General features: G+C 42.8%; 4 protein-coding genes across 7 annotated transcripts in view; 2 read left to right on the top strand and 2 right to left on the bottom strand.

The window, feature by feature from the left end:
* Positions 1-28,034: 28,034 nt before the first annotated feature.
* Positions 28,035-55,493, bottom strand: LOC116233068 (calpain-8). The gene is made up of 22 exons (XM_090134483.1): positions 55,257-55,493; positions 53,678-53,747; positions 53,315-53,455; positions 46,292-46,410; positions 45,352-45,485; positions 44,589-44,757; positions 43,686-43,769; positions 42,978-43,063; positions 41,588-41,662; positions 40,447-40,607; positions 39,558-39,733; positions 37,626-37,637; positions 35,720-35,931; positions 34,935-34,971; positions 34,392-34,457; positions 33,429-33,486; positions 32,762-32,826; positions 31,769-31,837; positions 30,671-30,749; positions 29,650-29,766; positions 29,002-29,060; positions 28,035-28,119 (listed from the first exon to the last, which is right to left on the bottom strand). Exons 1-22 carry the CDS (start codon positions 55,491-55,493, stop codon positions 28,096-28,098), a joined length of 2,250 nt encoding a protein of 749 aa, XP_089990609.1. The 3' UTR covers positions 28,035-28,095.
* Positions 55,494-60,517: 5,024 nt separating this feature from the next.
* On the top strand, positions 60,518-82,325 carry LOC116230900 (calpain-2 catalytic subunit). Its single transcript, XM_031596332.2, has 21 exons — positions 60,518-60,975; positions 61,089-61,158; positions 66,084-66,202; positions 66,454-66,587; positions 67,417-67,585; positions 69,046-69,129; positions 70,074-70,159; positions 70,820-70,894; positions 71,065-71,225; positions 71,649-71,818; positions 72,455-72,466; positions 74,092-74,303; positions 74,917-74,953; positions 75,769-75,834; positions 76,078-76,135; positions 77,694-77,758; positions 78,863-78,931; positions 79,556-79,634; positions 80,108-80,224; positions 80,565-80,623; positions 81,187-82,325. Exons 1-21 carry the CDS (start codon positions 60,739-60,741, stop codon positions 81,208-81,210), a joined length of 2,103 nt encoding a protein of 700 aa, XP_031452192.1. The 5' UTR covers positions 60,518-60,738; the 3' UTR covers positions 81,211-82,325.
* A 377-nt stretch (positions 82,326-82,702) lies between these two features.
* TP53BP2 (tumor protein p53 binding protein 2) lies at positions 82,703-123,354 on the bottom strand. Of its 3 annotated transcripts, none has more exons than XM_031596319.2 (18): positions 123,187-123,354; positions 105,932-106,079; positions 102,518-102,631; positions 101,847-101,926; positions 100,792-100,893; positions 98,268-98,442; positions 96,764-96,945; positions 96,207-96,371; positions 95,572-95,809; positions 93,591-93,716; positions 93,072-93,208; positions 91,898-92,375; positions 90,747-91,528; positions 88,811-88,948; positions 88,056-88,189; positions 87,162-87,328; positions 85,843-86,042; positions 82,703-83,486 (listed from the first exon to the last, which is right to left on the bottom strand). In XM_031596319.2, the coding sequence occupies exons 1-18, from the start codon at positions 123,211-123,213 to the stop codon at positions 83,445-83,447; spliced, it is 3,435 nt and encodes a 1,144-aa protein (XP_031452179.2). In that variant the 5' UTR covers positions 123,214-123,354; the 3' UTR covers positions 82,703-83,444. The 3 variants fall into 3 exon arrangements, with proteins under 3 accessions (XP_031452179.2, XP_089991124.1, XP_089991125.1); XM_090134998.1 differs by lacking the exon at positions 123,187-123,354 and adding an exon at positions 110,718-110,737; XM_090134999.1 differs by lacking the exon at positions 93,591-93,716.
* Positions 123,355-133,255: 9,901 nt separating this feature from the next.
* Positions 133,256-134,487, top strand: part of FBXO28 (F-box protein 28) — a 12,223-nt gene continuing 10,991 nt past the window's right edge. Inside the window, exon 1 of one of the 2 annotated variants that reach the window (XM_031596358.2) lies at positions 133,256-133,516. In XM_031596358.2, coding sequence (XP_031452218.1) covers positions 133,304-133,516 — 213 coding nt within the window. In that variant the 5' untranslated portion in view covers positions 133,256-133,303. The remainder of the gene's footprint in view (positions 133,517-134,487) is intronic. The other variant, XM_031596368.2, reaches the window with a different exon arrangement.

Raw genomic sequence — 134,487 nt, 5'->3', positions numbered from 1 at the left:
CCTCCAAGCTTAAACTTAAAGCAGTTAGAGAGGAATTTGAGCTCAAGTCAGTGCATCACACATCAGTTAAAGAATAGTGTAAGAAATGTAGTTCTTTATACTCTCCCCTGGAGAGAATGGGCATCTTGTACGGAAATACAGGTCTTCCATTAAGGAAGCGAAAGTATGTTGCTAATTTTCAGCCTAGTGATTGTTTTATCACTTTGCTGCTCCTTTTCAACAGGAGAACATGGAAGCTGTAGAGCCTTTTCACCCGAACACGACCAGGTGATTTTCACCTCCTCTGCCAGCCCAACGAGGTTACTGATAGGTCACATAAGCTGAGCAAATAGGACACAGGTGCAATTATGTGATGTTGATGCTTCTGAGGCAATAAGCTGCTGGCTACTACAGGTGGCAGGACTGAGCAATGAAACCAGCATTTCTGTTCTATGTAATAGGAGACCCTGCTCTTTATGTCCCTGGTTTAATAGCTCTGATTTTTTAAGTCAAAATAACAAAAGGCAACGTCCCTAACAAGGTGGCACCACTCCTGTCTCACGCGAATTAAAATGCAAAGATTTCAGCGTGGATGGGGGCACCCAAATACAGACTGGAAGAGGAGGAAGAAATGGGTGAAATAATGCCTGTGCTGATAGATTCTACTTAACCCCTGATTCTGCAGTCGGCTCCTTCACCTGGGTGTGCAGTTCAGGATCAAAACATGCAGCCAAACAGATCCAACCCCAAAAGCAACCCCTCTCTCCAGGCCAAGTAACAGAACTGCACAGAACCAACCCCACTCTTACAGCATTTCAGCTAGAGTCTGCTCACAGGCCATTATATCATGACAGATAGGTGACTTGGCCTTTTGGTATAAGATAATATTTGGCAGGCCTGAGCCTGCGCAGGACCAGGGCTGTGTGTGACTGGCACCAGCAGAGCACTCTGTGTGCCAGCCAGCTCAAGCTTTCCACAGTGCAAACTGTGCAAACTAGGTCAGGCTTTGCTCAGAATAATGTGGTCCTGCCCGTATTTGTTGGATAACTTCACAGAGCTCTCATCCAGAAACTGGGAAATTCCGTGGTCTGAGGGATTCCAAACTTTTCCCTCCTAAGTTTTGTCAGAGCATAGATGCTATAAGCACTGCAGCTGCAACTGTGAGACGTATATGAGAACTTCAGACAGTTCTAGAATACTGTCTCATTTTTCTGTATTATTATCACAGCATTAGTTCCAGCTGCCTAACATTTCCAAATCTGGACTGGGAGATACCATAGCCCAGTCACCATTTCCTGATGATAGACTGCAGTTTACTCAGTTTTTGAAAGTAAAGAATGTTAATGATGCAGACATCAGCCCTCCTGTGCCAATCGGACCCATTGCCTAGGAGTGTTGTAAACACCTCTGATTTCCAAGCAGAGACGTAGCCCAGAAAGTTGTGTACTAGAAGGTGAAGCTGGGTTTTACCTGCTCATAAACAAAGTCAGAAGGAACTGTCCCAGTGATGTCGCTGTTGGGTAGGTTCTTTGGCTGGATTCTGGTAAGGATGAAGAGGATGCAGTGGTGACTGGAGCTAAGGAGACTGGGACAAGTTATTTGTGGTAGTGTGAGATAATAAAGAAGACAGCAAGGCAGGTTATTTGCAGTTGAATGAGTATAGGGGTGCTCAGTCCATGAGGAAAAATGCAGCTTACTTCAGAAGCCTGCAACAAATTATTCTAAAATCTAAAATGGCAGTGGCTGGCACTGAGCTTTGGCTGGCAGGACATCACCCCAGGCTGTGAGTCCATATTGTTGCCATACGTCCTCCTGGCCACAACCCAACTTCCTTTTTTGTGGGCCACAGGAAAGAACAATTGCTTCCCAGCCCCTTGGCCCACTTAAATCACATTGCTAAACAAAATTCTGCAGGTGAAAAATAAGGAGAAATGCGCAGTGGTGTGCTAAAAAGGATTCTGAATGCCTTGCAAGGCACAAAGCTATGTAGAGCTAAGATTTAATAGTGATTTTGTCATGCAGTTATGGCAGGTAATAACCTGGGATATGTGATATTTCTTGTATTCTTACCAGGCTCAAGTTTTCAAACATTTTCAAACAGATTTGTGAATCTTTGCTGACTTTACCAGTTCAGTTTAAGCCTCCTCTGTGAATCAGATAAAACCTTCATGCAATTTCTTCATACATGGAGTATGCTATACTTCTGTTTTAACTTAGAAGAATCAATGAGCCTCGATTTCACTGAAATAAGGTGTGTGTGGATGAGATATGCATCATTAACCCATGTGAATATACCGGATTATCATCAAGGAAAGAATTCCTCTTCTTTGGAGCTAATGTTAATGTTTTTACGTTAGTATTCATGAACAAATGAGTCCCTGAGTATTTTCCACTCTATCTCCAAGTGTGCTTTGTTCCGTACCAGAGCACACTTGAGACTCTCCTTTTCAGAGTGTTGCTCGTTTGTCTCAACAAGAAGCTCCCCCCTACACCAATCTGGGCAGATTTGCACAGGATATCTTGATTTCATCACTTCATTTCCCCCCTGTCTAGAAAGGCCATCTTTCTCACCTATGTCTTTCTGAAAAAAATGATTGCTGTCCCTACAGTAATTGCTGGGATTGCAGGAAAGCAATTATTCTAAACAGAATGCTTTAAGGTGATTGCTTTGAAGAGAAGCTTGCCTCATAAGCGTGCTTTCAAGAACAGATATGCGATGAGGAGAATAATTATTTTGATAAATCTGAACCACTAACGATGACGATAGCTTGAGAAAAGCAGCCTTAAAAAAGCTGAGACCTGATCCTGCTGATGCTCAGGATTGGCATCTAGGCCTTCCCTTTCTAAAACACAGTCACTGTTGTTCAGGTGTGATAGCACCCAGATGTAAAAGCTAATACGATAGGAGAAATCTTTCTCCTTCACTGAGCCACTATCACTTGTAACCATAAAACCACATCTGAGACCAATTCACCAGCACTGATAATGAGAAAACCAATGTAGTTTTACCAATTAGTACTGATTTTATTTCATTAGAAAAATAGGTAGCATAGGGAAGATGAAACATTTTTGTTTCATACTGACCTTTTTCACATAACTAATGAAAAATCCTAATCTAAAGAGCACTTTAATGACAGCTACAATTTAATTAGTATAGAATAATAATTATTTATATTGCCATCAACGTAGTTCAGAGGAGATTACAGAAAAAAAATAAATGGTACCAGGCTAGCTGGAGAACCTAACTGCACAGAATTTACTGGAAGGTTTGCTCATGAACACATGAAGACCTTGGTCCCTTTCTGCCCAATTGTGCTTACCACCACTGCTGTGAGCGTGCTTGGCCCTTGCTTTCCAGTAGGCAGCAATTGCTATCAGAACAATGTGAAGAGAAGCAGTTCCAGGATCTGAAACAATTTAAATCTATTATGAGTACTTCTCATCCCATGGGACAGGAGGAGAACAAACACAAAACACAGCACCTGATTTGCAATACCATTCTAGACACAAATGGTACTCATCACCCTTAATTAAAAACTTGTGCCTTCCCTTGCACAAGGTGATGAGGCGAGCTTTCCACCCAGGTGCAAAAGGAATGGGCTGCATGGCCCAATGGGATACAGGTGTGTGCATCTCCTGTCTGCAGAGCCTGTGTGCACTGTGTTTGCCTTCAAGCATTTGATTAACCACTAAGAAAGTAGAAAATTGTGTGCTATCTTTTTCCTCCCATAAAGAGCAGCTTTATGTATTCCTTCAGGACGCAGGAAAAGAGGAAAGAGGGATTGGAGTCCCCAGGAGAGGAGAGGAAGAAAGAGACAAAGCAGATGCATTCACACCTGCTCCTTGAGAAGCTCTGTCAAGAGCAGGGCTACTGTTTAAGATCCCTTCCAGCTATTCCAGCAAATAGCTTTGCTATCCTGAAAGAAGGATAACAGAAAAGTGTAAAATGTCAAAGTTATCTAGCACATTATCATTTTTTCCTAAATCGTTGAGATTTTTGAATTCTATCCTAACCAAATGCCATGTGAAACCTTAACTACACAACACGTGGGCAAATATGAATCTGGTAAGAACTGGTTTATTTACCTCTCATACAATGCATGCTTGTTCGTTTCTATGTTTCTTGATAGTGATACAGGGGGTTGTATTAGCTTGATCTCATAGGAAAGTCACAGAAGACCTACAAAATGATACATTATTGTTACGCTAGAATTATGGTTACTTTCTTCAGTATCACTTCTGATGATCTTTGCAGTCCTTTCAACTCAGGTCATTCTATGATTTGATGAATGCAATAAAAGCCAAGGCACTAAGTAAACTTATAGAAAAAAATCCACAATGGAAATTAAGTACAGTGTGCATTGTTGCAGCCAGAAGAAAGAGACCAAAAAGAATAACATAGTTCTTGACATTAGGAGACTTCGAAGAAGCAAGATTTTGGATATGAGATGTTGTCATCTCTAATTTCCTTCTTTATTTTTCTATTTTTTTCTCATGCAGCCACAAAAAATAGCTTAATGCAGCTAATAGCCATATTGCCACTCAGCTGTGCAGACTGTGTCAGTCTTTCTTTTGGCGCTCAGTACAGAAAACAGTTCAGGTCTATCCAGGTTTTCCCTGCATGTGATCCATTCTCCTTTTTTGGTTGTGTGTTTTGTATTTCACTATCTGGCAGCTATGATCAGGTGAGTTGATAACTAAAGCTAACTAGAAAAGACATGATCACAATTCTTGCATGCTGTGGGAAATTCATATTGAACTGACTGTATGATGGCTTTCAGGTATTTGAATCCCCATAGAATTCATCCAATTCTTTATACTTGCTAATGGAAAGTGAATCCATCCAGGTCTAGTCTTCATCAACAGGTTAATTGAGATAATATTAATTATTCCTTTTTATTAAGTTTAGTGCCATCTTAAGGCATTGCTCCTCTTTGTAATTAGGCGTTAATGTTAATTTATGTGAGGTGATTGCTTTCCTCAAAGTGCAGAGCATAAACTGAAATAGAAACTTATTTCTCCAGGGTAGCAATGTTAACGTATTCTTGGTGCATAAAACATCAGATATAGCATGCATGGCTGGGACCGTGGATAGTGGTGATGATAGCAATGGCTTGAGATGATAGGCTCTCAGAATGTAATGTTAAATCTATCTTCATTTAATCAGACCTTCTAAATGTCACTGACCATTATGTTTCTCTCATTTAGCCCAGTACGTTCTGTATGCTGAAGAATATTGGTGTTTGGTTAAACCTATGTTTCAATTAGTGCATCCCGTTATCTTGTGGCAGCTTGTTCAAACACGTTAATTGCTTTCCACATAGAAATAAGATCCTCAGCTATCCAATTCGAATTCCAGCTTTCATATACTGATTCCTTCCAACCTTTTTTCTTCTGGATGTAAGAATCCTTTCTTAACTGTGATCCAGACCTGCTTAAGCTACCAGAGACCAGTGGCAATAAGGGAAAAGCAGGGACAAATGGACAGACTCCTCTTGGAAGGTGAATCCTCTTCTTTGGAGCAACAAATCTCAAGCTTGCTTTCACTGTTGAGAAGCCTGACCCTTTCCAAAGGGATTATTCCATGTTGGGTGATAGCAGCCATCACCTCCAGTGCTGTCTTTTTAAGGAGTTACTGCTGTCCTGTACACACCCTGTTCCTAAAAAAATCCCTAGCTGCCTTATCCTCAGCCATCAAGAATTCATTATTGTCTTTTTCCCTCCTCTCCATTTTCCACACTTCACAAATTCTCGTATATAATTGGCGGTTCTGTTGTCCTTTTCAATTGATGACCTATCAATCCTTATTCCTAATTGCTGCTGTCATATTTTCACAGATTCTAGAAGGCCTTTCAGGTAACTCTGCCATCTTTCTTGGTATTGGAATCATGGAATCACAGATTTTGGCTATTTATTGAGCTCATCTTGAAAGAGCTCACAGTTCTCAATCATATTTGCTCTTTATGATGTTTTTTATTCACACTATCAGACTCGCAGCATTTTCTTCACCTTTGAGAAATCAGTACTTCTGAACTACTGAGATGTATTAAAGCTTGTTTTCTTTTTGCCCATTTTGAATATCAACAAGCAGCAAACACCATCCCTTGGCTGACCACTGCCCTCTGGTCCAATTAACTGTATTTGTCATGGAAGGGTTCAGCATCAATTTGGTATAGGATGGATATTTTAAGTTAGAAAGTTCACATTATCACTTTTAGAAAAAGTACCTTTGAAGTAAGAGCCACAGAGGTTGTTACAGTTTTTCACGTACACAAGGCTTATGCAGAAGAGAGGAGCCGTATATGAGAAATTTTGTTGCAAATGACTTGAATCAAGGAGTTCTTGTTTGATCTGTCACAATCGAGTCAGAGATAATTTGAGACCATTTGGGTGGCAGGATGGATTTCAGCTGATGATTTATTTATGAATCTGAGAACAAAGGTTATTTATGACTGCAAATGTGGGATAAACTGCAAAATTTCATCTATACCTGAAAATGAATCACAAACATTGAGCCAATATTGCAATCACAAACTTCCCTTCCGATATGCTGTTTAGCAAACATATTATTATCTCATTACCTGTGGTCTTTGCCCCTAAAAACTGGAAGTCTCATTCAGGCAGCAAAGATTTTTTAGCAGAGGAAAACATAATGAAATGATTGGTTTTGAAATAAACAGACATCAGTTCAGATTAGAGAGGATGCACTTTAATTAAGGCATCATCCAGAAAACTTCATTTGCAAGGGACACATTCTGTACTAGGGAAAGCAAAAGCTGCTATGTTAAGGACTTCACTGGAACCAGAAACTAGTCCTCTTAGCTTCATATAGAAATAATTTTTCTATGCCAAGGTCATAGGTCCATAAAAAAAGACAAAAGATCACGACTTCAAAAGCTGTGTGCTACTTTTAATCCTCCTTACAATGTGCTGAATGTACTTCCCTGCAGTTTGGTTTTGCTCAGAGCTGAAGCCATTAGCGTGCACACTCCTTCAGCAGAGTTACATCGCTGAGAGTAATTCTACCACAGCTCAGTGCAATTTAGTACTTCTCACAATGCCTGAAAACAGGGAGCCCATGAATGCAAATGAGAAGAATAATTTCATTAAATTATTTTTACAACTGCATAATTTCAGTAATTAAAACTTTTACTTATACCGATCCAGAAGCTAGCAGAATATTTTACTAATGCACTGGCACTTATTAGATTTGTAAGGTTCACTAGTAGATTCGTGGGCGATGCAAGCTGCTGTTAAAAAGCTTCAAGGAGAAAAATCATTGAAGAGCATTTTGATTAGTATAAATATATTTATGTGAATTACCTCCTCAAATTCAGCTTGGTGGGAACAGATGGGCTTTTTGCACATACCTGATTCTGTGGCTATTTTGCTGTGCTTCTGTTGACTCTGAGACACAGGTGTTTCTAGGCAACACTTACTGAATTCCCTAAGGAAAAATATCAGCATAGGAAAAGCAAAACTGAAAGCTGCCTGAGCCAGGAGGAGCAGAGCTGAGGTAAGCCAACAGACCAGACTCTCAGTTATTCAAAGCCCAAGAAATATTCTTATTTATTTATTTGGGATCAACTTTCTTTCTTTGGGTCAAACTTCTAGGATATGATCTGCAACACCAGTGAGAAACCCAACTAAGTGGAGCCCAAGAGAAAAGTAAGGAGCACTGAAAAGATGTTACCCAGCAAATAATGATGATCACAGTCATTACAACCATGTCCAGAACATGGAAAACAAACGCAACAAAGCACATACAACACACAAAAATCCTGATCATATCTTTTTTTATCTTACTCAAGAAAAAAATCCTGCATATCCAACAAAAGCACATCAGGAAGCAGGGCTCTGTACAGATGTAATCACAGTCAGGGCCTAGGTTAGACTGAAGAAAGAAGAAATAAGTCATCTCAAAGTTCATAATTCATTAGAAATGCAGTTAGAAACTACAGTAGACTCAGAAAAGTACATGACGTTTTTTTCTTCTCTTCTCCTCTGTTTTTCTGCCAGAAAGGTCTTATATCTCAGCTTCTTACAAGATTGTTAAATTACTAGTCAAAAGAACAAACCTTTTAAAAGATTTAGAGGTTTTACCTTCTGGATTATATACAATGGTGATTTAATGCTAACTGGCTGCCATGCTGACTAGAGCAATTTTAGTCGTAACAATTTATGGGCTGCTCAGAGTATGTCCCAAAAAATGGTGATGAATTTATGAGTTGCTCTGCAAGCAGTGGGACTGATGTTGTGTCCTTGTCCCTCAAGCCCCCCTGCCATCCCAGCACCTCTTTTGGCAGTCCTGGATGTGGTAGGGCAGAGTTGGAAACATCCCAGCCATTGCCATCAGTGCTCCACAAAACCAGTGATGTAGTTCTCCTCACCTGCTGCTCTATAGGAGCATTGATGCATGGCCTTTGCTCCCTGTCCAGACTCAGATTTCCATGTAAACATAGAAAATTGCTATCTTTGTCAATTTCATTTCTTTTTCACATTGTGTTTTAAATTAGTCAATATACTCAAAAGTTAGTAGGAAGGGGAAATTAAATAATGGAAGAGGAAAACAATGTTTTAGCTATTCTAAGTGTAAAAACAGCATGCATGGAAGAAAAAATAATGGATTAAATGTTCTGGTAGATAGAGGCTTTCCTGTTCTTCAGAAGTTTGTTTATTCTGGAGTAATCTGTCTAGCCTGGGGGCCCCTAGTGCAAGAAAGACATGAGTCACTTAGAGCAAGTCCAGAGGAGGGCCACAAGACAGGCTGAGAGAGTTGGGTTTGTTCAGCCTAGAGGAAAGGCTCTGAGGAGACCTCTGAGGCACTCCAGTACTTAAAGGGAGCCTACAGGAATGATAGGGAGAGACTCTTCATCAGGGAGTGCAGTCACAGGACATGAGGTTACTGCTTTCAACTGAAAGAAGGTTGCACAGAGAAGCCATGGATGCCCCATCCCTGGAGGTGTTCAAGACCAGATTGGGTGGGGCTTTGGGCAGTCTGGTCTAGTGGGAGGAGTACCTGCTCAAGGCAGAGGGGTTGGACTAGATGGTCTTTATGGTCCCTTCCAACACAAATCATTCTAGGATTCCACATTTCCATGATTCTCACAGATATCCAAGTAAGGGAAGGTTTGCCATGACAGCTTTACTTGTCTGCTGGAGACTTAAATCACAGGTTCTTTGAAATTCATGAGGATTTACCTTTCCTCTCAGTAGTAAAAGGATTGTTACTGAAACCTTTGGGCTTTCCCATTCATACCCACACAAGTCCTGTTGATGATTATACCTGTTATACCTGATCACAGATACTGGTATTTCAACAGCAAAGTCTTAGCTGAGGCTATACAGCATATTCACCTTATCTGTACTGTGCTCTAACTACCAGGTAAAACTGTATAGAAGATGACAACAGAAAAGGAGTCAGTACATGTCTGGTCTGTTTTCTTCCACTGGAATCACTCTCTAGAGTTACATGGCTGAAGTAAGTGGATTTACACTCAAGAAGATTAGAGAAGATTTAGTTCTTTGACTGTCACCCATATCTACCTCTTATCTCATCATTGTCATGCTTGTACTATACTGTTTAAAACTGTTGAGGAATGTAACATCTAACAGTAATTCTGGGAAAGTTGATCTGTGAGATAATAGAAGTCAATTTTCCATAGCGGAATCCTCATTTTATTTTCATTCATGCTGAAATACTTTATTTGAACAGACTAAAACTGATGTTGTGAATTGTAGAGAAAAATCTTACTGTGAAAGAAAATAATTATAAAGAACATTGATGGTTTAGTGCTAGTTTTCCATTGAAGTACCTTTATCTCTGGCAGAGTAGCTCCTAATTTTCTCCTTAGAGGAAGGATCAGAAGCAAGCAACTTTGTAGTCCATAGAATGGCTTAGTTTGGAAGGGACCTTGAAGACCAACCAGACGCAACTCCCTGCCATGGGCAGGGGTGCCAACCACTAAATCAAGCACTAGATCAGGCTGCCCAGGGCCTGCTCCAACCTGGGATAGGGCACCCACAACCTCTCCAGGCAGCCTTAAAAGCTCAAAAAAAAAAAAAAAAAGAAAAAAAGAAAAAAAAGAAAATCTATATTTAACTTAAATGAGAAGTTATTTAAAACATTATAAACTGTCATATCCAGCAGGACTAAACTGCCTAAAACAGAATACTCATAAAATAGAAATCATAACTCACACCCAGTTACAAAAATATGCCATTCTGCACATACAGTTCACTAACACTTCTACAAATAACTTCTGAAAGCACTTCCCCTCATTCTCTCATTCTAACATGAATCCCAACACAAACAGTAACAAGATTATTTCATATACATCTGAGTGGTCTCATTCTAGTTGAGCTTGAAAATAGTAAGATATTTTCCAGACATCACAGGTAGAATAACCAAAATTTAAAGATATACAGGATCACTCACAATGTTGGAAAATGTTATATTTCCCACAGTTCACATTTACTATTTTGTCTGCAGTAATTAATGAAGATTGTATTCTGCCTGGTAATGAGATCTAGGACTCTGCCCTGTTACTGTTCTGCAATTTTCCTAGACTTAGAGGTAAGTCTCTGGGTTCCTGTGAAGTATCACAGTTCCTACTGTTATGAGGATACTCAACACGTATGTGTACATTTTTCTGTGTTGCAGCAGAGGATTTTAATAGCTCAGTAGTCAGACCATTTATTTCCTTCCAAAAACTGTATGACTGAATTTTATGGAACAGAACAAGAGTTTTATGTTTGAATAGAGTAAACAGGCAATTCCACACTGGAATAGTTAAATGAATTTGTTTTTATGACAGGAGTGATTTTTTTTGTTGCAACCATTTAAGTACAAAGACAATTGGATGAGCTAGGAATTATTAATTCCTTTTTGTTGTAGAAAAGGCTGCTGTATCAATTCATAATGCATTTTACTTTGCATTTATATAATGAGTTTTCTTTAGTTGAATCCCTAAACAGCAGGAGAACTCAGTTCAGCTGAACTGGCCTTGCTGAGTCATAACAATTCAGAGGTTGTGGGGGCGGAAATCTAATTATCCCCTGGCCTTCACCATAGATCAGTTTCTCTGGGCAAAGGTTGGTGAGTAAGACTAAATGACTGTGGAAACCTTCTCCATTCAGATCCTTCTAGCAGGTTACCAGTCTAGAGCTCAAGTAATAATCCTGACTTTACCTCCAGCTGTTTTATCAAATAGGCTAGATGTACAGGTATCCATTATGTCAAGGCACTGTGCAAAGGACACCTACTTTATCTGAGAAATTTGCATCCATGATGAAGTGTTTACTACAAGCTACCAAATTTTGAGGATGAATCTTCAAGGACCAACGTAATTAACATGCAAGGATATTACATTGATGGAGCAGTTCATCATGAGCCAAATTCTTCAAATTGTTCACTGGTTCTTTGTGGGTGTTCAACAGTAGGATCAGGCTCAACTGCAGAAGTTCTCTCTCTTCAACACCGATCACCAGCCTAAACACTCAAACTAGTGCTTACAGCAAGACTGATGTGGTGCCTATGGCTTCCTTGTGGTTTGCCCATTTCTATAAGCAAAACTCTAAGAAAAAGAATCATTAGCCTTGGAAAACCTGTGGTCAACATGTCCAGAAGATGTGTGGTAAGAGGCAGCTTTGAATCAGCTCCAAGAAAATACTGAAGTAAAGCAACCTGTGAACTATTTATTATGTTGGCCTGATCAAGAGGACTTGCAGCTGTTTCTAAAGGTGGGAGTCTTAGGCCACATCGTTCATCCAGGTAGCACTGCTATGTATGTAGACATACTCTGGCCATATCAAACATGAGGAAAATGCTAATTCCCTCTGAACAAGGACCCTGAGGCAAAAAAAATTATCTGTCACTGAAATCCCAGGGGGTTCACTGTGAGTCTGATTCAAGAAGTAGCCAAGAAAAACGCTTTACTTGGATATGCAGGAAACTTGTAGTGACAAGAGAGAATGACAAAATGATATAAACATCTTCAAGAGAAAAGCTGAAGATGTTGCTTACTAACAGTAGTTCAAACTACTCTTTTGCTCATAGCCAAGATTCAGACATATGGAAACAGTGGTGTTAGAAAATTCATCATTAAAACCTAACAATGAAGTGAAGAATAACAACTTTCATGACTGAACCTTTAGATTACACAAGATAGAAAGATGCGAACAAGAAAAAAATATACAATTAAAAATTTCCTCCCAATTAATTATCAATCACCTCACATTTCTATCTGTTTAACCTTAATTAGTTGATTAGCTTCTCATGCATGTCCTGGGACAAGTAAATCTCAAGGACAGATTTGGAGATTGATCAATCCAGGCTTGAAAGCCATCCAAGCATTATAGCATCATCTGCAAGAAAGTGCTAGGCTATCTAAGAGAAAAGTAAATAAACAGCATTTCAAATCTGAGGTAGACAGCTGTGTTCTCTTTAGAAAACTTGTCCTATCTGTGAGGAAAAAAAAAGTATTTTCCAACACTCCAGCCAGCATCAGCTGTTTCGTAGGACATTTGTGTTATCTGGCACAGTACATAGACTGGCACTCTTAGCTCTTAAAGGTCAGTGACTATTAATTAAAATTTCACTGTACACCCATCTCTTGAAGTATGTCTCCTCAGCTTGCCATCTGGAAGGTTAATAGTGGACAGATTTGCAGGCCATGCTGCAACACTCAGACCCAGAGACAAATTTCAGACTCCTGATTGCAGCAGCTGTTCAGATCTAAGTTTTGGGATGATTTGCAGAGAAGGGACCCCCTCTAAAAGTTTGGGTTTGGTGTCAGGGATTGAACGGAAACTGATTCCAGTGCTGGTGACTCTAATGTTGAGGGCTTTTATGCTGGATTCATAAATAACCAAGTGCAACACAAAAAGGTAACAAGGGATTCTTCACAACCAGCTGGGTGGAGAGAGAAACGGAATCTCTTAAATGGATAGTGTCATTCCTTGACAAAGAAAAGACTTCGGACAATATTTCTTTGTACCTTCATTTACACAGTGCTGAACATCAGTCCTCAAATTGAGGTAATAACACAGGAACATTACAGCCTTTGTTTTAGGATCAGGGAGAACAAGGCTAGACTAGCTTTTCAGACAGTCAACTTCTTTAGCTTCTCTGTCACTCTTGAGTGTTTTCGGGAATCAAACACATTCACAACTGACGCTAGAAATACATAACTCCTGGGATGGTATTCATAAGCACGTTTAACTGGTTGGCTTTGGCTCTCTCTTTTCTGAAGAACAACCCACTTCATTATATCTTTTAGCACTAAATAGCTGGTGTCAGCTGGTGCCTGACATTTACAAAAGTATTGGAAACAACAGTTCCTGTGCTTTAACGTTGTTCTCTGACTTTGATTCCTTCTTACAACCTCAATTACTTCAACCATTCCTTGCATTAGAACCATTGCTTGAGAGGTGCAGAAAAGCACAATAATGTATAACCCAATGGTTCTGTTCATACTTGAAAAATTATGTTGCATTCTGCACCCTATGTAGTGCTGTAGTCTTATACCACGCACAGATCACCAGCCGCTGAAGGCCAAAGACATTTGATCAAGCTGAGCTATCCCACATGCATGGAGTCTTGTTCCCTAGTAACATTTTGCAGCCTATATAATAGAAAAACATCATCCAGAGTAGTAGGCAGCGTTCCCCAGAGAGCTAAATTTGCAGCTACAAAAAAGGCTGTTATTTGGTGCAGTACTACAGCACTGCTCAGCACTTTGCTCTAGTTCTGTTTTGGAAGACATCTCGTGAAGGAGGATGTCTCACATTATCAGCGATGGACAGCAGCTGCTGCACAGAGATGAGAGGTCTTTAGGTGATCATCTGCACTGGGAATAATTTGAAAAGATGAGAGTTAATTAGCTCAAAGTAAACCAAGAAAGGATCTGATTAGCTGGAGTACTAAAAGCCAATTACTTCTAGAACACAGCTAAATGGCTTTACAAAGCTAAGAAAAGACAGCATCTGATAGCATTTCCAACACATGAGCTCCAAGCACCAAAACAAGGACATGTCATTCTGGTTGAGGGCAAGTTTAGGAGAGTTTTACATATTTTCAGGAAATAATTTCTGCAAAGGCTTGTAAGATAGCTAGCTACTCATGAGCAGCTATCACATGGAGAAAAACTCACCACCGTGAGAACCACTGTTAGAAGCAAAAGGAGGATATAAATTGCCCCTTCTTCAGGTGGCTTGCTCTCAGCCACCTAGGGATCAGCATCAGTTCAACCTTCCACCAGCTGCCCCCCTGTTCTCTGATGAGAATAAACTGTCCTGAAGATTTTCCTTCCTGTGGTTTGCATATTAGAGTATCTAAGAATCCCAATTGCAGTGTTAACCCACATCTGAAATATTGGTAACTCTATTCCTGGACACTTAAGCATACGCCATAGCTTACATAAAAATTACATAAAAACAAAAGGATAATTTAAGCAGGCAAAGCCAAGAATGTGAGCAAAAAATGGACCGTCTGTGGGCTGGTGTGTGGCTGCCTCTGTAGCTGCTACCACTCAATTCCAGCTGGAGCTGTCTGCTTCTTTCTTATAAGCGTGCTGTCAATGCAAATTGACAGGAATCCTCAAAATGTATTCCCTTACACAACGCTAATTGTTCACAACAGGACAGATATCGCAGGAGAGGATGTTTGACTAATTGCATATCAAATTACACCCAAGCCAAAGAACACTCACAGAAGAGGCAGCATGTAATTCCAGGTGGGGTGAAATGGGATCATATGAACGCTCAGCTCTGCTGCTTAGATTCTCCTTAAACTCTCACTGTAAATATTCAGTAGAATTTGCAAGGCCAGAAGCCAACGCTCTGCATGGATGTGAACTGCATCCATAGTGTGTATGGGATTGGGTTTTGTGTAATTCATGAGGATAGCCACACAGGGTCACAGCAAAGGCTTGTTTAGCTCAGCATCCTGTCTCTGAGTCTGAGCGATAAAAGATTCGTAGGAAAAGAGCATAAGGAACAGGATAAGCATAGCATGCTCCTCCCCTGCTCTCTCTTCACTCTACAGAGTCACTAGTTTAAGAATTTCTGGAGGCTTAATAGCCCATGAGAGACCTTTCTCCCCTGATTCTAATTGCTTCTTCAGCCCATTTTTACTTGTGATAGCCAAAACATCCTATGGCAAGGAGGTGCAAAATTCGATTACGTATTGTGTGCAGATGTTCCTCCCTTCAATTATCTTCATTAACAATTTCATGTCTTTTCTGCTAATTCCTGCATTATAAGAAAAAACAAATCATCTTTCCTTACTCAACTCTGAAATTTTCACTTCCTCTTGTAGATTGCTGTATATTATTTGGAGAAGATTAAACCTTGAATTGACTCATCTTACATATTAAGGGATAAGAGATCACATCTCTCTGTTAAATTCCAACCATAACTTTTAGAGGACCTGTTCTGAATTCCAGGTGCAAGAAATGGTCTCTGTGTAGCATTCAGGCTTTGAATACAAATTACAGCATGAATATGCCTCCAGCATTATTATCCATTGGGCCACTGGGATTTAGAAACTCTTTGTATTTTATCTGGTTGCCATGGCCGTTCTCATAGCCTGTTATTCCTATGCTTTGTACCAGATCTGTAAATATAAAGCTGTGCTTTGGGTTTCCTTCAAAGGTATATTATTTCAATGAAATTCTCCCCATGTTCAGACAGAGAGGCTTCAGCAGACCCCCAGCTGTGAAGACAAAAAACCTAGATCAAACAGAAAGAGAAAAACAATCCCACCCCCCTTTTCTCCTTGTCTTCACACTTAACATTTTGCAAAACACTGCTGTGAAGGTCTTTTCCTTCTGCAACTGTTCCACCCATCACCAAATATTCCATATTATTCAATTAACATCTCTCATACATTTCATTTAATTCCACATACCCATCTTCTAATAATCTACTAGATGAATGGCTTTGATTGCTTGCCATAAGCAACAGTCATTTCTTCTTTCTCAAAACCATATTCACACAGCAGTTCTTCACCTCCAGACCAGAAACTTCTTCATTTCTTGTTTTCAAAGTCTACCTTCGCACAAGTGGCCTCTATCAGAGCCCAATTCACCACTGCTGTGGAAAACAGCTTCATACATCCTGCCTCCTAGTCCCTTAAATGAGGTCTGGGAAGGGGTGGATCCTGGCTCCAGCTCTTCTGGTCATTCAGTGCATTGCATGCAGCTGAGCTCCCCTGGGTTGGCCCTGCCTTACTACTAGGTTCAATCACTGGTTGTGACTTAGTATTTCTGCTACAGCCTTTATGGATCTCCTCCAATTTAAATGATCCTATGATTATAAGTGAGGAGTCAGCCAGAGCTGATCTTATTAAGATGTGATATAATTAACTTAAAATTTGTTATTTAGTGACACTGTAATAATCAGTGTTATGTTATCTCTCCAGATGATAGGCTTATTAGCTTCAGGCTGCCTGAGGGTAGGTGATAGGAAGAACAGTGGTTAAATAGTGAGCGTGTACATTCTGAGAGTAACACAATAATACCCTCTCTCTGTTTTCTCCCTGTGGCGCCCCGTGGTTGTACCTCCATGGTCTTATTTGACTCCTGATATGTATTGAAAAATTATCAACAATCAAAGGTCAGTAAAGTTACTTATTACTGGCAGTGAACTATATTAATTAGAATTTAACTTCAGCTGCCATGACACCAGATGAAATATAAGCACTGTCTTCAAATACTTCCTGATCTCGTCTCCCAGCCTCCCACAGTTCATTAAATTTACCCAACCGGAATGTACCTTGTGCTGCTCAGGTCAGCCACACACACTAGATGTTTATCAAATAAGCAAAATAAATAAACAAATAAATAAAACTGGACTAAGAAATGAATATATTAACAATATGAAATGTTGGCCTTGGGGCAGTGCAAAGGCACAGGACTCAAACTAGCAATAAAAAAGACTCTGTTTATGCTTCAAAATGTAATCATTTTTCATTGTGACAGTCGGCTGCTTATAAAACACAATGCTATAATCTTAAAACAGCATAATAATGCTCCATGCATCTGAATTTCTAGCAGCTTATCTGCCTTCGTGTCCCATGCTTACCCTGCCCACAAGATCATGGGTTCTTCTAGGGAGAAGTCTGGCTGATGGCTATCCGGCTCAGGCTCATTGTCAGGGGGTGCAAAGCTGGAAGACTCAGCTGGGGACGCCTGTGTCACCCACACTGCAGGCAAGGAAGTGCCACGCACAGTCCCTGCTTGTTATCAGTGCTATGCTGGCAGCTCCTGAAGAGTCTCTGCAAGAAAGCTCCGGTGAGCAGCCATGGGTAGAAATCACTGGCAGCATGACTGTATTGAACCCAAAGTCAAGGGCACCTCTTTCTTAGGTGAAAATAAAAGATGCAACCATCTGGAAAGCCAGTGGAAATTCCTTATTCTAAATAACTTTTTAGGTAACCTTAATCTCCCTATTATTTTGCATGTTTTTTTCCTAAAGAGAAAAATATATGTATCCCTACTACATTTGAATTTGGCTATGATAAGCTTTATGTTATTAGATGAAAAGGTCCGTACCTACTTGGATGTTTCAATAGAGTTCTTTTTTAAAACAAATTCACAGAATTATTTACAAGTACTCAGAAATTATCTCTAATTTAGAGTTCAGCATCGGCAAAATCAATATCTCCTAGCTTTTGCAACCTGTCCGTGTCTGTTTAGGGAGAAAAAGCATTGCATTCAGGATAGGAATGGACATAATATGTTCTTTATGTATGAAAGAAATAAGGATAATTAGAATGTGATCAATCAAAACGAGAACATTTCAGCAAGGATAAATCAGACTGAGTCAGTCACTCTGGGTTAAGGGAGTTTACCCACATGGTGAGTTGTAATCCTTGTAGTTCAACTGATGTCCAAAGCTGAAATGCATCATTCTTATTTTTAGAGGTAGCCACAGGCACTGGCATATGTGAGTAAATTCAGCAAGGATATTTTAAAGATTAAAGCATCCTAATCTGAACTGAAAAGAATGAACCGTTTTATTAGCTGGTCTGACCTTTGGAGTCAGACTTATGACTTCAGTGATAACTCACATTTTATCACCTTTTATTCCTCAGTCCTATAAACTCTGAAAAGTGTGATCCAGATTTTATTCCCCTCCTACATCACCAGGGGAATCGTTTATTGAGTTCACAAACAATTTATACTTTGCAAATTCACTTAAGGCAAAGATGGCACCCAGGGTCCATGCTGAAAAAAATTTCAGTGCCTATTTTATTTGGTGTAACCTGAATTCCAGCCCTGTCAAAGAAGACCTGGGGACATTGCTGAATGGCAAGCTGGACATGAGCCAGTAATGCTACCCTCACAGTCCTCTTTGAACTTAAATGATTCTATGATTCTACGATCAATTCATCATGGTGATGTGGGTCATATGTCACGCCATCAGATAGAAGCAGATCAACATGTTAACTTAGAGCAGAGATGTAGGCTGAGCAGTAGTTCGGATCTCAATCAAGTAGATGGGAGATACAAGCTGTAGATGAAAGGACAGTAGCTGGAAACAGATGATCTTTAAGTTCTCTTCCAACCTAAGCCATTCTATAATTCTACAGTTCTGGAAAATGGAGACTCCAGGAGAGATGAAATGATCTTTTCTCAAAATCATGCAAGTCTATTGCAACACAGAGAGCTGAACCTCCCAAGCCCTAGCCTAACATCAGCTATCCTTTGCTTTCGCAGCCTGCTTTACTCCATTTACACTCCTAGAAATTACAATGGTTGGAAAGCCACTGGCAGTGCAGTCTGAAGTGCACTGCAGAGAGCAAGTGCCCTGAGGCTTAGGCAGACCTTGCTGCTGCTCTATACTAATGCTAATCAAGCAACGCTGAAAGGCAATTTTTGGATTTCATTGTTTGGCGGTGCTCATGGATGCGGCACCTGGTACACGTCATATCCAATTTGAAAGCAGATCCGTCTTGCAGATCTTGGTCTCTCAAATGGGCAACAGAACAAAACTCAGGCTGAAGCTATGTGCTGCTGTGTTAAAACAGCCAGATGAAAAAGAAGCTTTAGAGCCTGTATAATTATCCTCGCTAAGGAACAGGCTTACAGATAAAAGTATTTGTCCCTTTGGCCACCTAGATTTTTCCCTTTTGAGACTGATCTCTATCAGGACATCTATTTAAAATTCTAAAGGGTTTTTATTTCATCCCCAAAGTAATTTTCTAGAGCTGCTAGAAAAGAGGATTTACAAAGGAGATATTTTTTTCAGGTGATCTGGGAACTACAGTTATCATTATCTTCAGATCTGAAGGTTAGAGCTGTGGGTTGTCCCAGTGCAGTGCTTTTTGAGGGAGGGATAGGGACAGAGCCTGAGATCCAGAGAGATTTTTCACAATTGCTAAAGATGGAGATTATGCAGAATATTTTTACTGCATATCTTGGTGTCTTCAAGCTGGCACTTTGTAATTTATTTTTATTTTGTAGGAAAGGGCAATTTATCTTTTATAAGTTATCCTCTTCTTTAGGGTAATTTTTACTGGTCAAGCATTTTCAGCCAATTCAATAACTTGCGAAAACTGGGCACTGAGAGTGTGATTCACTGCATCTGATCGCTTTTCATGCCTTGCCCAGCAACAAGATCCAGCAACAATAAACTCTACCATTTAGTTAACATTCTGTAGAATATATTAACTTTGATCAGGTTTAAATTTATTTCTTCAGTGTTTCTTTCAGCATTACATTGAACATTGCTTCTCCTTGGGTGAAAAAGAGGTTTTCAGGAGAGCTCCTAGTAAACCTGTTGGGTAAGTAGTCAGGTGTTACAAAATGTGAAAATAAAGGAGGGAAAAATAATAAAATCTACCAAACACTATTAAGAAATGTTGGGGTGTTTTCAGTAAATGTGAGAACAGGGCAAAAAAGAACCAGACTTCAGTTTCTTCTCAGAGGTAGAAACCCAAAGTTATAACATTAAAACACATTGGTGCTGTTGAAAAACCTGGAATTCACTATAGATGTTTAACCATGTCATGCATATCTGGATGAAACAAAGCACAGTACTGCCCAGTGCCCAGCACTGAGACATAGATTCCTACAGAAACAAAAGCAGATTCCTCACTCCAGGATTTTGGATTTATGTCTTTTTACTGCTTGATTATAATTACTTTTCTGTGCCTGTCCATACTTCTGTGTAGGCCTGCCACAAAGGCTGGAGAGTTGCAGAGGTGTCTGGAGGCGGAGGGCTGCTCATTTCTGTCAGCATCACATGGAAATGACTACTTTGGGTGCTGACTGTGCACGATGTTTCAGGAGTATGCCATCTGTTCATTGGGACTTAGTTATGTCTCCAAATTAGATAGTACTCAAGAACGCATAGTCTACCTCCTGGGTGTTGTAGGACCAATAAAACTGTGAATGTGCACTGTGAACTGCTTCCTCTGGCTGTTCTTTGTATGAGCTCTTCACAAAACCCTTACATCAAGCAGTAAGTGTCTCTGCAGTCACTCCATTGATTTCAATGGCATTGCTCAAGTAGTAACTCAGTGTGAATAAGGGTATCCATCTGGTCCTTGGAGATGTAGCTGCATCAGCTGAAGGATCTGTCGAGCATTCCCCAAGCAGTCTGTGTTCACAGACATAAAGGCTGGCACAAAATTAGGCTGGGGAGAACACTGATAAAGCAACAGCCAGAACAATCCAAGCAATAGATAAAAACCCTGTTACAATCCAAGAGTGGTTCCCCAGGTGTAATTAGGGAGTGCACTGTTATGCAATTAAGAAAATTAATTAGAAGTAAATGCTCAGGGAGTGCAGGTTGAAGACGTCACAGCACAGTCTTGTCTCAGTTTGTGGTACTTTAAAGGTCTGCTGGTGTTTTAATTGGTTTTACTTGTTTTAATTGTCTCCAAATGAACTGTATTCCTAGAGATTTCTATTGACCACTCCAATGGCATGTAGCATAATTTACTACACATATTAGAATATTCCAACCTACCAAAACCAATATCAAAATACACAGTTCACTTTTTGCTCAATGCAGCAAACCTCTGTGGTCTGACCAGGTTCATTCTAGTTCTAGCTGAACGCCCTCAGAAAGGCTTCTATTCTGATTTAGTTGTCTTCGTCCATCCATGTCATAATCCTGAGTTTAGATGGAAATATTTCCTCTCCAAATATCCCTAAGCCAATTATCATTATATTGCCACCTACTTTTAAATGAAATAAAGACATCTGGGCTATTTTACACACCCTTTTTAAAATTACAGAAATGCCAAAACTGAAGTGTTCATTTGGAGTAAGACAAAAATGAAATGCAAAAATAGTACTCCTGACATCTGTAAAAATTTCAACAGTTCTTTGTATAGGAATTTGGAGAAGCAATGTCCTAATTTGACAACTACTTGACTTTTCAAGACATGTCCTGTGTGTGGCACTTGCAAAATGTATCTCATCTTCATATATGTACCCCCTCCTCCCCTTGACAACAGGACATTACCATTATGCAGTGCCATTGCATTCCCAAATGGTATAGCCTTTATTTTGGGGTTCAGACCTCAGGCTACACAGCTCTATGGAGAGGCTTTAACCCCAGTGGAGCTCCCTCTCACTTTGACTTTCTATTTTCCTGGTATTTGAGATTTGCATTTGTTTAGTGCAGTAGTGTAGCTTTCAGAGAAGGAGTTGAGAGGAGCCTCCCCTCCAAGAATACTACGGGGCAAAGTGGTAGAGCCTATCCTGGGGACAGGAGATGTTGATTTGAATCACCTGCAGAAAAGAAAGGTTTGAAACAGAGCTTCTTGCATCCGTCCTACTCAAGGGCTTAAACAACTACATCATCAAGGATGAGGAGAGAGTGTGTGTGGCAGGGAAACAAGTTCCCCATAGACACATTTCAGATGGAAGCAGTGCTATCACTGTATTTCAGAAGGAACTGGATCCTCCTGATGTGCCGCGGACATACTGTGATATGCCTCTGGGACTGAGCATCTTAGAGGACTTCTTTCTAGAAAAACACCTTGTACTTGGAACCTGGTTGTCTGAGCTAGATGCCAAAAACTGTCAAAACTAAAATATTTCTGCACATGTAAGGGAATGCAGCACCTCAAAGCTGAGGCATCCCCACAGGCAGGTGGCAACAGGACACAGGCAAGTCTGAGCTCTGAGGCTCTCAGTCAGGTTCTAAATTCAGGTGGTGGCAGTTGAGTGAGTACAGCAAGGATGCCCTGCCCTGGAAGTCACTAGTGAAAAGGAGAACATCAGACTCCTCAGTCTGAAGGCTGAATCTTTCTGCTAATTGGCAGAACACAAGGAAATCCTTGGTGTGACCCACAGCAGTATTAAAATCCCAATTTCCCCATTTACTGATGTTACCAGATGAGGCAGGATGTGACCTTCAAAATTTATTTTCTCTCTTCACAAAGCTTCTTTATTGTTTGTGCACTTGTCAGCCTGGGCACTAAAATTCAGTTAGATAATTCCTCCTTCAAGCTCTCATGCACCAGACCAGCATGTCTGAAATTCAAACATTATCAGTCCCTGTAAAAACATGCACCAAAAAATTCCAACCCAAAAGCAAGACGAGTTCCAATTAAAATAACTTGTAGAATGCTGGCACTCTCTGCTGGAATCAACTACATGCTCGTTGTTATTAAGTTCACAACTGCTGCTTCAGAGAGTGTGTTCTCTCAGGACTTCCACTGAGGATGTTTTACAAATTAGAGACCAGATTGCTCCTTTGTCATTTCCTCATGTTCCTTTAACCTCCTTTCTTCTGTTTCATTAATTCCTTCCTGATTCTTTCTGAAACTGAGCATATTTTCCTGCTTTCTTGCATATAGTTCCCATTTCCCAGCCTAGTCTTCCCCAGAAGCAACCACACAACACAGTGTCCTTCTACATGAGACAGGAGGTTCCCACCAGGGGACCAGTGAAGGAGACCCCACCATATCTGAGCTGGTTCACTTAGCCTCGCTCCAGCACTGAATGAGAACAGCCTTCTGTTGGATGAACACTGCATTTCTACATCCTGACTCACCAAATACTAATGGACAAGGATGGGGACCTTCTAAAATACAATTTACTATAAACTTGGTCAGACACAAAGCCTCCTAAAATACTGAGGGTTTCTACTTGCTTTGGCATGTGCACTGGGTAAATTACACAGCAGTCCAAAGTTATGATTACAACCCATGAAAACATACACAACTTAGCAAATACATGCAAGCTAGTTAGCTTAGTGACTGTGCCAGGTGTCTCAAATAAAAGGTTTTCTTCCCTGGTCAAGCCTACACTGATGGCATTTAAAATGGATCATCATGAAATCAGTAAGGCTGAAAAGACCTCTAAGATCACTGTGTTCAACCACCATCATGCCCACTAGCCCATGCCTCTCAGAACCACCATGGTTCTCAAACACTTCCAGGGATGGTGACTATCACCTCTCTGGGCAGCCTGTGCCAGTTTTACCTAATATCCAAACTGAACCTACCCTGGCTCAATTTAAGGCCATTTCCTCTTGTCCTGTCTCTGTTATCAAAGATAAGAGGCCAACCGCTACCTCACCACAACCTCTTTTCAGGCAGTTGTAGAGTACAATAACATCACGCCTGAGCCTCCTCTTCTCCAGACTGAACAATCCCAGTTCCCTCAGCTAATCTCCTTAATACTTGTGCTACTGACCCTTCACAGCTTCATTGCCCTACTCTGGACATGTTAAAGTCATGCAAAGACAGTAAGACACAGAAGTGAAAATCTCTGGAAATCCTAAATCCTGTGATATCTGTAGCTAGGCTGTACCAAAAGGATTTCCTTTATTAATAAAGAAGGCAATGATGATTTTATAGCTAAAGCAACATCACAATGCCACATTCTATATTATTTTTCTTCCAGCTGGTCAAGAAGTAGCCTGACATCTCTGAGAGGGGTTACAGGCAACAGGAGAATGGGTTCCTGGTGATAAATAAGCTGTTTTGCTTTTGTGTCTGTGTGGAGGCTCTCAGTGGGGCTGAAGCTGCTTATTTTCTCTGCATAGTCTGTTGTGCCACTGCCAAGGCAGGGCCATCCCTGAGGGAAGTTCAGTGCTGTCCCCATGGAGCTACAGGGATGAGTAAAGAAACAGAGAAAACAGGTATGAATTTAGGTGAATTACATATGAATTAGGCAGCACTGATAAATTTTGGCAAAACTCTAGAAAAGATTACCATGTCCCACTCCACAACCCAACTAGATAGCCCAGGTTGTCTGGAGCTCCTCCCTCCTCATCATTTTAAAGAAAAGAGATGAATGCTAGAACATTTTATCACATCAGCCAAACTGAGGCATACAATGGAGATACAAATGTGACTGTCTGTGTAGTTAGGAGAATAAGAGAGAGGATATAAAAGGTGGTGTGGGAAAGTAAAGACAACTGAAATGCTGTAAGATGAAATAAGAAGTTCCTCACTGTTGCCTTTACAGGAAGATCCAGACCATTTAAACTAGTCTAGGCAACCTAGGTTGCTTGAGGGATCATGCTGAGAAGTAGAACAGCTAGTTTGGACTTCAAGAAAGCATCATTACTTTTTTTTTTTTTTTTTCCTTTGTATGAATAGGAGCTGAGTTAGAAGAAATACATGAATCATCCCTTGAGCTCGCAATGGAGTCTTCACACAGTTAGAGCTGAGTGAATAGATTAAAACAAGTAATGTCTGCAGAGTTTTCCAAATAAGAGAAGAGCACTTGATTTCTGAGTCAGCCTAGTGTATGAAGAAGAAAATGCACGTGTCTTCTTCCCTGAAAACAAGAGCCAAGGAAGAAACACTTTCCTCCAGTTCCTGGCATCACTCTGCTCCTATACTGCTGAAAGCTGACTCATTCTGCTTCTCCCTGGATGTTTTCCCACCACTTGCTCAGGTGCTTCTTTCGTCCACCTCCCAGGACTGTTCCTACAGATTACTTTCTATGCCACAATCTTACTGTGGTATGCCCGTCCCTCCCAGGAACCACACCAGCCAGCCCTCCTGCCCACCCCCACAGGTAGTTGTGCTGACGGGAGCCTGTATTTCAAGTGAGAGCTACAACAAGACTTTCAAAGACAGAGGAAGGAGTTAATGAATGGCCAACACTAACAACTGGAATAATTTGCTCTATTAAAGGAAGAGAGGATTTTATGCTGTACGTGCCAGTTATACAGAGAGAGACAGACACCATGGCAACAAGCTTGTCAGGCAGCAGCAGGGCACTACTTTAAGATTAACTATCACTGGGGACATCATTAGTGGTGGAGAAACTTCAAAAGCTTTGGTATGCGGGTTCCTTTTGCACCCGCAATCTCACTTGCTTTTATGAACTTCATTTGAATTTTCAGCCCATAAGCTTAAGCTGGGATAACAACAACAGCAGGCTGGGATTTTGGATGCATCCTCAATAAGATGGAAAGGAAAAACATGCTCACAGTATCTCAGCACTTCCAGGCCTGCCAGGCTGTCTGAGCTGTATGGAAATGAAGAACCAACACAGAGCGTTGAGTCAGGTTCAATGGGATTGTCTGAAGTGAAGGAATGAAAAGGAGCTTGAAGAGGAGCACACCTTCTGTGCCTACTCACGAGCCATGAATCTGATCATTAGCCTGCAGTGATGCGAAAGTAGAGATCCTTGTGCAAATCTCCCATTCTGAGAGGATGAGCAGGTGGCAGAAAGCTGCATAGATGAGGTTGACTCTTTTTATACTTCTAGCTCAAAGGCAGAATCCCAAATCACAGTGATTGCCTTGCACCTCGTGCAGATACTTATGCTGGTGCAAAGTTGGTGTCAGAATCTAATGTAATAGGAGTTATGCTCACGGGAAGTTCTTCTGTAAACAAGCACAAGACAATTAAAATCAGTCGAATGTGAATCACATTTTAAAGGAACAATACAGAGAACTCAAGTTTTCAACTCACTACGCTGCAATGCAGCTGAAAACATTTCTACAGCAAAGTGGAGACATACAGGAAAGCTTTGAGGAGCCATTGCAGTGTGTCCGTGGGAGTCTCCTTTCCCCTACTTCATTTGTAAAGTGCTGATCATGCCATTTAGTAAGGTTTTCATAGTGACAGGGAATTCATTACAAATTCATGAGCCTTTGTAACTTGCCTGCATTATAATTCCCCATGACAGATCCACTCAAATCTAGCAGGAGCCAGTGATGCTTCATAGCTCTGATAAGGAAGCATGGCCAAGAAGCAAGGTACAAGAGTGCAGGGAGTCTGAATGCCCCAGCCCTGACTCAGCCCACCAAACCCCACTGCAGTCACCAGAGCTGCTGTGGGCATTTCAGCCAACAGCATTACAGCTCCATCAAGACAAACTAGCAGAGCTGATGAGCACAGACATTTGTTCATCTTGCAGCATGAGGGAAATAATGGGACTTTAATCATCTTTCTGCAAATGCACTGAGTGAAAAACAGACGTGTGTTCAATCCAAAAAAAGGGGTTATTTTTGAGCAGTTGGTGTCCAGGATTCAAGTCCTGTCCTCAAAGAACAAATGAAAGAGGAGGTGGCTCCTCTGGAGCTGCCTGCTTCCCGAAGATAAAGGAAGATGGAATGCAGCGCTCTGTCCATGCAGCACAAGGTGAGAGTCACTGAGATAACCGTGAGAATTATTGTGGTGGGGGCACCTTGTTTGATGTAAGGGGAGAAGAACCAGGAGCACGCAGTGGATTTCTGTGTATGTATGAGTTTTCCCAGCTCCGTTGAGAAAGGCCTCTCTGCGATCGTAATTGGAATGAACTCATGAATAGTGCATGTGACCAGAAAGCAAATCCAAAGCTGCAAGCTGTTAGCTCACTCTGCCGCATGGCGAGTAAGGAGACGCGTTGCATACTCAAGATATAGGGCAGAGAAAGACATGTTCATCTTACCAAACAGGCAGAGCACTCACTAGAAAATTCCCAAGTTTTTTGAGACCCAGCTTGCCCAGGTAGCTGAGCCTTTCAGGAAGCTGGAGGTACCCAGATACTCATTGTAGCTCGGAAGCAAACGTCTACCACAAGAAAGTGGTGGTGACCCAAGGCAGTTATGTATGTGTTATTATCAGTGATATACGGCCAATGACAGCAGGGGAAAACTTACAGTTCTCTACTGGCTGATTTTACTCTGTGTTCTGAACTGGAAGGTACTTATTTCTCTTTAGTGAATACCATTTATTAGGAAAGTAGGGTGAAATACTGCAAAAGGACACGTGGTTGTAGCCAGTACCAACAAGAGATGTTAAAAGATGTCAAAGTGAGGCTTGGGGGCTGTGGCGAGACATGTATTCCTGCTTGAAGAAAGAGAAACAAGTCAGTGTGAAGAGAGACCTCTCTCAAACACAGCTCTGGGGAGAATTGGAGACAGAGCCTCAGTCCCATGTCTGCCCTGGGGACACAGCCTTCCATGCCTGCAGCTCCCTAGAAGTGTCAAACAGATGTCTGTTCTGTTAGATCATTATTGGAACTTACAGAAGTATTTTCTGTTTGCTATATGTCTGCAAGGTTAACTTGCCTGCATTGTTGTGCTATTACTTGCTCTTTGTAATACCTCAAAATTAAATGCAGAGGCATTTTTTTAAAGGACAAATGTTTAAGAAGATTTTATGAACTTATCCAGTAACTGTAGGCTTCTTCTGTGAATCATGTGCCACATCAGCGTATCCCTCATACACCCAAGCTCCACAACCCCTTACATACATGTTATATTCCTCCCCTAGTGCTTACCTTTATGAGCTTCTGTGCTCCCATCACTCATCTCCTATAACTCCAGACCCCACCTTTAGGCATCAAAGTATGCCTATGGACAAGAATTGACAGGAGACAAATTCACCTGAAGTAACAAGTCAGACCTTCCCCAACTCATCAGTGCTAAGTCAGAATTTGTGACAGTTCAGCATGACACATAGAAATACTCTTTGGGAAGGAGAAGTAACAGAAAGTAGGTTTAGCCTTACTTGTTTTATTTCTTTGGGGTCTTGTTCAAGAGTATATTTACCTTCTAACTGACAGGAAATCATTTATCGTGGACTAAAATAACTTGCCAGTAATAAAAACAAGTTTCTCTCTCTGCTTTCTGTAACAGGGAGACGCTGAAGGAGTGATTCTGCGTTCGGAGCTCTCTGCTGAATTCATCGATCTCAGCTCAAACCAGTGTGCAGCACAGCCACTGTGGGAGAGGCAGAACAAGGAGTCAGACCATCTGTGAGGCTCACGGTGTGCCACCAGGCACTGCACAACAGCTCCAGAAGAGCAGGCTTGGAAAGGCCACAACTGTGTTGTAATCTGCTCCATGTGAAGCATCCATCTGCTGTCGAACTTTGGGGAAATTCTTTGCCTGGATTGGCTTCAGACATTGCAAGCAGGGCCTCTTTTGAGGCATGACCTATTCTCCAGGGTAAGCTGCATGGTCTTTGAAAAACAGTAGATTTAGCAATGTATACTTTCAGATTTAACTGTCTGTGACTGAAGGTCACAGGGCTTCCTAGCTATCTTCCTCCCTTTGAGCCAGTCTTCAGCAGTAAGGACTAATTGGATGGACCTCTTGGGGCCCCTTCCAGCTCTGTTTCCTGAGATATATTTGTATCCTGCAAGGGGGAAGGCTCAAGCTGATTGCTTCTATTAGTTTCAACGGGAGAAATTTGCATTAAAAACAATAGGGAAAAAAGAGACCTGGCATCTAGAAAGGTCTCTTCTAATTCTGGCATGTTGTTCAGTTCATTCTCTGCCAGAAAAGAACATTTTCCTGCTGTGTGTTTTCTTATCAAATGACCACTGCCCTCCAAATGTAGGCACTGAAACTCACTGTGTAAGCATCTTCTCAAGAAACCTTAAGTATTTTGAATATATCTTTACTTTTTATTCATATTGGATAAATATTCATTTTACTAATTTGGGCATGCCTTCTGAGGTGACAATCTTTGCTACAAAAACAAAGTTTTCCTTTGAATCACTGTTCCGTTTACTATTTGTAGTAGCGATTCTAAAGAAATAATTATGCAGACCTTTACTGTAGATTAACCACATAGTACATTAATCTGACCAGCCTCACCTCTGCTAAAGAAAGCCGAACAACTCCACTCTTCTCTTTATCTAGGAGATGAAACACTTCTGAAAAGTAGAAAAGGGTAAAAAAAAAAAAAAAATCAGATGTAAACCAGGGAGTCTGGCAAGTCAGACAAAATGTAGAGGACTGGCCTTTTGCCATGATCTACTGGAAATCTAGACTGGTTCTGTGAGAGCATACTGCAGCTGTTCTTCTTTCCTCTTACAAGTGATTTGTAGGTTGCTTCACGGGGCAGAATAGTTACATCTATAGCAGCAAACTGAGAGTTGGCAGCAGGACAGCTACAGCATCCAATGCAATAGTATGATCTGATATAGCAACAAAGCTGTAAATCGGGCCTGAGTAAGCACACTAAGGGATAAATGGCACCATTTAGATGGCACAAGTTGGTGGCCAGAGCACTGAACATAGAGTGTAGATAGCTGTAAAGCAGAGGAGTACCCCCGCGCTCTATGGTCATTCAGACAGAAGGCATTTGCTTTTCCTCTCCTGATTTCTCAAACAGACACATTTTTTGTGACACTCTCCCATTTCCAAGCAATCTGCTACATTCACAGTTAAAAGACACCGAATATTTAATGGCACCCCAACATTTTCAGGAATTCCCCTTGACTCATAAACAGAGGCACTTACTGAACAGAGTCTCTAAGCGGATCATGCAGGCCACAAAACCATCAAAATCAATGGTCATCTTGCTGCAGGCGTAGCGGATGGCGATGCTCTGCTGCACCTGGTTGTTGAGCACAAAACCTGAAGGCATGGGAAGCACACAAATCATTGACATGGCTGTTACTAAGCCATCTTTCATGTGACTTATCCGTGGACTGCTGCATCTGTGGGCTGAGCCAGGTGAAGGATGGAAGATTCTTCCTCCCAAAAGGTCTACTGGATTCCATCACCCACCTTTGCTGTGGGTCTCTTCCAAAATACATTACTCTGGGTGAAGAGAGGCATGAAGTACTCCCATAGCATTTTGTCAGACTGCATATTTCTCATTGTTTCACTACATAAGCAATCCTATATTCCCCAGATAAATCCCTAATTAGCGAGTCTTGGCACTACAGCTGAATAACAGCAATTGCAGTAGAGCCAATTTCTCATGTAACATACTGGCCTGTATTCAGGCCCATATCAGTGCTATTTCTGCCTCTGGATTGTTCACATAGACTCCACCAAGAAGAAAAGAAATCAAAAAACAGCACTCCTGTAGAGAGGCCTGAGCTGGCAAGCACTGCTCCAAAAGTGAATAGCACACAGTAGACAGGATCTGGTTGGGGAATATCTGGATCAGTTTTGCACCTTCTCCACTGTAGAGATCACTGGTAGAAGGAAATGCAGGAAAATGAAGGTTTGAACATAACTCTGAGGGGGAATAATTAGATTAGGAAATAATGAGGACAGAAATACAGCAAGTAATAATCAGATGAATGAGCAATAACCACAGCATGGACAAAAACATCAGTGGTTCTGAATGCAGAACAGATGAGTTTTGATGTATATAACAGCATAAAGGACTACCAGGACAGGAGAACAGCACTTGCAATGCTCTGATTTAGGAGATGGGAGGGAAGCAAAGCCATGAAAAGTCCCTACTGCACTCCTGGTGCTTTTTAGTGGAGAACTGTGCCAGTCCAATGGCAACCCCAAGGCTCACCTGCCTCACTGAGAGCATTTCGCATCTCATGGGAGTCAATGGTACCCGAGTAGTCTCTGTCCACCTTCCTATAGATTGCCTGCAGCAGAGGAAAGGGGGAATGTGGGAACTCTTACATTATGTGCACACAACCTACAACCTCAGGTTTCTGATGGCTGAGATACACTGCCCCTGCCAGCCAAAGCTCTTTGAAACATTAATGAACAAGGGAAGTCTTTCAAGTAGCTACTGATAAGCAGGGCAGACTGGGAAACACATTCCCATGGGCTGGCAGCTTGCCTGCTTCCATGTTACGTGGTGGCAGACAGGCCATTGAGGAAAATATCCCATCACTTGGCAAACACTGCAACAGATAAAGTCCATTTTTCTTAATATTTCAGACAAGATGACAGATGCTTCCTACTGCCAGCAGGTTTATTATCCAGAATTTGAAATCACCCAGACCTACAGCACAGACTGGAATCAGCTCTTAGAGCTGCTCTGCCAACAGCAGCCCCAGCATGGAGGAGAGCTCTCCTCATGGACCTCTGGGACAGATGCTCTGAGCTGACCAGCATCAATCAGGGTAGCAGACTTCCATGAAAGGGATGTTATCAAACAAAGCAGGTACAGATTTGACCTTACTTTAGACTGCTTGTTTCTGGGTGAACTTCTTGGGATATTATATCTTCTGTCAGAAAAAAAATAATTCAGCATGTGTATAGAACTTAATAATACAAAGATAGGTTTATGATTGGTCCTAAAAATATGTTTCTTCTGCATGCTGTTGCTCAGCTGGCGAAGTAGCATACCTCAGTAGCGAAGAAACGAGCTCATATGAGCTTTAATACATCAGGCAGCAGAGAGAGCTGCCTTTGCCAACAACAAAAAGGAGTTAATCTGGTTTCCCAGGTTTTTCAAATTATGGAGAATGGGGGGGGCTAAGGTGAAAGAGGATCTGCTTGTGCCCTTGTAAATCAGAGATGTTTCTTTGGCCCTGGAACAAACTCCAACTATACAAGAAAAAATCTTCCATGTGTATCTTAACCCCTCCAACATTTCTGGATCTCTACTTTAGAGCCGTGAGAGAAGGAGAGACAGTCAGAAATGTTACATTACCAAATACATCTGAATCTTCATCCAAAGTGTCTTGAATTCTGTAAGCCCCAAGGAGCCGGTCCCATTAGTCTTGGAATGTTAAGTAATAATTCAAAAATCAGGATTCCTCTATCCTTACCAAAACTGGAGAGCAACCAGTGATTAAAAATAGCTCACCCAACACAGTACAATCTTAATGCAATATAAGTTTTCATTCATAATACATCTCCATCTCACACAGACATGCCCAAAGCTTTATTTTTGCTTAGCTAAATGTATGCCAAGAACTTCCAGGATATCTGCAGTCTTGAGGAATGGCATATGGGATTGCTAAATACACTATTTTGTGCAGTTGAGAGCAGGTCGAGTTCTTTTGGGAAAAAAATGACTGGCCTTGTGGTGGACAAGTATTAGAAACTAGAGGAAGGAACTGTGAGTGAACACGTGCTGTGACCATAGCATGACCATGTCATGAGACCAATACTAGTGCAACCCTGTCAACATGGCTCTTGGCCCTTCCCCATGCATCAAGGTAGTGCTAGCCAGAAGAGCTGACTACTTTCCCTTGGCTATGCAAAGCTCATCGGCTCCCACATGTCCTACAAGCTGTACAGAATTGGGAAGGCCCTCCAGTCCATCTCTGCTGCTTTGAGCTCTGTGTTCTATGAGCAATACCCAATTCAGAGATGGAAGCTGAGCTGTGCTTAAAATCTTCCTCCTGCCAAGCATGCTGTGCATGCATTTGAGACTGCACTGGTGGTGTGTCCAGGCAGAACGTTCCTGCTTCTCTTCCCTGCTATTTTTAGGGGAAGGTTTAAGCAAGGAGAGATATAGAGCAGGTGAGAGAGCAGCTGACAATGAAATGATTCAGATTTCTGCCACTCTAAGCTGATAGAGCAGCTTGGCTGAACTTTATGTGCCAGGACAACAGAAACGTAACCTTAGCCTTATCTCAGCAAGAAGTTTTGCAAAGGAGTTCCAGAAACTTTAAACGTGATGACATCCAAAGGATACATCTAAAAGGCTGATCATCTCCCTGCAAGTGTTAATGTTGAATCCATCACTTCTTATATCCTTTCCTGGACAAAAGAGAAGAAAAAGTCAAAGTCAGAAATACTTCTTAGACAAAATTCTTTTCTGCAGACCGTGCTGGAGTTGCTATTTGCCTTAAAATCTTGCCAGCAAAGCAAATGCTCTACCATTTCTTCCACCATTTCTTTCCAGCTGATTAACATGGCTTTTTTAAGGCAGGAGTGTTAAAAGGAAAAGCTCCGGATTTTGGGAGTGGTGAGCCTCTATCTGCCTACAGAAGGTATACAGCAAAGTAAAAAAAATTTCCTTCAGTGAAAGCAGATGGAGAGCTCCTGTGACCAGGCTGACCATCAGTGGTCCTTCTGAGAGGGCAGAAAGAACACGGTGCCTCTGCAGGACAGTGGCAAGCAGCTCTTGGAAATGGACTACTTTGTAGTAGAGGTTCAACAAGCCAGGAGAAATTCAGCTGGGACAAAACTTCATTTTTTCCATCATCCTTAGCTAACAAAGCTGTCAGCACAGATCCTACTTGTGTGCTGAGAGATTGATGTATAAGTGTCAATTGTGGACCAAAGGACAACTTTATGCCTCATCATTTCAGCCCTTACCTCTGAGCTGCATTCAGCGTGAATCAAATAATGGTACTTACTCTTTGCCAAAACTCTATTTAGAATAGTTTGAAGTTCAGTCGCAGTCACTTCACAGTCCTGGACAGAAAACATGTTTAAAATGTTAAGATAAAAAGCATTTGAAGCAGACTATATTCATTCACTGTCACCCTACTCTAGGGCAAAATCTTTGATTTTTTTCTAACACTACATTTACCTGCTGACATCACATGAAGGAGATCCTCAGAAACCATGAATATTTCCTAGCATTTCAAGTGGGAAACAAGTGGTTTGTTAGGTGCCATGGGGATGTGGCCCAGTAAAAGTTAACTTTTTATCAGATCTGACTGAGAGGGATCATTGCTCTTGTTCCCTTTTCAGCTGAAAAGATTCAGGAGAGCATTCGAGATTTTTTAGGCTTATTGGATGCTGCAGTCAAATGATACTAAAATTCCCATCTCAGAACTCACAAATGCTTTTCTAACTAACAAATTGTTTTCCCCCTCAACTGCCACTGGCCACCTGTTCGTTAAGAGCACATCTGAAGAGGCAGCCACAGGCTGGCACAGCAGGTTTTGTAGATACAAAAATACAATAACAGAGAGAAAGTTCAGCCATCAGCTTTCCGATTCCTGGGGCTTCTAAACAAAAAGGAAGCAATTGAACAAATAGCCAATTGTTGGAATTATATGCTAACTCCACAGGCAATTTATTTCACCATGGAATAATATTTTCATAGTCCTTACTCCCATCACCCATATTTTCAAAGTCATTCCATACCTAGTACTGCTGAGTGAACAAATCACATTTTGCACCAATAAGAGGAAAAATGTAGTAGAACTGTTCTATTGTAAAATAAATTGAATTGAAGCAGTGAGTTAATAAAAGGGGAGAACTGCCTGTTTTTTGAAGACCAGACAGAAAGAGGAATTGGCAGGCCAAATATTTGCATAATCGTAACAGCTAGAGGTCCCATTTTTTTCCTTTCACTTTAATCCACTTACCTCTCCAGAGAGCTTTTGAAACAGAGTCTTGAACTCATCATCTATATCTTTGTTATCAACATGAGGCTAGAGGAAAGAGATGACCAAGATTGTGGTTTACAATACGGTTCTTAAAAGGGAGACATGGATATCATAAAGGAGCTTAACGATGGATGGTTTGGAGAAAGGGAAAAAGAGAGATTGCTCTACATAAATATCAAGACAGAAGCATTCCTTAAATCCTTAGATCACTCAGTGCCCTCCCCATCTTCTACCTATACTGGATGGAAGGCCAGTTTTGTGTGTTTCAACCAAATCTGGGTGTGTTCAGTTTCTGTGCCACATGAGCCCAGGTACATGAAAATGCATGTGAAGCTAAGCCATAGAGGCAAGTGAAGAATCTCTGTAGCCAAACTCCATTTTTCCTGAACACAAAGTACATAGTAGGTGTTTACCTACCATGATCTCAACCCAATAGAGAAATAAAAATTGCACATCTGCTTTTCCCCACTATGCTTAAGAAAAGTCTATTACAAAAAAAGTCTGTCCAGTTAAGGTGTTTACCTCATATGGTTTTGCAGCCACCATATCACCAATCATCCTAAGAAAAACAAACAAATAAATGAAATTACCAGAAATTATGACTCTACTTCTTGCACTTCAAATCATCAGGAAAACAGGCTTTTCCAATGTAAAGTGTTATTAAATGCACAGAACAAGTCTCCATGTTCCCTGTTTCCGATGTTTCCCATCCCTCCTCTGTCTGTCCAACTTTGCCAATATTTTCTATGGGAAAACCAGCCTTGTTTTTGTTGTCTTGTATCCAGACTCCTGGTTTTTCATTCAGTGGATGCTGTTGATACAATCGTTTTTAGAACTATCATTTTACTTTCACTGAATCATAGAATGGCCTGGGGTTGAAAGGACCTCAAAGCTCATCTAGTTTTAACCCTCCTGCCACAGGCAGGGTCGCCAACCACCAGACCAGGCTGCTCAGAGCCACATCCAGCCTGGCCTTGAATGCATCCAGGGATGGGGTATCCACAACCCCCTTGGGCAGCCTGTTCCAGTGCATCAGAACCTTTCTTTGCATCCTTTAATTGTGGGAACTTCTGCTACATCTCATGGACCTGAGGGATTTAGTTACCACTTCAGTGCTTGCCAGAGGCCACTTGAAGAGCCAGGTCTTTGCAACATGGATGTGTGTGCCACATATGGTAGACTGTGGAAGAAAACAGGTCCTAGAAATCAGCCTATTTTGCTGATAAATTGCCAGTAGATAGAGCACAGACCTTTACCTTTATGGGTCTCATCAGCAGAAGAGGAAGCTTTAGATAGAAGATACTCACTGAGTTTTAGCCTTTTTCTCAGAAAAAATTCGAAGGCAGAACTCTCCATTTTTGTAAGGCTCAAACGTGGATGGCACAATGAGGTACTCTCCTTTGGGCAGTTTAAAGCGGCTGGAGACTTCACGCAGGTTGATGTAAGTCTCTGACCGGGCTACTGGTTGGTTCCTTGTGAAGAAAGCACGGTTCAGGTGAATGTCTTTGTTATTTTCCAGCTGTCGGAAACATATTTTTGTTAGAAACCTTATGACAATTCACTGGCAGGCCAGCCATCTTATTTAAATTTCAGTGCTTAAAATCCATCTCAAGTTTTTCTTAGCACAAAATAATAAATCTGTGTGTGATGGCGTAAGAGGTAACCACCAGGGTTATGTCATGTGAAACAGTCAGGCAGGTAATTAGAAGGAGAAAGCACCCTTCTCTATAAATTTTATCTTTTCACATGCCTTTTTACAACGTGCTTATACAATAACTAAAAAGAGCATAATGTGTACTCAAATCTGGTCAAACTATTACCTACTCAAGTTGTCCATGTAATGAATATTTTTTGCTCTCATAGGCTGCTCATGAACAAATTTAAATTTCAGAATGCCTTTCAGCAACTGATGGCATGAGATAGACCTCCTAATTGCACAGGAGTTACAGTTTCTGATTTCTTTAGACACACAGAAGAGAACAGCAAACAGAACAAAGTAGTATCAAAAGGGTAAGACTTACAGAGCCAAATTAGATGATTAAATCAATATCTCTTAGTAATACTAAAGGTGTTCCTTTGGAATATGGCGAAAAATTGTACTAAATTTTTCTCTAATACCAATATATTATCAAATGTGAAATGTTGTATAGCACATAAAACAAACTACTGATGTAACAGAAACAGCAGTGTATGAATAACATCTCTTCTTTAAACCTTCTCTTTGTGACTTTTGCTTCACATAGATATCTTTCAAAAATTATGATTCAGTGGTCCACAATAACTGCTAAATGGTTGACACAGGGTGTGGAACATTGGATGTAGATAAGATTTCTGTCTAAGATCAGAACATACAATGATGTTATCTAAAGACAAAATTATTCAGTATTTTTTGTCATAAACTGTAGAATAAAATGCTTTTTTCCCCCTGCTTTGTTGAAAAGATAAGATTGGATTTGTTATTTATTAAACCACCCTGTCCTTTCTCCCCATCTATCTTAAGCCAGGATTAAACTGCAAAGATTAAGAAGTCAGATCCCATATCTTTTTCAACATATAAAGCTCATTTTCCCTTTGCATCTGCAAGGCTGTTAAAAGAACACAGTTAATTGCTACACAGCCACACATTCATTAACTGAGGGAGAAGAAAAGGGCTGAAAAGCCTAGGAAAAATTGGCAGTGCAGAGTGCCGGACCTCAGTAATAAGTATAGGCTATTCCAACTACCAGATACCCCTGGGTTCTCTTTCTTTAAGAATGAAATTCTCTTTAACTTGTTATTGACATCTAGGAGGATTTGGGAAGGTTGAGCTGTTTGTTGTTTTTTTTTTTTCATTACCAGAAGCCCAGCTCAGAACTATAAAGGAAATGGATCCACAGAGTCTGGCATTTCTTCTAAAAAATATTAGCTACATTTTCTAAGTTTTAGAGTGCAGAGACTCTGCCTCCACCTCTACTAAACAAACAAATTTTGACTTCTGTTGTACAAAATAAGTGGGAGTCAACTTTCAACAGGTATAAATGAAATCAGGATTAGGATTAAAATGTCTGTAATAAAGCTTCCTGCCCCAGTCCCTTGGAAATGGTTATTTAGAATGTGAGATTGTCATCCAGTGATAAAGAAGAGCTGTTGTTAGCACGGAGCAAATCCTCCTGGAAGCTAGACTGGCACAAGTGCCCATCTGGAAGGAAGAAGTGTTCAGCAACGATTACATACCTCCTGTGGAATCTGAAAGCAAAAGAAAGAGCTGATGTCAAAGGGTTGCTATGTAGGCATTTCTATTATTAGATAAAAAGAGTCAGATAAACTCTCCTTCGGACATTTAGTTTTCATTCCCACTTGCTACCACGCCTTGTAGTATTGGTTACCATGAAGATCTGGCTTGTGCTAGAGCAGTAACAAAAGAAAAATGGGATCTTCATCCAGAGGAATCTACGTAATACAATTGCTTTTCTCCAAATTTGGTGTTGTGAATGACACTATCAGTTGGAAATATTTCAGTAAGCTTTAAAATGTTCAGCCAGGAAAGTCAGCAGGTTGGCCTTATTTTGCTAAATGAAAATGAGCAGACCTAAAATCTACTAACCTGCTGTTATTAGAATGCTGATGAAAATACAAGGTTGCTGTCACCATCAAGAAGCTTAAGGATGACTGGGCTGTTGTAAGGCACATAAAATAAGTAGCAAATTTCAATGTTTGGCCCTTTCAATATTAACTAATATGTGCACATTTGTACCTCTGAATATAAGGTAGTAGCTTTTTCAAGATCAAATAGTGTTCTCAGGAATACAGATTCCAGTGAAAACCAGAGACTGTGCTCACAAGACCCAGAAAAGCTGTTTAAAATATCACCCATACAATGCTTCCAGACTGCCTGAGATGGTCCTTTGGGTCTTGTTTATTTTATCCAACACAGTAGAAGCTTAGTGATGAGCTACACAACTTAAAAAAGCTTTGCAAGACAGCCAGGGCTGGGCACACGCTTTTTTACCTAGTATAATACAGAGAACTGCTATGTCCTTGGCCACAGCATCAACTGCAGTGATATAAATCTACAGCAGTTCGTGACCTGAGAACTTGGATCATAGCTGTGTGCCTTCATGAGATGATTTAGCAGCCATTTCTTAAAAAAGAAAAGCCTCATCTTGTTAAAAGTCACCAAGCCTACTCTACTCTGAAAAAGATCACAGAGGAGGCAGATGGGATGAAATAGACATAAAGCAAAAATGCACTATCTTCTACAGGGTTGTTTTCAGAGATACGAGCAGATAAACATCCTTCATGCACAAATCCTGGGATGCCAGTAGGCTGGGGTTCTTGACAATCAACAGCAACTCAGAAAAGCACAGAGTGAGAACCAAAAGCGTATGCGTACACTTCGGCCCTAGGGAAAATCCTTCTTAGTTTTGAACCATCCCTCACAAGATATATTAACAAAAGCCAGTGATTCCCATCTGCTCACACCTATGATGGCTAATCATTTTCATCCAGAGAAATCTAGAGGGCACTGAATTGCTTTTCTCCAAATATGATGGTGTGAAGTATAATACCGGTTGGAAATTCTTACATTTGCTTTTCTGCCCTTACACCACGAAAGTCAGAGACAGCACTACAGATTTTTTTCCCTGTGTTATATCTATGGAGACAAATGCAATACTGGGAAAATAAGAAAAATCATTTTTAAAAAAGACAAAAAAAAAACCCAAAGCTGAATCAGAATAATAATAACACTAACACTGTAGACAATGAATCAAAACAATTATCAAATAAAAGGGGAAAAAAATAAAGAAAATGACTACTGGGCCAGTGCCCAAGCAAGCTGTAATCAGAACCACTTATCTGGAATTGCCAGGCACCCTGATCCTGTCCCCATTCAGATTTTGAAAGAGAAGGCTTCCATTGAGCCTGTTGCTAAATTATTTGCCTCCAGTTTTACACCTTTTTCCTGTTAAAATAAGACGAATACTGAGCTGATTTTTTCTGAATCTTCCCATATTATGTTGGTCAGAAAGAGATGAGAGAAGCTTTTCAGCCATCTTGCAAAACCTAGTTCTTACTGAAGTGTAGCATTGAATGTCAAGATGAGCACATAACTGATTTTTGCCAGGGTAACAGTGAATAAAACCTGCAGTGAGGAACAAACTGTACCTGATAGAGTGAATAACCAATACTAAGCAGACCTTCTCCCATTCTCTTCTGTCTCCTGCGGTTCTTCTGCATCAAGCCCACCAATATAGTACAGCATGGCTCATTCAAACCCCCTTCATGATCATCATCTGGTTCATCCAGCCGGATTTTAAACTGGGGATTGATCCAGTATGTTGCTAAAAATCCCCAAGGCAAAACAAGAAGGAGGAGATTTTGTCATTGAAGCCAGAATGGTTGTCACTACAATTACAGAGAAAATCTCTTTGGATAGACATTTGCCTGGAGTTTATCCAAACCTTTCTAGTATGCTACATGGTTTTATATGTTTCACAGCTATGCTGTATATCAGTTGGAGCCATAGCAAATCAAAACACTGTAGTATTTCCTAGGGTGTAAGGACAAAGAGGGAGGAGCTGATACCATTAATTCCAGCCAGTCATTTATCTTCAGGAAATGTCCTTGGCTAAGGTTAGTTTTGATTCAAGAGGACCAAAAATCAGGCAGCCTCTCCAGAGGTTTAACCTGAAAATGAATGTGAGACAACTCTACTACTGATCTATGATACTTTCCTGGCTCACCCAGCCCTTTGGAGAATTACTCCAGTCAGTAGCAAAAGCCATGTAAGTAGGGAAAGCACACAAAGGAAAAAAAATTAAAAAAAGAATGTGGCCATGAATTAACTGCTCAGTGGGCTGATTATCACTGACAAGGAAATGAGTGTAAATCAGGTCTTGGCTTAGACTGCCAAACTTTGGCTTGCTCTCTAAACTGCACAGAGAGATCTGTACCTCCAAACCCTTCCCAATTATGGCCACCCACAATTCACAAGCAGTTATTTTTGTGGTTTTGTTGTTTATTTCACCAAATGGCCACTTGGCTGGGTCTCCACCTGGGTAGTTCTGGCAACCTCCAGCTGTTGAACCCCGTATCCACTGTCCACTGAACATGGTCAGGTCCCATTTGTTGACTTGGTTGCTTGTCTGTGTGTCAGGAGTCAGGTTGCAGATCTCCAGGCGGGTGAACTGCCTTTGAAAATCAGAAAATGCCATCCTAGAGCACAAAAGACCATGATTAATTCATCAGCCCATAACAGTCAGAGCAACTGCATGTGGGTGCCTCTCCCAACGAGGAAGAAAATGTTGGTACTACAGAGCTGCGCAAAGCTCCATTTAATTGAACTCTGAGTCTTAGGGCCAACTTCGGGGAAGCAAAATTTCCCACTCCCTGAAAGAGCTGTGTTTCACAAAGACAACTGTTCTTAAATGCTATTACATGTTACAGGCTCAGTGATACCATTTTCTGTCACCCTTAGTCATGATCTCATGGATTGTGCTTTCTAAGTAAACTCAATAAAATTGGTGTACCAAAACATACAGCTATTAAGTGGGAGCAGGAATTGATCCTTAGGAAAGAGTCACTCTGCAGAAAAATCATCTCAGTTTGGTATATTGATTTAAAACTTCTGTTGATGTTTATTTTTACCATCTCTAGTAGGCGTGCGTGAATAACAGACCTTGATCAATTCATGCTGCAAGCAGAGGTCTGTTCTCAGCCCTCACCACTTTATGCCCCGCACAGCTGATTGTTCTGAAAGATGGCAGGCATTTTTCTTTCTGCTCTAGGACAGAGTGACATGTGTTCAGCACTGATCCACACAATCACCCAGCTTACACAGTCTTTCCATCAGGTTTGGGTAAACAGATTCTTCCCCTGTTGACAATCTAAACTTTTTCATTAGAGTGTAGCATTCAGGCAAAAAACAAGCCTCAAAATATAAAGCATATGAGATTCATTCTTGCCACATCATTAATTTTATTACCATCTGGTCTCTATATTTTGAGTAAGCACTGAGTTATTCAAGCTCTAATAAAAGGTAATATTTAAACAGGAAGGGAAATAAACAAGAGGCTAACCACCTACATGAGCTAACTCAGTGCTAGCAGTTTCTATCCATCCAACTGAAAGGACTGCTTAAAAACCACATTTGCACGTACAATACCCAAAAGATTGCACTAATTAATGATGCTCACCAAAATTCTCCATCATCTACTTGCTTATCCAGAGCCTGTTTTTGTTTGGGATCAATATAATTCCATTCAGGAGCACTGCAGACAAAACACAAAAGTAACCAGCTCATTGTATTTCATTCTGCAATGAGGTCAGAGAGTGAGCTTCCGTCTTCAGTCACAGCTGACAAATGTCTATGTTTTTCTGCAACCACTAGACCCTCTGCCCCTTCCAGTGGAGCTACACACTGCAACATACCACACAGGGCTGGAATCAGACTGTAACCAGAACTGCAACAAATAAATCTTGAACCGAGGCGGCAGAAAATGCAAATATTGCAGGCTGGCTGGATTGAGTAGCATGCAGCCCAAAAACAGGGGAAGAACTTCACAATTATCAGAACTATGGAAGTCTGATATTCTCCCTAGGGAAAATGACATAAGCTCTGCTGCTGGGATAATCAAAAATAAGAAAGCAAAAAGGCAGAATTGGAACAAAATCCTGCAAAAAGCAGCATCACTTCATTCCCACTCCAGTGTCACTGTGCAGCAAGCCGGATTCTGACTTCATCTGCTCCCATGTGGCTGTGCAGTTCAGTACCTGTCTCATGGTAAAACAAGTGCAGCAAGACCAGGATATGGTGTGTGGGGGCAGAGACACATTATCTTAGGGCTGAGCAAAGCAGCTCTGATAAAGATAGGAATAATTACAACATTTAACCATATTTTCTATATCAGCACCAGTACTATGGTCAAGAAAGCAACCTGAGATCTCAAAAAAGTGCTCGCAAAAGATACACCAATGACCAAATGAAAGTAAAATACATACCATTCTGAAAATAAAAGTGATTTGTTGTCTCTGCCATTCCTGTGAGATTCCAAGCCCTGACAGCTTCTGATAGCTATTCAAGCTTCTGGTCCTTAGTTGAGTCATCATCTCCTTTTTTCCAGAATTCTCCAGTGTAAATCAAGTACTGGTCAGATTTAGAACTCCAAAACCTCAAAGCTGACTTAGGGGCACAGCAGGGTAGCCTTGCTGTGTTTTCCAGCAACGGAATTGGTTTGCCTGTGCTGCTAAGGTTTTGGTAACACCAATGGGATCTTCTGAGAAAAGTCATCTTGAGAAATGACATGAGTAAAGCTTGCATGGGTTGCAAAGCTTACAACTCACAGTTAAAATATGGCCTGTTCTCTGTTATTAGAAAGCTCCGCCTGAGGCAGGGAAGAATGTCCACTGGGCAGAACAGATCAATATCTAGCCTTGCTAACAAATTAATAGTGTTTTATTCCAATGGATTTACCATCTTTCTTAAATGTGCTTTGTGATTTGATTAAACTGCATAATCTCAATTTAATTTTCAAAGGATACCAAAATACATAGAAGAGGGAAAGGCAGGGGCATATAAACACTTACTTATCACTCCACGCTCCAGTCCATTCTACTTCACCCCAGGGATTTCTAAGCCTCACAAGTTTCTCTGGCTGTCCTCGGTAATAGACCTAACAGATAGACAACAAACAGAACTTCAGCACTCCCATTACTCCAGTCATCATGGAGCAATTGCTTTTCAGCAAGGAACAAACACGATTTGTACTTGAGTGATGCAGTCCATTACAATTTCCAATAGTTGAGAGACACCTAGATGTCTTCCACTCTTATTTTTACATTATCCTGTGCCACCAAGTGAGCCATTAGCTGCAACACTCACCATTTCATATAATGAAAGCAACCTGCAAGGAAAAACATCAGCTACAGAACAGAAGAATATCTTCCTCCTCAAAAGGCACTGCACAACGCAGCAAGGTTGGAAAGAGATTATTTAGCACAGACATCTCTGTAATGATTCCAGTTTCAGAGAAGTGTGAATATCTAGGGCAAGTTCGGCAGGTGAGTCTGGTGGAGCTGTTTACTAAAGAGGCTTTGAGTCCTTTCCCATTTGAGTTGATCGGCAAAGCACACACTGCCATAACATGTGGCACAAGAATGTGCAACATTTTTATTTGGTCAATCACAGAAATGCATCAGAAATCTGAAGGTCCTGCAGTGTTGCAAGTTCTTCTGTATAATGGCAGCTATAAACACTTCAGCTAAGCTGGATGAGCTGCAGAGAGGCTGGCTTACCTCTTCTGCCGCAGTGACAGAATAGGCATGTCCCTTCACCAGCTTCAGACTCGTGATTGCTTCTGTTTCAGCTGCACGAGTTACCTGAGGCAAGAGAAATATACAGACTTAGGGCTACATATTGTGTATGGACACATCTTTCATGAGCAGATTAATACGGGAGAAGACATCCTAGGTGATAATGCACGATGAATATCAATATTCCCAATGCAAAGTAAATTAAATAGAGGTGAGAATCGTGGCAAGAGTTCACCTCCAGAACTTCCTGCCTCAAATACACAGTCCTAGCACAGCAGAGCCTCAAGGATGTACCATGAAATTTAAGTCTAGAGCCAATTTCTAGCTCAGTTAACAGACCCAGTCACCTGCAAAGATGTGTTCATGTCAACTCAGCTCCGACCTGCCTTGGTTGAACTAGGATTTGAAATGAGATTATATGACAAGATGTGAAAGGTATGGAGTTTCCAAAACATATACAGACTCGTCAGTAACATACATCTTGTATGATAGGTGTCAATGATTTTTTTAATTGAAAACAAAGTCAAAATCAGAGTACAGTCTACAACAAAGTACTTCAAATGGTTTGTGTCTAACAGTTCAGTGTCTGGAGCTGACATTACACATCATGTGAATGAGGAAAGATACTGCGAGAATGAGAATGGGGTTCAGGAAAACCTGTCCCAAGCTCATGGCTCTAAGCACTTTAACAGGCTGTCTTGTAAAAAGAGAGCTGGTTATTTAGAGCCTTGTCCAACATTTTTACAACTGAAATCAATAAAAGTCTCACACTGACTGTAGTTTGCTTTTAATCCAGACCTTCACACCTATGCCTACATGAATCCAAGTATGATATTGACAAAAGCCTGGAGGAGCGAGGAAAGTAAAGCAATGGCAGCCTCTTACATCAATGGAACAGCCGAGCAGTGAGCCAGCCCTCAGGGCCTTCTGGACGATTTGGTACAGGTTTGCAGGAGCCCTCCGCAGGTCATAGGATTCAGAGATGCCTCCAGTAAAATCCTCAAACCCCTCTATAGTGGACCCTCCAGCTAGAGCTTCATAAGAACCATTCAGCCTGCAGGAGAGATCACAGAGCTATGTGAGGCCATCTCCACTTGCAAGGATAGAATCATAGAAGCTTTCAAGTAGGAAAGGACCCTTAAATGTCATCTTGTCCAATTCCCCTGCAACAAACAGGGACACCTACAGCAAATCAGGTTGCTCAGAGCCCCATTCAGCCTGACCTTGAATGTCTCCAGGAACAGGGCACCAATCACCTCTCAGGGCAACCCGTGCCAGTGCCTTACTACCCTCATTCTGAAAGACTTTTTCCTTATAGCCAAACTAAATTTACCCTCTTTAAGTTCAAAGCCATTTCCCCTTGTCTTATCACCACAAACTCTTGAATCTGTCCCCTTCTTTCCTGTTGCAGCCCTTTAAATACTGAAAGGAAAGCACGTGTGCTGCAGAAGTGAGGGTTTATAATGTAATATCTATTGGTACATCTGATCATCACTGCGACCTGGGGCCCCTTGAAACAGAAGTTTGGCAATGTCCTGTCTGGACCTGTAAAAAAAAAATGTTGGAACAGATGATGTCTTCAAGCGACGTATCTAATCCCAACCATTTCTGCACACCCAGGAGCACTGCCTCCCATCTAACCACATACTTGGCATAGGCTTTCTCCAGCAGTGCGCTCCAGAATTCATTGCCTTCCTCTGAATGCACGAAGAGCAGCTCCCCATTCTTGGTGGGCAGCCGGTCGTCTACCACCACATCCACCCACTCCCCGTACTGCCAGAACTAATGAGAAGAAGAGAGGAAGAGATGGTCAGGGCTGGTGTGCACACTGTGGCTCTACACTACTATCTTCCTCTGCCGTGTCACTGAGGCAAATTCTTCCCAGTCCTGTGAAATGCTGAGCAGGCTCCTTAACACTGTGTCAAAGAGTTGCTGATAGGTAACATTAGCAGCAGCTTCTTGCACATAACATGTGTTCTGTTCTCCATGCATGCCTTACATGATGGAGGGACCAGAAAGCTAGTAAATATACAGAAAACTTGAAAGTCCACTTCTCTTATCCACTATCCATTGAAAAAAAAATCATGCCACTGTAAACATGCTGCACGGAGAAATCACCCAAAAGAGGAAGAACTTGGTAATGCCAGTCTTTTCTGAAAAAACTGGGAAATGTATGAAACACTGCTAATAGTCATTTTTGTCTGGGCTTAAAGCGTTTACTCTAGAATTTGTTGCAGTCATGGAGGGAAAGGAAAGAGAATAATTTAGATGACATCCTCTCCGCTGAGCTGAGCAGGAACGTGCGGGGAAAAATACAGATCATGGCCTGAACAGGCAACTACTCTGCGAGAAAGAGCTTTTGTTAGCTTGGGAACACAAGTAAACCGCCTCTAGCTGCTGCATATAGAAGAAACTTTTTTGTGAGAAACTGCTGTAAACTGTTCTGCTTTTCTCCCTTCCATCAATGTCACTTACATGTTGTAATTAGCAATACTCAGCGTGCGTGTGTGTGTTTGGGGGGGAAGCTGTTCTCAGCTAAATACTATGGTTTTCCTCTTTTATTCTCAATACCCTGATCAGACAGTTACCTGAAAATGAAAGATCCCAGCATAGTCCTCCTGGAAACTCTGAGCCTCGGGAACAACGCGGTGCAGAACATCTGGATTCAAAGTCAGAGATGCAATGGCAGCCAGGAGCCAGCAGTCACCTGCAAACACACATGAGCCACAGTGGGAAAGTTTATTAATAAATAATATCTTGTTGAGATGATTCCTACACCAATATATCACACTCCCACGTAGATCAGAGCACCAGCATTAAGTGCTCTGCAAGGTCCTGCTGGATTCAACGTTGGTTCAGCAATTCGTTCTCATTGCGTTGTGTTGTTTCTCTTTTGCTCATTTTCCACTCACCCTGACCACATCGGTATTGCAGGGCCCCTGCAAAGCTGATCGCAGTGGTAATTCTAGTGGTCTAACTTGAGCTTTGCTGTTTTGATTTTTTAATGAAGCTCTGAAAGCAGGCTGTTTTAGCTGAGATTTTTAATACCTTCAGGAGACCGAGAGCAGAGCCAAGAAAAAGGAAATTTGGGTTTGTGGGTTGCAAAGCCTGGCTGAGCAGCACAGAGTTAATGACTTGTGCTACCTCAACTAGCCCCAAGCCAATGCACCTGGGAGAAGCAAAGGCTTATGTGTGTGTATATATATACACACACACACACACTATATATACATATATATACCTACTTACATACACACACAAAAAGGCACATATATAAATATATATGTGTGTGTGTGTGCGTGTATGTAGGTAGGTATATATATTTTAGCCCTTTCTTTGAAGGTCTGGACTTGAACCAGCTCTTAGGATTATTACTTCAGCTCTACTTATGAGTCAGATGGAAACAGAAGTGCAGTAGGATTTCTGGAAGCACGTGAGCCCTTTCTTTGGCTCACTGCTTATCTTGGAAAGGAGGGCATGGGCCCTTACTGGAGGCTGGGTATCTTACAGCTGTTTGCTGAATAGCTTGCATGTTGTGTCGGGTAGGTGAAAGCCTTTACTTGCTGCTGGGAAATTCAGAGACCCATGGATTTCTTAGTGCGTATTCTCATCACAAAGAGCAGGAAGCATTTTTGTGGGTTCAGTGTTAATTTCTGAGGTCTGCTCAAAGCTTGGAAAACAAAATTTCTCTAAGGGCGCTAAAACTGCCCTGGTTCCCCATGAGTCATCTGTGCCAAGATACAGGTTTGGTTTTTCTGCATAAATGCATATACTGCAGAATGAAGTGGCATCATAACTCTTAACTTATTGAAACTAATGGAGAAACCAAAGAAAGTTTAATCTGTATCATGAATTAATATCTTAAGCGATAGTTAATTCTTCACATTGACTTGGGCTCTTTGTTTCAGTACCACAGTTACTATAACTCTAAAGATGATATTCTAGAACTTGTTCAGTGCTGGGAAGTACCCAGGTGCCTCCTATGAGCTGAACCAGAAGCAGCTGCTCCCAATCAGACAGAGGCTTGAGAAACACCTGTGAAGTTCCCCCCACCTCCTGTAACGACCTGTAGCCAACTGAACTTGCTAATCTGATAGAGGTGCAAAATCCTGATCCAACCAACACGTGTGGTGCAGGCATTTCCAATAGGAAATGTAGCATTAGTAGGTAAAGGTTCCACAGCCTTGCCCTGCATCATCCTGGCTGCCACACTCAGGGAATAACATTTAAGCTGGAAGGGGGTAGTAGCTGTCTGATCTCTAAAATGACTCTCTAAAAAAGACTATGACCAAAAAATCTTTTGACATTCATTTGCAACCCAATTATCTCAAAAATTACTTTGCTTTCAGTAGGAGAGGACTCATTCACTGGCTTGGAAGACTCCTCCTAGCCTTAGGTACCCACACATAAATAAATAAAAATGGGAGAGTGCAGGGTTGGGGAGCGGTTGAAAGGATTGAAGAATCTCCTCTCCCAAGAAAACAGATGTAGGGGGAAAAAAATGAGACTAAGAATATTCCAACCTGCATTGTACCCACTTGTCTGAGGCTTTTATTGGTATACAGCTGTGTGCTTTATGCAGTTTTAATTTCTCCTTTTCCCTGTAGATGTAGAAATAGCATAGTAAGTCTGAGGAACGGGTCATCAAAGGAGGAAGATGAAAAGTCTTATGAGGTCTGCTGGCCTAACTCTATTTTTCCCCACTTCCCCAAGCTTCTTTTGCTGCACAGAAGGCTGCTTCCAGGTAGGTGGCAGAGCAGGACTCCTGGTGCCCCTTTGTGTCCCTCTGCCCCAGTGAGACCAGAGGAGTTCTGTAGCAGAAAGTCACTGCTTTCCCAAAATGTAACATCTGGAAGGGTTTCTTCTTTCTGGTTACAATCTTCACAGCTGGTGGAAGAGAAACTGCTGTGGGCTTTGCTGTGGAGGGTGTAAGTTTGATGCACAGTTAAGCAGAAGAGTCAGTGGAATGAGAGGGGTTTCTTTAAATGTGTTATTTGCTTCTCTGACTCAGAACTGAACAATTTCAGAATCTCATCCCTGTGAGATGGCAAATGCAGCATGAAATCCTTTACAGCTTTCTTACAGTATGAGTTAACTTCCTAGCATCTGAGAGGTTGAAAGGCATTGGCACTTCTGCCTGCCACAAACACACCATGCAATCTGACTTCCTGGGGAGCATTAGAGGCAAGCTGGCTTGGGAAGAATTCTATTAGAAGAGTTGTAGTGGGGAACATAGCTTTAAAACCTGCTTTACCTGCCCTGAGCAATGCAGAGTCCTATCTCTAAGCTTTACTCAGGGGCCTAATACTTTTTGCTAAGACTGTGGCAGAACAGCTATTAACTGTGTGCCCTGAAGGAAGTCAGCTGGGAATTAGCTGCTGTGCAGTAACTTGGTAAAACAGGGAGGTTTGCATGGGATGCTCAGATACAGATGGTTTGGAACTGTTTTATTCTCAATCAATGCATTGCATTCAGGTTCCTGTGACGCTGGCTTTAACACAAATTAAAGAGGATAGAAGAAGCTGTCCATACTAAAGAACAACCAGGATGAAATCTAAATGGCACAAACTGCTTCTTCTCATACACCTCAGTGGGATTCCTGCTTATTAGTAAGGTTTCTCAGCCCTTCTCAATGACAAATTCCTAGGTTTTTTGTTGTCTGGTGTTTTTGTTAAGTACAAGGTTCCATTAAGTGTTCTGTTTTTGTTTTTTTCCCTCCAAAGTTCAACTTAGTTTTGCTGACAACAGCTTTAATAGTTCTGTTTGTGGCTGTGCCTACAGTGTAGCATGGCAGTACAACATCCCCAGAAAGGCAGCTGATGTAGGACCACAAAAACCTGTCCCAGTACAGCTACGTGTTATAAGTCAATTTTCAAATTGGAAGGGAGGAAAGCATTTCATTCCTTCCCTAAAAAGTGAATTTTGGAAGGGAGAATAAACAAGGCCAACTGGCCAATGAATTAAATATGTAATTAGAATTTATTTCCAATGCAATTATAGTCCAAAAAAATGACAGTATCAAAAATTTTTGCTCACTGCTTACACTTGAAGTTGTACCCTTTTAGCTTCTAGAAATAAAAAAACACCTCAGCATTTAGCCCTACGAGACTAAATCACCTGTGGGCACATACACTGCTTTCTGCTCAGTCTCATGTTTTGTGAGCAAGTTTCAGGTAAGTGTGAATTACACTGTTTACTGCTGCTACTACTGAATGTGCTAAAAAGAAACCAGCCCTATCCCTGGATCCAAAGCCATCTGTAATGCTTGTAAAATCCAATCTTATTTAATCTGAAATGAGCAATTATGACCTTGAGTTTGTGGTGAAGAGGTTGAATTTGAAAACTAGCTGTGCATGTGTATATGTATACAATTACATACACACAAATGCATGCATATCCTGCTTAGAAACATCACTTTGAGTGCTAGGGTACTTGAACTAGAACCTCTTCGTGCTCACATGTGCACTGCATTGCCTCTGTTCTCAGCACCGCAAAGGTGCTTTGTGGTTTACAGACAACCAAGCCACTGCATTGATGCTGAATCCTTGCTGGCCTGGGAGCTGTGCAGCTCCTCTGTGCTGATGTTTACCCAAGTACACCGCAAGCATAGGAGCCATTAAAATTAATGAGGAATTTGATTAGTTTTGGTTGCTGCAGAGCAGCACTTGGTTTCTGTTTAGCTACTATCAAGGCATCCACTCTCAGAGCATTTGCACTCTTCATTGAGTTACTGATAGAGCAAGTTAAGCCAACAGTCCAGGTGCCAGTTTCCAAGATCTAACAGACAGCACAGGAACATTTCTGGGATGAATGCATTCTGGCTTGTTGCTGATTCATCAATGCCAGGTTTCAGATTGGTCTCCAGTCTATCTGTTACCTCCTCAATCTATTTTGTAAGATAAGACACAGACAAGGCACCCGTGGGGGATCCTCAGCTGGAGTGCCTTGGTGCAGCCATTTTGGCTACACAGGACTTGTGCTGGCAGACCAGACATGTTCTAAGACTTCAGAACAAGAGCTGCCCCATGAATATAACCCATCCAGATCTGGAAAACTATATTAAATGAAGAGGCTTTAAGTTAAATTTATGCCACTTCCTTCTCAAGGCCTTCTGCAAACAGATCTGTGGTTAACTTATTCACATAGCTGCAAGGAAACTTCATAAGTCACCTCTAATAATGAAGTCTGTGAGTGCATTTCAAGTTGCTACTAGGCAATCAAAAAGCTATGGTTCAAAGTACGTTTAAAATATTTCAGGTCTTTCAAGTTCCCATCAAACTTCCCAAGCTGATATTCATCTAGCCTATGCTGTTGTCAAAGAAATAAGTTTAATGGAGTGAGACTGACTCTGAGTTTTCTTGTTCCTTTTGTTCACATAAACCCAGACCTGCAGTTATTTTTAAAAGAAAAGGAACATGTCTCAGAAAATTATTAAAAGTAGGCTCTATTTCCCTAAAGGACTTGTTAACAGGTCACATACGAGGCTTATGTAAATATGTAATCAGGGTCTGTTTCAATAGAAGGGTTTCACATGACAGCTTTAATAACAACTACTTTGATATTCAAGGTATTGGATCAAATATCAAAAAAAAAAAAAAAAAACAAACCAAAACCATAGCATGCCTCTGAGATGTAAAGCAAACACCTGATCACTAAGTTCAGACTGAGGTAAGTAAGCCCCATGCCTCTGTTCTGAAGTTTATTTTTGTAAAGGGTCAGCAGGCAGAAGTGATTGTAAACAGCCTTTCAGAAACAAAGGGAGGTTATATTTTTCCCTTCGTTGCTTTTTCTGCCTTTGTGAGAATATGATATGGTTTTATTCCTTTTTAGAGTCAAAAAGAAGCTCGTAACAAAAGCAGAATCAGATTATGGGGCTTTTTGTCCAGGCTTGGGGGGTACATTTCAGGACACACACTTGGGCTACAGCAGCCAGCCCCCTCCCCAGGGGCACAAGAGCCACTTTGGCCCAGACCCACTGCCACCACTATTTGGTGGGTTTGGTACTACCTTGTGAAATGAAAATCCATTTAGCACGAAGGGCTGGAAATCCACAGAGTCATTCAGGAGGTGATGGAAAAAGAGTCTGAGGGTATTTGCATCTGGTTTATGGGCTTAAGACAAATAATCATAGAATCATTGAGGTTGGAAAAGACCTCCAAGATTATGTAGTCCAACTGCTGACTAATCAATCACAACCATGCCCATCAAACCATGTCCCTAAACACCATGTCTACACATTTACTGAACACCTCCAGAAATGGTGACTCCAACACCTCCCTGGGCAGCCTAAGAGCAGCCTCTTCAGTCCTCTAGCTTATAAGCTGTCAAGGTTTTACTTCAGGTGAACGGTTGTCGTGGAGATTTTTTATGCTATTATAGAAACTTTCTAAACTGGAAGTGACAAGAAATGTCACTTTTATTACTTATCTGAACAATTCTTCTAAAATACAGTAAGTGATTCCCTGTACTCTGCTCTGACATCCACCAAATATATATCCTGGTGCACATATATGATCGGGCATTTTATTTCCAGCAGTTGGAATATAGACCCATGCACCAGGGAATTTCTTAGTGATCACTTTAACAGTGCTATGTTTACAGGACCAGCACTGGTATTATTTATCACCAGCAAGTAGCAGAAATTGTTTGAAACTCATCTGCAAAGTGGATGGGATAGAAGAGCAGTGAGGTCAGGAGTGCTGCAGTAAGCAGCACGGAAGGGAGACAAGCTGATTTTTCCATGTCTCATCTATCAAATTCTCATTACAAGAGTTTCAGCCTTTTTGCCTCTACATGCAGTCAGGAGAGGCTGCTGCTGCTGCATTCTGCAGCTGGATCTTATCAGCTGGGTGGGCAGGGAAGAGGCCAGTGCATTAGCTACCAGAGAGGGGATAAAAGCTATTTGCATAGCAGCTTTGCTTAAATGACGGCAAGCACTAGAGAAAAATGGATAGAAAGGATGGCTTTAGTATGATGGGTCCAGGAGAGGATGACTGCTGTCTGAGACATCCCATCAGCATCAGGTCCCATTTCACAGAACTGAGCACCACTGCCTTTTTTTGGTGGTGTTTTTCCATACCATGTCCAGTCACTTGCAGCTCTACACTGAATGCCATACAAACAGAAAAAAATATTCAGCAAGAAGGGCTTGGAGAAAATTGACTGTGGTGGGTTTTTCCACTGAAAGCATTGTGAGGTACTGGAACAGGCTGCCCAGAGCAGTTGTGGATGCTCTATGCCAGGAGGTGTTCACACACACATGGGATGAGATCCTGGGCAGCCTGGTGTAGTGACTGATATAGGAGCTGGCAACCCTGCCTGCAGCAGGGGCTTAGAATTAGGTGATCTTTGAAGTCCCTTCCCACACAAGCCATTCTATGATGACATGACTGGAGCACATCAGCTTTGTAGTATTTTTTTAATGTATTCCTTGTTCCTATCTCATGGACCATCCCTCTTGGCATGAAATGGCAAGTCACAATCCCAGTCCCTGTGCTAACCAGTTCCTACCCCATACCTTGGTGTATGGCAAAAGACGATGATAGTTCCTTCAGACAGGATACAGGCACTACAGACCAATAGTAGGTAATAAAGAAGGAAAATTGACTCACCTCTTCCAAAAGCCAACAACAGCTCAAGAGAAGTGCAATCACTATCCAGAAAGATACTGCTTCCTTGGCTGCTAACCCTTAAATGAGGGTGAGGAGGGGTGGATCCAGGCTCTACCTCTTCATTGCTTGCACCTGAGCTCCCTGGGTTAGGCATGCCTTCTCACCTGGAGCTTAACCATTGGCTCAGGCTGTGATCTGGCAATTCCACTGCACTTGCAGACCAGATATTTTCATTATTTTTTTTCTTCATATTTTTATTTTTCTTTAGACTGGGACTGGAATTTTAATTTAAGCTTCTTGTTTTGGAACAAAAGTAAAAAAAAAAAAAAGAAGAAAAACAAAATGCAGAACTGTTGTACTTACCCAGCTCTCCTTGGCAAACATCCGTCCGAGTAGCTCCTCCGACTATGAACTGAGGATTGTCACATAACTCCTGAAAAGACATGTTTTCAAAGTGTTCATCACCCTTCCTGGTCAGAAAAGTTCTCTCAATTAACAAAAAAGTTAATTGTTCCAATGGGAAAGTTCAAAAAATATAAAAAAAATATTTTAAAAATATATTTTTTTAAATGTATATAGATGTACTAAGGAGAATCTTCCCCTTTCTCCCAAGCATTCCCTCAGGGGTAGCAATGGGCAGCCTCAAGGGAGACAAAATTCATGCCTGCTCTCCCAGTAGCTGCCTGTGAGCGTGCCTGTGCCACTGGGCCATGGAGGCAGGGACAGTTCAGGACTTCTTTATGTGTGCATGAAGAAGTCAGACTGTTGATCTCTTTTTGCAGTAGGTGTAATTTCAGCAAGATAACTCTTGCTTCTGTGATTATCCAGCTGTTGGCTCCCTCACAGCTGTCTTGATGGACAGGAGGCAGCAGCAGGTTACCTACCACATAGAAAAGTTTGTGTTGTGGGATCTTTTTGTTGTTGTTTTGGTGAGTTTTTTTCCCCCTCCAAACTGGTGATCTGTCACAGCACCTGCTGGCTGTCAGCTGTATATGACATATTACATGACATGCTACACATTTAGACACCTGCTTCTTCTGAGCCACTGCCAAGCACCACATACACGTTTCTCACAACTGCATTTCTAGCTTTTCCTCTTCTTGGGTAGTTAGGGAGAAAAAAAAAAGGCATTAAATTTTTCCCTCTTTTTGCCTTCCCCGCATCAGACAAAGGTAAGTTATTAGTGTTTTTCTCTCTTCTTTTCCTCCTTTTTTTCCTTTCTCTCCCGTTTTAGAATCAATAATGTTGGGAAGGACCTCTATCAAGTCCAACCATTGATCCATCTCCACCTTGATGTTCTAGGGAGAGGTAAAATAACGGAGGAGAAGCAAAACGCGTACAGAAATCAACGACTGAAAAATGAAAGGATAGGAAAGTCTTTGAAGCTGTGATTGATTTATATATTTTGGTTTTAAGACTTTCCGTGCCTTTTTTTGTTGTTGTTTTTTTTCTGATGAAAATGACTATTTTCAATGAAAGGCCATTTGCGGGATGTGTGTATTTGAGAGATGACAGTTCCTGTCAGATTCTTCTCAGCTGTTGCAGGTAGAGGGAAGCAAAGCAGAGGGTTTATGGAAGTGTTAGCTTAGTTCCCTGAGGTACCCAGTGGAAAGTCCACGGATGGACACCTTCACAGCCAATGGTTGGTGCCATTGGGTACCCTGTGCTGCTTGGATGCACATTGGGAGTGTGTGTGTCCTTCTTGGACTGTACCCTGAATGGGAATCTCTGAGGAGCTGGGATAGAAAAGGAGAAATCCAATTCCCAATAGTTACAGGATTCTCTGCTTTAAGAAGAGCTTAGGTAAGGCAGGATAGAATCAAAAGTGAACCAAACACAAAGGAATAGCAGACATTCAGCATCACTCTTTTGGCATGGCTGTGCTCAGGTGAATGCTAACCACCCAGACCCAGCCAAGCATGCCATGACACAGCGCTCTTACCGTGGGCCGCTTCCAGACTATTCCCTGGGTTTTGAAGGAGTAAGGTCCCAGGTCCTGGTATCCCAGTGCAGACGGGCAGGCAGGGAACTCCTCATCCTTGAATAGAGTCCCAGTCTGAAGGCACTTCTGCCTCAGTGCCTCGTAGTCCTGCCCCAAGTAGCTGAGAGCCTTATTGCAGGAACCCAGCCCCTCAGCAGCCGCTCGCTCTTGGCACAGCCTGGCTGCCAGCCCAGCCATACTGCCTCCGTCTGTGGGGCCGGAGGAGGTGTATGGAGCAGGTAACCAGGGTGGGGCCAGAGGGGAGGAGGCTCAACAAGTGCAAATATGTACCTTAGACAGCAGGCGGCCAGCCTATGAGTGTCTTGTGCCACTGCCATCTTATTTGCTCAAAAGCTTGTGAACTCCTTGCTCATTTCTAAAGCACATTTTTAATAAGGGGTGAGAGTAAGTGGTGGCTTTGCAGGCACACCTGTCTGCACATGGAAACCCATTCTGTGCTGGAAATCAGGCTCAGGGGCCAGCTCCAAGAGACCAGGTGAAGATGCTTCAGACCTTTCCTTCTTTCCAAAATCCAGCTTTACACTGCTGGAGAGCAGAGCATCCACAAAACCTAGGGCTGATATCACCTATATGGTAATGGAGTGCTAAAGCCAGGGAAGAATTGAGGAGAATCAGCACTAGGAACTGTCTTCTGGCTTGGGGGGGGGAGGAGGGGAGAAAAAAATTTTGTCTTTGGTACTCTGAAAACAGTGCATATGTATGAATTAATTCATCAGCAACAAAAGGTGTGATGTTGATAGAACTAGAGATAGTTGTTTGGGCAAACAGCCTGCAGAGGGCAAGGATCCCATCCAGTGCATGCCCTTGGCAAAAGTGGACAACTGTGCAGCACTATGCATCACCAAAGGGAGGCAAGCTGGTGCCTTTCCCAGCAATAAAAACTGGGGTCTTATCCACCATACTTCCAGACTTTTGGTGCTCCCTGGATATAAAATGTTTACAACAAAAAATAAAAAAGCCCCAGGTGTAGAAGGCTTTTTGGACATCAAACAGTGGTGGTTTCTGTTCTTATTGTTCATCTTGCACCTGGTGCAGTAGCTGTGGAAATTTGTAGCCTGGAAAACAGAAGCATGGGCAACTTTCTGCAGAGCAGAGCCCAGCTGCTCTCCAACTCAGTAATCAAGTTTCCCAAGGAATGGCCACTGCTTGCTTACCCAGAGCTGGGCAAACAGTTGCTTTGTTTGCAAGAGGACATGGTTGATGACTATCCCTTGGTACATTTAGACAGAAGGTGTGGGGAAAGGAAGAGAGAATTTCTAAGGAAAGAAACCAATTGAGATAAAGAATCCAAACAGAGGCTAGCCGGGTTACTTGTCTGCAAATATTTGAAGAGCAAGAATGTAAAAGAGGAAATGAAATTACCCGGTCAGTCCCAGGTGGGCACTGGTAGGGAAAGCTGGGCTGTGGGAATTATTGTACTGTCTATACAGAAATGAAATTAGATACTGTTGTAATTGAGTAAAGAAGAGTGGTCAGAATTTCATCTCTGTTATATTTCAGTACTTCTGCGTGTGTTTGTGTACTGAATCAGAATGAAGATTCGAATAATAAGGGGCTGAAGGGAGGGTTTTTTGCTTTCCAGAATGTTTTTTGTTCCTGAAAAATAGACCCATTCAGACATACCTTCTTTCTCTGATGGTAGGGCAGAATATTTGTTTCATTCTCTCTGCAACATACTTACACAACATTCTTATCCCCTGTTCCTTTGGCCCAGAACTTCTCTTTTGCCATAACTGCCATAAGCTTTGGCAATGTTGTTCCTGAAAAGCAAGGTGCTTTGGCATTTGGGAGCTCCCAATTTAATCCAGAATTCTTTGTTTCCCACGTATGGTTTTGAATGTACCTTTGATATTCTGTTGTTCTGTAACTCCAGTTGCCACTGGACATGAGAGGGCACAGAAGGGGTGAAACCTTGCACATCCCCAGCATGCTGAATATGAAGTGGAAGAAATATGATGACATTTTATCTCTGTAAATTGCTGTAAAATGTGCTGTAGGATTTTTTTTTTTCCTGTCCTTTGCCTCACATTTGGAAAGAGACTGAGGACATCTTCTCTGATGGAGGTCTGGACCAGGTAATCACCCAGTGTGTCCACCACAAACCACTGCTCCCACTGATCTGTAGGAGAGCACTTTAAATCCATTTCCAAGCTTGATTAGCCCCAGCATGACCTGTTTTCTGTAGAAAGTGATGCTCAAGCACCATCTAGAGGATATAAAGAGGAAAAGATCGTGGCTGTACAGTTGACTACACTGACAGTTATGCTATGGGGGGAAAAGGGGTTAGGTTTTTCACAGACTTCAAATTTGCTACTAGAGTGGTGTTCTCCCTGAAGGGAAATACAAATAAGAAAAAGAATGATGGTGAGAGGGTGAGATAAATGGAGAAGAATAGAATCAACCAGGAAAAGGCATCATCTTGGTTGCAAGGGAGAATGTGCCAATTACGTGAAATCAAAACTGTTCCACGTCAGTGGGAATCCTTAGAAGAAAACTGCCAGTAATCTAATGGCTCTAACCATTTTTGCTGTGCTGCATTAGAGGGAAATGAAATAGCCCTCCTGCACTGCAGCACCCTGCTAATGAGAATTAAAGCTGCTTATCTGTATTGTAGACCGTAAGCTGTGAAAAGGGATTAGCTTGACTTAAAGAGCTTGCATTCTCCTATTCTAGATGTACAAGCTTCTAGACACCCTTTTATTCTGAAAATTGAGTGACTATTACTAGGCAGACCAGGGTGAGTTATGACATGCCTTCAATGTTTGTCCATAAGATTATTCTTTAGAAGTCATTGCCCCAGATATGAAGCTCCACAGTCCCAGGGGATGAGGAGCTGGGAAGAGCATTTCACAAGACTGCCAAAGCCTTGCCAACACCCCTCACTGCCTTGGCTGGGCTTTGTGATGGTGAGGAAACCTTCAGCCTCAAGGGGGAAAGCAAATCCCTTTTTTGTGAAACACCACCACTGCTGCCAGCCTTCTACTTTAGGAAGGCATCCTCATTCGGAGGTGCTCCTGGGGAGGAGAGCAGGAGCCCAGCATGGCCCCTGGACCACTGGGCAGACCTTATCTTCTATCCCCACAATATCTGTATATTGTGTGGGGCAGAAAGAGCAGCACGAGGGCAGGTGAGAAGAGAATCATAGAACCATGTGAGTTGGAAGGAACCCCAAAGGTAATCTGGTCCAACTGCCATGCAATCAACAGGGACACCTACAGTTCAATCAGGTGCTCAGGGCCTCGTCCAGCCTGACCTTGAGTGTCTCCAGGGACAGGACACCCACCACCTCTTTGGGCAACCTGTGCCAGTGCCTCACCAGTCCTCTGTTGTGTAAAAAACTTGTTCCTTATATCCAATCTAAATCTTCCATCTTTTAGTTTGAAACCATTTCCCCTTGTCCTATCACAACAGACCCTGTTAATGAGTCTGTCCACTTCTTTCTTATAGCTCCCCTTTAGAAGAGAGATGGATGCTGTGAGGTGGAGAAGCACTGAGCTGCTACCAATTACTGAGTGAGGATGGGGACATTGGGAAAGAAGAGTAAGCACGTCCTACCTGGGACATCCCTTTGGTCCTCTTAGCCCCTGTCTTGCTGCAGAGACTCCAAGAAACCTTTGTTAACTGTCTGCACAGAGAGGCTGTGTAATCTCCTTGTACATGCCTGATGTTCTTGATCATTATCCAGGCATAGACTACGGGCACGCTGTTGGCAGCCCCTACAGCAGTCAGTAGTAATCCCCTCTGGGTAGGTTGCTTAAGAAAACAGAGCTATTGTATGACAAATCTAACTTAGGCTTCTGAGCCTATTGGAAGCTAGCTAGAGGAGTTCATAAACCAGACCTCATTTCTAGGCTAGTGAAAACCACTGCTTTAAACTGACATTAGTTTCCTCCTACTGTGGCTCTTGAAAATGAGGTTAGTCTGATCTGCGGCAGCTGTACAGCTCTGATCCACTGTGTGGAGCCAAACCAGTGCCTCTGGAGCAGCTCTGTGGTTACGTGGCTCCCTGCAGATTACATTACAGCACCACCCAAAATCCAAACCCTATGCCTAAGAGCACTGTCCAGACATTGGGGCTCTGCCACTGGGGCCGTGCCCACTGCCCTGGGCAGCCTGTTCTGTCCCACCGCCCGCTGGGGCAGACCCTGTCCCTCACCCCCAGCTGCCCCTCCCCTGACACAGCTCCATGCCGTTCCCTCAGGCTCTGTCGCTGTCACACAGAGCAGAACTCTGCCCTCTGCTCCCTGTGAGGAGCAGCCGCCATCAGGCCTCCCCTCAGCTCCTCTGCTCTGCGCTGTGCAAACCCAGCAGCCTCAGCACTCCTCACATACGTTGCCTTAAGACCCTTCGCCATCTTTGTTGCCCTTTTTTGGATGCCCAATAACACAATGACGTCTGTCTTGCGGCACCCAGACCTGCACCCAGTGCAGGAGGAGAGGCTGCACAGCGCAGAGCAGAGCAGAGCAGAGCAGAGCAGGACAAGCCCTCCTTTCACCCGACAGCAGCGCTGAGCCTGGGGCAGCCGGGCTGCGGTTGGCCCTTGTAGCTGCCGGGGCACACGGCTACCTCAGGTTGAACTTGCTTGTTTTCCAATGTAATGGCAATGCTTTGTCCCATAACTGTGTAAGCAGAATGTATGCTTAGTATAAGCAGAGGAATCATTAATTACTGAAGCTCAAAGCCACCAAGCAGATCTACAGAGCCCCTCAACGCATCAAGGAGCCCTGTCTCGTCAATAAAGAAAAATTTTATGATTCTCAAGGGAAAATCCCCACCTCTCACTACATAGTAAAGCCAGGTATTCTACCAGTCTTTTCAAACGACAGCATCGAGTTTAGTGCAGTAGGACGGCTCCGAACGAGCCCTACGTGCGTGCAGAGCTCGGCACCCGCTGCCCCAAACGCGGCGCCTCTCCGCGCTGCCGGGCAGCGCCGTGAGTCAGACGTGAAGCACGGCACGAACCGCCCGAGCCGTCGCGGGGAGGACAGCCCTGCTGCAGCGGTGCCAGCGGCACGCAGCCGGAGGCGGCCTTGCAGGGAGCCGTTCAGGCAGCACGGGCGGCTGCGCGTGGACAGATGCCATCCTCGGACACGTGCGGGGCTTTGCAGCGGGGGACTCCCGACGCCAGCAGTACGCTGGGAGCAACGCCACCCGCTTTCTCCTCGTGCGTCCCGCTGAGAGATGTAGATCCAGGCGGGGATTCCTCTTGCTGAAAGCGCTTTAAGCTCAGAAAACGTCCGTTTCCTTGCGGAGGACGAACACCCGCGGCAATGCGCGAGCTCGGCGGGAAGGAAGCGCGCTTCCCTTCACCCCCACGAGGGATTTTTTGGTTGGGATCGGGTTTGACGTTTCCCTCCCACGACTCGCGGGGTGCGGCACGCCCGGGGCGGCCCCGTGACGGGAGAGGCGTGGCGGCGGGGCGATGGCGGGGATGGCGGCGGCGCTGGCGAAGGAGCGGGCGGCGGCGGCGGGCGCGGGGCGGCACGGGCAGGCCGTGCCCTACCTGGGGCAGGACTTTGGGGCGCTGCGGCGGGAGTGCCTGCAGGGCGGCCGCCTCTTCAACGACCCCTCTTTCCCCGCCGGCCCCGCCGCTCTCGGGTACCGGGAGCTGGGGCCCAACTCCTACAAAACGAAGGGCGTCGTCTGGTGTAGACCTACGGTAGGTGCCCAGCTCGGGCTGCCCGAGATGCGCGGTGCCATCCATCCCCGCCTTTGTCCTTCTCTCGGCTCCGTCCTTCTCCTCGCGTAACGCCGGGCTCGTCTTGTTGCCAGGAGCTGTGTTCCTGTCCGCGGTTCATCGCCGGCGGAGCCACGCGCACCGACATCTGCCAAGGAGCCCTGGGTAAGCGGGGCGGCGGTCGCAGCTTTCCGCTCCCAGCGCTGCGCCCTGTGCGTTCGCGTTGGGCTCTACCCTGCCGTGCCCACCGTGCCGGATAGGAGCAGGGAGGATGCAGGCAGGTTTTCCGTTCCCTGATTGCTGCCCGCCTGCTCAACCTGACTCACGGTTGCCGTTAGCAGCACGGCAGTGCACAAAAGACGTGCAGGTTTTGGAGCGGGTCCAGAGGAGGGCTGTGAGGATGCTCAGAGGGCTGGAGCACCGTTGCCATAGCCGACAGTCAGATGTTCTCCTGAGGTTATGTGGTACCACCAAAGGAATTGAGTCACTATGCCTTTCCCTCCTGAAACAGTATTTGAATAAGAGGCTGTAAGTGCTCGTGTTTGTTTTCAGCATGACTAACTGCTGCTGTGACTGGCCTCGCTATCTTCTTACCAATCTGTGCAGAGGGAGTTATCTTCTCTGTCACTCACTGATGAACTAATTCGATGCTATGGGTTCTTCCTCCGTAGCCATTGAGTTACTAAGACCCTGCTTTGAATCTATGTTCTTTCGCACAGGTGTTCTATGCAAATGCTTTTAATTTTGCCTCTGCCTCCTCCAACACTCACCTTTGCACTGAGAGATTTACCTAAGCTTCTATTTACTTGAATTTCACTTGTTGACACTGATGTCACATCATGTTTTGGAATGTTCCAAAGGACGCTGTTCTAGAAGACATCAGGTGCTCTTGGAAACCTGTATTTTATATTATTATAATGTTGTTTGTCCATAGAAAACTTTAGTGGTCTATTTATCACCCAAAAAGCTTGATCAGAAAGCAACAGACTTGTGCCCATGCAGAGTTTTACAGCAGGTGCTAACCCATTTGGAGCATCTTACAGTTGGTATCCAAAGCACATGCATCTGTCACTGCTGGCTTCTTGGCATGGATCGCCAGCACAGAAAAGCTCATAAGGTTCTCAGGACAACAAAGTTCTTCCCTTTTGGCTTTGGGTTAGCCATTATTCTGCTTTATCATTGTTATTTAGAAGCTTTTTAGGACAAGTATTTGGAATCAGTTTTGCAGTATCAGGTCTGCAGTTAATTATGGGGTTTGGCCCAGAACTGCAGCAAATGGGATGTGGTGACTCATTGTAGCAGAACCAAAGCAAATGCAGAGGAAGCTTATTCACCCTTAACCACATTCTTTGGAGGGATGTCACCATGGTATCACAACACTGAGGTGTATAGGGCACAATATCTTTTATCTGCTGTTTAATCACAGATGTATCCTCCTTGAATGCAGATGTGTGGAAAAATAATAAAGTGAGTAGGATGAATGTAGAAAATGAGATGCATGGTTTTCCCACGCTGAAAACCACTCTACTGTGAGTGAGTGACACTGCCTCTTGTCTCCAACCAGAAAATTTCCAGGGATCCCACGTTATTAATACGAATATCTCAGCCACTGACATAGTTACTAATCTATAGTTATGATTGCTTTAATATACTGATGCTTTTGAGATTGGCTGAATGTACTTTTTTCCTTTGACCCCACACTGCTACATGAGCTGCCCTCCTGTTGTACACTAAGCTTTGCCTTGCTTAGCTGTCCAGAATGACCTATTTTAGACCAAGTATCTTGTGGCTACTTGTGCTTGCCTCGTTGTAACTTTTTTTGTTTGTTTTGTTGTTGTAGTATTGTTGTTTATTGTTGGAGATAAGGTAAATACACAGATGAATCAGAAGTAAAACAGCAAGAGCAGCACACAGGAAGCAAGATGCCAAAAAAAAAAAAAAAAAAAAAACCAGAAAAAAAAAAACAAAACAAAAAAACCCTACTTCTTGTTAATATAAATAAACTCAGCCTGATAATATCCTCTTTTCTGATAACTTTGTTCTGTCTATTGCATTGTGCATTTGCAATGATTAGCCCAACATGGCTGTCAGCCCTTTCAGATACACCCCATACAGAACCTCTAGCTCAACAGCTATACAGAAGGACCAGTTTTATCATTAAGGATATTTGGTAAGGACCTTCTTCAGGCTTGCTTAGTGCAGGCTAAAATTCCATGTACACTCAAAGGCTTTGAAATATCAGGTCTGCTTTTAGTGATGTCAGTTTGGAAAGGCAGAGCTTAAGTCCTGGCTGCTGGGCACTTCTATGTGTGGAAACCAAGGGGTGGTGAGCTTTTGTATATATGCTCTATCTGCCCTTTAATGCCAAGGGTCAATATTATGATTGTCTGACTCTTAAGTTTTCATTAGAAACTGCTCTACAGAGAGGCTTTACATTAAAGCCTTCTGTTTCCTTTTCTTCTGTCTGCCTTCATGGTACAGCTAGGAGGTAAAGGAAAGCCTTCTTTAATTCTGCTAAGAGTTTAGAAGTTCTCCATGACTTCTCTGACGTTAGTAACACTGGTGTCAAACACTCTGGGGATCCCCTGGAGTCACTGAGTGCATGGCTGAGCAAAGCTCTGCAGTGTGTGCTCAGGTGGGTGCTGCAGGTTGAGCAACTGGGAGGGGAAACACCCCTTCAGCTGACTGTGAGCAGGGGCTATGCTGTCCAGGAGCTGTGTGGTTTCACCCAGCTGTGCCCCACAGCCAATACAGTGTGCTGAGCAGGCTGAGTTGCTGTTTTTCTGAGTTTATTTGATTTATTCTGGATGAGAGCATGCAGCTGCCTGGCCAAAGGAAGGTGTCCCAGCAGTGTGGGTGAACATCCTCTGAGCTAGCTTTAATCCAGCTGCTGTCAGTCTGAGATGTCAGACTTGCTTTGTGCACAAGCCTTGCAGGGAAGGGGATGTGTGTCAGTGCTGCTCAGACAGGAAGGCTGTGGGCAGCCCAGCAGGGATGGAAAGGGAAGGGTGGCTGCTGTGTGGGACAGCAAGCTTCCTGCATATCTCTGCCACCATGACCAGCACTGCAGTTTCTGAGAGACGATCTTTGTTTTACTGTGTTGGTGTAGTTGACATGCTGGTTATAAAGTTTGGAAATGGAAGCTCAGATACGGACAGATCACATGTACAGTCCTACTGATAAACTTTAATCCAGCCTTTTGACTCTGTAACTGATGACAGGTTATTTGGCCTGCGTGCTGAGATCTGATAACCCACTAGTCTGTGATTTTTTTACATGTCTCGTGCCTGATCCTAGTGTTAAGGGTGCTTTGAAATTGTCTATTTGTTAGAAATTAAATGTTACACTGAAGTTTGCTAACTGTTCCCAGGTATGAATGATCTTTAAAACACCCAGACTGTAGCTACTTCAGTGGCATGTTGCTGCAGTGGACTGCTGTCCAATGCACGTGTGTATTTACATCCATCCTCATCTCCCACTGACCAGAATGTCTCTGGTATCTGATGTTTCTACTGCCAAATACTTAATAACCTGCCTCTCTGTTCCTGCAACCTCATTTAACTCCATAAATCACAGAATCGCAGGGCTTGGAAGGGACCTCAATAGATCACTGAGTCCAATTGCCAGCCTACAGTATGTCACACAGGTTCAGACAGGTCTTGAATATCTCCATGGAAGGAGACTCCACAACCTCTCTGGGCAGCCTTTTCCAGCGCTCCATCATCCTTACTGTGAAGAAGAAACGGAGAGATTTTTTTGCCTGTGTTAGTGAATTTTTGTGATGCTTTGTGATGTTGCGCAGTGAGTGCCAGTGAGAGAGAAACAAGGAGGAGGAGGAGACAATGAGTTCTTAATTCCATGGTGGGAATGTACTGATTCATTTTGGCCACACATGGGCCCCAATTAAAGTGGTAGGCCTCTGATTTGCTAGCAGCTGATGTGTGTTTCTTAAGCCTGCCATCCAATGCATGCTGCAGGACAGTGCTGGGGGATCTGATGCATAATGCCATCATTTCTGTGCTCACAAAACAGTGTAGCAACAGCAGCTCTGATTATGTAGTTTAGTGGACATGGTGGTGATGGGTGACACTACATGATCCTAGTGGTCTTTGCCAACCTTACTGACTCTGTGATTCTCCTAAGGAGGAGTTCTGAAATGCCATTTCTTCCTAAGGGTTGCAGAAGTCAGGGGGTCACTGGGTCCTTATGTCTGTAACCACGTTGTTAAGGTGCTTAGCTGGAAGGTGACCACTCTGTTAAAACAACATTTGTTTCTGAAAATAAATGCAACAGTTGCAGTCTCCTGCTTGGAGAGGGATGGTGTGGAAAAGTACTGTCCAAACAGCCTGGACCCAGCCTGGCTCAGTGTGTGTTGGCTCCATCTCAGGAAGAGTGAAGAGGTGTGTAGGTCTGAGAAACAGTGCCTGCCTTCAGGTCTTTCCTGCCTCTCTGCTGACCAGTGTCAGACTGGATATTGCACAGGACAAAGAGGCCTCTAACAAGCCTCCAGAGGTGTATAAGGTCAAAGGAGCTCCTGTTCAGCAGGAGATTGCAAGGGAACTCTAGCAGGAACTCAGCCGTAGGTTAGGTGTCTGGGTGGCAAGCATCACTGAAATGTAGAGGAGGGAAAAGAAAGCAGCCTATTCTTGAGAAAGCACAAGCCTTTTGAGGAGAAATTGCACCTCAGGAAACCTATGTGCTCTTTCACTTTTCCCCATGCTGTTTCCTAACTTTTGCTATATACTCAATTGAATATTAATTTCTTTTTCAAATAGTCCCAGCATGGGTGATAATTATTGCTTTTACTTTTTTTTTTTTTTTTTTTTTAATCTTGGGAAAACACATCTGCTTGGAAATGGCATATGTTTGTATATATACATTTGATGTGTCCTAAAGGTAAAGTGATGAGTGGGATCATCTCATCATGGCTGAGGTGATTCATTTCTGAGCCATGAGCCATCACCTCAGCAGGCACAGTGATCCCCATGCTGGTTATGATGTACAGTCCCTATTCAGTACAAAAGTTAAAGAATAACTTTGAGTAATTAATGCTGTTTTTTTGTTTGTTTGTTTATTTGTTTTTTTTACAGGGGACTGCTGGCTCTTGGCAGCTATTGCCTCCCTCACTCTGAATGAAGAAATTCTGGCCCGTGTTGTTCCCAGAGACCAGAGCTTCCAAGATGAATATGCAGGAATCTTCCACTTCCAGGTATGTGGAAATCTGGCTCTCGCCTCCTCCCGAGTGCTGTTTGCCAGGAGCCTATGTGGTTGGTCACGTCTACATGAGAAATGTCTCTTGGAACATCTTGGGGGACATCAAAAAAACAGGCATCAAAACCCAAGGAGAGTGATGGTGATGGAGGGAAGAAGGCCAATGACCAAAGAGCCAGGAGCAGGGGTTCTCTTTGCTCTTTGTTGGTGGACATGGGCCGATGATGAGGTATTTGCATTCTCTTCCAGTTCTGGCAGTACGGAGAGTGGGTGGACGTTGTGGTGGACGACCGGCTGCCCACCAAGAATGGGGAGCTGCTCTTCGTGCACTCAGCAGAGGGCAGCGAGTTCTGGAGCGCGCTGCTGGAGAAGGCCTACGCCAAGTGAGTACAGGTCTGGGTGGCCACCTGGGGCAAGAGAAGCTGCTTGTTCTCACTTCCTACTTCTATTTCCCCATAGCATCCACCACAGTGCGGATACTACACATTAAAATGTCAGTCTCATTATCACAGCGGCTGCTTTAGGGAAGCTGTGCTGACAGGTGCTACTGACAGCAGCCAAAAGTACTGTCTTTGCTGCTAGCCAAGGAAAACATCCCCTGGCAAGCCTGTTCTTCGAGTGTCATCTCCTGTTACTGGGGTCTGGGAGCTCCATTTCATATGCTCCGAGCACCTGTGAGGGTTTTCAGCTGCACTGCTGGTATGCAAAGCATGCCAGTCCACCTGCCCAGATCTGTCTTCAGGGTGAAGATGCTTGAAGGTGAATTTCCAGTCTGGGAGGGGGTCAGGGAGGAATTCTGCCATATAGCATTACAATTTTTAAATTGACTCAAAAAACAGAACTATTTTAGAGCAGCCGAAAATCAATCCCATGATTGTTCAGGGGAGTGAACAAGTATGTTGTTGGTTCTTGTTTTTTGAGAGTTTTGGGTTGGTTTTGTTTGTTTGTTTGTTTGAATAACATCCCGTTTTATTTATTTATTTATTTTTTCATTAATATGACTGAACTTGCAAATGATCACATTTGGCCTTACTCTAAAGAGGTATAAGAAGGAAAGCTGAAGGAAGGAGTTTGCCTTTGTAGCTGCCATGGTGCTGTTGAAAGCAGAAGCACTGTGACAGTTTGCACAACCGAGTGCCAGTTTCCAAGAGAAGAGGAGAATAGGGAACCTGCTGGTTGTGTCATTATCACAGGGTGTGTGCTTTCATGTAGGCTGAATGGATCATACGAGGCTCTCTCTGGTGGCACCACCACTGAAGGCTTTGAGGATTTCACCGGTGGGATTGCAGAGTGGTATGAGCTGCAGAAGGCACCACCCAACCTCTTCAAAATCATTCAGAAAGCGCTGCAGAAAGGCTCGCTCCTTGGCTGCTCCATTGATGTGAGTTGGTTCTTACTGCTGGGTGCTTGGCTCTCACTCTGCATGCGGGCATATGGGAGGTGGACCTGTGCTCCAACTGCAGGAGGTGCACAGAGGATGCTTCCATCTGCCTCTTGAAGATCAGTTCTCTGCTCTTCCTTCTGCCTGGAGAATTTGACCCGGGAGCATGACACAGCAATAGAGGATAGGTTGAAACATAGATCTAATTAGTTCATGCGTTAAAGCTCTTTGCCTTAGTTGTTTTTCTTCCTTAAGACCCAGGAGTTGGACTTGATGATTCTCGTGAGTCCCTTCTAACTCAGGATATTCTATGAAAATTTCTGCTGTTTCGTAGGCTCATGCTGAAGAATCATATGGGTAACTCATTAGGGATCCCAGTGTACATCTTTGTTCTTCAGAAAGTCTGTGGCTTGGCAGCAGATTGCCATAAGCTAAGTGTCTTTGGGCAGAGAGCTGCTGCTAATGGTTCCTCCACTGTGTGCTCAGTCATAGCAGCCTCCATCCTGTTTGTTGTACAGGTTGTACCCAAAGGTTCCAAAAAAGAAAACCGAAGCCAAAGCAACTGGGATACATTGTCCAATCAGGGAAGCTGTTGTTGGTCATTTTAAAGGCTTTATCAGAAAACACATTGCCAAAACCTAAATCTGTGCTATAAAAAAATGAGGAGCTTTTTGTCTGTGACTACAGCAATTCAGCATTGCTTTTGGCCTCATTGAAATGAATCTGAGTATCATTACTACGATAACCAACATATTCCCAAAGGAGATTAGATCTTAGTTGTGTCTAAAGAGAAGGTAAATTGTTGACAAGAACTGTATTCATAATTTAAACTCAAGTGTTTCCTCCCATTTTTTTTTGTTTTAAATCCCAGTCACAAGAGAGGGAAGTTTCACAGCAGGAAAAATACTTTGTTAATGTTAACGTGCAACTCTACAGCACTTTCCAGTCATGTTCTAGTCTGCATTTAGATAAGAATCTGATATCTGGATTTTTGCTCCAGAACGATTCAAACCTCATGTTGGGGGTGGGGGAAAGTAAATGTATTCCTTTGTTGGTGAGTGCTTTATGCACTGTAAAGTAATTATTAGTGAGTTTGGTCTTTGAAAAATCCTGTAAACTCTTTTATTCTTGTCTGTCAGAGAAAGAGGGGAATAGAGGTTAAGCATTTTAATGCTCTGTAGTAAAAATAGGGCATGAAGTGGCAGCAGGAATTCTGTCTGCTTGATCCCACCCCCTTCTTCTTTTTCTTTATTTTTTTTTCTCTAAGCTTCAAGTATGCTTGTTTGAAGATCACATACCTTCTGAAAAGGAGGAAGGAGAGTGACAAACCTGTTTAATGGAGGTTGAAGAAGCTTTAAATCAGGATGTCAAGCAGCTACTTTCTTGCGAGGAGCGATTTTCTTTGCGGTGCTCATAGGTCAGACTAGTCAAGTGTTGTAATAGTTTCTTTGCTCCTACAGATCACCAGTGCAGCTGAGACAGAGGCAGTCACGTCGCAGAAGCTGGTGAAGGGACACGCGTACTCTGTCACTGGGGCAGAGGAGGTAGGTGCTGTGCCCCAACACAGGGACAAATGCAGCCAGCCCCATGCATGCTCCTCCCTGAGCTGCGGCAGCAACAGATTGGTCTTCATAGCCAAAAATGCTTCAGTCTCTGCAGAACCAGTTTTTGAGTCACTTCTGTGTGAAGAAATAGCGAGTTAATCTTTGTGTTTTGGGTAAACACAAGCTTGAGTTCTTGGGAAAGCTCTGTGCAGAGGGCACACTATCCTCTGGGGGATAACACCTTAAGTGCACAGGAAGATGTGTGAGACAGCCAGGCAAAAAAAATATTATTATGTATTAATGAACAGCAATCAGCACCTGCCAGCAGAGCACCGTGTGTGAGAGTCAGGTGCCCAGCCAAGAGTAGGTGATCAACAGATTAAGGTGAGCAAAACCAAAAGGAAGCAGACAGGTCATGGCGTCCTTCACGTGTGTAAAGGACATTTGGTCACTCCAGTAGTTATTTTTGAAGTGTGTCTAAAATGGCAGAGTGAAGTGTGATGAGTCCCCAGCCACAGGCAGGTTGCAAGGAGGTGGGCAGTGCTCGCAGGCAGGTTGGGGTGCATGCATTTGGTCCTCCTGTCAGAGAAGAAGAATTGGTAGGGAATTTGACCTTAATTCACAAAAAGATAGGCAAGCTTCTCCTTTAGAGATGTTTGCAGGCTTTGTATGGAGAATTTGTTGTGGAGACCCATCCTTGGACGGACTCTGAAGCTCTGCCCTGCCTGCTCTCTGTTTGCTTGTCTATGGGCTCTAGTGATGCTGCAGCTCCTGTCTCCAGAACTGCATGTTCCTTGTAAACAGTGACTGTTCTCACTGGATCTCATAGAGCTTCATTTGTCTCAGGCTCTGTGTGCACAGCAATGGGCAGATTAAAAAAAAATGGAGGAGAGCACAGAGCTGAGTCCTTGGGTGACTTTCCATTGTTCTTCTGATCCCACCAGGTGAACTTCCGTGGAAGTATCCAGAAGCTCATCAGAATCCGAAATCCCTGGGGGGAAGTGGAGTGGACTGGGAAATGGAATGATAAGTGAGTCAATGGCTTGCATGTTGCCTATAGGTGTTGACTGCAGGGAAGTACTTGTGTTCCTGTTGTCCTCTGTCTTCTCCCTACCTCCAGCTTCACTTTTAGTCATGTCTGGATGTGATGTTCACACTGAGCTGGTTAAAAGAGGCATCCCACTACTTTGTCTCCCATGCTGCAGTGTCCTCCATACAAACACCTGCTTTTGAGCTAGATGGAGTGATTTGTTTTGCGATTCCTGCAAATCTTTTTGTTGTTTGTGCTTTTTTTAACAGCCCAGATTCAGTGGTGAGCTTCTGAAAACCTACTTTATATAAGGGCTATAAAAATGCATTTCTGTTGTTAGCAACGAAAGCTGGAGTTTATGTACTGCTGTGGGTGAACAGTATTTACTCTGGGTCTTCCTGCTCTGTTTCTGTCAAGGCATCAGTATTTTGTGAAAATAAAACTCCTGCCTTGCATTTTAAGAGGCCAGGTACCTAATGTCCCAGTGTCCCTGTATTTCCATTCTGCTGTTGTTTGAGAGCCCTAGAGCTGCTGTCAGGTGGGTGTCATGGGGAGTTGCAATTGTGTGAGAAGGCTGTGAGAAAACTGAGTCATTGTGCCAGACCAGCTACATCGAGATTCAATTTTTTAAACCGCAGTTAATGTGGGTTTGTCTTTCAGCTGCTCAAACTGGAATGGTGTTGACCCAGAGGTGCGGGAGCGGCTGACGAGGAGACATGAGGATGGGGAGTTTTGGTAAGAGAATGAGCCTTTTTCCCACACAAAGTACCCTCTCCCACCACACTCTCCAAGATGAGTGAGTAAATTCACCCCAAATCCCAGTGCTAAGTTGCTGAGTAGAGGGAGGACAAGGTGGCTGTCTGGAAACACTGTCCATCTTAAAGAGATGGCATTGCCTCCCCCAGGATGGCCTTCAACGACTTCCTGAGGCACTACTCCCGCCTGGAAATCTGCAATCTGACTCCGGACACTCTGGCAAGTGACAGGTACAAGAAGTGGAGCCTGCTGAAGCTGGATGGGAACTGGAGGCGAGGAGCTACTGCAGGGGGCTGCAGGAATTACCCAAGTAAGAGTGTGCTCATCTGCTTGTTGCTCTGGGAGCTTCAGTCTCCAGATAGATATTCTGCAGTGTAAAGGACTGGGTTGAAGCCATAACCCCAGTGACACAGTGGTGAGAAACCTTTCGGAGTCTGGTGTAATGTTGACTTTGATGTTGGCTTTGGTCAGTCCTGCTTGCCTAACGCACCCTTGTCCTTGATGTTCACTGGTCTGGGGTGGCTTATGACATGCTGGAAGTATCAGGGAATGATATCCAGAAAATGCAAGTGCATGAAAGACACAGCTCCATAATGAGGGTCTACTTGTGGTTGTGAGGCTGGAAGGGAAGCATTGGTTGTGGCTTAACTTGGAAGTCAGGGCTGTGTCTGTCCTAGCTGGCATGTGTTTATCAAAGAAGTCTCTGAGCGGTTTTCATAAATCCGCTTTGCAGACACTTTCTGGACGAATCCACAGTATTTAATTAAGCTGGAGGAAGAAGATGAGGATCCTGATGATCCTGAGGGGGGCTGCACATTTCTCATTGGCCTGATTCAGAAGCATCGGAGGAAGCAGAGGAAGATGGGAGAGGACATGCATACCATTGGCTTTGCAATTTATGAGGCAAGTAAGATGCATGGAAGGAAAAGTCACTCACTCTTTTAACCCAGCAAAGTTCTCAGTTCCTTCTGTGTTCTACCTGAGCAAAGTTGGGCTTCCAACCCAAACTCACCAGGGCTGAATCAGATACCATTAGCCTGAGGGAAAATTCCATTTAGGCGTTAAGAAAATTGTCCTCCACCAAAACAGTGGTCAAACAACAACATGTGCAACTGCTTGTTTTCTCAGTACCCCAGATTTGTAAAAGGTTTGTCAAAGAATCTGGTACCTGTAGGCAAATAAGTAGTAAAACCATAGAATCACAAAAGATCCTGTGTTGGAAGGGACACACAACGATTCATCAAGTCCAACTCCTGGCTCCATGCAGCACCACCCAAAATCCAAACCCTATGTCTAAGAGTGGTGTCCAAATGCCCCTCGAACTCCAGCAGCTCAGAGCTGTGCCCACTGCCCTGGGCAGCCTGTGCCATGCTCACTGCCCTCTGGGGCAGAACCTTTCGCTAAACCCCACCTGACCATCACCTGATGCAGCCCCACACTGCAGAAAGCTGCAAAGACAGGGACTCAGTTCAGGACTGTGAATGCAGCCAGTGAGCAGCACTGCAGTACACACAACTAACTGTCCTTTTCTCCCTGCAGGTGCCTCCAGAGGTACGTAGCATGCAGTGGTGTCGAAGGGTTCAAGGTGCAGCTCTGAGGCTGATGTCTGTGGGCAAAAACAGTTGAGAGGATCCTCCTTCCCTGAAGGACCATATGGGCTATGCAGAGTCTGAAGTTAGTGGCCGTTTATTCTGAGGTGGGCTTGAGCCTGTGTTGCATTTTCAAAATGTCCTGGGTTCGTATGAGAGCTCGCAGTACAGCAGAAACTCATGAGAGCAGCTCCTTCGTGGCTGTTCTCCCAGCACAGACTCACACCTGCCCCTGGTCTGCACAGAGGTCATGCCTGAGCAATTAATGTTCCACAGAGGTTTCATTCTCATTCCCCTGGGCATCCTCTTTTTTCTTCTCTCGGATTCTAGCTGCAGGCAATTAACAGCATGCCCCAGAGGTCAGAGCAGGGCGTGCAGTGGGGTGTGATGGCTGAGCAATGCAAGGCAGGGCTGCAGGCCCCTCTGGGACAAATGAGGTGGAGCAAAGTTCCAGGGAGACCTCAGCCATGACTTGCTGCACCTGACAGGGTGCACTCAGATCCCTGAGGCACAGGAACAGCATGCAGCATAGGTGGCTGCTATGTAAAACATGTTTTTACCAGGAAAGAAGTGGAGTTACCAGTTCATTTAATTTCTTAACTGCCTTCTGACTGCTTTAGCAACATTCTGTTACTCCTCGGCTCATACCCTAGTGGTCTAAAATCTAAAATCTATTCTGCGTACCAGAAGACTCAAACTACAGTCTGTTGACTTTCCCACCATAGCTGCAGCAGGTCTGACGGGTTTCGCATTCTTAAAAATCCGGACAGAGGGGAAGTGGGGGTTTCTAAGCAGAGCATATTCCTGGTCTGCTTCTGGATCTGAAATAGCTTGTCTTTAAAACCCTGCCCAGAAGAGTTTGGTCTGGAAGATGTCACCACTCAAATACACTTCTGTAACGTGCAGTGTTAATTTTATTCTCAGAGCCCTGCAGAATTGGGCTCCCTGCTGCAGGGTGGCCTGGGGGAGCAGAGCTGCAGTGCCCTGGTGGCAGTAGTCTTGGGGTCGAGCATCAGCTGCAATACATCTGGCCTTCAAATAAAATCAGGAATGAAAGAATTTCATAGAAATATAGAATGGGTTGGACTAGAAGGGACATAAAAGACCATCCAGTTCCAATCTCCTGCCATTGACACCTCTCATCAGCTCAGGCTGCCCAGGGCCCCATCCAGCCTGGCCTTGAGCACCTCCAGGGATGGGGCACCACAGCTTCTCTGAGCAGCTGTGCCAGGGCCTCACTGTCCTCATTGTGAAAGATTTCCTCCTAAAATGTAACCTGAATCTCTCCTCTTTCAGTTTCTCCCTTGTCCTGTCACTATCAAACTATATTGGTCTCCAAAAAGAGTTGTCAGATTTCTTCACAATCTGCTAAACATAAGCATTACTTGGATGCTGTAGTGAGATGGTCTGCAACACAGGAGTACTGTGGTGTGAGACACCACTCCCTTTCACTTTTCTCTTTCACTTTGGTGGAACGTACATTTTTCTCTTCACACCTAGCTAATTGCCATCTCTGTTGTGTTTGTAGCTAAAAAGAACAAATACATGCAAATGATGGGTTTTCTCTGTTTTCTTGCTTTCCATAAGTTTTCTGGCCAGACGAATATTCATCTGAGCAAAAATTTTTTCCTGACTAACAAAGCAAGAGAAAAATCCAACACCTTCATCAACCTCCGGGAAGTGCTGAACCGGTTCAAGCTCCCTGCGGGGGAATACATCGTTGTGCCCTCTACCTTTGAACCCAACTTGAATGGAGACTTCTGCCTCCGAGTCTTCTCGGAGAAAAACGCAAACTCAGCGTACGTAGCGTTGTGCTACAGATTATTTACTAGGAATGGGATGGTTTGTTACGATTATTATTTATTTTATAGCAATTTCTGTCTGGATAGATGCTTTTAGTCTTTGGAATGTAGCCAGCTGGGTCCCACATCCGAGGCTGATCCGTGGAAACAAAAAAGCCACAGAAAGACATGCTTTGCATTGGTGGTGAGCACACTGACTACGAGAAATAGCCCACACCTCTGAAATCGTGCTGGGAAGAAAACAAGACAATTGTTCAGCCAGCTGCTGTCTTTAATAACACTGAGCTGGGTTTTAGTAGAGCTGGCTCAAAGCACATGGCTGGCTGCAAATGTGGCATGTCCTATACAGCACATGGGATGGGGCCTTGGGAAGGGAGATCTTCCACAGCAACTTACCTCCTTCACTGCAAGCACAAGCCTTTCTCTCCTTGCGTATTTTCTATACCAGTGAGAATACTGGGATGTCAGTGTGTCTGAGGTTCACACCACCTACCTCTCAGCTTTGAACATGTGTTGTTATTACTGTAATTTAAAGAATTAGGATCTTAAAGTAATTGAATCAGAAAAGTGACTTATTTTGTTTTTAATATCAATTTCCTTATCTTTCTAGGGTTATAGATGATGAAATAGAGGCCAATTTTGAAGAGGTATGTTTTAAATATTTTAAATTGAGATAATTTTGTCATAAATAAATGGGGTTGGACTGTCTTGCTCCCTGTGCAATCCAGGCAGATGGCATTTTTCTGCTGGCATTAGCAAGAACTTATCCCACTTTGGAAAAAGATTTTTGGATATGCATAATTGAATGTCCAGATAAGTAAGCAGAAACATCAAAAGCAGCAACGGAAACAAATGTTGTGTCTTTTCTGAGGTGGGGAACTTGGGCTCTCCAGGTGCCCAGGATCAGGTGCTGCCTGCAGGGATAACTGAAGCCATAGGAAATTCCCTTTGCTGTCCAGGAATCCGGGAGCACAAGCCTTTAGGTGTACTTTTTCATGGGATGTTGTTTCCATGAGTAGGAAGTGGCTCACCATAGGTTTTGTGTTGTAAGGGCTGAGAACGTTTCACCTAGTAATGTGTCTCTGCATGACTATGGGATTTTTTTCCAAGATGAGAACTTATATTTTGCAGTCTTTTCTTAAAATGAGGACAGTTAGCCCAGCTGAGTAGCAGCAACAGCAAGGTTGTGAATTTGGTTGTGTCCTTTTTTGATACAGATTTTGATAAAGAATATTCATTTTTTTTAGTGAAAACCATTGCAGAAGCTCTTAATCCTTCAGTGTTCGCAACAACATTCTAAGGATCCCCTAAATCTAAAAATGATCAAAATCAAAGCAAACACTACAACTACCTACAACTTTGCCATTTAAATTGTACTTTAATGAGGCAAGGAAGCACATTAAGTCCTTCTCAGGCAGAAAAGTTCTCCTTTTCATATTCTGTTTCTCTCTCTCTCTTCTAGACTGAGATCAGTGAAGATGACATTGAGCCTAACTTCAAAAAGCTTTTTGGGCAGCTGGCAGGAAGCGTGAGTATTTCATCGTTATGTCTTACTGGGGGCACGGGTAAGTGTGCAAGAGGAACAGCTCCCAGTCACTGGTGCCAGTGGATCCAGACTGGCCAAATGGGCTTCATGGTGAGGGCAAACCCACATCAGGCAGAAACTCTGAGGGATGCTGATCTTGACCATCAATCCCAAAGGATTAGGAGGCTGCTTATGAGATGGTGCCTGTGTCTCCCAGTGAAGAACTTATTTTCCTCTTTTCTTCAGGATGCAGAGATCTCTGCCTTCGAGCTGCGCAGCATCCTGAATAAAATCTTGGCTAAGCGTAAGTACCTGCCCCCAGCAGTGCTCCCAGTGTGGCCGTGAGAGATCCTCTCTTCCCATGGCCAGGGCCTCAAGGAGCTGCAGAAACATGTGGGCTGTGCCCACGTATCTCAGGATGTGTGCTCTGGTGGGGTGTGTTTGCATGCCTGCTGCATACAGGTGCCTTTTATTCCAGTGTCTGGTATAGGGAACTGACTGCCAGGAAGGTGGGCTAACTTAGTGACGGGACTTGGTAGCACAGGTTGGTGGTTGGACCTGAGGATCTTGAAGGTCTTTTCCAATCTAAATGGTTCTGTGGTTCTGCAATTTGCGCTTGCTAGTTATCAGGGGAGGGTATTGCTGGTACACGGTATTGAACCATGCAGGATTCGAACCTGACACAAAACACTGCGCTGAGTGATCCTGGTTGGGGGACCAGGAAATCACATTCATGTCCCAAGTGAAAAGTAGTTTAAATGAGTAATTTGTTCTCAAAGAAATTTGTCTCTGCAAGAAAACTGATTTCTTACCTGAAAGATTTTGCATCTGGGAACAGTTTCTGCTAGAGAGAACCTGTTGAGACCATGACTGAACAACTGGTGCCTCTGCAGTTTCAGTACTGTTAGCAGCTCCAAATCCTATCACTTGCCTGGTGGCAGAGCCAAGAGTCAGAGCTTTACAACAGCAGCCCAACTTCAGACCGGGTTTTCTGTAAAGTCATTCAGAGCTTGGCTAAGGATTATTTTCTTTTACATGGAGCAGTGTTTGAGTCTGGAGAAGAAATTCTCTTTAATTTCCAAAGTGAAATCTTAGCTAGAAAGCCAGGGCTGTGCTACATGCATCAATGGTGTATTACTGGTTACCAAGCTTGATTTAATGAATGAGGCTACTCAGCACTGACCTCCTCAGATCAAAGTCCATGTTGTCCATTGTCTTTGTAACCAGACAAGTTCAGGAAGGCTTTATCTCTGTCTCTTGTTTCTGCAGCATACCTACAAACCAGACTAACTGGGCTGTTTGCTTGAGGAAATATCACAGCCAACTTTCACACTAAAGTCTCTCTGTCAGGAAAAAGAGGGCTGTTTATTAGCATCCATTTGTCTTCAGCTGAAGCACAGCTTCAGTGCTACGTCCCCCTCTTGTACAAAACCAGAACCATCTCTAAGGACTAGCTTACCTTAGAAGGAGTACCAATGCAACTGCTAGATCCCAAAGGCTTAGGATGCTGTTCGTAATTCCCAGAGCAGCAGGCAGGCATTCCCTACTAGCTGCTGCGCTGGTTTGGCCCAGACCATGGCAGCCATACAGTAGAACACCTCATTGTAAGGGCAGATGTGAAGGAGACACCACATTGCCCCTGAGTAACTAACTTGCTACAGACAAGGCAAAGTGCTAAGCACAAATTATGGAGAAACAAAAAATATACCAAAATGAAAAGGTCATCTTGCCAGTTGCAAAGCCCCTGAAGAGACATGCAGTTTAAGGGTAGAGGTGGATACACTGGTTACTCCTAGACAATAGAGGAAGGTCCTTTGGTACAGCATACAAATATAATTCCATCTCTTGTTCTTTCTTTACAGGCCAAGATATTAAATCTGATGGCTTTAGCATCGAGACATGCAAAATAATGGTTGACCTGCTAGATGTATCCTTTAAGGCTGCTATTTTTCTGCCTGAAGTAGGTGAGCTGCTGCCTTTGCAATGCCTCCTGAGGCAGATAAGCTATTTTTGCCTTGGTCCCCCCAGATAAAAGCTGCAGTTCTTGCTTTGGCCACTGACCATGGCACGCACATTCTCTCAGGCAGTGGGGAAACTCCATTTCCAGACAGGGCCATCTGCTTTGAAGTCTTGCATATTATGGTGAGGTTTGCTGGGAACAGGCAGCTTTCAGCAGGGTGTGGATAGCCTTGGCTGGTAGTTTAGATGCACACAGCTGGCTGTACTTACACACTCTGTTATCTGGCTGGTGTTGGGAAAGGCACAGTAAAGCCATAAGGATTTAATAAACAGGAAACAAAGCAAGCAAATAAGAAGAGCCAGAGGCTATGCTGATTTTTTTTAGGAGTTTCTACATTCAAGAATAAGCACAGAAGTGTAGGATGAAGGACTTGGGTCTAAGAATATTTACATCCAGCTTCTCTGTTCAGTGGGAGTTGAACAGTGTACTCAGAAGTAAATGAAAAATTACCAAACAAAATGATTATCTGCTAAGATTTTGTGTTAGCAGTCAGTACAGACTACTTAGTGGTTTGGGGGAGGGAAGCAGTAAACAACCAGGATTTTTTTGTTAGCTGTCTGTGTAAGAGTTCTCTAAATAGTAGGCTTGATTGTCTTTTCCTGTTTACCTGTTTATAACCTAGACTTACAAACTCCTGTAACTGCAGGTGTAGAACCAACTATGGAGAGCAAAATGGCATCACCTGTGCTGCTTTATACATCTATTGAAAAGACAGAATTACTAAAGGAGGAGTGAGAAGGGGTTGTGAACTGATCACAGTTTAAATGAATCAGTCACCATTGATTTAGAAAGACAAGAAGCCTTGGAGAACAGTTTGTGCATTCAATCGAATGCTTAAACAAACCCAAAAGAAACAAACAGAAATATAAGCTCTAGAGAAGACTTGCATCCTTTTCTTAATACTTAAAAAAAAAATCCAATTAAGTCACAAGCATTCATGTTAATTAGCCCAGCACAGAGAGGGAAAACCCTTTTTCTGACTTGCAAAGAAATTACCTTGACTCCAACAAGAATGATGGGAGTGGAAAACTGGGGCTGAAGGAGTTCCACACACTCTGGACAAAGATTCAGAAATATCAGGTAAGACAACTTTTGGGGGAGAACATACAGTAAAACATGGATTGTTTTGCCTCATACAATATATAGCTATCAGAAAGTTTAACTGTAAGTTTTTGCATGCAGTTCCTTTACTATCACTGCAAATTCCATTTTATTGAAATCAGTAAACGTTTTCTAGTCTGAAGGAGATGAGGCCTCTTTCCTACTGGTGCTCCTCTGAGTTTCAGAGGATCAGGGCAGACTGGAAAGGGAAACCCAAGAGCAGCAGCTAAATATATGCACTAGGCCAAGTTACTTAACACCCATGTCAGTCCTAATTGAAGCTGGTCAATTGCCTAGCAAACTCAGAGCACAACCAAAACTCCCCTAGAGTTCTACAGAACATGAAGTAGCCAGAAAACAATCTGGTTGGCTTGGAGTGTTTTGCTTGGAAGTCCTATGCTATCTGTCCTATGCTGGGTGGCAGCCATACATCCCAGAGCTGTGACACCATTGGGAAGGTGCACGATGTGTCTCCTGCAACTGTGTCCTCAGTCCCAAGGTTTTGCCCTCAGCATCCACAGCTTCTCTTCATCCTTTCGACTGAAGCCAAAAAAGCACTCTGAACTGCTGACAAGTTTTGACTTAGCATTTTGTGTCCTGCAGAAAATTTACAGGGAAATCGATGTGGATCGATCTGGAACTATGAATTCATATGAGATGAGAAGAGCACTGGAAGCTGCAGGTATTTGTTTTTTCAGTATTATAGCATGGCCAAGTTGAGGTGGCAGATGCTCACTGCACTCCAGCACATGATTTCTAAGCTGAAAAATCTCATTCACCCACACCTGAAAGACTTCCATTTAGTCTAGATTCTTCACCAGGGATACTGTGGCCTAGAGAAGGGAGGTAGCTTGACAAAGATGTGATGCTCAAGATAGCATTATAAGAGTCAGTTTGCTAATGAAATGTGGGAGCATGCATCATAGGAAAAACACATGATACTGTCAAGAGCTTAAATAACTCCAAATGAGGAGGGCATGGTGGGAGCTTTTCCAAAATTGAATAGATACTCTTTAAAATTTGACAATTTAACCAAAAGTAGAACTTTAACTTTCTGGCACTGTCAATAGTTTTTTTTTAATGCTTTTGTTGTTTGTTTTCTGTTTTTTTTTTTTCTTTTTTTTTCCTCCTCCAATCCTCAACATCATATTACAGGGTTCAAGTTGAACAGCCAGTTACATCAAATCATTGTGGCTCGGTTTGCTGACGAAAACCTCATCATTGACTTCGATAATTTTGTCCGGTGCTTGATTCGGCTGGAAACCTTGTTTAGTGAGTACAGGTTTAAAAATCAAACTCTGTTGTTTTGCCTTTTCACTATGAGGCTACTAGATGCTGAAAGCTGTTTTAAATTAACATTTGCCCATATTACAGACAGAACTATTACAAAAAGTCTCTTTTTCTGCCTATTTGGCAAGCAGTTCTTGTACACTGGCTTGCAGATACAAGATGTCTGTCCTTAGTGGGATGATTTCACAGTGGCACTTTTTAGCTTGGGGTGAAGTCTGTTGGTCTGTGGTCATAAACTCCTCTCTGAACTGAATGATGGAGAAGAAATCTTTCCAGTTGGTACCTATATTCATTTTTCTCCATCACCTCTCTCATTCCACAGAAATGTTTAGAAAACTGGATACTGAGAAAACTGGAACAATAGAATTGAACCTCATTAATGTAAGTTCAGCCAGCTCTAAAAGATTCTTTTCTTATTTGGGAGGTGGATGAAGTTAATAGCAAAGAGTGTCCTGCTCTATTCTGCCTTGTTATGGCTGAGTATCTATTCTCATGTGTTAGATTTAAGCTGTACCTATAGCCAGTCCCAAATAAGATGCAATATTTTAACCAGAAGCCACCATTTACTGGAATTAATTTTAGTTGAAACTTGTGTAGGTCTCTTCCCTGCCCTTTCTGTCAATAACAGGGTAAAATGTAGGCATGAGAGTACTCTCAGGATGGACTATAAATGCTTTCTTCACCACTGTGTGTGTCCTGTAGAGAGCTAGGAGAAAACTAACCTGCTATTGAAGTTCAGGTAACAATTTATATCTGGACCAAAATGAGGAATGCATGTATCATTCTGTAATTCCTCTACAATAAGTGAGATAGATTTAAATCATTCAGGTTATCTCTTAAAATTATTTCTGTAATAATATTTACACTCCTCATAGTAGAAGTAGAAACATGCATACTTGCTCTGGGTATTTTTCATTAAACTTCAGGCCATTTTTCTCTCACAGTGGCTCCTCTTCACTGTCATCTGAACTACTGCCATCAGCCCAAGATGCTTCAAAAAGGTGAAGATCAGATGAAGATAAACAGCATACAAAGCAAAACATACATATGTACTAAACTACACGTGCCTTAACTTACAAATGGGAACTTTGCACATGCTTACAAGGAGAAAAGAGCTAATTCCATGGCAGAAGAATCTGCAACCTTGTTTAATACGTTTAATAGTCTTTATATAATCCCATGTACCCTCTGTACAGCTTTATTACTGTATAAATCCTCAGTGCAACTTCTGAAAATATTTCTTTACTAATATCTTCCTATGTAATGTGGGAAGAAAGATCATTATGCTTGAATAAGGGCTTTTATAATAGCAGCACCACAAAGTCCCGCATATCTGAAAGGGGATGGTATTTGAACACCTCATAACACAGGCGTTCAGGTAAGACCTGGGGCCCTGCATGTTTTCTGTTAAGCTTCATCTTATTCATTCAGGTTAAATATTTTTTGAAGGACTTGAATAGCAAGTAACACATTTAAACAAACTGAAGGCAAGTCTGTGTCCTGACCATTGATATCCCTGGAGCGGGAAAGGCTGTCAGCAACTCAGTCCTCACCAGATAAAGCACATGCTCTCAGGTCTTGGGCATCTTTTTTTTTATCTTCCTTTGAAATACAAGTATTTAAATAAAAAGATAACAGTGGAAATAAGGTTTGCAAGATCCTTATTGTTTCTGAAGACGAGCAACATTTCTTTGGGAGGAGAGTCTTGCAGAATATATGCAGAGCTTCAGTTGTCCAAAACAGAACCAGTTGCCTCTTAATATGGAAAAAAAACCCCACATTTTGGAGCTGATCAGGCACTAACAGACATTGAATGTACATCTCCTAATGCAGTACTAGACAGCCTGACACTTTAAAAGATTAATGCTTGAAAAACTTTGTTTTCAAGAAAGATGATCACTCCTATATATACCTCATACCTGACCTATTAAAACAGTGAGGCTGTAAACACGAGCAGAATTCTCACTACAGCTGACACAACTTCGTCCTCTTGAGAATTTGTATCCTTTTTACACTTTCTTTTACTTCGGGAAACCTTTTGAGAAAGAAGCAAGAACTTATCCTGTAGGAAAGCACAAGCCTGAAGGTGAGGCAGAGGTACATCAAATTCCTTACCTTTGAGGAAATATTTGATACTTTCTACTAAGTAACTGATTACCAAATGATTATTCCTGAACTGACAGCTATAAACAATATTTCCACTGGAAATTTGTATTTGGAAAATACACTGCTCAATTTTTTTTTCTTAAACGTATCCCTCAGAAGCTAAGGTTAACACAGGTTATATGCAACTACCAGTTAAGGCTTAAATAAAGAAAGATAATGCTTAATTAATTGGTGGAGGGGGGTAAAGACAGAGTAATTGAATGTGACCATAACGTAGAACAGCAGTGTGTCATATCGGCAACATTTTCAGATGGTCTAATAGAAGCTGTACAGGAAAGCACCCAGAGATAAAACTTAAGAGGACACAAAAGTTTAATGGTATCACAGTCAAGTAAAAACAAGTAAGTTGTCAAGGACTACAGAAAGTTTCTACATTTAGTTTTAAAAGTAAAAAAGGCAATAAATACATGAGACTCTTTGTAAAAAGAGGAATCTAAAACTACATTGTCTGTTATAACACATAATATTTTGAATACATAGAATTCCTAAGATGCTACAGCATTTTAGAAGTTATTGCTTACTGGATTGGTCACATGTTTTCCACTGCTCAGATGCACTTCAATTTCACTTCTTCAGCAAATGTTCTGTTTCCAATGATAAGCATTTGGGTGCTGTGCACGTACTTCTCTAATTCCTCCCATCTGGAAAAAGCCTCAGGACAAAGCTGGTTGTCTGTCTCATGATGACTCCTTCAATGGTAAACTGAAAAGGTTCTTGTACTTAACGCAGAAAAGCGTGAAAGTCTTTTCTGCCATGCTTGGAGAAATCAGAGTGGGTACCTCAACATTTGGCTTGCTTAGGCCACAGGCAGAATAACTGTTTGCTTGCAAGCATTATTTCAGCTTGTAGAATGCCCTCCTCTATTTGCTAACGTATCAATCCTTCATTTGTTTTCAAAGCACATTCTTCATCGTTTCAAATTACATGGTCATTGAAATAAGTCTCATGATACTGGAACCCACACAGAATGATTTTTTTTTCTTTGCAAGTCATCCACGATTAGCAAGTTCTTCAAGAATCTGGCATCCCTGCTACTTCATGCCAAGCTTCTTTGTCTAGGCTTAATCCTTGGGTACAGCTGAGGGTAAAACAGAAATGGGATTTAAATTTCAGTGCTTAGAAAAGTTACTTTTTTTTTTAAATCTCTCTTTGGTAATACAATTCTAATATAATCCTAAGTAGGAAAAGCATACTTACAGAAAACACTCAGAGCACTAACAAAAGTAAATTCAGCATCCTTGGGCAAGCTTAAAAATTACTAACCTTGTCAGCACAAAAGGAAGGCATTGAAAAGCACAGACCAGCTCTGCCCAGGTAGGTGGGCTAGGAGCACTGTATGGTTCTGTGTGGTTCAAAAGTCAAGAGACTTTTGTGCTCAGTGAGTTATTGGATTTTTTTTGCCTGTTTTATAAAGGGAAATAGAGAAGTACTGAAGTGTTTTGTTTTCAGTCTCTTTATGCACATCAGCCTTTACAGATCTACAACTTTGGGTCATCTGGAAACATCTGGCTGCATAAGGACCACAGAAATGTAAAAGCCACACATTGATTAGCAGATAGTGAGTAGCCACTGAAATTCACCCAGTTGCCTGGCTATTAATTAGTATCTGCCACCTCACAGACCTTCATCTATTGCCATTCACCTGTTCTGAGTACACAGATGGAGGTACAAAGATACCTCAGCCTCAGTTATAGCATAATGATGGATGTGACATGACTTGATGCAGTACACAGAAGAGTTGAGTTTTTGGGAAGCTCTTAGACCTCACTTGAAAAGGGCTTTGGAGCAACTCCTACTGTGCAAAGCATGGCTACTGATGTACAGAAATAGAAGGATGCATCTTCCATGCTCTAAGCTATAACATGCCTACATTACATACTGCTGTTTTTCAGGTAAAGTTCTTAAAGATACTCTTCCACATTCAGGGGAGACACTAGCTTTCTTCTTACTCTTAACTGAGCACGAAGCTCAATAAGCTAATTATTAATAGAAGACCAGCAAATTCACCCAAAAGATTTGTCTCAGCCTGATAACTGTGATTTCACTGCAGCAGAGATGAAGCCGGTCTTCAAAAGATTTTGTTTGGTATTAAGCAGTCAGTATTTTGACGGTATCATCCTATTTGCATTCAGTTTTAGAGCTGTTGCACAGCTTAGCAAGCTACTGAATCACTAAGAACGACAGGATACTGAGGCAGATTAATTCATCCTTGCTTTTCTTCTGTGCACCCAACTGCAAAAGGATGAAGAAGCTGTGATAAAAGTACAACTTAATATAGTGAACTACCAAACATTTTTATCTAGGCTTAACAGCTTAGCCTGGATTTCAGCTGCAATATTAGGAGTCCAGGAATTGTTTTTTGAGAGCAACAAAAAGAATACTCAGGTGGCAATACTAGAACAATTGAACAGGGTAGTTATTGCAAAGGTTCTGTTGGGACTGTGCTGTGTAAAGAAGGAGGAGTGGTCCCTAGACTGAGTTGTACTACCTTGTACTTTTCATGCTTCTCATTACAGAAGCACAGATGTTCCTCTATTTTTGGACACCTCTGCTCAAGACTGTGCCCAGTTCACCATGTGGCAGGAAAAAAAAGAGACTTCATTGTGCAGGGCTGAGGCTACTCTCAGTTTAGAGATGTTTACATTTGGAGAGGAAAAACTGAGCAGAAATTTTCTTTTACGCAGTGCTTTACATTACCTTGTGGGTATGTGTGACCTGAAAGTGATACAGAAATGAAAACTAATTTTGCATTCGATAAAGTAGCTCTGCAAAGTCTAGCAGCTTAGGAATATACACACTATCTGCATGAGGAAGGAAGATCAGCCTCTTTCAAGCATCATACATTAATCAGCTAAAATTCACAGCAGTTAATCTTTAGCATCAGCTGAAGCTCTTATCTCCTGCAGCAGGGATGCTGGATGTGTAGATAAAAGCTTAACAGAATTTTTAATGTATCCATCTCCTGCAGTTTTCTAGCAAGCAGAGTATGGTGAAATAGCTGAAAATATCCATTATTTGCAAACAACTGTTTCTGTTTTAAAAAAAAAGAGGTAGCAGAGAAAGGGATGAATCATTCTTAATCCAAGTGCCTGTTCTGCAGGTCTATTGTGCCTACCCACATACCACTTCCGAAAAGAGGGGAAGCCCTGTTCACATACTTTCTCCTATTAGATAATGAGACAAGGTTAGTATTACAATCTGACATGTATAGCAGGGTGGCGATGTGTGTTCTGTGTACCCATTAATATCATCTAGTGGGTATCTAAACAAAGGGTGCAACTTCACTTTCCTATGGAATAAATGGAGAACTTCAACTCCTGCCCTTACACTTTTTAAACCACACGTAACTTAGATGTGTGAGAAGAACGTTGTGAATATTTCACATAATGTTTTGGTTTTTTTTAAACTGACCCCAAAAAATAATGAGGACTCACCCCAAGCAGATTGCGGGGAACGTAGCCTTCCTTGTCATTCAGCCGTGCCCACCACCACTCAATCTCATCTTCATCCTCCCGGCGCAGGATTGTCATGCAGTCTCCTTCTTTCATTGAGAGCTCATCATCATTCTGAGCCTCATAATCCCACAGTCCATAAATCACTCCTTTGTTCATTATTCCCATTTTCTCCTGGACTCCTGCAATATGAAAAATATACAGCAGCTCAATATAAAAGACACCAAAAAAAGACAGTTGGAAAGACTGCCGTGCAGCAATCCAAGAAAAATATCTTAATGCCTATCAATCACACATAGCTCCTTGTTGTCACCAGCCTGCCAAAAGTCAGCCAGGAAACAGGCAGTATTGCAAAGTTAACCTTTGCACACAGCAGACAGATTTTCTCCTTATATCACGTTCAGAGAACATGAGGAACAGGAAAGGAACACGAGTAGAACACTGGTTGATAAGAGGTAAGATTTTCACATTGATGTACACATTTTCCATACATAAGTGACGAGCAAGAATCCCGTTTGTACTCTTAATTAATCAGTCATCCCCTTCCTGTCATGGGGAGACAGCTACACCTGCTTATGCTGACTACTGCTTTCATCTTACTGTCTGGGTACCATTTTCTACCTGTGTCACTTTGTTTTTGGCCTTTAAAACAAGCCTCCTTTTATACCTATGCCTGGAACACCTGCTTGCTTTTAGTTAAGTCTTCAACCACTTCAGTATCTGTTGGAGGGACAACACAGCAAGGCATAAGCAATGCAGGAAGTTCCTGAAATACACGGAAGATAACTTCCTTCTCCAGGCAATAGGGAAGCTGTCAAGGAGAGGACCTCACCAACAAGGTGGGGGCCGTTAGGAAATGTGAAGCTCAAGGGCAGCTTTGGGCCTCTTTGGAGGTCTGCTTGGTAGAGTTCCATAACATAAATCCCTGGAGGGAAGAGCCCATGAAAGCTGGTTATTATTTAAGAATCATCTTCTGCAAGCTCAGGAGCAATGCATCCCAACAAAGAAAGCCAGGTGAAAACATCAGGAGGTCTGCATGGATAACAAAGGACAAACTCAAACACTAGGAGGAAGCCTGTGGAGGGTGGAAGCCTGAGGGAATACAGAGAAACTGCGCAAGCAGATAGAGATCAGGTAAGGAAAAATAAATCCCAGACAACTAAATCTGGCTAAAGACATCAAGGGCAACCAGAAAAGCTTCTGTAAATACATCAGGAATGAAAGGAGGACTAGGGAAAATGTGAACACTCTCAGGAAGGAAACAGGAGACCTGGTTACCCAGGATGGTTGTCATCACCTACCGTATAAGAACTGGGAACACTGTGTGTAGCCTTCCTCCATTTCCTCACACTTGTCTGCAGCTGTCTGCATGTCGCTGTAGGTCATAGCAAATACAGCTGCGCCTGACTCCACCAGGAACTTGCACACCTGCACATTATTGCAAGATGCTGCACAGTGCAATGGGGTCCTGTAAGCCAAGAAGATGAGAAAATTATTGTTCATAGCAGTGCTTACAGGCTCCTTGAGTAAATAACCTTCATGTATTACTGCCAGCAATCAGTACTATATATCACTGAGGACTTCCTACCCGAAGCACTTAACTCAGGGTGGCAAGAACAACTGCTTTTGACTGTTCAGGGGTTACACCACCAAGAGCTGCCCAAGCCCTAAAGCTGCGTATGAATCTCAGTTACATTATGCTTTGCTAATCCATCAACATTTTAAGAATGGTCACCAAGGCAATAAGAAAGCAATAAAAACAAACAAAAAAAAGGAATAACCCACACTCAGAAACCCTCCTGAAATCACAGCCTATTACAAAATTGACAGTGACTTCTTCAAAACATGATCTGGTGACAAGTACAGGTAACTGGAATAACTGCTGAGGGACAACAAGCATCTTTTTTCAGTCTCTGGCATTAGACGCTTCTGTTACAGAAGAAATTAACAGTAAATCATTGCCTTCCCATACACTTCTGTCAATAAGCTATCTAGTATCCTTTAAGTATTTGCAACTTACTACCTGTTACTTGCCTAGAGTGTAGATTGTAGGCTTCCTACATGGTCTCAGTTTTACATCATCTGAGTAATGGAAAGAGAACTGAGGAAAGTTTGTGGGGCTACACACTGCTAAGAACACAGTCAACTGTGGGCTTGCAGAGAATACCATAAGGTACCACTTAAGAAAGCCTTACCATCCATCACTGTCTGCAGCATTCACATTCACACCAAACTGCACCAGGAACTTCACAATTTCTGTGTGCCCAGCACACACAGCGTTGTGCAGTGCAGTAATCCCTTCATCATTGGGCATGCTTGGATCTTCAACCTATCCAATCAGAAAAAGGAACCATTCAGAATCTCTCTGTAATAAATGTCTGCGTACAGAAATGAGAAATCCTCTTCTGAAATAGGATTTTGAGCCATAATTCTCCAGGAGATATCAGCAACTGGAAGAAAGCTACAGAAGTAACTCATCTCACCTGAAGGTTCACAAATGGAGGCTATAAGCTTATATAACACTGAGAACTTAAACTGGTTCAAAGAAACAGTAGACAGATAACATAGTAAAAGGTTTTATTATAAATTTCAAAGACTTGCCTATTTGACTATAAGCACAATATACCTGAATAGGAGGCAAAAGTACTGTGTAAGAAAATGGGTGATAAATCCTCTCCTGCACATTTACATTTCTGGTGCAAAATACCCAACATGGATTTAACACAGACAAACCAGCCTCCAAGTGGCCATTTCCTGCTAGGACAGCCTTCCATCCTCTCAAGGGCAGATCTCTGTTATGCACTATTTTAGCTTCTCAACTCCATCCAGAAAAGCTGTGACATCCCAGTCTGAACTGGGATTGCTAGTCTTTCTGTTAGAAGGCAGCATTTGAGTTAGACTAGATGACTTCAAGAGTCCTTTCCAACTCAAACAAGTCTATGATTCATACCTCATAAATGATTCTCTGCACAAGGTCAAACTCCCCCTCCAGTGATGAATCCAGAAGCAGTGCAAGGGGGTTGAACTTCACTCTCATTCCATGAGCAATTCTGTCAGAGCCAGCCTTACGCAAGTTTGTCCTCTTCCCCTACGAGAACATAACACATGTTACAGGACATTTTTACTGGAAGAACAAGAATACAGAATCATGCACTTGAGAACAACAGCAGAAACAAACAATTAAGGCAATGTTTAATGTGAAATAGGCTATTTTCTGCCACTTCCCTAATACATAATGAACACAGCAGGTTATGACAGATCCCTGCCTTTATTCCAGGCAAGGTTCCTATATTCAATTCGAAAGACACCTTGATTGAACTCCTTAAAATCCCTAAACTTTCAGATCCCTAAAAATCAAGGAAAAAAAAAAATCTGTTTTCAGATGATTTTAGCATTAACTCTTAGGGCTGTTATACAAAACAAGAAACTTGAAAGATGGTATGAAATAACACAGTCTCTTTGGTTTTTGTTATGTTTTTTTTTTTTAAGCTGAGATACTAAGTTAAGCAGAAGTTAACAGGAACAGAAACAGTTAAGGAAAATGATTCTGGTAATACTGTAGAATCAAATGTAGAAGGGCTTTAGATGCTCCCAGTGATACTGGAAAGCAAGTATTTCTATAGCTTAATTTGTAGTCTTTCCTGTAGAGAATATGCATACATTAGATCAGCGCTCTCCCCAGCTGGCTGTGCAGCAGCAATAAACACCATTCATAAGGCTATGCAAATTTCCAACAGATGTACAAGCAAAGATGAATAGAAATGACTCATGTTTCGCAAGAGCAAACATGCAAAGATGAAAGTTTTATAAGAGATTCCCAGAAAATACTCTCTTGCCCACTGACTTATGCGTATATCAAAAGCACAAGCTTTTTAAAGAAAAACCTAGTCAGCACAAACCAGATCTTAAATATGAAGTTGGGAAGTTTGGCTGATTTCTTCTCATCATAGCAGAATTATTACAAAGCCAACCAGAACAGAGTTTGTACAAATTATGAAGTCCTACTGTTCAAGTTTCCTCACTAAAGAGAGGAAGGACACAGTCTCAAAAGCATGAAAACTTGCAATAACTATTCCAAGGCTAAAAAAAAAAGCATGCTAAAGCTTTTAACTCCTCAGCATTGAAGTGATGGAGGAATAAAATGCTTTCATCTACATGGTTATTAAAATTCTATTCATTATAAATTTGAAAGAAAATCTTTGAGGAATCAAAAGTATTAAAAATTTCTTTCTAGAACAGTGAGATAACACCATACTACACACACAAACATTTCCCAAACAAACGAGTCTGTAAAATGCTGCCTTAACCTTAGCCCAAAGGGGCTCCATTTGACTTGAGAACTAACCGATGTCAAATTAAATTTCCTAAATAAATCAGAAAACATTTCAGTAGAGAAAATGCAAGCAGCTGCCTCCAAATGAGTTACTAAAGCAGAAACTAAAGGAGTCTATTTCCCCTCACTTTTCAAGCAATGCAGTTACAAACAAACAAATGCAATCCAAGATTAAGGGAATTAGTTTCCATCTCATATGAGCAATAGTGGGAAATGCTCTGAAATATGTATTGCCTCAAAAATAGTTTAATTTCTTTAAGAAGGAAGTATAGTTTGGACATAACAAGCAGACTTCTATAAGGAATATTTCAGAAAGCTCAGAAGAGTTCTATTTTTGTATCAAACTCCATTTAAACTTCATCATGTCATTCTCTTCAGAGATAACACACTTTTCATTACTGTCATTAAAAACTGATACCCATAGAGATACTGTTAGCCTGTTTGCACAACAGTTCTCCTACATCCACTTAATGTCTACAATAGGAAAGACAGGATTTACAGCAGAGCTTAGGGTGACTTAGAGTGCTCAAGTTATAGGCTAGCCAATACTCACAGGAGGTAAGGAGAACTGCCCTGTAACTTCAGGAGGCCGCATACTGAATGAGTCCTCTCCCAAACCCTCTGGCTCCCCTGATGGATATGGAGGTGGTGGATATGGAGGATACTCCTCCATGTATACTTCCAGTGGTAGTGGAGCCTCATGGCTCGGTTCTTCCATTTTTGGCTGCATGGACTCATCACTATCTGATACCCCTTCAGGTACTGGGTCTAAAGCAGTGGAGGGAAGAACAGCTTCGCTCTGATCTGCTGGTATGTTTTCTGCTTCCTCAGCAATGGTTGGTTCAGGCATAGAAGAAACAGTTTCTTTCTCTGATTCTGCACTTGCGTACGGATTTGGGATTTCCACTGGGCTTTCAGGACTGACAGCTGATGCCGTCTGTTTTGAGGGATGCGATGGAGCTGAGATAGTCTCCATAGCAGCCAGAGTCGTCCTCTGATACAGCAGCTTTTGAATATTGGGGCCATTAGGTCCCTCTGGCTCAGTAATGGAGCTACGTTTCTTCAGTGGTCTGGGTGCGTTGGACAGCTTCTTCCGTAGCGCTTCCAAATCAGCATCACTCTGGTTGCGGTACGGATTGGACAGAAAAGGCAGCAACTTGGTTGGGCTGAGGGGACGGGGAATTCGCTCTGTTTCGTGACTTTCATGAGCAGAGGCTGTCGTTTCCATCTCGGGCTCTGGACTGCCTGGCTTGCCCTGCAGGTTTGAGTAGATGTTCTCTGTCTGCGGCAGCTGATTCTGTACACCTGCTCCTGCCATCACAGGCTTGCCATACACTAGAGAGCAGTCAGAGAATGGTAGGGAAGAAACAACTGTGAGAGCCTGATTGATAAGCCTATCCAGAACATGCAACCCCATTCACCAGCCTAAGGCAGAGAAGCACAACAGTAGAATCAAAAAACAGAATTCAATTGTTAACCAGGTTTATTGTCACCACTAACATAGAGATGGAAGACAGGTACTTTGCACTCTTTGATAATGTTTATTTACAATGTGCAAGATCCACCTGGGATTCTTGCAGCTGCACTAACTTGCTGAATTGCCCCCCAAGAACAGCTCTGTACCCACTACCCACAGATTAAGGGGAAAATAGCTCTCTCTGAGGTTTATGAAAACAGAAGAGAGGTAAAGAGCTACAGGCTTACCACTAGGGAAGTGTGGTGATCTGTTCTTTGTCAAAGCACTTTGAACTGCTTGCTGGAAGTTCTTCCCAGGAGTCTGCTGTTGTGTGTACATACTGTAAATTGAACTCGTAGCCACAGTTTGAGGCTTTCGAAATGGAGGCAGTGAGGTCTCTTTGGATGGCTGAGGGGTAAAAGGTCTTACAGCAGCTGCTGGGGGACTCTCCTGTTTGGAGGAGGAAAGAATTTGGTCCTGGCTAGAAGAAGGACCTACAGGGGGTACAGAAATCCGCTGTATCTGCTGAGGATGGGAGGGCTGTTGTGCCACTGATTTTTGTTTGCTTCCCATAGATGCGACAGCCAAAGGCAGCTTCTGTAGGTTTCCATCCAACTTCGGGTCAGAAAGTTGCTGGTGACTGGCTTGACCAAAATAAGGCAAGTTTATCTGTTTTGGTTTAGTGGGGACAGGAGGTGGTACCTTTGTTACGTTTTTATTGGCTGTCTGAAAGGGAAAAAAAGCACATTAAGAAGTCTGCTGGGAAGGACCAAAGATCCCCAAAAGACAACGTAGCATCTAGCACTTGTACTATCTCTGCAAAACTGTTTACAGCCTTGTTGGAAACATGAAGAAACTTCTCCAAACATTTTATCATCTTAGTTACACCTAAGGAGACCCTGTTCTCCTTAATTCCTTCTGTAGCAGCCATGTTCAAAATTTCAAGTGATGTCTGGGTACAGTAATTACTCTAAAAGTAGCAGAGAACTTATTAGAATCTGTATGGAAAGAAATTGTTTCCAATGTACCACCTGACATTCTCAGTTATTTTATGTTACTTCATACCTATACAATCATATTTCCTTGTGCAAAGATTTAGGCGGGAAATCTTGCTGCAACCATATGAAGGATGTTGATAAATTGAACAGTGGAACAGGTACGTAAATGATTTTAAAAGCCTCTGTACATTCAGTCTTTGGAAAAAATACCCATATGCACACTAACACAAGTTACGCTGCTATTTTATGTCATAAATCAAAACGTAGGAGAAATTTTTCTCCTTAGAAGTTTTTTCAACAAAAACTTTCCAAAGAGCTTCCTGATAGCAGTTTTCGCAAAGCTGTGTAGTAATCTTCATCTGATGGAATGTAGGAAAACTTGGCAAAGTTTAGAGCTGCGCCGCAGTTTGTTTTCCCTGCATACCTGAGCTTCTCGCAGAAGATCTTCACTGCTCTGGTTCTTCCTTAGCGTACCCAGCCCAGCAGACTGATCCACAGAATCAAACATTGAGAAGGGACGGACCTTCTTCTCTTTGTCTCGTAAAAAAGCATCCCCTTCAGCTGTTGTTAAAGAGAAAGATTTTTTTTTAAATGGCAACACAACTGTAGGAGTAAGAATCCTGTTCTGTGCAAAACTCAAGACTATGTATACAAGGGATGCTTTTCTGTACTCAACTTTCTTCTGTACTAACGACTCAAGGGCACGCCAACTGCAGTCTTGCTAATCAAACAGAAGCATTTCTGAGGCATTAATATCTACTTCACCTCCTGAAATAAGGTATTTAAAAAAATCCCACCAACACTGCACTGCAGTCTGTATGGCAGTATTCTTTAACTTTTTGTGCTCTCAATTGTACTATTAAGTGAGGCATGTTTAGGGAAAATAGACGTCATTTACTTGAGCCTCCATATTTTAAGATTAGCCAAGCACATAAGAGCCTACCTTGACCTTCACCAGCCACAATTCCCTTTCCTGAAATCAAGGCAGATCCTTGACTTAAATGATTGTCTGTATTTAAGCTACTCCACTCAGCAGATGGGGAAGGTTTTGAACTGGGGACCACAGAACCTAGGAGAAAACAAATGAAACAGTTTAAGCTATATTTTATTTACTTATTTACTGCAGAGTGGAGTTTTTTTGGTTTAGGGGTGTTTTGGTTTTTTTAGGAGTCAGTCCAGACCATGTACAAGCATCATACAGAATAGCTGGTGTGGAAAACCATCACTTCAGGTTCTAGTTCATAGAATCATTTAAGTTGGAAAACAACCCCAAGATCAAGTCCAAGTATCCACCTAACTACCAAGTCCACTACTAAATCATATCCTACAGTGCCTCACTCACATATTTCTCAGACACCTCCAGGGATGGTGATTCTAGCACCTCCATAGGAAGCTTGTTCCAATGCCTCACCACTCTTTCCAACTTCCTGATACCCAATCTAAACCTCTCCTTGGTCTGAAATTTGTACATTTCCTCATGTCCTATTACTTGTCACCTGAGAAAAAAAGACTGACAGCTACCTCACTGCAACTTCCTTTCAGTACCAAGTATAGGGGTACAATCACTTCCCTTGTCCTGTCACCCACCTAGGCATGCTGCTGGCTCACATTCAGCTGACTATTGATCACCACCCCAGTAGGAGTGGAAAAGATGATGCATCAAAGAAAAAAAAGTGATGCATTAAAGCAGAAATAAATCCTGGTAGTGATACCCATAAGAGTAGAAAATCATCTGTGTGTTCAATGCACATTTAGGCATTGTATTAAAGTTGATCTTTATGTTCACTGGAGTAGGTACTCAGTCTGCTTCAAAAATAAGAGGATGCTTACAACTTGTAATAGAACTTAAGAGAGAATTTGGTTGCATCAACTATCACTGTAAGTGGTATCCAGCTCAAATATTAGCAATGAGCAGAAGAGGAGAAATTATCAGATACCATCTCTCTAGCAAAACAGTCATTTTGCCCAAATGCTAGAAAAGGCATGTAGTACACTACCACACACTCCTGCAGCAAACATTTGGATTTTGTACAGACCAGAGCTAAAATTCCAACCTACTAATTTTTATGACCTAAACTTACATAAAACTAAACTGTTCCCCATCCTCTAGCAGAGCAGAAGAAACTTGGTACTTTATAAACATCAGCCAGCACTGGAAAGGGGGGAGGGAGAAAGATGAAGGAACAGAAATGTTTTATAAGCACAACTTCTGTTTTTCCTTTTGAGAAGATTTGGGTTTCTCATATCTCCTTGTTGAAAAGCAACTCTAAAAAGATGCCAACAAAAAATATTTGCATTTCCCAAGTTTCTTCTGATTTCTGCTCTCTGAGCTAAACTATCTCATAGGAAAGAGCTAAAGAGCAAACCTCCACCAACGCTCAGTGCCAAGCTCCACATCAGAAGTAGGACAGCTGTGGTCAATCAATACTCCCGTGTCACCAACACCTCAGCAGACTCATTTCTATTTCCATGTTACAATCAATTGCCACCTTTATAATATTTCTTGTAACATTTGTTAATCTTTTACATATGTCATTTCAGAAATGCATTATCAGAAAACTTAACTTTGTTATTCAGCCCAGTCAACAGATTATCCATGTGCATGCTAAAGCTGCCTGTAAAACTTGAGCAAGTATTTTTGTATATTTAGGAGAATTTTATGAGAACAAGAACAACACAGAAGATGAATCCTGCTATGTTCAATGCTGTATAATATCTCAGATTAATCACTAAGAGGATTACTTCAACGCATTTAATCCTACAGACTCAGTGCTTGTAAAATAGATTCACTGGGTCAGGATAACTCCGAGACAACTATAACTTCCAACTCAAATAATACTTTATTTAAAAAGAAAAAAAAAGTCAGGGCTGGTAAATTAGAATAAAATAGTTCTACAGAATAAATATTGATTGCAAGCTATTACCTGCAGGAACCTTAGCTTGTGAACTGCTCCCAGCTCTCATGTTCGGCAAAGTTTGTGTTTTCAGTGGACCATCAGATGCTTGCAAAGCTTGAGTCCCATCTGAAAATGCTGGCTTTACCAAGAGTTCAGGTCTGGCAGCAATACGTGGCATAGTAGAGGACTGGATATAAGGACCTACTGCTGCCACCCGGCTTGGAGCAGAACCCACTGCCTGGGGTAGATTCCCATCAGAAGAAACCTTTAAAAAAATTAAGGAAAAAATGTAATTAACTGTATGCTGTACAAAGAATCTGAACTAGAAGTCAAAAAGTATAAAACAAATGCAAAATTATATTCAAGTACTAAAAAAGCAGCTTTCTTAGAAGCCTCAGCAGATATAAATGATGCAGTAATAACAAAATCTGAAAAAGAAATTCCACAACAACATAAGATGTCATCTTGTTCATGAACAGTAAGTAGGTTAACATCAATGTACCATGAGAAGTACTTTAATAATACAAGATTTCCACCATGAATGGATAAAAACTACACATCTAGCATCTGAACAGCCCACCCCAAGCAAGTTTTTACTTCAGTCCATATGTGCCACAAGTAAAAGCTCTTTTTTTTTGGTAACTGAAGCATCCACCACTTACTGGTACATTCTCTTTCTGTTGCAGAGCTGCCTTTTTCTTCCACAGGCGCTCCCGCAGCTCATTAACACGCTTGTCCATGACTGCCACCTCTGAGTTGCGCTTGTTCAAACACTCCCTCTGTTGCTGCAGCTTGGCATTCTGCTCCTGGTTCAGTTTGTTCCTCAGCTGAATAAATTCACGAGGGGGGAGGAGGCAGGAAGGGGGGAGAAAGAAAACATCAAAACAAATTAACTTTCAGGATGGGGATAGGGGACAGGAAACAGCTACAAAGAGAAACTTTCTGAAAAGTCAAGTCTTGCTTGACTCCCAAGACTATATGCTGAAACAGACTATATTCTCCTGAGATTATATTCTGAAAAAAAAAAAATGCTGGGTCATCTCCAAACTGCCTTCAAGGACAAGGCTGAGTGTTCTGTCTCTTCTCTACCTTGAGCTCAACACAGCTGGCCTTGCACTCACAACCCTCAAACTGCAGAGCTCTGCTCAGAGCAAGGGCATAGGGTTTCCTCCCAATTAGGCAAAAAGCCACCCAGTCAACTTTCCACCCTCCACACTACCTGCAGCTCCTTGTACAGGCGATCAAGCTCAGCTACAGCTGACTGGTTGTCGTGGTAGCCATCAATCCGGCCATTCTTCAGCATCTCCAGTTGCCTGGTGAGTTCCTCTACCTTTGAGACCGCCAGCACCAGCTCACGCTGCTTCTGCTGGAACAGGCTGTTCATCTGTTCAATCTCCTCCACTGAAGAGGGCGAGAAAGCACAATAGCTGCCCTGAGAAACAGCCCAGCGTGGGCTGCTTCCAAGGCAGCACGACGGGGGCACAGAGCAGCTGGCTGCTGCAAGCCTGTGGCCCCTGGAAAAAACAGCTCTTTCTTGAGGGAGCTGAACAAGCAAACTCGGCAGCAAGGCAATAGAAAGTCTGTCTGCTCAGAGCACACAGACAGAGCTGCTAAATTCACATAATGCTAGGATTCCACAGCAGGATGCTCAAACAAGGCAAATGCACGACGCTCAAAACTCCTGAGTTTACATCAGAGGAATGACAGATAACAATGACAAAACACTCAATCTGCTACACTAAACAAAGCCTTTTTAAGGTTTACTACACATGGTCATCAACAGCTGTTCTCATTATTCAAAATGAGTAGTATTTCAGAACAAAATCTGAAGAACGGGGAATTGTTCAAGCAAGTGCCAAGACCAGACCTGCTGGGGGTGGTGCAGGGAAGCAGATACACACACTATGTAGTCTCAGCTCTCATTCCTCTGTGTTACTTTGCTGTTTTTCTCCTCCTTTAAACTGAATCGCATTATTTAAAATAAATATTGGACAGAATACATATTTTTCCCATAGAAAATCTTTTGCTTTCATCTGTAAAGCATTATGCTTTTTTTCTGAAAAAAAGACAGCAACTCTAATAAAGCAGCATGTTTTCACTGAATGCACACAGAAACAAGTTCTGCATGATATGGGAAGAGAGGAAGGAAAAAAAAGGAGGAGAATGTATTTCAGACAAAGTCTGAAACAAAACATTAATGCTGCAGTTCAGCAAGTTGATGCAAACACCCAACTAGTACTGTAGAAAGCCAGACATTAGCCTGGTTTTTCTGATTGAAAGTATACAGCCACTGGCCACTTGGTTACCTCTTTCTTAAGAGGAAATGTAGGTAACATGCCAAGCAGCTCACAGTTTTGTTGGGGGCCAAAAGGAAAGTAACAGCCTGAATACGTGAGGTATGAAAATAAAGGATAGAAAAACTTACTGTGGTACACAAAAGTATTCAAGTAAGGAAACAATCTACACTGAAATTGAAAAACAGAAATGCTAAGCTTAAAACTGGATGGAAATACACTTGTGACATTTTGAAACGCAATATAAAAATACTTTTTTTTATCCCCTGGGTTGTTCAGGAATTCTTTTGGTAAATAAAAGATGTGAAAGTTAAGATTAACTTTTCTTGGGATCCCTCTTCTGAATCACTGAAATCCCTACAGATTTCAAAGTTCCAAGAACTAACTCCAAGAAAAAACACAGGCTACCTTTTGCAAGCAACAACTTACCTAACTTCCCATTGCTGAGCCTTTTTTGCTCCACATGGCCTTTCAACGCTCTTACTTTCTTAAGTTTGGCTTCCTGATTCTCAGCAATTTCCTTTAATCGCTTCAGTTTTTCCTGTTCAGCAGCTTGCTGCTGCTGTCGCTGATCTTGCTGCTTCAGGAATTTCAGGCGCTGTTCCTGCAGGCAAGACAAGGTGAAATACTGACAGAAACAGTCTTAAAACTAATATACAATTGTCAACACATCTCTGGTCATCAGTTACTTCAGCTGAGCATTCTGACTTCTCAGAGCATCAAGGAAAGCTTTTGAGACTAGGGCAAACATCTCCCAATGCCCAGTATATGTGATCCCCAGTACAGGCACCACTACAGTATAGTGCAAAAGTCTACTGAAACAGAGGCAGTATCCATATCTAACAGTCTTTTGTACATTTTTCTTCCATTAAATTGCTCAAAAGCCTTTTAATTTAAGAAAAAATTTCAGCATTCATGTTCCATGCTGTTTGCCAATTTCATTTAATGACTACTTGTTCTTCATTTGCTGGAACTAGTCATTATTTCTTTTATCATACGGCATATTTTATTATTTTTAGCATGACTTATTGTCAATTAGACATTCTTTCTATAGAAAGTATTTCATAAACTATAGACCATGTCTGCCACTCTTTCTACTTCTTCTGGTTCCATTAGAACTTCCTCAAGAATGGCAATCACAGACCAGCAAAGCTTTGAAATCTTACCCTTTCTAGACAACACTCAACATCACAACACAGAATAATTCAAGACATGGGAAGACTTTTATATTGACCTGGCTCCACTTATGCAACAGACAGTTGGAGAGGATGCTTTCACTTCAAGATTGTAAGAGTAGGGTGGTGCACCATCAGTTTCTATACACAGATATCCAAAGTTTAGAGCTAAAATAAACCACCAGATCATCTACAGAGACGTCCTTTAAGATAGTGGCCATTACATATGGCTTTCCGTTCTGGAGATGACATGTCATTTCAGTAGTAGGAAAGCTGCTAAGACTTTCCCAAACATTCAAAGACTAACTGTCATGACTACCAGTGGCTACTAACATTAGAACGCAATATTTTCTCTACAGGAAAATATGCCTTTTTTTTTTAATCACCAGTTGTATTTAGAAACATGGACTCCTGTGCATTTTGACTAAAAAAGAAACGAAAAAAATTAGCTGTTTTCCAGAGAAAACTAGGCAACACCTGCAATACATACACTAGTTTAGAGATAATTCCATAAGGGGAAATGTTAAAAAAAACTAAAAAAAACAACCACAGGTATTACAAGCCATGTCTAAAAAGAAAGTGTCGTCTTCCCTTCCAAATCTATTTTTAATACTGCATTTGATTTCAGAAGGCAGGAAAGAGGCAATGAACAGTCTGTCTTCAGAATAAAGACAGCAAAGAGAGCTTTCCAAACACCTTTTTAGAAAGGCGTCTTAGATGATAAATTGTACATCAGGATACCTACAAGGCTACTGTGCCACTAACCTCAGCAAGACACCTATCTGATGGGCAGGATGCAGACAAACTCTTAACTTTTTAAGTCTTGTATGACTCCCCTTACAGTAAATATGTGAATTTTTCCTATTTGGGGCTCTCTGTATGGTCACCACAGCGTCAGTGCTTATAAGACCTTGTAAGACCAACATCTATTACCATTACTTATTAGTGAGTCAGTCAAATGAGAAAGGGCTTCTGGGAGAGGAAGAGTAGTAGTAAGACAGGAGCCTCAGAGCAGCCTTCCTCCTTGGCAAAGCACACTCTGCAGGGCCTGGGAACAAATCCAGAGTCAAATCTTCCTCAGGTTGGGCTCATGCATAAAGATTCTCTGCCAACAGCAGTGTTGTCAGTGGCATTTTCAAGAGCAGTGCGTAACAACAATGCTAAAGTCAAACAAAAAAATCCATGCTACCATTCTGCACATGTGTCCAGAACATTTTTTCCCTAAACAATTCAGGATCACCCAGTACCCATCATCAGCTTTCCCGTACTGTTCAGTAAACATTTTATAAATCACTGTCCTAGTTACTTTATCACATGAAGGCAATCTTTTTCAGACAGCTGCCCCAGGAAGCCAGGCACACTGAACTCTATCAATAGAAAGCAAGATATCATTACAGGACAGCATTATGTCTAGAGAAAAAAGCATTGTTCACTGATCAAACCGGTGAATGGCTAGTCAGCACACGGAGCACAAAGAGGGCTGGCACAGACACCAGAATAAATGACAACATTAACACTATATGCTCTATCCTTTTTAGTAAGCTATAGGGTCACTGCTATCACCAGTACTATTTTAGTGTTTTACTACTAGAAATGTGTATAGGCTGACTTACAAATATAAGCAGCAGCAGCTAAAGAAAGGGAGTTCTCTGTTTATAAGAGGTGAAGGATGAAATAAATAACAGAAGAAAAACACACAAATCCCTAGCACCTCTTCCACCTCAAATAACTCCTACCATCTATGTTCACAGTTGTAAACAGTCTTCTTCCAAGCTCACCTTGTTAGCCAGCATTTGTTGTTGAGCCTCAATTTGTTGCTGCTGGCGTGATGCCATTTCCTGAAGTTCAGCCAGTGTCATATCCATCCTTGGTGCACTCACCTACCAATGAAAATCCAAACCATTTGAATACTAGAATTTCTAATTTGGCTAGCATGCAATTCAATATAGCTACTGCAGAAAACTATGATTAAAATCTTTAAAATTGATGAAAACAGAATATTCAATAATTAGAAAGAAATAAGATTTTCCTATGTTAAAGGAAATAACTACTTGGAAGCCTGTACAGATGCATACCCCAACCCAGCAACATGTGCAACTAGCTCTTCTTGAAAAATTAATATTTCTAGCAAAATCCCAGTGGCATTTTAAAAGTTACATTTCAGAGCCCTTTATAATTAAGCTCAGCATGGATCAGCTTTGACCGACTGAGCCCAGAATGCCCAGCACATGGCAAAGCAGATTGGTGGTTGTAGACATATCAGTGCTATTCAAAGTATTTCAACATAAATTGAAGAATATAGAAAATTTAAAGAAAGAAGGAAACCAAAAGGTAGCACTATTTTACATTAGTTATCTGTTTGCATCTTTCCTGAATCTAGATTTAATCCTATATTCATATTTACATCTTCTGAAGCAAGAAGAAATGGCAGACAATGGATTAAATTCTGAGACACTAACTGTCTCAACTTAAAACCTGGAACTAAAAGCAGGCTACTACTCTGACATCAAAGTGAATGTGGAAAGGATTGATCAATGAAGTGAAGAAAAAGGAGAGAAAATTTTGGATGGGAGTAGAGGAGGGAAAACAACACTGATTTTTCTTTCTCTGTGATCCTTGGTACAAACACGTACATGGCAAATAACGGGTCTTGTTGAAAACTTAAGAACTGAAAATAAGAGTGATAATTGTTAGAAGCCTTGTGTCTATTTTAGAGCAGTCATGAGAAATTTCTCCAAAAACATCTCTTAGCTTCTAGGGTACGGTTTGCACAAGCTTCTCAGAAGAAAGGAAGCCTGTTTTTACTACACTGGCCAATACACCAAGAACTTACTCCATTCTCCATTCTTCGATCACTGGACACTTTCACACCATTTCTTTTTAAGACTGGATCTTGAGACCTTGGTCCAGTCCCTAGACAGAAATACAGGATAACACAGATGGTAAGATATTTTGGGATTTTTCTTACTTCTTCAGACATAGCATTCAATACTAAAGAAGAAACAACTTCTTGTTTATAACCTGAATGAACTCTACCTTTTGCCAAGTACTACCCAGATGAAACATAGTGATCTCACATAATAAAAAGTGTCACCAGACAGCAGTTTGGATACCAGAAGTAAAGGAAAAGATCACAATTTCTGCACTTAGGAGACTAATCACACATCTCTAGATATTTAACTCTGGCTAATACATTTAGCCCAGAATGCTCTTAGATGTTGTAGTCATGCTGAGCTCTAGAAAAGCTGCTAACGCTTCCATTCAGATTTAATATTTTCACACCGGATACAGGAAGATAAAGTCTTCACTAAAAATGAAAAAGGAGAGTGAGTAGCAATGCAGTTTTCTGTTATTAGCATTCCCTCCACATAAGAAAGTAAAGGTCACACCAGAAAGATTTGCAATACCATACTGGTTACCAGCAGTAACGTGTAATGCATGTTGTTTCCTTAACCTTGAGGAATTAAAGAAAACCTCACTTTAGCAGCTATGGTCATCACATACCTGATTCCCGGCAGGGAGAGCGTTCATGTCTAAGAAAGAAACGAACTTCACCTCTCTGCATCCCAAAGCGCTGCAAAATATCCAGCATCCGTTCATTATCGGCTATAGGCCGTTCTGAAAAGGTAAAAAGGCAGTTTACAATCACATCGCAATACAGCTCGGAGATGTAACAAAACTATTGATCCACCATCTTTCAAATGCTGTTATCAAGGTGCAGCATGCAGACCTAACCCTTGCCCTCGCCCAATGCCTTTCTACAATCTCCATAAACCCTTGCTTCTGAAGGTGAGCCAACTTCTCGGAAAAGCTGACAGAGCCCTTGAAGTCAAACAGAAGGAAGAGCTGAGGGCCCCATCACAGCCCAAGGAAATGCAAACAGGCAGTTTAGAGCTTTTAGCTGGAGCACCTTAGTTTTGCGTTTGCAAATCACTGCACCAACTCACCATCATAGGAACAGAACTGCTGGATCTGTTCACCACTCCTGTGGTACCTCAGAATAACATAATGACCTATAATTCCCAGATCTCAAAGGCTCTTTACCCCCACAATTCCTACAAGGATCCCTTCAGTTTATGAGAAAGTGAAAAGCAACTCCAGACAGAACCTGCTATTTGCTTTCAGACAGTTCAGATGAAGTTTAAGAAAAATGCACATGTTCAATTGAATTGTTGTTCCTGCACCTGTTCTCAAGTTCAGGATTCAGTCTTGTCTCTAATTTTAACACTTACTCTTTGCCTTTTGATACTATAAAAAACCAGTGGAAGCCTAAGCCTACTGCCTTTATTTAGTAGTACTCTTGTTTTTCCCTTATTACTGCTCTTCCAAATTCTACACACTTCATAGCTAGGCATTCAAAGGCTGGATATAATCAGAATTGTTTACTGTCCTTAATTTTTACTGGAAAGTAATTAGCTTTATTATTCTAGATACATTAATATACATTTTTATGCCTCTGTTAAAAGCAATTGCAGCTATGCAGTTAACACATTGTAAGTAGTCAATTTTATGCGGTTAGGACATGATCACAGTATGTTATGACAATATCTGAGGCTCACAATCAGGTTAGATCCATTTGCACGCAGTGCCAGATGGACAAGAAGTATTGTACCCATCAAGAAGAAGGAGGTAAGCAGACAAAGACTGAAATTAAACACCACCAGTTGGGACAAACCAAACAATGGCTTTGTTGGATATTTCCTTTCATTGTTTAGACAAGGAAAGAAAAAAAGAAATCAGTAGTTCATCCACATTCAGTGGAAAGTCTTTCAAAGTAACTGTCTTAATATGAAACAACCACTTTGGGGACAAAATTGATGGCGTTAAGAATAAACATTTTCAGTTTGAAGAGAAGAGGAGCTACTGAAATGTTTTCAGCACGTGTAAAGCCTTTTTTCAATATAAAAGGGTTTCTTTAAAATGAGAATACTGCAGCTGTGCTCAAGCAATCTAGGAAGGAAAATTTCTGGAGTCACTGTCAAAAGAGATTAGCTTTACAGAATAAGCAAGTAGGTCACTGTTACAGAAAAAGCAGTCTCTTAGCAGTTACTTGTCTAGACAGCTAAAAAAGCTCTTCATCTGCTAAACCTTCATTCAAAAAAAACAGTATGACTGACAAATTTCCATCCTACAGAATATAACAGCTTTGAGATAGCTTTGTAGCAGCAAGGCAGTACTTCAACTGAAACTATCATCAAGAGATGCACTCTACCCAAGGATTCAGTATCACTCAGTGACTTCAAAGGAAGGTCAAGGGATCTCCAAACATAAAACAAAACTATATTCGAAAAGCTCAAGTAAAATACAAACTATCAGACCTCAGTTTTTATTCTCCATCTCCTAAAGTGGGAAGAAAAAAAAAAGGGGGAAAAAGAAATTAAAAAAAAAACAACCTTTACAGATAGACTCACACTTTCGGCTGCTTTTTGTGCTCAAGGTAGCCATCTAACAGAATTCTGACGATAACAGAAAGATCAAGGAAGCTTGCCCTGATACTCATCAAGTTTCAAGCAAAACTGGGAGGACAGGGAAAGCAGTAAGCCTGCCCCCATTCAGGGAGCAGAGTGCCTCAAGCTCACTTGCAGCAATGTTCCAAAGTATGTTTAATATGGTCTGACAACAGAGGCTTAAATTCCTGAGCAAGCGTCAGGAAGGGAAAGAGAGACAAGCTATCTCAGAAAGATCTTAGTAACTGAAGTCCAAGCACTCATTTTTCAACATTCATCTTCTGTTTCTGCCTCAGAAGGATGGCTGGCATGTGCCATGTTTATTTTAAAATCAAGTTTAACTTGCTTGCTGTAATAGAAACTGTGGGGCATCTTGGAAAACAAGACAGTGAACTTTACCTTCTTTTGTTTTAGATGTAAGCAAAGTTAAGAGCATCCCAATCTTCTTGAAAAAAATCCAAAATATACATGAAAACATTATTTTGCAAAGGATTGCTACTAGAGGGTATACAGATGCTTAAAAGAAGAACATACTTTTATTAGAACAACACGCATTTGCTTCTTCCAGTACTCAAATCACTTAATAGCATATGATTTAAGACAACTGCATTTTTTGTTTAAAAGTACAATTTGAAACTGTCGGGTTTTGTGTGCAAACACACACATACCAGTGCTTGTATATATTAGTATATAATTAGTAAACGTGACAGGGTCCATGAAGGGAAGAACAATTTAGTTTCTCAAATGATTGCCGATATTTTTACCTTATCAACAAATAATGGGTTTCTGGTCTTCTGACAATAAACTGCCACTAACCATGAGAATAGGCTCTCATCTCAAATGGAGACAGGAGATAAGAGTTGCTTCCCATTTATACCACTAAAAGTTAGCCATGCTTTAGCTTTTGATCTGTTTGTTGACATGTTCTCCAGTCTCAACGGGGTACTGGAAGGTTATGGAGATTTGAACTTGTCCGCATCCCACCTCATTCCTCTCACCCACTATATATCTTTGTTTAGAAGCATCTAGTATCAGAGGGCTCCTGCTACTTCTGGTAACATTCCTTCCCTCTTAGACTCAATTAATGAATGACAAAGGCAACAACCAAACAAGGAAGTTTGCAATTCAGTGAAAGTAGATAAGGAATTTAAGACGACTGTTCCTTAGAACTACTGATACTTACCACTTCAAAAACCCTGCACAAGCCACTTGGAGGAGAAGGAAAGCAACTCCCCTACAACCTTCCAAGACTCATTTGAGCTGGAGAAGAGCTGCAGATGCATAAGAAAATTTGCATGCTTGACTTTTTTTTTTCCATCCCCACTTTTAATAATTTGTTGCATGCATGCAGCTTCCTATGGATGCATTTTTATATAGTAATTCTGATTAAGAGTTTAACAAAAATATAAGGCAGAAATTCCCTAGAGGGAGGACTGCGTCCATCACGTCTCTGTGCTGAAGTCTAACCCACCTGAGCCACACCACACCTCAGCCAGGTGGCACTCACTCTCACCAGGCTCCTTGCACAGCTCCACCACATCTCTGCATGTTGTCTCAGGGGTGACTGGCACCTCAGTGAAATGCTGTTCATTGTTACTGAGGTACACTGTCAGAAACATCTGGAAAAGACAGAGACAACAGGACATGCTTACTTTAGATCACAAAAGCAGACTGTATACTGAAGGCACAAATCTCATTCATCACATTATTTTCAATATAATAGGACCGTTCATCATTAATTACTGTGTATACTGATTTTCAAAACAAACCCAGATTTCCTTTAAAGGTATAAGCCAGTGAGATGCTACAGAAGTAATCCTCTGAATTATTGGAGGATTGTTTGTTTTTCAAATCTGGACATGCAGATCCTTTCTTCTCTCCTAAGGTGATGTGCCAGAACTCCTTACACCTTACCATACTTACACACTGCACTCAGCTGACACAGCGGAACAGTCACCTAGAATTCAGATATTCTCTATCACGGAAAAAGAAGGGGAGAAATATATATAGAAGACTGGAATTTACTACAGAGGAAGCAGAACATTTGCACTTAGCACTGCAGTTTCTCACACAATACAAGCTGACTTGCCATTATGTAATTAGGATACGTTAAGATGAATGTAAGGTCTCCCCCAAACCACCATTAGGAGGAAAGAGACTATTTTACTTAGCTTTTTTGTCACAGCTATAGACGGATCTTTGATTATTACTCTGCACGAGCACACCATGCAACTGTGCTGCCTCTGTAAAACTATCATGTTGGAACAGGCTGCTCAGAGAAGTTTTGGAAGGCCCATCCCTGGAGGCACTCAAGGCTAAGTTGCATGGGGCCCTGAGCAGCCTAAACTGGTGGGGAACAGCCCTGCCCACAGAGCAGCCTGGGACTAATTGATCTTTAAGGTCCCTTCCAACCTAAACCATTCTATGATGCCACACTGCAGGCCTGCAGGTAGGATCAGCTTACCACAGTTGTCGGGGAAGGCTGACAACTGCTGTGCTGTAAACAGCACAGCACACTGAAGTACTGACCTAAATTAGGAGACAAAGCTTTCCAAACAGCACCTCCATATGCTGCTTGCGTCTCATCATTGCACACTTTTACATTTAGCATTTCTCAAGGCTGACAGTGAGGGATGTCATACGCAACCAGGTAAAAACACTATTTAATCACAAAAACTGTGGCAGAAAAGTATAAATAAAAAACAGGCTCACAAATAGCTTTAGAGCAAGGTTACATAGGAACACAAGAACAAAGTCTTCACATTTAATGCTGCATAATCTTGTACTCATAGAACTAAATTGCACAGGTGGTGTCTCAGCAGTAAGATGTTAGTTTTAAAAGAGGAGCTCATAGATGGGAATTAAGAGCAAGTTATACAAAAACATGGTATTGCACACAAAGCAGACCTAATTTGACCCTAGCAGGGCTGTTGACTCTTCAGTGTGCCTGTTTATCTCCAGCCGTTAATCCTCAGGATTTACAGACGCAGACAGCTACACAGGAAGGATCACGAGTTGCGGTTTCTATCCACAATGCTCAAGATTGTTACTAACACATTAGGCTGAGAGAACTCAAACCTGTTGAGCAGGGGACGTTTCTGAGAGTTAGTGGTATCTGCATTAAATCTGCCCCCCACGTTCTAGGAACTGGAGATGGGGGGGGAAAAAACATCACTCCCTGCAAATTACCTAAAAACACGTCCACACAATTGAGGTGATCTTCACAGTTACCTCCTTCCACTTTCCCTGAGCTCCAGGGACAGCTTCAAGACCACTTGGAAGTCCTCCAATCACTGGCACATGCTGCTCAAAGAGGCTGTGGAGTCTCCACCCTGGAGATCTCCAAAAGCTGCCTGGACATGGGCCTGGGCAGCCTGCACTGAGTGTCCCTGCTTGAGCAGGGGTTGGATCTGATAGACCCAGAGATCTCTGCCAGCCTCAACCATCCTGTACTAAAAGATGTGCTAAAATAATGGGAAGAAAAATCTCAGTCAGATCTTATACTTTCTTTTACAGACAGCACCTAGGCAGACAGTGAAATACCTGACAATTCCATATAGCCTTGGATTATGTCTTTTCACTCTTTTAAATTTTGAAGGATTAAGTTTTAGGAATGCTCAGCATGTATAGCTGAGAACTTTTAGTTAAAGATCTTACTCTGGCTAAAATTCTGAACTAAGAATCCCCCAACCCACTTTTCCCCTCAAGACATTACTCGCTGTTTATAAGTGCTGAAAAGCTTTACAATGTAGAAACATCCCAGTAATGCAGCATACTTGCAGGAAACCAGAGGCGTGTTGTAAAAGGAACAAAGCAGTTCCCTTTAAAGTCACATCACAGATTTCAGCTGACTCTGCTACAGCTTAAAAAATAAAATTTTGCAGTTACAGAGCCACCAAATGAGGCAGTTCGATCGGGTGCAGCAAGGGCACAGTGATGACCAAGGGCACATGAACTAAAGCAAGGCATCATTTTTGCAAGGAATGGCTGTGATGAATGACTTACAAGCAAAGTACCAGACATAAAGGAGGTCTTAAAAAAGCCTGTCACACAAATCTAAGAAAATCCAAAGCGGAATGAACTAAAACTTGCATCCTCCCAGCATGAAATGTGTTATTTTGTTCCAACCTGTATTATCTGTGCATCACTCCAAATATAGCCAGTAAGCCTGGACTGTAACACACCCAGGAGCAGGAAGAGAAAAGCAACCAAAATAAAGGAGGACATAAGAAGGCATCAATTAAAGCGAGTCACACCCTACCTTACTCCTCCTCTCCTGTACGTCTGTTCCAAATAGCCTTACATCTGCCTGCACATCTGACCCACATGCTGTTAAACTCACCAACAGGATCATCTCATAATTGCACCAACATCACAGCCTAACTTATTTGCAGGTGTTGAGGTCTGTTTTCAACTTGAACCAAAACATTTAAGGATATCTCTACAGAAACACCAGACCATGACCATGTGCATTCTGGCTCCTACCTGGTCATATTAAAAAAAAACAAACAGGTATTCCAAATAGTTTTGAAACAAGTTGGCATTTACATCCTTATAAAAAGGCACCATTTTATATCAACATCTGCCTTTAGTAAGAAGAGCTCAACTATTGATTAAAATGGGGGATAAACAGAAATATTACTTTTCTCTTCAGTTTTGACAGTGCTTCTGTAAGGAGCAGAGATCTCATGCTATGAAACTGATATCACACATCTTAGGTATTAAAAGGCTGTTAAGTTGTATGCTTCTTCCTAATTAATGCAATAATAATAATAATAATCAATTATATTAAGTTTTGCCTCAGCAGTAAATCTCAGGATGCACACATTCAGTGGAAAACTTGACTATTATGCATGATACAGTTTAAAACACTGAATTCCTGAAGCTACATTAGTTCAAAGATTGAGAGGATAAGCATAATTTTTCTTTCCACCCCCCCCACCAACAGTTTCTAGTCAAAGATCTAATTCACATCATTAAACTTCAACAACAGACAACAATCTTCCAGGGAAAGTAGCTTATGAAATATTACATCCAAGAAGGGAGCTTCTTAAGAATACTTACCCATCTTTTTCACTACTTCCTCAACTCCTAACCTCATGCAGCCCTTTTCTGCAAACCACACAACATATAATACGAACTGCAGCATCTATTCATGAACTGTTTTTCATCTTCAAAGCATCCTACAACCAGGAAGCCCTGACAAAAGCAAGCAGTTTCCGACTTTACAGACTGGGAGACTGAAGCAAAGCAGGCAATGACAGAAACAACACTATTTACTCACCAAACAAACATACAGCCTCCTGAAATCATGATTCATTACCTTGCATTAGAACTAATAATATAATTGTATGCCACATTCTATATTCTGTGTGTTTCAGAGTGAACACTACTGTTCTTGAATCACACAATACTCACGTTGTTGGCTGTTTGGTTTGCTTCCATAGCACAGCTAAACAATGGTTTTGGCTTGCATAACAAATTTTCTTAGATGTCAATTTTTAAGGAAGTGTTTAAAGTCACCGTTAAGGTTAACAAAGCAATGCTTTGCAGTCATATTCCCTCTCTTGCTACCCGAGTTACACTTACTGAATTAGGCTGCAAATGGTTCAAGATAGGCAATATATTTTCCTGCCACACAGACAGCATGCACACCTGATCTGCTGTACAAACAAGCCTCCAACAAGGAGCTCACTGCATGCCCTTCAATGACTTCTCCACAGAACACAGTTACACAGCAGCAGTACGTTTCTATTCTGAAAAGCCATTGTTTCAAATGAGAAATAGCTTTTTTTGGAACAGTGCGTGGGACGGAGAGAAGTTACAACAACGCAATTTAGATCCTGAACTAAAACATATTTTTAGAAGTTAATTTTAGCACCACACAATTTTTATAATGAATAGATTAACTATCAAACTTTAAGTACAGATGACAGAAATGAGAAATAACTGATTCCACCCACGGACTCGACAGCTGAAGTTTTAACAAGTGATTTTTTCCTGATTAAGTACAAAAGCCGTTCAAACAAAGAGTTTTAAAAGGAAGCAGCTTACCTAGTGGGAGCACTGACACTGCACCTTCCTAGACAGCCACGAAGAAATCAGATACTAAAATAGATATTTTTGCTGACTTGATGCAACTTCTTAAAAAAAAAAAAGACAGCCTGCGCGATAGCAACTTTTCATGTTCTAATAAACAGCATTTGAAACTGCTACATGGTTACAATAAAAATTAAATTAAGACCTGTAAAGTATACCTCAATAAAGTAAATTAGCGAGGCTGTCACATGAAGTCCCTCAGAACCTTAAAACAGTCCTTCCATAGGCAACACACTCACTTATGTACCTGCAGATTAAGGTAAGCAAGAGATTAAGGGAAGCAAAAGATTATATAATAGACTTACTAGAAGACAGGCATACAGGATGATTACTAACCCTGATTTTTTTTTCATATTCACCTGTTCAATAAAGCTGCGTTCAAACAGAAACAGAGTGAAGTTTAATGTTTACCTACAGCCGCACCCAAATACATGGAGTTAGGTTCCTTCTGTCTCTTCTGCAGCGCACACTACTCCGTTTATATTGCACTGGCTCTTGGCCATAAGTGTGAGAAAGGAAGTTATGATGCAAGGTAGGTGGAGTACTGTAGGAAGCGCCGTAGAATTGTTCAAATTATTCCCAGTCTATATAAAGAATGGCCCTTTTTCCTTTCAATTGAATCACAAGAGAAAACAGAACTCGGCCTCTACTCTCAAAGGCACAGCAGTTTCTGCTTGTGTGGATCATTTTTAAATACACAATAAACTGATCTTTGGTAAAGATGTTTTAAATGCTGGAAAAACTGACATCTGTATGCATTTCTGGACAGGAAAATGAGAACGGGAAACAGTAAAGAGGAAGCTTCTCCCCTCCCCCCCTTTTTTTAATCCTCTACAGAATGAAAGCCATCTGCTTTTGGAATACAATAGTACACTGGACAACAGCTATAGCACAAACCTCAGTCTCTGCCATATTTCAGCTCCCTATCAAGCACACATCTGAATCATCATTATGGAAATTTGAAGACTTGCAAGGAAAACAGAGTTCTGGCCAAACACTGTCACCAGCTGCAGTTAATGTATGGTTTGTGACCCACCTACTTCACAGACAGCAGCTCTAAAGATAAAACTCAGTGCTCTGGATCAGGCCCACAGATGAGGAAGGTGCAATTTCAACCTTCCTGCCAAACTTAACAGAGTATCATCACCATCCTAGTTTCGCTGTATTGTTTTTCTAGAATCTGTCAGACGTAACTCATGACTGGTAAATAGAGGGTTCCTAACCTACATTCTCCTCCTTCTGCAGAGTATTATGCACAAGGTCATTAAGAAAACATCTGTCTCAGCAAAGACTTGTACTCTGCATTCAAGGTACGTTCTGTCCGACTTTTTTTCTTCTGTCATCTTCAGACACAAGAACAGAGCAGAAGTTCGCACATAGTCCAGACAACCGAAAGGTCTGGGCAAACAATTACAATTGTGAATGTCAGATGAACACCAAAACTCAAAACTCAGAAGGTCAAGTCACCACAACACATATTACTGAAGGAAAAGAGCATCTCAACTCAAGGGGAACTTTTAAAACCACTTTCACACTGCAGGAATTTATCCCAACATCAGCATTTGACAGAAGGAAATGCTCTAAAAAAAAAAAAACCAAACAAACTGGCCCATATGTTTTAAAAGAGAAGCAGAACTAGTTTCAATAACACACATAGGAAACCACAGCCTTTCACTGAGCACCCTCATTGACCAACACATCATGTATAGCTGATTCTGTTCAGACCCGAATCCACACTTGGATTCACACCAATTTAGTTAAACAACTCTAGGAATTCAGGGTAAACAAATCCTGACAACGTTCTTCACATTGTACCACACCGCAGCGCATTAACAAGCCTCTTCCCATTACCATCTGTGCTTTGAAGTTCCTCTCCTTCCCTCATTCCCCTCAAGTACTTGTCCCCATCTCCACTCAAAGCTTTCTCCCCACACCAGTCACACACTGTTCCACACTTCACAAAATCCCCGTGCAAGCTGACTGAAGAGCCAGCCCTACACAGTGATCCCATGGCCAGTGCTGCTGCCCTGTTTGGAGCTGCTTCTCCTTGTGGAGTCAATGACAGGAAGGTCAGGTATTTGGAGACTTGTCCCTTCAGTCAGGCTCTCTCTGAACTATTCAACACTGTTATGAACGCTTGGTACGTATGAAGAGTATAATTTCCAGGCACAAACTACCACCTAATTGCTACAAAAGCTCCTACATCCTGCCTGATTCCTGTCAGCCCCACTGGCTTTACAGTCCAGCCCATTCCTCAGTGTCACGACATACACTGCACCTCACAGAAGAGCCTAAAGACAGCATCCATGCATAACGAGTGGGGTTGTGAACTCAGACTTAAGCCTGAATCATCTCAATTTTCTGTATTTGCGTCAAACCCCAGAGGCAGTCTTTGTACTAAATAAATAAATAAAAAGGAAAAAGAATCTAAGCTGCTCTTGTTGCTCTAGATATGCCCATACTGGAAATAAGCATTCCTGTTTTCTGAGCCTTCTGGCCAGCTACAGACCCATGAGAAGCCATCCCAAGTGCTACCTGTTGGGACACTTGAGAGCTACCCCTTTCAAAAGGGACCTTTAAAGAGCAAGTATATTCTTATGATGAAAAAAGCGAGCCCAGTAGTTCTGCTGGTAGCCAAAGAAGCAGGCTTTGTACAAACAGAGATAAACAAAGTTACACCTGCACTAGGGATGAAAGCATATTTAACAACCTACACCACAGCAGCACAGGCTGTCACAGCAACCTGGCAGCTCTACCACCCACACCACACCGCCTGCAGGCTAAGGCACCAACACATCCTCACGCTTAAAAATACCAATTTTCTACTCTTTTAGTCAACGTGTAATGATCTCGCCGATGAAAAGACACTCAGCGTTCACACCCAGGAGCTCTGTGCCTCAGCCCACCAGGACATGCAGGTCAAACCCGATGCCTGTCACACGACACGTGCCCGACCCACACACCTACCTCAGTTATTACCTTCTGCTTACCAGCAGCTCCGGGAGCACCCATGAGGGAGGCACAGTATCAAAGTAGAAAGGAGGGGGAATTTTAATGAGATAGTATCTCAAGCAGTTTTTAAAAAGAGAAATTGAGCAAGAGAGCTGAAGTTCTGTTGATTTTCTGTTAAAGCAAAGCAAGTTGAGGAGAAAAAGGCACAGAACACTAGTTTACTCCAATCTCTGCGACTTCATAGAGAAGAGTGCCAAACACTTCAGAAAATACCACTCCTTCCATCACATTAATCACTCCTCGACAAAAACAACCGCCAACACCTGCGTCCTCCCTCCATGAAAGATCTCTGACAAACCCAGCACTCATGACCTGCACAGGTGGGTCAGCAGCCACACAGTTTCTGGCAACTGAAACAATGACACATATTCAAGCACACGGGTAAACATCTCTTTTATGCTGCGACTCCAGAACAAGCCGTCCAGCCATCTACCTCCAAGACAAACAAAAAGGGAAATAAAGAAATTTCAGGTCCCACAGCACAGTAGCCTGCATGTTTTACTGCTTTCAGAGTGAGCTCTGGCTTCCTACATACATACCTCCAGGAAGCAAAGGCTTCCTGCTGTAGGAATTGCTCACTCTCACCAGAAAAAAAGTACACCCGTGTTAGTCCAACTTAATCCTTGCTTAGTGAGGATCCTGAAGATGGTAGACAAATCCTCCCAAGACAACATGGAACTCAAGGAAAGCCATGCAGCATCATCAAATCATAAGTCCTTGGGAAGGACTAGTCCAACCATCCCTCCCATCACCATTTCTACCACAAGAAGCTACTAAACCATGTCTCGTTGCTCCTCATCCAGGCACCTTTTGAACACTGCCAGGGATGGCGACTCCACCACCTCCCTGGGCAGCCATTCCAGTGTCTAACCACTCTGAGAGAAAAAGGTTTTCCTTATCTCTAACCTAAACCTCCTCCGGTACAACTTGCAGCCATTTTCTCGGGTCCTGTTCATTGCCTGGGAGAAGAGGCCAAACCCCTCTTCACCACAACCTCCCTTCAGGAAGTCACAGAGTGTAATGAGATCTCCCCGATCCTCCTCTTCTACAGACTAAACAATCTCAGCTCCCTCAGCTGCTCCTCATAAGATTTGTGCTCCAGACCCCTCACCTCACTGCTACAGCTCAGCCCACCTAAATGGTGAACTGCCAGAGACAGCAGTCATGCCCTCCCCCACCAGGTCAGATTACATACACACATGGCAGATCACTTCCATCACACAAGCTTTTTTGTTCCTTTTTTGCCTGTAGTGTAGGTGGTTATTCCTCCAATCAGCCATCATCCAACTCCTCGCTAAATGCACTGGGAAGCTACAAGGGCACGTGGCTTGGGTGGAGGTGGGAATCAAAGGAACAAAGGTATCCATTTGAGCAGCATCCTACTATTAAATTAATTAGGTGTAACATCACACCATATCCTTACAGCAGGGCAGCCCTTTCCAACTTACCACCAATTCTGGGTGTGAATGCATTTCTGCTACAGTGGAAGCGTACTCTGAAGAATGATGTTCACTTGTCGAACTCAAATGATTGCCAGCACTCTGAAAGCAATCTGCCCATGGTAATGGAGGCTGACAACACTGCCACCAGCAGTGTCAAAGACAACTACTAGGAAAATGTCCATGCTTGGTGATTATATCTGTGTTATGAAAACTGAAGTTATTGTTCAAAGCCAAAAAGAACTTTTGTCCTACCACTTCTGGTCTGCAAACACACAGGAAGTCATTAGGAATTGTACAGATACTGAATAACATTGCACTACAGTGGCAAACCTTCAATTGGCACAGAAGACACATTGAGCTTTTGCACCACAACAGATGGATTGCTTTTATTTTGCAAGCAAAAAGAGAATGATGGGGGCTATTTCAGTATGGAAAACAATGGCTATTGGTCTAGTCAATCACATTGTAAGAGGAGATGTGCAACTTCCCCACTACAGTAGAACCAGGAGGAGAAACCTAGCCCTACCAATTCACCTGTTAGCCCACCAAGCACCCTGTTTGATCTAACCCATGCTCCTGTAACAGAGCTTGACATGCTTTAACTTTCATCAGTAACACTCAGCTCCTGTACCAGGAGCTGCAGAAGGCTGGCAGACTGTGCAGCTGATCACTGTCTGACAGGTTTTATTTGAGTACCACACGTTCCCAGGGGTACTTTCTAGGCAGTACCAAGCTCTATACAGATACCAGCTGAAAAGACAAGGAAGGGAGAGCAGTTCATCAGAGCAATGCAGCTGGCCTGCTAGGTGGCTCTGCATGCTGCCATAACCAAAATCACAAGAGATCCTCGCAGATGGCTGTGTGTGAAATGGTGGCCACCGAGGTGATGTCACAGCTAGTGGTACTGATATAAACAGAGGTAAGAGAAGTTTGATTAAATCAACATTTGTATTAGGCACGATTCCTCAACAGGTTTCTTTTGCCTCAAGAATTCCAGAAAATGCTCCCCTCAGCCCATTTCTATTTGGCCAGTCACTCAGCTTCCCTGGAGGCAAAATATATTTTCTCTTCCCCAACCTCAATATTGGCTGCTTGCAAGAGAAGCACCCTAAGTAATGCTGGTTTTGTGCAATGCTAGGAAACCACACTGCAGAAAGGCCTCGTGGGCAGGACCTATGTATGATAGCACAGGAACTATGCTGCAGAGGCAGGAGGCATGCAGTGCTGTTTCCATAGCTTCCCTACACAAACCTTACACACAGTAAGATCTGCTCTCAGAGAGCTGCAAGACGCACTGTGGGGCTACATGGGAGGGGGGAGGAAAGGCAGGCCAGGGAGGTAGCACTCATAAGACAGACAAAACTAGAAAGACCAAAGAAGAGCTATGAAGATGGAGAAGTGTCTGTAGGGTAAGGTGTGTGAGGAGTGGCTGAAGTCCCTGGGCTTGCTCAGCCCAGAGCAGAGGAGCTTAATCAATGCTGCTTTGCCATTTTTGAGCTTCATGGCATTCTCCAAGTGGTCAGAAGTGTTTCACCTAGCCCCAGTACAATCTGCTTTTCATGGCTCAGGGACAGCTCTTTCCCTGCCCTGGTCCTTCTTTTGCAGGCAGAAATCAGCCACATTCCCTGCTAAATCAGACAGGCTTTCCTGCAACACTTAATTATGCTGAGAGGCAAGCTGTGGGAATCCCATCCCTGAGGGGATCTTCCCAGCCTCGGGATGCTCCAAGTCTCTGACTTCCGCAGAGAAGGCAGGGCAGGAGCTATGGATCACTGCACTGCACAACCCAGATACCAGTCTGGGAAAGGTTCTGCATTCGGGGGAGTACACCCACATGGGATGAGAGCAGAGTGAAGAGAAAGAGGTCTGGATACAGACAAGTCACCACTTCCAAACAGCAAGGAAATTATCACTGATTTATAACTATACACAGATATGCCAGAAGCAGCTGAAGAACGGCCCCAGCTACAGCTATTAGGATCCTTTTTTGGATGTTTTTGTATGGTTTGTTGGCCTGATCAGTTTGCTCAACTTCAGCTTTCGCAAGCGGGATGCTCTGCATCAGTACCTGTGTGTGGCCTCCCAGCTCCTGATTCACACTGCAGCACACAGGCAGCTCAGTGCAGTGTAAGACTCAAATGGGATAACAACAACAAAATTAAAAAAAAAAAAAGAAAAAACCTATCTGATGAAGATTTAAGAAAATACGATTTCCTTCTTTTAAAAAACAGAAGGAAACTTAAGGTAAGAAAAATACACAACTCCTGAGATTCTGCCTTAGCTTTCAATTTTAAGAAACAATGGGATTTAGCACTTCACTACAATTGAGGGAAACTGGTAATCTAAGCCAAGATCTAAATTGCTCCTTAAGCAGTTAAACCTCACAATATAAGAATATAAAAAGACATGAGTAACCTCTTAGCTTGAGGAAAACACCAAAAGAAAAAAAAAAAGTAAACCTCCTTGCACCCAAGATATGTCTTAATCAGTGAACAGCAAATATTCACTTCACACACATGCAAAAGATGTGTGAACAACCTTTCTTTTAAGGTCTGTTCTCAACGAAGCACTCCCAGGCCATGTGACCCTACAGAACCATATGCACAGGTGATGAAGGTGCTGGGAAGACACAGTCACCATACACCAGCTCATTTAATTCTCATTCTGGACACGACAGAGCTGTAATGCAGCTGGAATACCACACCACAACATACCACTGGGTTTGACTCTAGGGGAATCCTGTCCCCCAGATCCCAAGCTGAACCCACTGAGTGACCTTTAAAAAGTTGCTTAACCTCTCTGCAGCTCCAGTTCCCTTCAATAAATGCTCTGATCTGGTATTTTAGAAACTAGATTTTGGTATTAAACAACTTAAAATAGCAACATCAGAAGCTTTTAGATGAGCAGTGTGAAAGCATCATGTTTTCACTTCAGCCTGGGGACTATAAACAGAACAATGCAGAAATATGGATAACTGCAGCACACTTGATACTAACATTCATATGCTTTATTTTGCAAAAGGATGATTAAAAAAAGAATCTAAGAGTAGGATTTACGAAAAGGTGAAGAAATCCAGAAGACTCCTAATCCCCCTTTTTCTTTTAAATAGATGCCTGCACAAGCTAGAGTGCCACACACAGCCATGCAAAGGCTCAGGAGGAGGAAAGACCTGGAAGCATCACTGCAGTAAAGAAGAAACTACTACTGAAATAACATTACTATCTCACTATTGAAATTTCTTGGCATGGATGCCGCAGCACTGAAACACAAAGGACTCATCATTTATACATAACATAAGATTGAGTTAAACATCCACATAATGCTGTGACTGTGGTGAAACTAGTGAGGATGCAGGCGTGACCAACTCTAAGCACTCAAAGCAAGATCCAGAACATTAATGATTAACAAAAAGCAAATAGAAAAAAGCAAGCGGGAAACTGCTTTTTGCATGTCCAGCATTGTGATGGTATCATGATTATTGCTCTTTCCCCAGTTCAATTAACGTGCACTCTCCATATCCCCAACCTACAGCAAAGAGTTATTTAACACTGTTTTAAACAGCCTTTCAGGCATTTCTGTGGAATGTGAAACTTCTAAAACAGTTGAGCAATGGTGACTAAGGTAATTAGGTACACTTCTCATGATATCCAGGATTTCTGGTGAACTTTATACACAGTATCATCCAACTCTTTAAGAAACAGAGATCAAAAAAAAAAAAAGACAGTTGTCTGACTCAGAAGTGACTAAGCCAGGAGAAAGCAGGCCTGGAGATAATAAAACTGAGAGCAAGGAGAGGTTTCTCTGCTCACTCCCTTGTGAGCATGGCCACTGTCCTTGGCTCCCAGAGCACTCAAGAAGAAAGAAGCTCCCCGAGGGGCTGGCAGCAGGATTGCCACCATCCCACGGCTGGGTGGGAGCAAAGGGAGAAGCCAGGCACTGCTAGCAGAGGCAGTGGATGGCAACCAGGCGTTTGGAGGGCAGCTCTCGGTCAATAACCAAAAGGAATGTGAGGCACACTGCCACTTCCACTCTGCTCGTTTGTTCCTCAGAAGGTACCTTCACACCTGCCTCTTTCAAAGTCCAACTGACTCACATGGAAATAAACCTCACGAAGCAGACCTGATGTCAATAAAGCAGGATCTCATCTGGTGACACTAGAATTTAAAAAGCTAAATCCTGCGAGTTTTCCCCCATCCCAAGCCACAGCAGCAAATGCTAGTCCTTGAAGCAGTAAATGCAGGAGTCCCACAAGGCACTCACACTTTGCTCTGCTGAGCAGATCAGAAGCAGCATAATCAACCACCCCCCCCCAGTCCCACTGCTGGTAAGAGTTCATAATGCTGCCCTTCCCCCCATTTCTGATAAAAACCTCACAAAGAAACGGAGGTACCCAGCACCACTTGGCACACACATTTCAGACGGGAAGCCACCTCAGAAAACAACAGCTTTTCATATAACATGATTTTTTTCATGAATAGTAACAACATGAGAGAAAAAAAATGCACTGCAGACATACTGAGGTAGTGTTTTCCTATAAGGAATAATGATGAAGGTCACAACACATAAGTGCAAAATGAAAGAAGCACAGAGGTCAGAAAGCTACCCCCAAACAGCCACCTAAGCCTTTTTCAGCATTCCAGACAAAATACTTGGAACAACCGCAATGCTGGAACTTCTAAATGCCTGACATTAACTAGGAAATCATTTAGAATAATACACAACCACTACTAAATACTTCATTTAAATGAAGAGGTAAGACATATGCTCAGAAGCACCCAGTCTGAAGTCCCATACAGACAGATGAGAAAAGCAGTGCTATATGGCTGATAAACCAGATCAGAGCTTCAATAATCAACAGGCTACAAGGAACAGGACTGAGATGCCACAGATCCCTTATTGCCACCATAACAAGCCATTAACTGCCTGTACTCTGCAAAGCTTTGCCCCACTGCTCCAATGCACCACTGCAACCCCACTGCAAACCCCTTTGCATCCATCACACCATATAAAGCAGTGCAGCTGCCACAGCTCCCATGAGCACTACTGTAAATCCCACTGTACCATTACAACCTTTATTGCAAACTCCATTTCCCCATGGCCCCCACTACACTACTGCAGTGCACTGCACACCCCCTTACAGACTCCGCAGCACCCGTTACCTTACTCAGAAAATATTGGGTGGGTATTGGGAAACTTCAGTTTCAAAGATTTTCCTTATTTGCGATGATGGATGGCAAAACTAATGTAGGAATGCAAGCACTCTCTGGTTTCCCAGGTTCTCCCTAACAATGTATCTGTTTGACTGATCCAGCCTGACATCAAGGAGGCTCCCAATAAGCATTGCACGTGAGACAAAGTGTAAAATGGAGCCTTGCCAGATCTTTGGGGGGGGGAAAATCTTAAAAACCTCACTGGGCACTAAAAGGTAACTCCATCTGTGCTACCTCCCACTATCTGAAAAAAAAAAAAAAAAAACCCACACATTTATCCAGTATGCAAAATGACGCAAATTACTTCTCAATGCATGCTCATCTTTAGGGTAATAGTGTAAAATTAGGGAGAGAGACCAGTTATGCTGCAGAAAAATAGGCTATTTTTGAAGGTGTTTCCAGCTCCTGTTCACCGCTTAACAGAACCAGTCACACTCCCACAAGCCTCTGGCAGATGAAAGGTGAGAACTTCTCACAGCTCATCAGCATTAACCCTGTTATTACCTTCATCAGCATAGCTACATGCAAGTTGCCTTCTATTACACTCTTGTGCACACTTCTAATCACATTGTCTTGACACGTGGTTAGAGCAGCAGTTTAGTGCCTAGCTGCTATTACCAGCACAAAAGCATTCCAATTTCAGGGAAGTCTCCAAAGAGTAAGAGCTGTTGCGCTGTTTCAGCAGTTTCAAAGCTTTTCAGTGGCAACCAGTCAAAAGGTGAATTCCTGCTGGGCTCACAATCCTTGTGTTCCTTATCTGGGGTCACGAGCCCCACAAGTCCCTAAAGACCATCTCAAAACTCAGTTTGAGTAGGTCTGTGTTTTTGTTTTAAAGGTGGTAACTAACAATATTTGTAATCTCTGTATTTTCAGTTCTTTTTACCAACATTCAGCTCTCATTGATCTTCCATTATTTGCAAGAAGCATGATGTGAAAAGGCTGAATCCACCTTCTTGTTTATGAGTTAAAAAACAGATTCATTACTGAGTTCTGTCATCAAATAGAGGAAAGCCTGAGCCAGCAAGTAAAGTGCTCCTGCTCCTTCCTCTGTTTGAGCTCAGTGACACGGAATGGACCAGCAGCAGCATCTCTGGGAGATTTTACTGCTACACCTTAGAGTCATTAAGATTGGAAAAGACCACTAAGATCATCATGCCCAACCATCGACCCATCCCCACTAACCCATGTCCCTCGGTGTCCCATCTCCATGGTTCTTCCTCCTACCATCCAACCTGAACTTCCTCTGGTGCAACTTAAGGTCATTACCTCTCAGTCCAGTGCTGTTATCTGGAAGCAGAAAGAGACACCCACCTCAACACAACCTCCTTCCAGGCAGCTGTAGAGAGTGGTAAGGTCTCCCCTGCCTCCTCTTCTCCAGATTGAATAATCCCAAACACGAGGGTGCTATTTGGCTCAGTTCTGGAATGGATTGAACTCTCTATTTACCATTTGTTTCTCAGTTTTCACATGTAGACAATACCACAGTTGCACAACACACTGTCTGTTCCATCTGCAGTTAAGCTTGTATGTTTCCCATTCCTCCATCATTAGTTACAGCAGTAAAGTCAACCAGCCCTCGCTAAGGTTGGGTGCTATTAAATTATTGCTCATTACTTCCTCCTAATTGCAGGGGAAGAGCCTCACTCTAATAGAAAACAAGGTGGTCACAGCACACCCCAGCACCATCACCCTTTCAGCACAGATCCTGGGTCTCAGACCCAGCACAGCTCCTTCCCTGCTGCCTCCCAGAGCTCAGCTGGAAATGCCCCTTAAGAATCACAGAATCATTAAGGTTGGAAAAGACCACTGAGATCATCATGCCAACCACTGACCCACCCCCACTATGCCCAGTAACCACATCCTTCATTGCCACATCGCTACAGTTCCCGATCATCTTCAGGGATGGTGACTCCACCACCTCCTTGGGCAGCCTGTGCCACTGCATCGTGGCTCTGAGAAGAAATCTTTCCTAGCATCCAACCTGAACCATCCCTGGCACAACTTGAGGCCATTCTCTCTTGTGTGAAGCAGTGCTCCTCAGAGGCTCCCCATGCCCACAACATTTGGGGGCAGGCCGTGTGCAGGAGGACCATTTGGAAGCTCCTTCAGCAAGGAGTAAGCAGGCGTTAAACTTGCTAAGGTTCCCTGCGCATACATCAGCCTCTCTGAACAACAGCAAGTTAGGGTTTCATTTGGCATCCCCGCTGCTGAAACCACATACACAGAGACGGTCACTGTTACACTCGTCTTTTACGTTTGGTTTTTTAAAAGAAAACCAAGTACTGCACATCATCCTCCTCACGCCTTTTGTGCTGACGACTAAAGTAGCCGAGCCGAGCTCTCGCCCAACCTCAGCCGACAGGAGCGGCGTCATTTAAGACCCGCTTCGCACCCGCGGCGGGACGCGGCCCTCCCCGCTCCCCGCCGGGAGAAGAAGCGAAGCCCCCGGCCGGCAGCGGGAGGAGCCCGGCCCGCCCGGGAGCCGCGCACGACGCGGACACCATTTTACCCCGCAGCTCAGAACAAAACCACCCCCCGTGCACACGCGGCGCGTTTCGAGCTAACTTAGAGAACTTTAAGGTCATAAATCGTCAAAAAAAAAAAAATAAAAATAAAAATAAAGACGCGTAAAGCGGGGCGCAGAGAGGGCGGCCCCAAAGGGGCGGGGGGACGTTCGGTGGCGGTGTGGGGCCCGATGGCCCCCGGCGCTGGCTGCGTTCCAGAGAGCCCGTCTGACGGGTTGGGCCCGAAGAGAGCGAGGGAAAGGAAAGAAAAGAAAAAGAAAAAAAGAAAAAAAAGAAAAAAGAAAAAGTAGAAGGAGAGAAGGGGGAGGGGAAGCCCCCTCCCACAGCCCCGTGGCCAGGAGAGGGCAGGGGAAGGCAGGCTCGCCCCCCGCCCCCTCCGCGACTCCATTTTCTCTCCCTCCCGCTGCCCCGCTCCAACTTTCCGCCCCCGGCGCTCACCGGCATCATCTTGGAGCCGAACCGCATGGGGACGGTCGGTGGCGGCCCCGCCGCCCGCAGCGGCAGAGTGCCGAGCCGGGACCTGTTGCGGAAGCGCCCGACTCAGCCCGGCCTCCTCCGCTTTGTCCCCGCCGGGCGCCGCTCTCCCGCCGACTCCGCTCCGAAAGCGGCCCCGGGCCAGCGGGGAGGAGCCGCCCAGCCCCGCCCCGCCCCGCCCCGCTCGCCTCCTCCCGCCCCCACCCCGGGAGGGGCCGGAGCGGCTCCCGCGGGCCTGGAGCGGTGTGCGGGGGTTCGGCGGAGGCGGTTCGGGCCGTGCGCCGCGCCGGCGGCGTGACGGGGCTCGGGGGGAGCGGCCACGTCTGCTTGTCCCGCTCGTGTGAAAAGCTTCCCTGTGATTAAACAGGATGGAAGGGGATTAGGGGCTCCCGGCCGAAGGGAGAACGGAGCCCCGGAGCTAATTCGGACGAACGCCTCTTTGCTAAAGGGGTGAAAGAAAACTTCAGCGGCGCGGATGAAAAGCTAGATAACTTTCTTGTGAGATCATCGAGTAGGGGGTAATACTGCGGCAGCTGGGGGGAAATAAAAGAAAAGAAATAGAATAAAAATTTTTGAAAAGCTAGGAAGAGGTCCCAAAGCCGCTTTTGCCGCTGCCGGCGACCCAGCAAAACAAAAGGCACGTTTCTCTGCCCGCCGGCATGACATCACCGGCCCCGACGCGCATTGGGCGCCGGGTGAAAACCCCGCGTTGTCTCCCGTGACGTCACAGCCCCGCCCCGGGTGACGTCACGGCTGCAAGTCCCACAGCGGGGCCGGCGCAGCCCCGCGCTGCACTCTCCGCAGTCGCTGTGTGCCTCGGGTGTGCGGCCGGCTCTTACCCACTTCAGGGGCGAGGAAACGCAGCCCCTCAGTCCTAAGGGGGAAAGAGGTTTGGTACAAACATGGCAAACGGCGTGATACAGTGGTGTTAACGAAGGGCGAAGTGCCTTGTAAGGGAGCTTTTAGGTTCGTTATGGGCTGTTAACATATTAATGACCACGCCCATCAATACGGAAATGAGATGGAGATGTGGCAGCAGCTCTCACTTCCCAAACCCAGAACCTTCTGGTCACACGATGGGTTTGGCCCAGACAAGATGGAATGGAGTAACCCAACAGAACTGTAAAGAGAGAGAGTTCTGCAGCCAGCTGTGTACGTGTGACCACCCCATGGCTGGGGGTGCAGCTGTGTGCAGGACGCCCAAGCACCTGAGTCACAGAGTCATTAAAATTGGAAAAGACCCTAAGATCACCACATCCAACCACCGACCCATCCTCACCATGCCCACTGACCACATCCCTCGGTGCCACGTCCCCATGTTTCTTGAACCCCTCCAGATACAGATTCCACCACCTCCCCGGGCAGCCTGTGCCACTGCATCATTGCTCTTTGTGAGAAGAGATGTTCCCCAATATCCAACCTGCAGCTCCTCTAGCGTTACTTGATGCTACCACCTCTGGTCTGCAAAATCAAAATCAAGACTACCCCATGCTTGTTGGCCACATGTCAGGGTCCTGGTGCCCACGGCTGTATGTACAGCAGCGAGGACCTTCTGCAGATCCCTGCTGAGTTTTTTGGAGCCTCCAACTGATTCAGGATAAAATAAAGACTGAGATTTTTTAATGCATCTCCCAAATACTGACTGGTACAAACCATTGATGAGCTTATAAAAGAAATACGGAAATGGTTAGAGAAAGATGGAGTAGAGAACAGCTTTCTGATATGTGCAGTAATGACATTTTGCTAGCACATGCTCCTTGCAAGTCAATCTGCAGAAGTCTCTGTTGGCACAGTTTCTCATTGTTCCATTTCCCACACAAAGCTGCCACCCCATCCCTGCTAAGGAAATGAAGCTTCAGGGGGTGCCTGCATTTTCCCCATGTCAGTGCCAGGCTCTGTGCTCCCCGTGCCAGCTGGCAGTAGGTTTGGAGCAGCCTCCCTCCACCTGTTCTGTGGGTAAAGCAGGGCCACCACTGCCTGCATCTGTGCAACCCTTAGCATCATTTCTTATCTCTCCATGATGGCAAGAATTTCCCACAACAGTTTATTAATCATAGGAGAGTGTTATTATGATTAACCGGGTTCGTTAAAGCTCTGGTTCCCCCAGTGAGAAGAAGCATAAGCGTTTCTGCTCTCAGGTTCAGTCTCCAGGGTGCCAACAGTTGGTGATAACAACGTAACCCACATAAGAACTGGCAGAGGCAATGGTTCCTGCTCCTGTGCATGCAGAGCTATCACAGAAAAGATGAAATCACAGGAGTGGGAGCCAACAGCACCAACAGCTGAAGCCCTGCACCTCCTCTGCTTCCTGGGGGTTGTGGGGGACCAAGACCATATGCAGTGCCTGAAAAGCAGTCACAGCAAGGGGCCAGCTGAAGTTAATATTCATGGAGCTGCTTGAAAAGCATCTGAGGGAAGGAGGGGGGGAAAAAAAGACAAAAATGTACCAAAGTAATTCCTCTTCTCTCCCTGTGAGAGAGATCTACTTGATCTAAACTGCAGAAACTTGCAAAAGCAGAAAGATATTACAGATAACAGCAGTAGTGATGGCCACTACTGTGAGAACCCCTTTAATTCTTCATCAAAAAGGCTGTGATCCTAGTTCTTAGACTGTTTCTAAAGCAGTCACATAAGAAAGCTTGTCACAAATCAACACAGCAACATCAATGCAACAGCCTCAGGTTTGCTACCCACTGCCGCCTACTGTTGAAATAGCACCATATCAATTTTATGATCTTTCATTACTGAAGTTTAAAGCTTAAGAATAGAGAATGGAAAGCTTCTAAAATAAGAAAGGCAGGAAGAAGAATGCAGCAAGCCAAGAGAATTGTTCACCTAAACTCAGTGGGTTGGGGCTGAAGATCTCTAACATTAACCCTAAACCAAACCCTAATCCTAACTCTAAACACAGCCCTAACACTATCACTAACCCTAAACCCTAATGCTAGCTAGAACCAGAACTCTTATCCCCTAAAGCCTGACACTAGCAAGGTCAGTCGTAACACTGTCCTCCAGCCCTAACACCTAACCTTAGACATATCCCTAGCATAAACACAGCTCTAATCCTAACTCTAAACATAACCAACCACACACTCTAATTCTAACGCTAAACCCTAACCCTAAAACTAACGTTAACCCATAGCCCTAACCTTGTTCACTGACTAGCCTTAACCCTAACCCAAAACATAATCCTGATACTCTCTAACCTTAGCCATAATTCCTAACCAAACCCTAACTCTAGCCCAAAACTCTTTCTCTTACCTGTAACACTAACTTTGGGCAAGAGTTGGGCAAGCCACTGAGTATGAGAGTATCCAATCTCCAGTACTTCATCAGTGCTGGGAACGATGCCATGGACAGGGCTCAGCAAGCTCAGCCACTGGTTCCATACCAGAGGGTTAGCCCCAGGCTGCCTTTGTGTCCAAGTTCTGCTGCTGAGTAGGGAATGGATAATATGTGGTGTCCGGCTGCCTCAAGGCAGACCCCTCTGCTTGCTGTGGGCAAGCTGTGCACTGCCAGGCTGTCCAAGCCCTCTGCATTCACAAAGTTATGCACACCATTTTCAGTATTTACTTTGTTTTTAAATGTCAGATCACAGACTTTGCAGTGGAAAGAGTTTTGCAGAAAATGTACAGCAGTGACTGAGTCTAGCTCCCAGATGGGAAAAAGGTTCACCAGTACTGAAATCTGCAGCTGATACTCATGAAATCCCTAAAGGAATCTGTTAACCACCACAAGCCAGGACACCCTATATCACCCTGGTGGCTTCTGCAGAAGAAAACCCCAAGTCTTATTCAAAACAAAACATGAAGAAGCATTTGGCAGATGTAAATTTTCAATTAAGACATTGCAACTTGTCACAACTTCTGTCATGTCCAATGTGTTAGGTATAAAGGGTTGGGTTTCTTTTTGTCATTGAGGAGTGATATAAAAGGTGTACCTTCCTTCTGGGGAAAAGGTACTTCTTTCCAAAACATCTGAGTCTGGTAACTAAAATTACTTTCTTCAGCTGTGAACCCCTTCTCTGTAAGCTAATTTCTTTATCTAAATTGTGAGAGTCACACATGCACCCCACTGTGCAGTGCACTCATTTGATCACATCACCCAGTAAGCTAATAAATAATTCTAAGAAGTCAGCAGCACCCAGAGACCAGCAGCACTCAGAAACTGCTTCTGAAATCTGCATTGATTTTGCTGCAATCTATTCAGCTCACGAGCTGATGACTCAACAACAATTTCAAACGGTGAATCTACAAAAGTAGAAAGTAGCATTAATATCTCCCTTTGTAAGCATCACTCACAGTAAACAAAAGTCTTAATTCTTTCCATATCAGTTAGGAATTATTTAACTTTGGTAAACTAAAGCTTCTTCGAGTTATTTGCTGGAAGAAAACTCTAATTTCCATACTAAATTATTTTCCATGTAATATAAATTCAGACGTTTTTTCCAGAGGTAACTCAACAGAAGGGCAACCAGCCATCTAAAGCAAGTCTGGAAAGTCCCCCAGAGACAGAAGAAATGCTTCCCCTTCTGTTAGTCCTCAGCATCTCTGAAACAAAGGTAGATTGGCAGAAATCAGTGCTTTGTATGCATCTTGTACAGTTGCTATTCTCAATAATTAAATTGTATTCATCAGACTCACTCTGATTTCTGTCAATTTATCTCAGCACGAATCCTGACTGAAGACCCTCTGTAGCAGAATGTCTGCTTAAGGCAATTACTGCAATGCAAGAAAGTTGTGTCTGCCTCAAGCTGTCCCATAAGGGAGCTGGTCAATAAGGAAGAATGGGGAAGGAATTAAACAATATGCTAATTAAGAACATACACAGTCAGCTTTTGCAAACAGGAATTTTATGATCAAAATCCCATTCTTTACCAGCAGCCTTGGGAAACTGCTTGGCCACACAGTGGTGCTGGAGTTACATCCCAACAGGAGGTTAGAGTATGTGGAGAGTTAAATGAATGCTTCCATTTTATTGCTCCCTTATCCCTGTTTCTCAGCTGCCAAGAAGCCAGCCTTAGCTCATGCTAGCAATTCCTCTGGGGTCAAGAGAGAATGAAATCTGAAGGGTTTCAGAAAACACAAAATGATTTCAAGATCAGGCCCAACACTTTCTTTTTTGTAAGGGAACCACAGGACTGAGGAGGCTATGCCCTGTCCCTAGAAGTGTTCAAGGCCAGATTGGATGGTGCCTTGGGCAGCCTGGTCTAGTATTAAATGTGGAGGTTGGTGGCCCTGCATGTGGAGATTCATGATCCTTGAGGTCCCTTCCAACCCTGGCCATTCTGTGATTTTGTGATTCTGTGAGACTGCATTGTTTTTACCTCTCCTGGTTACTGTACACATTTTCTTTTCACATTCTCACACAGAGCTGTGCATCAGCAATTCTAACCCTGCCTTAGATAACACCAGACAGAGGTGTATGGTCTACAAAGGATAACTGACACTTTAGAAGCTCTCATTTTCTTACACATCAGCACTATTTGTGCAGTTTATCATGCCAGCGATGTTTCACTGAGCTGAAACGATGAGACACTGAGGGACATTACTGATATCTCCACCAAATTCTCTTTATCATAGTTTTAGTATATGCTAATACGCAAAAAATCAAGCAAGTTCCTTGAAACTTACATCAAGGGGACTAGCAGAAAAGCTGAGCACTTTCTAATGGTGGAAACTGAATCTCTGCCCTAGGGAAGAAGAAATATAATACAGAACAATAGCAAAACTCATGTGATTAAGACTGCCTTTCTGTAAATGTAGGTTTTTCCACTGAGCTTACGCCTGAGTACAGCTGTGTGAGGACTCGTAACGTGGCCCAGGCAACATGCTAGCCAATACACGATTCCACAGCTTACCAAATAAACATATTACTTGTCCACAAACCCTCAATCGCTTGTGGGTTTGAAAATACTTACTTAAATCTTTTTTTGGAAATCTAAAACCAAAAATCCTATTTAATAAGAGCCTGACTGTGCAACATACCTAGCCTACCAAAATTACTCAAGGTTAGTTTGGTTCCTGCACTTTTAGCTGAGAAAATCTGTAGAGAATGTTTTCTTTCATCCTCACTGTTTTGCTTCTGAGCTTCAGTTTATGATTACTATCAGATACCTTACGTAGGGTACTACAAATAAATTAAAAGGTAGGTGGAGGTTGTAAAGGTGATTTCTCAATCAGGTTTTTGTAGATGTACCACTACTGGGCCCCAAATTTGCAAAACTACAAAGCATCCGCTTAAATATATTGATTTAACAAAACTGGGATTACATTCCTTTCTGAAACTATAAATACAAATGAAAGTAAGTATCAAGTTACCTATTATTTCATAGCATTTTTAGTTGCAAAACATGAATGTGTGCAAATTTACACTCCTGCCTACTCTTGTTAGAAATGTGTAAAAAGGAAATGGCAGTGGTGGTGATATTTGTTTATTTTTGTTTGCTTGATTGGTTTCTTCTAATTCCAGGCTCAAAAGCAACAGTCCCCAGGCATGTCTAGACGTAACTACTCTCCTTTATAAGCCATGCCCTAAGCTTTGTGTGGACGTGGACTTGCATCAAGATTTTGCATTAGTTTTAAGCCTTAGACTTTGCCTCAGTATCCAGCAGCGTGTATGAAAATACAGCTACTCAAATATAACTGTCTGATTTCAAATTTAGCACCTTTTACATATATATATAAGATACACAAAGTGAGCAAACTACCACCACCCTAGAAAAGAAAACCTGCCTTGTGGGAAGGCATTTTCTATTTTTCTCTTGATTATACTAACTTAATAAAACAAATCTGTTCTCCTCCCACCCAGCTTCTGCTCTTATCCTCAATTTCTGAGTATGCTATTCCTCTTTGCTGCTATATTCCCCATTAACCTCACAGTTCTTGGCCTAGTTACTCACCTTCCTTCAGTTTCAGCTGCTGGATTTCTTTCCTTTGCTCCTGTCTTTCCAGATGTCCACTTTTCAGTTCCTACACTTGTCAGTTCCTATGTAAGCACAGTTACACTATGCTTACTAATATAATAAACATATAGAAAATGCAGCTTATATATTATTAGGCATAAAGGTTTGTCTTAAAACATAAAGCTGTACCTTAAAACCTCAAACTGCTCAAATTACATGACAAAATAGAAAGCATTCTTGAAACTATTTTAAATTATATATATTAAAAGGGGAAAAAAACCACTTGCTTTTACAATATTAGTGGACTACCAGCACAGACTTCCCATGCCAAGTCACAAATTTATAGAGTTCTCCCAAATGTGTTTTAAACCACTGAAAGTGCATCTGAAAGGAGAAACCATAAAGCCATTCCCATAAATAACCCCTTGTTCTCTAAGATAGCCAGATCATTTTACAGCAGCATTGATGACATGGGAAGGGGAGGAGGAGAAATATACAATGTGTTCTGCTCCTAAAAAGGAAATATTAATTTCAGTGCACATTTTTGGAGTGCCATTAGGATGACACACATAAAGTCTCACCCTTACATTTTCCCTGCTCCCAAGCTAATATTTTCCATTTTTTTTTTTCTTTTATGATAGAGGTTCCAGATGGGTTTCCAAAGGAGAAGCTGCACATTAAAAAGGTCATGATAAACCTTCAAAGACAATAAGTTTAGCCGAAAAAAAATTGTGCGAGGATGCTCCAGGCAGCTACTGCTTTAGTCCTATATTAATTAAAGCTGTACCGCCTTGGCACAGGTACTGTAATGAGCAGTCCCATTCTCCCCAAACATTTTGTGACTTTTTCCCATAGGCTTTGTTGCTGTCACTTCCCACACTGACAGTGATTTCCTTCAGTAAGACAGTTTTAAGCAGCACCATTCCCATAATAATACATGCACACACACACTACTAGCTTTCAAAAACTGTGCCCACACCTATCACAGTAAAATGGCTGTGAAGCTACACTGCAAGTGCCAGTGGCTAGACTCAGAAGCATCAGGAAGGTTCTAGAAACAGCCTTTGGTCCCATTGCTCTGCACTCCCACACCAGATACAGCTACTGTGACCAAGAAACATCACTAATGTATAGGCAAATAAATGGGCAGAATTTGATTAATTGTGCATTTTGTTTCTCCATTTATGTCTGGCTGTGTTGGTGTTGGGGGATTACTGCAGCACTGTGGCACAGCAACAAGGTCTCTTTGCAGCCATTACATCTCTGGAGGTCAAGCTCATACAGTTCCCAGTGTGACCACCTTACTCTTTCTTCTCTTTCACAGAGTGAAAGGAAAACCCTGTAGCTTTACAGTGAACTGCATGAGACAATACAGTGCATCATTAGTGCGCATCAATTGCTGTGGCCAACAAGTTGAGGGAGGTGATCCTCCCCCTCTAACTGCCCTGATGAGGCCACATTTGGAGTACTGTGTCCAGTTCTGGGATCCCTGATTAAAAAAAAAACAACACAGGGATCTCCTAGAGAGAGTCCAGTGGAAGGCCAGAGAGATGATGAGGGCTTGGAGCATCTTTTGGACGAGGAAAGGCTGAGAGATCTGGGGCTGTTCAGGAGGAGACTGAGAGGAGATCTTATCAATGCTTATAAATACCTAATGGGCAAAAGTCAAGTGGATGAGACCAGGATCCTTTCAGTGGTGTACAGCGAAAGAACAATGGGCAATGGGCACAAACTGGATCATGGGAAGTTCCATGTGTTGCAAGCCGAAATGGCTTGCAGTTTGTTGTATCGATCTCAGTCCCTCCAAATTAAGACTCAGAAAAGAGTCAAGGTGTTAATCGAGCAGAAGTGTGCCTTTATTTATTAAAAGATAGGAGAGCAAGAGAGGCAAAGGAGAGAGAGAAAGGGGAAAAAAAAGTAAGTCACTGTTGTGAATCTCACGATGTTCAAGCTCAGGGAGGATAGATTTAGGTTAGATATAAGGAAAAAATCTTTTACAGTGAGGATGGTAAGGCATTGGAACAGGTTGCCTAGGGATATGGTTGATGCCCTGCCCTTGGAGACTTTCAAGGTGAGGCTGGATAAGGCCCTGGGCAACCCGGTCTAGCTGTGGTATCCCTGTTAATTGTAGGGAAGTTGAACTAGATGGTCTTAATTCCGTGATTCTATATTCTGAGGGTCTGTCCTTCTTGGCTAATAAAAGCGTATGCCTTTTACACTGTACGATGGTCCCTTCTACTTGAGCCAGGATTTGTTGCCAAGCATAGGGTGTCCAATATCAAGCACTGTGTGCATGCTGCACCAGCCATGCTTCTCCCTTCACACGGTGGTTGTGGAGGGTTGTGGTTGTGTGAGGGACCTATGACCACCTTAAGCAAGACCACTAATTCCTGACTTGCGCTTGGGCACAGCATATGGTTGTTTGGCACCTTTCACAAGAGTGTCATAGTACAGGTTTTGTTCTGGGGCCTTCATAAGACAGTTACAGTTCTGTTCTGCTGGTCATCTCTCCACCAATCAGAAAGAGAGTAAAAAGCCACAATGTTACAGTTCCCTATGGAGATGTCAGAGTCCAAACAGAGAAGGCAGAACGTTTTTAGTGTGAGAATGGTGGAGTGCTGGAAGGCTGGCTAGGGAGGCTGCAGACTCTCCTCTGAAGGTACTCAAGGCCCATCTTGACGCCTACGTGTGTGACCTGCTGTGGGGAGCTGCTGTAGCAGGGGGTTGGACCAGATGATCCCCAGAGGTCCCTTCCAACCCCTACAGTTCTATGAATATGGTATAAAACCAGCAGTGTGCGGCAAACTGCCAGTTCATTGAGCTCATCTGCAACTACAGTGGTTACTTCAAGTACGTGGTGTAAAGAACACACCAGATCAGAGCGCGCTGTGGAACCTCACCGTGTTTCCAAACAACTGTCAAACCAACTGACCTTCAAAAACCCACTTATGCTTTTATCCTGCTCTGTACTCGCTGACAGGGTCACCTGCGCCCTCAGCCACCCCTCGCAGCGGGCTCTCCCGCCGGCAGCGAGCCCCGCTCAACCTTCCCCGCTCCCCCTGACCCCGTAGGGCCCCGGGGACCCACGGCAGTCCCCGCCCTCCTCAAGCCAGAGCGGAAGTGCCGTCAGAGGAAGGCCGGCCGCCCGCCCTCAGCGGAGGAAGGACGGGCTGTAAGATGGCGGCGGCGGAGGAGCGGCTCCTGTCGGAGGGGGAAGGCGGCGCCCCGGGTTCGGCGCGGCTCTCCCCGCCCCCGCTCTCGCAGTCTCCCGAAGCCCCGGCGCCCTTGGAGCAGCCGCCTCAGAGCAACACGCTGATGGGGCTGCCCATCGTGGCCATCGAGAGCATCCTCAGCTTCCTGTCCTACGACGAGACGAGCCAGCTCCGCCTGGTAGGGGCTGGGGAGGGGAGGGAAGGCGGGCGAGGGGCCGTGCCGCGGCCGGCCCGGGAGCCGCCGGAGCGGGAGCAGCGCCGGGGAGGAGGTGGGCAGGCGGTTGGGCCGGGCTGGGGCTTCCCCCTTCTGCCCGCCCCGCGCCTCCCGTACGGGCGTGCAGGTGTGTGCCGTGCCCGCGTTCCTAGCGGGACCCTGCCGCCTCTGAGCGCCTCTGATCCCATTCGAGCCCGTAAAGCAGCGCGGGGCGCTGGAGACGTAGATCCCCGAGTGTAGGAGGTGGTGAGACCGCTGCTCCGAGGACCTTACCCGGTATCTAGAAAGAAATGTGGGGCAGGAAAGGAAGACTTAAAGCCGTGTCTGCCGACAGTCTGCCCGCTGCTCCCAGCCGTGCTCGCGGATCTAATAAAAGATACGAGCTCCACCTGCAAACTTCATTGTGCCCAAAAAAGCTCGGAGGTCAGCGAGGAGATCAGTATTAGTCTTCAACTGCCTGCCTCAGGAGCCTCGTGTAAACTGTGCCATAATATGACTGGCTGCGATCTTGCTCAATTTTGTATGAGATCATGTATGGAATAATAGTGAGGGAATTAATACACAGCTTATGTAACCCTCTGTCAACTTGCCTGTGCTGTTTCTAGTTTAAGAACTCATTAGCTTAAACCAGATAGTATTACATGTGTATTTCTGCCGAGAATTGTACTGCGTTTGTCCCAGATCAGCAACCTGATTCTAAACTGAAAGCTCTTTAAGCAGAAGCTCTGGTTTTATTCATACTGCACCAAACAAACTGTAGGTCTTTTAAATCAGAGGGCGGTGAGGCCCTGGCGCTGCCCGTAGAGCTGTGGTGCCCCATCCCTGCAGGTGCTCCAGGCCAGGTAGGATGGGGCCCTGGGCAGCTGAGCTGGGGGGGCAGCCCTGCCCATGGCTGGGGGTTGGACTGGGTGGGCTTCAGAGTCCCCTCCAACCCA

The sequence above is a fragment of the Phasianus colchicus genome, chromosome 2 (assembly GCF_987193195.1).
Source record: "Phasianus colchicus chromosome 2, bPhaCol1.hap1.1, whole genome shotgun sequence".
NCBI lineage: Eukaryota > Metazoa > Chordata > Aves > Galliformes > Phasianidae > Phasianus > Phasianus colchicus.
The sequence above is the reverse complement of the archived record's forward strand: the minus strand, read 5'-3'. Positions and strand labels throughout refer to the sequence as shown.

What these genes read in the sequence shown, in the direction of transcription:
- TP53BP2 (XM_031596319.2), bottom strand. Translation starts at nt 123,213, where the DNA reads ATGCGGTTCGGCTCCAAGATGATGCCG. An exon ending in GCTCAGCAATGGGAAGTTAG is followed by an intron (nt 96,946 to 98,267) that starts GTAAGTTGTTGC and finishes CGCCCTCTTCAG; the next exon opens with TGGAGGAGATTGAACAGATG. An exon ending in AACAGAAAGAGAATGTACCA is followed by an intron (nt 95,810 to 96,206) that starts GTAAGTGGTGGA and finishes ATTTTTTTAAAG; the next exon opens with GTTTCTTCTGATGGGAATCT.
- LOC116230900 (XM_031596332.2), top strand. Translation starts at nt 60,739, where the DNA reads ATGGCGGGGATGGCGGCGGCGCTGGCGAAGGAGCGGGCGGCGGCGGCG. An exon ending in TCCTTGGCTGCTCCATTGAT is followed by an intron (nt 67,586 to 69,045) that starts GTGAGTTGGTTC and finishes TTGCTCCTACAG; the next exon opens with ATCACCAGTGCAGCTGAGAC. An exon ending in TCGGCTGGAAACCTTGTTTA is followed by an intron (nt 80,225 to 80,564) that starts GTGAGTACAGGT and finishes CTCATTCCACAG; the next exon opens with AAATGTTTAGAAAACTGGAT.
- LOC116233068 (XM_090134483.1), bottom strand. Translation starts at nt 55,493, where the DNA reads ATGGCTGGGCTGGCAGCCAGGCTGTGCCAAGAGCGAGCGGCTGCTGAG. An exon ending in AGATGATCAGCCTTTTAGAT is followed by an intron (nt 31,838 to 32,761) that starts GTATCCTTTGGA and finishes TAACATTCCAAG; the next exon opens with ACTAATGGGACCGGCTCCTT. An exon ending in AAATGCTCTCAGTGAGGCAG is followed by an intron (nt 29,767 to 30,670) that starts GTGAGCCTTGGG and finishes CCATGCCTTCAG; the next exon opens with GTTTTGTGCTCAACAACCAG.